The 144,179-nt window shown below is 40.0% G+C and overlaps 2 protein-coding genes across 5 annotated transcripts; both read right to left on the bottom strand.

The window, feature by feature from the left end:
- Nucleotides 1-20,853: 20,853 nt before the first annotated feature.
- lmx1bb (LIM homeobox transcription factor 1, beta b) lies at nt 20,854-68,831 on the bottom strand. The gene is given in 9 exon segments (XM_058071459.2): nt 20,854-21,977; nt 22,984-23,145; nt 24,820-24,886; nt 25,256-25,333; nt 26,470-26,648; nt 29,118-29,350; nt 68,373-68,559; nt 68,692-68,785; nt 68,787-68,831. Coding segments are annotated over 9 exon segments (1,203 nt in total). The 3' UTR covers nt 20,854-21,819.
- Nucleotides 68,832-80,927: 12,096 nt separating this feature from the next.
- Nucleotides 80,928-142,979, bottom strand: LOC131128695 (multivesicular body subunit 12B). Of its 4 annotated transcripts, XM_078789321.1 has the most exons (10): nt 125,142-125,215; nt 122,978-123,076; nt 119,962-120,057; nt 113,277-113,367; nt 112,209-112,338; nt 110,281-110,391; nt 100,601-100,659; nt 87,046-87,101; nt 85,814-85,873; nt 80,928-81,128 (listed from the first exon to the last, which is right to left on the bottom strand). In XM_078789321.1, the coding sequence occupies exons 2-10, from the start codon at nt 123,071-123,073 to the stop codon at nt 81,087-81,089; spliced, it is 741 nt and encodes a 246-aa protein (XP_078645447.1). In that variant the 5' UTR covers nt 123,074-123,076; nt 125,142-125,215; the 3' UTR covers nt 80,928-81,086. The 4 variants fall into 4 exon arrangements, with proteins under 4 accessions (XP_078645447.1, XP_078645446.1, XP_078645444.1 ...); XM_078789320.1 differs by lacking the exon at nt 80,928-81,128 and having other exon boundaries at nt 85,446-85,873; nt 125,142-125,240; XM_078789318.1 differs by lacking the exons at nt 80,928-81,128; nt 85,814-85,873; nt 87,046-87,101 and adding exons at nt 96,705-96,957; nt 142,963-142,979 and having other exon boundaries at nt 125,142-125,240.
- Nucleotides 142,980-144,179: the final 1,200 nt, after the last annotated feature.

The raw sequence follows: 144,179 nt of genomic DNA, 5'->3' as shown, positions 1-144,179 counted from the left end.
CTGGGTCAAGTAAGAATGTTTGAAGTGGGCAATTAAACACATCCATGCATAAAATGGGTAAATGAACTGTAAACACAAATATAAGGTTTTCAGAAGACGCATTCAAAGACGCTGTGAATCATATGTATTATTCTACATTGGTCCCTAGGTGTCAGTACGATTATTGTGTTTGGTGAGACACACATCAGACTTGATCACGCCACAACAGGCTTTTATTGCAGGTTTGAATTATATTTCCAAATAATAATAATCTCAAATAAAAATCCATCATAAAAATAAGGGCTGCTGTTGTGGCCATAACCCACGCCAAGCTAAACTCTGTCCTATCCGCACATCACTCAGCTGCCAAAGGGAACACATTTATAGCAACACAAACAAGTCTTTATGTCTTAAATGGCTTATTTACACTTATTATGTCTACTACATTGGGTAATACCAATGTTAAGGTGACTACAGGGGTGTTAATTAATGTGTAGGGGGCTTTAATAATGTAAAAAGATTTTATTTAGAAGATTATAAACAGGTTGTCAATGCTCTAACTATAAAATATTCTCAGAAACTCACTTATCATAGTTGGGTCTGGAACTAATTTACCATGATAAATAAGGCATTACTGTAATGGTTTCCCTTCAGAGGCATTTAAAGTTAGCAGGTCCTCGGTATTTGTGGGTTCTTCACCTTTGCTCTAGTCACCTGCTAGGGAGGCATATCAAGATGCTGGTTAAGGAGCATGACTGCTACACAGGTGTGCGTTGCACTGGTTACAAAAAGCAGACTGTCTCCAATGTGAAGTTCTGTCATGCCACAGATGCCATAGGCTTTGAAAGAGTGCACAACTGGCATGCTAACAACAGGAATGTCCACCTGAGCCCGTTGTCTGTAAATTTCCGTTCATTTCACACCATAAGCCTTCTCCAACAATTCTTCAGATAAATTGGCAAAACATGTGGCAAAATTTGGCAGAACAGATGTAACTAGGACAGAGGGAAACCACAATAAACGCAAAAAAATAAAATATTATTTAGTTGCCATGGATGTCTAATTAATGTGTTTATTTCAGATATTTAATTTTGGAAGCAGTTTTATACTGTGTACTGCACTGCGTTGGAGTATAACTATTTAATGAGGGCAAAATTGCTGACAAATTTAGATTTAACAAATTTCAGAACCAGACTGGAGACAAAAGGAAAATTGTCATATGACAGTCATGTGACATACTGAAATTTACTCTCGTAGGAAGAATAAAGGCATATATTTACATTATACAGTATACAATATATAGAAAACGGGGACAAAAAAATTTAAGTTTTGTTGATTATAGTCATGGTCAAGGCTTGTATTAAGTATTTTCTACTCAGTGCGTTCGTTGAGTTCTGGAATGGTCACTGACCTTTGATTGGTATCATCAGTGCCAGAAAGCAACATAAAATCTGGGAAAACTAGGGATGATCGAGTACACCACTATCCAGCTGTGGAGCTATCCCCGCCAGGCTCTGTGTGCCAGTCCCTGCTTAAAGGGGAGAAGAAACAACAGGAAAAACAAGAGGGGAGGTCCATGTCAAAACAGCAAACATCATAACCTGAGATCAACACTAACTTGGAGTTGCTTTTCTTCTGTTTTCTCTTGGGATGGTGTCATCTCTAAGGATTTCCTCAAACTATCGCAGAACAAAATTAATCATTTATACAAAATAGGGGAATTTAAAAACTATATTTGTAACAATAAATTTAAACAGTTTTCAATTTCACCTATATCTGTTATATATATGGATGAAAATAAATACTTTAGCCAGCACAAAAGCCAGTCAGACTGGTTGAGATACATATTGTCTGCATGTTATATTTTACTTCTATTTTTTTAAAGAAGATTCAAATCAACAATTCAATAACTTACTGATAATTTTGTCTGAAGGCCCTTTTTGTCACAGCATCACACATTTGCACATACTCTTGGCAGTGGTGCCCAACTATGTCCACCGAGGGTGGCATACAGAAAAATGTAAGGATGTTTGATACATTTTGTACATTAAAAATACTAAAACCTATTAAAAGTAGGTCAATATATGTGCAGTGATAATAAATCTAATCTAATGATCTATTTAGTATGTTGCATACTGTTTTAACAAAAATTGTGTTCTCTGATGCGAAGGACTTTCCAATGCAGTATTACGTCCTTATTGCAAATACAAGCAACAGTCAGTGGCTTCAATGTACAGCAAATCCTATCAAATAACCACAACATGTTCCCCTCCATCAAATGGGCTTGTTGTCTTGTGGAATGGAATGGAGGTTTGAGCCCGTCTCAGCCCAGTTCACCTTCTCAGCTCACATTCTCCGAGTGAACCCGTGTCCTGGGGCCAGTTGGGCAGTACCGTCTCATGTCTCAAGTCCTCACAGTTCACTGGGCCCTTTAAAGTGAGCACACCCACTAGGGGCCCTCTGGACCTTAAGAAGTACAAACACTGAGTTCCTATGTGAGGTACACAGTTGCATGGACGCACGGGCACACGCACACAAACTGTTAACAGCCCATTTATCTTGGGTACAATAGGAAGACAATGGCAAGGACAAAGATTATCTGCATCAGTTGTTTTAAGCACAGGTCTCTATTTTTGCCTGCAATATTTCTAGTGAACTCTCATGTTAATCTTCTTTTCAATTATGCTTTTTTTTTTTGGAAAAATGATACAGATGCTGAGGTTCTTTTGGGAGGGAAATGTCAGAGACCAGATCACTTTTCAGACATGGCACACTCCGGTGAACATACGCACAAAGATCAAAGTAACCTCTTTGCCTACCGCAGTGCATCCCCAACAGATCTTACAAAGTGCCCCCATTGTGTGACCCTGACCCATTACTGATAATGGGTCAACTCTAGAACCGCCTCCTCTCCCACCGGTAGTCAAACCGGTGCTGCGCCCAGAGGAGTGCAGTTATACGTTGATGTTAAACGTCGCATAAAATGAAATGACATATTTCCATCAGAGGGACAGACAAGAGACACAATTTGGAATTTGTTTTTCTTCTGTGAAAACAATGTGAAGTAAAACAGTGTATGAATGCGTTATCAGGGGTGTCCGTTATATGACATCAGTCAACTGACAATAAACCCCCTCCTGATTTGTTCTTGTGATTTGGCGGCAAAGAAACTGCAGAACAGGTGTCAGCAGCCACGCACGGATAATGCAAAGTTTATTTTTCCAGTTGGTAACTGGACGTATGTATAATGAACGCTATGTCAATATACTACTCAGTTTATGTACGCAACTATTGAGAAATGATGTTTAATTATCTGGCAAAATTTTGAAATTTGTATTCTGGCTGTAAATCTGATTTGCATCAATTTACATCAGTCTGATGAAGCATGACTTGAACTTTAATGTGATACCTCATTCACTTCTCTACCCCAAATATTAAATAAGTTACAGCAGATTTTATACCAGAAAATAGATAGGGCCTTTGGCACCCATTGCTTGAACATGGAGTCAAGACAAATGCTGTGAACGACCGTCTTGGCGTTGCAGCATTGAAATGCAACCCCAGGATGCGGGAGATGAGACCCAATAGAGGTAAAAATTTATATTTATTAATAATCTCTGCGGTGCAGCGACAGGACACCAGCAATTGAGCAAACTAATGACATTGTTCCAAAACCGAAAGATGCCACAGGCTGAACTAAATAATCAACACACAATCAGAAACAGGTGCGTTGGAGCAGGAAAGTAAAAGTGGATGGTACCAGAACAGGAAGTCATTACAAAATAAGGGCGTAGAAACTGGAATTAAAAAAAATATCAAATGGCACGCAGGCTAACCTCTGCATCGCGTCATGTACAAAAATATATATAATAAGTTAGCATGTGAAATCTGTTTTAACAGAGTAGCCATGTGCATGTTTTTGATAGCCAAAGGCTTCAGGGAAGAAAGTCATTCATTCATTCATTTTCTACCGCTTTTTCCTCACGAGGGTCGCAGGGGGTGCTGGAGCCTATCCCAGCTGTCTTCGGGCAAGAGGCGGGATACACCCTGGACTGATCGCCAGCCAATCACAGGGCACATATAGACAAACAACCATTCACACTCACATTCATACCTATGGACAATTTGGAGTCGCCAATTAACCTAGCATGTTTTTGGAATGTGGGAGGAAACCGGAGTACCCGGAGAAAACCCACACATGCACGGGGAGAACATGCAAACTCCACACAGAGATGGTCGAGGGTGGAATTGAACCCTAGTCTCCTCGCTGTGAGGTCTGCGCGCTAACCACTCGACCGCCGTGCCGCCCCGGAAGAAAGTCAAGTGTCATATTTTTTATATACAACCTTATCAAAATCTGTTGAAAAATTACTAGTATATGCATTTTTGCAGTAGAGCTACTATATGCAAAAGCAAGAAGAGGGAATAAGACATTTCTTGAAAGATCCTGAGAATTACGGAACAAAAAACTCAAGTGGTAGACTAAAAAAAATTACACCTGCGCTGAGCCAGAGTATCCAAAATCAAAGCCCTTACTGGTGCCGACTGCAGTGCAATAACCATCAGACGGCATCTGTGGTAAAAGGGTTTTAAAAAAAAAACAATTGAAAGACCTTGTCTCCTTCAACGCCACAAAACATCCCGTTTAGCCTTTGCCAGGGAGCATCAAGCATCGGACATTGATAGGTGGAAAAAAGTTTTCTTCTCTGATGAGAAAAAATTTAACTTTGACGGTCCAGATGGCTTCCACCTGACACAGCGGAGGCGGTCCATCATGATCTGGGGAGCTTTTTCATTCACTGGAACACTGGAGCTTCAAGTGGTGCAGGGTTGTCAAATGGTTTGGTTATGTGCAGATGTTGCAGCGGTCATCCCTCATGACTGGAGGTGTGGTAATCGCCTGTCTTCCTTGTTGACAGATAAGGGGAGGAAGAAAAGGCTGAGGGAAAGTCAATTCATTTTTTTTTCAAACCTGTGATAATGACCTTAATGTTGACAGGATTAAAGATAGGAAATGTTAATATTTAAGGAGAATGTTGTATTCTCGTGTTAAACGATGCCCAAGTTTCAGATACTGAGGTTTGTGCATTTGGAAGTGAGCCCTGAAAGAAGTTTGAGATGGCTAAAAACGCTCTGCTCCTTTGTGATGGCACAGAGGGCTGGGCCTCCTTATGGGCGTGCCTGTAGGCAGATCCACTATTTGCCCACCCCCAAGCTCTGCTTTGCCCGCCGTCCACCAACCTCTGCTTCTCTTCAAGCTCAGGCAGAATTTATTCGAGCAAGAGGAAAATAATTTCATCTGTCAACGGCATCTCAAACAGGACTGTTTTTGTGAACATGAACTTGAAATATCCGCCAAGCTGAACCCAGAAGCAGCGCACTCTCATCGTGAAAGGTATATCAATGTCGGACACACTGTGCGTCTACGGAGGTTTGAGAGAACCACAGTGCTCACTGTCTGGAACACGGTAGTCCCGCAAAAAACCTGTAATGACCACATTTCCACTACCGATGTTGTGCCAAGATTGTCTGCAGTTTGTAAACGCGGCGCCCCCATGTCTGGCTTCTGAGCTCCACGGCTCCACAGCACCACGGCTCCATCTGACACAGTGTCTCCGACAATGAGTACTCTTCCTCAGGCAAGTGAGGATGGTACGAGGTGCCCGGAGGTGGGCCGTGGGTGGAATAAATTAAAAAAGACGTTTTTATGTCAGCACAAATCCAAGGAAATACAACTGGAATAGGCGCAGATTCTGGAAGACCTAAAAAGTTTTCTGTATTGTGTGTAGCTGCTCTAAGGTCAAAAAATTAGCATAGATATAACACAAGTTGGCCTATTTAATATATATAAATGTATATATATATAGGTGGGGCTACACAGCGTTCGAGTGGTTAGCGTGCAGGTAAGAGACCCGAGTTCGATTCCACCCTTGGGTATTTCTGTGTGGAGTTTGCCAGAGTTTCCAGGTACTCCGGTTTCCTCCCACATTCCAAAAACATGCTAGGTTAATTGGCGACTCCAAATTGTCCATAGGTATGAATGTGAGTGTGAATGGTTGTTTGTCTATATGTGCCCTGTGATTGGCTGGCGACCAGTCCAGGGTTTTCCCCGCCTGTAGCCCGAAGACAGCTGGGATAGGCTCCAGCGCCCACCGCAAACCTTGTGAGAATAAGTGGTAGAAAATGAATGAATGAATATATATATGTATATAGGTGCTATAGCTATGCAGCAGTGACACAGATGAAAAACATTTGCAAAGGTAACCGTTGGAGAAGTCAACCATGCATTTAATTTTAGTCACTTTGAGCACAAATTGTGCGATTTTAGGGTCTTCCTTGAGACCGTGATGCAGACTCACACCAGACATAAACACATATAAACATTTACACACACGCACACTGACACACACTGTTGGCTCTTTTACTCCGCCACCTATATCGCTTCAGGCATGTTCTCAGCCCCTCTCATAATTACTTTAGTGATCAAGGTTAGAGCAGTAGTAAAGCGCTGTAACCTTTTAACCTCACGCGAACTCTCCCATTAGTGCACCTTGGAAGCTGATTCTTGGTGTCAAACGTGGTCGCCCGGGACATGCCTTGAGTTAGTGGTGGCATGAAACTAAGAGACACGTCTGACCGGCTGTAGAGGCATCCATGTGACTCAGACACCGTTGCAGAGACGGCGGGACGACGACGGGGTCAAAAATGCACCTCCTTCGCAGACCCCCGCTTGGGCTTACAGAAACACGACAGACTCCCACAATGCACCCTGCCATTCTGCCAGCCCCGAGGGCTCCTCCAGACAGCTCAGGAATTCAGGACAGGGATCTGACTGCGTCTACAGCTGGGAGGAGAATTTCTACCATCCTCCGTTTCACTCTCTTATTGTCTGGGGCTGCCATCCTGGTCCTCCCTGTCTGGCTCCCCTGTCTTCCCAGCTCAGTGTTTTGATATTGTTTTTGCTGAAGGGCAAGGGTCACATGGGTTGTGACATCTAAGTTTGACGGGAAATGAATTGCAAACAGTGCTCATACTAGAGGTGAGAATTTCTACCATGGCTGTCTCGCACAGACAAATATTGAGTATAAATATTACCTTTTGTTATGAGCAAGATTGCTAATCATATTGCTTTCCCCCCACAGTGATCTGCAATAATCATTACATTGAATAATTACATGATTAGTTTTCTGGCTGTAAATGTTACTAAGCAACACCACCAAACATTTGAGCGTTGTCTGATGTTACTGTTGCCAGTGTGGATCCTCAGTGGAGGCATTGGCCTGCTAAATGATCGGTCCAGGGGAGTGTTGCCTTTTAACACCCTTTTTTTGATGCTGCTTCGTGGAGTGCAATACTAGAAACCTTTTTCCAGGGGGCACTATTGAACAGAGAGAAACTAGTGCCTTGTGGACCAACTGGGTTTAACACACTGATGGTAAATAATGATTCTTTAACTGCATATTTTCTGAATTGGTTCAACTGCTAAAATGAATGTAGAAGTTAATTTATTCACAAGAGTAAACTGCTAAATGTAAATAGGACACACTTTTGTCCGTGCAGTGCTGCATAATGAGATATTTCATTACAGGGAAGGCTGATTAGATAAGACACATGGCAGATTCAATAGACAATGCAAACATTTTATTATAGAATTATTATGTCCAAATTATATTATTTATATTTTATATATGTATTTTTTGGTGAAATGCCTTTTATACAATTTAAGATACAGCAGTATCATATACATACATGATACAAAATGGGAAATATCCTCTAATTTGTTGGGGCAGAAATGACCATTGTGATTTAAAACAGACATTGGATGCAAAGAAAAATAGCAAAGATTGAATACAAATCGGTGTCACGGCTTAATCTGAGAAATCAGCCTGGCAACAGTCCGGTGACAAAGTGAAAGCAGTGTTCACAGCTGAGGCCATTGTGTTGCCTTCACGTAGAATTTGGGCACTGTGATGGACAGATGAGATGGACAGATATTAGCAGTGGGAGTAGGATAGGCCTGCAATGCAGATGAGGCTTGTCAGAGCTGGGGTGGAGGGGTGGGTGGAGATAACATGATGAGAGGGGGTGGACACAAGTAGGGGTTATGGTGGGTTGGTGGGGAGGGTGTTCATATCCAGGGAGACTCAGCCAACAGCAGTATGCAGGTGGTGGCTGGCTGGTGCTCCTCAGCTGGGCCTGCCGCCAGCTTGGCCCCTGGGTACCCTGCATTGAATTCAGTCCTTTGTGTTGCCCCTGGGGAGGTCAGACAAATTCATGTCTCATCATACACTGAGATAGCAATGATAGAGTGTAATGACTCAGCTGCAATTTCAATGCTGTCTCCCTGGTTGCACAAAACATCTTATATCATGCGGCTCACTCAGCAAATGTATGTTTTACCAACAAATTTTCATAGTATGCTATGTTATTACTACACAGTTTTAGATAAGATCCTTTCATCCCGTAGAGCTTTTAAAAAAATGTTTTTGTAGTTCATGACATTAGAGATTTTAGGTGCATTGTACAATAATAATAATTTTAAAAAAATCACAATCTCATAGATTTTTGGTGCATTGTTTTGTTTGGTTTTTGAAATTTCATGATGAAATTAACTTCCCTTTCGGTCCAGAAGGGCAGCCCACCTTGAGTCGCTTTGGTTACTGTCCCTGTTTTATCCCAATATTGTCTCCCAACTCGCCGGCACTGCCCCTGAGGGAATTGGTTAGGATTCAGGTACTTGGGATTTAGACATAAATAACATTAAAATTTAAATTTCTTGTCCATGCATTAATTCCATGTTTAATTATTAAACTGAACATCTCTTCCCTGATACAGTTAAATTGTGATTTTTCCCAATATCTAGTGCTGTCACAGGAAAAACATGCATCTTTTTTTTTTTACATAGTGATGATTTAAAGGGATAGTTTTTATTTTTTGACATGAAATTGTATGACACCCCCATAAGAAGTGAAGTCCGTCACCATCAACTCACTCCCCACTTCAAGTTCTGGGTTCTGGTCAGATTTCAGTGCTGAGAAAAGTAGTTCCACAGTTAAATAAAGAGTTTGGCTTCTCATCACAAAAATGCTGACTAGAAAAAATCAGACCTCACTAATTTCTCGGCGTTATTTTCTCTGCCATCATATCACTTTGCGCTTCGCCAACATCATGATAACAAAAATATAATACTAATAATAATCATAATGACCACAATGACAACAACGATAATATTAATAATAATCATCATCATTATTATTGTGATTATTATTATTATCCATCAATTTTCCATGCCGCTTATCCTCAGTAGGGTTGCGGGTATGCTGGAGCCTACCCTAGCTGTCTTCAGGTGATTGGCAGAGTACACTCTGGACCGGTCGTCAGGGCACATATAGACAAACAATATTATAATTATTATTATTATCATCATTGTGAGTGTGTATGGTTGTTTGTCTATATGTGCCCTGTGATTGGTTTGGCAACCAGTCCAGAGTGAACCCCGCCTCTTGCCCAAACACAGCTGGGATAAGCTCCAGCACGCCCTCAGACCCTCGTGAGGATAAGCAGTAGAATATTAATGAATTATTATCCTCATTGTTAGTAGTAGTACTATATCCAGGTGAGGCTTGTGTGTCTGCCTACTTAGATGTAGTTGCTCAAGTGGACAAGCTCTAATGAGAAGCAGCAGCACTGAGGTGGGAGTGGGACTGGCTCTAGGAAAGGGTCACATAGGGTTAACTATCAAGGATGAGTGCAAACCAATCCCTGTGGAAAAGACTCAGAAGAAAACATCACCTTGCACATGCTAAGCTCCTCAAACTGGGAGTTCCTTATCCTAATTAAACCAAGACACAAACCCCACCCAAACAAATGTTGGTTCACTCCACAGAGAAGTAATGGCGAAGACTCCAAAACTTCATAGCTTTCCCTTTAAATTTGCATTAAATTTGATTCTTCTTTTGAAAGCAATTCTAATTGGTTGATTAATAACTGTGTGAATGAATATGTTATGGTTTTATCCATTTGTATATTTAAAGTTGGACAAAAAATACCTAAAATAATGACTTACGTATATGGTTAACCACAGAAAAAATAAAGTAAAGTAAATGTATCATTGACATTGGAAAGATGTGTGTGTGTATAGTGAGAAGAACCCTTCAAAATTTTAAAACCACACAATAGTTGACAGTTAAAACCCAAAGGAAAATAAAGACAGATGTGAAAGTCTCGGATTGAGCTTGTCAGAATCAGTGGCAGAAATGCCTATTCGTACATATTATAAATTATTGACAAAAAATGTCTGTATTCAAGCAGTATTTTGATGACACAACAATTCCTCCCCGATTTAGTAATGGATAACATCCCCAATAATCTAATAACAAACAATGCTTGTGTCGAAATTTGCAAGATTTATTAGGATACATACTTAATCAAAATCTAAAAGGGGACCTATTATGCTCATTTCTTGGCTCTTGGTATTGAGTTGTGGACTCCTATATAGCAGCTGCACATGATAACTAGCACAGAAAGTGTTCACGTTCTTCCAAAATCTGCACACATTGAGCTGTATTTTTTTGGATTTCCTGGTTCCCGTGAAAACAGTTTTAATGTAGTCCACCCCCGGCCCGCCTCCAGGAATGCCCACTCTGCTGTGGTTGGTCACTGCGAGTGCATAAAAACACTTTTGGTTTGTGCCGCTAACACTTTAAGAGATAATAAATGCTATAAAAGCTGATAATAAACATCAATTTCACCCACTGCCAAGTGCATATAGAGACTTCCGGTTTGGGCCATCAACTTTATGGGAGTTGATTTATCTCAAATGTCCGCTTTTAACATACAGCCATATGTGTTGGATCCCGACTCCAATCCGTACAGTCTGTACAGTCCATAGTAAAGTTTCTCAAGAAAAGTGGCGGGGGAAGCAGGGCTTGGGGGAGGGCAGAGAGTTTATATATAAGGAAGTCCGTCCCTCTGTGACATCACAAAGGAACAGTTTTACCACGCCTTTTAAAACCGAGCGTTCCCAAATTTCTTTTAGGGCTCACTTCCAAATGCGCAGACCTCATTATCTGAAACTATATCATTGTTTATCACAAGAATACAACATTCTAACTACATTTGTAGGTCAGAAAAGTGAAAAAAGCATAACCGCATAACAATTTTGATCAGGTCTGTATGTGTCCTCGGTGCATGTAAATGGCAATATAAAATATAAAATAATATAAAATTTTTTTCCACAATTGTCAACCCGAGACAATTAAAGTTATGCACTCATCCGCAGTGTAAGTATTTTTGGAGATTTGAAAGGTGAACAAATGCAACCATCAACGTGATGTGCAGCAGCCGTGAGGTTCACAAGCACATCGGGAACTTACAGTTATTGCAGATGAGAAGAATTTACGGTGTTGCATGTGCTACAATCACCACTTTAAACTCGCAATTGAACCTGAGGCTTGTGTTTTTTTGAGTGACAAGTTCCCATCACATCAACACATTTGTTTCCCTCCACTTGTCCAGACAAAGCTTTTAGTGCTAATGACCTTATAGCCCACAGGTCTGTGGAGAAAGGCTACACTATGGAAACAGTCAATTCTTGGCTGACAATTTGTGTCTGGACAGATGATTGCACATAACGTGGTAAGAATGAAGCAAATGAAAGGGAAGGTAAATGCCCTGCAAGAAGAAGGAATGTATCAGTAGGACAAGAGGCAGTCCAACAGACAAGACTTAGTCAGCTTTCATTATCTGGAACACGCTGGCTTTCTGTTGCACTTGCCTTGGAGCAAACAAAACATTCTGTTCAGACATGTGCAATGTTTTTTTGAGCTTTCTTTCATAGGAATAAAAAAAAAATACAGCAGAACACACACAATGAGAAGACACCGATATTTCGTTCTGTGTGATGCAATATATTATTGATATGCTTATCTCTTTGTAACTCTTTGAATGAGATTTTAGACAACCTGCTGATAATATTAATGTTTTAAAGCTGGTCCCATGCTAAAATTCCAGCTACCAGGCATCACTTTAATTTACTCTGGCTGCTGTAACTTGCTTTTCTGCGGCATCTTTGTTGCAAACACTAAATATGGGTGGCACTTGACTCTGCAGGTACCGAATAGCAGTGACAGAACCCTGGGGCACTTTGCATATTCATCTTTTAATTTTATTACAGGCTACATGGGCTATTAATGTTGTTCTGTCCAATTGCTACAGTGACACAAATATGGCATGTACCCCTCAAGCCTTGCTTTTCCCAGTCGGTATTGGACGATATCAGGGAAAAAGGATGATAGTATCGATATCGGCTGATACTTGCTTTAAAATGCCGATCCCCACCCTTCCGCCCCCGCTGCAACATCCAGAACGAGCATGTCTGCCGTGTGTGAGAGTAATATAATATAAGTTACTGTCTCACCGGGGTGGCTTTAGATTGGTGCAGCATTTGGGGCCGCTCACTTAGCATTGTGTGGTGACTTTGAGGCTTGTGATGTGATCCTCGGTCAGACAGAGGCTCGGGCGCAAGCCGCTGTACTTGCAAGTGAGCGTTTGCGCCGCGCTTGAAATGGGTGTTGTGCACACATCTTCTCTCCGGGCACAGAAGCGGGAGTTGGCTGCATTTGCGCTTCAGAAGGCAGCAGATGTGTCTGGGGGGGACCCAGCAGAGGTCCCTCTAATAATGTGAAAAGACTATAAATAAATGCATTGATAAATACAAAACATTTTATTAATGTTCTGGTGAAACAAGCATTTTAGCTTTATTTGGCTTGATATAAGATATGAAAATAAATGTTACAAAAATTAGTAGCTCTTGGCCATTTTCATTTTGTAAATGTAGCCCTCAGAAAGAAAAGAAACCTAATATAGCCAATAGTACATTTAAACATTTACACTATGGTATCAGTATGGCAGCATAAAACCCTGATCGTAACATCCCCATATCTATAATATATAATAATAATATAATGTATAAATATATAAACCATAGCTATCAGAATATGTCAAATGTAAGAATTTCCATTCCAATTTGTCAGAAAGGAACTCCCTGGAAATCGGGCCTTCTTAGTGCAAATGCACATTATCAACAAATGAGTGATGCACTGCAGTGCACTCATACTCATCATACACACACACACACACACACACACGCGTATGTATGTATGTATATATATATATATATATATATATATATATATATATATATATATATACTATAGGATAACACTGACTTTACTATGCTTGAGGCCGAGTAGTTTGAAGTACTTTTCATCTGCATCGTCTGGATGAAAGGTCGTCTAAAGGTTCTAAGGTAAACTGACAAGAAAGTCAAGAGGAGACATGCACTTTCAAAGTCCAAGCCACAGGCAAAGGGTTCTGGCTAACTTTCTCTAGTGTGCAATGGCAGTTCACTGTCTGGGCTTGCTGTATCTATATCAATGAATACTGAAAAAGAACATCCAGCCAGGGCTCAGAATTGTGATTTTTTTTTTCCTGCTTAGTGGTATAGCCCTCAAAGCCATGCAGATATTCGTGTCTTGTTTGTCAGCAGCGGAAGTAAACAGAGAACCTTAACTGAGGGAGGCACAGCAAGAGTGATGACATATACAAAGGTGGGAGTGATGAACATGTGAACTCAGATATTGCCATACCATCCTGGGAGTCAGCCAGTGGAGAAAGCCAGAGGGAGCGCCTTGACTCTGAGATTCAGGAGCCATATTCAGAGACATTGCCGCAAAGGTCTGACTTCACCATGCAGGAGCTCAGAGTAACTCGAACCGCGCATGCTGATTTGCACAGCAGAAAGAAGTTCACCGGCTGGGGCAAAGGCAGGGCTAAGGAAAGGATTAGGCCAGATATTACTTTTTTCAAAACACCACAGTGCATGGCTGTGTTCTCCTGTGGTGGCTCCACTTAGCTGACTGACTGTAGTGTAATCAATATTTACTCATAAAGGCCGCATTGGGAGGTCATGACCTTTTGTGTTTGTGACTGGTTCAGTGATGCTACAGTGCAATATTTCAAAACAAATTGCTCGTCATATGTTACAAGGAAATCCAAAAAATGCTGCAACATATTATCACTCAGTTGTTCAAACCAGCAACATGTTTTCCAAAGGTGCGACTTTAAAGGTCACATAGTCTGTACAGCAGCGACTATTTCATCTCGGAATCCATCTTCATTAAACACAAAGAAGGACAATGGCCTTCCTTGCACTTTCAACACTTAACCTCACCAGGAACAGCAATATTGTAAAAGTGCAAATCTCTTGCCAAAATGGTCCCACAGTTAATAATTAAGCCATGACATTTGGGCCAGACACCAAAAATCCATATGGTGAAATTTACTAACCTTTTGCAGAGCTCGCCAGCGGAGGCTGTTCATGTGCAGTTTATTTGGGCCGCTCTAGTCCTCATAATAAAACTGTCAAAAACACACTAAAAGGCCAGGCTGCACACAAAGAAGGATTGTCTGCAGTTAACCGCAGGGGAGCATGAGGCTAATCAATGCACCTCAAATCAAAGCCCTACTTTAGGGGCTTCTTCTCTCGGGGAACGGGACACAGAGTCACTGGTGATACATGATATTCATATGTAAGATTATGGATTATTAATTTTCCTAATGAACTGATGATGAGGTTTGTGCATACTACCGTCTAAAAGGTCAGACCAGGGCAGAGTATCACTGACCCCTGTCTTCTAAAAATACCGATTATCAAGTCGGGGGTGGGTGAGGTCATCCAGGAGGTCAAATGTGACACAACGGCCATTAAATGATCTCAGCGCAATAGGTGCGCTCTAAGTACAGCATCAATAGCCAATGTGGCCTTCTCAGGATTTACAGCTTTATGAAGGTCTGTGTGGAATTCTTTACATTGAGTCGAACACATATAAACAAATGAAAGACATGTAACATGACAGATGTCTTTTTTAACACACAACCTTAAGAACAGAGGCCAGGCTTTATTTTCCAAGAGCTAATATGTCTAATAAATCACAGATGATCTCCAGAAAGCCGAGCCTCTCATTGCACTCTTCAATGGTATATTGTAAATATGGCAAACATGACAGGAACTGGACCAAACACAGAAATCCTTACAGTTTGACTTTGCCCTAACTGGCTGTTGACTTTCAGATTTACTGTCCACGCTTAGCTCGCCATGTACACTGATGGTGATTTATCAGCCTCACAGGTGACTTCTGTCAAAACCTGCAGGGCTTAAATATACAGCTGAGGGCTCACCTTGTCCTTTGCAGTATCCCATGTCCAGAGTTAATGTTTGTAAGAGTTGCTGTGAATAGCAACTTTTAAGTCACTCCTGATCCAGGACAGGGCTCCTTTGCTCATCATCCAGACAAGAAAAAAGGGTTTAAAAGCTTCTCTTTTTATACACAAGAATTTCAGAGAAAGGAGTATCGCTCATAAAAGTGGACCCTGATTGACTCGATCAATTGTAAATTGTCAGACTAGCCTGAACTGCACTCTGAACTCCCATCCAACTCTTGTAGTGAACAGGATGGCTGCCTGTATCTCACTCTCAGGCAGCTTTAATACAAACGTCCTTGGACCGATGCACCTCCATGCATCATGCAGAGAAACCAAACATTAAATGCCAAAAAGTAATTGGAATTTGCCAAACCATCAGGGTTGTCCTTTTTTTTTTTCTCTTTTTTTTCATTCTATTATGTAAGATGTGCCATGCCTAACTTGATTTCACACAGTGTTAAGGTAATGCAATGTAAGATCATTTCTCAATGTTTTGTGTTATTAGTGCCACCTATTGACCAGAATACTACTTGTACTTCAATACTAATAATAGACCGCAGTCTACCACAAAACAGAGATAATTAATTAATTTATCAATTTCAGAAACATCTCAATAAAGCGAGGGAGCAATAACTGAACACGATGTTGCAAGGGATGACTGCACAGGTCAAATGTACAGCATACATGTACTACTGTTAGGAAAACCCACACTTTTTACATGTTTAGTTCATGCTGCACTGACTGTTTTTCGTCAAGGGTGGAGATTTTGCACATTGCTCTGCAGTCGCTCAAGCCACCATAGTTGTGTGCTGTGACTGGCTACAACGTGACTTAGATTATCAATCATCTTACATTTTCATTAATCAGTGGTGATTATATATGTTTATATATTTTATACTGTACACGTGTTAAATACCTGGATTGTGTCACATGTACACAATTGCAATTTAAGAGTGAAGGGTAAGGTTCTGGACCTAATCTGGATCTAATCTAATAATTAAAACAATCACTCTTATTGCAAACGCTGATCTGAAATTGGATGTCAACATCAATAGACATTTCTATTCTTTCTATTTCCCATCAATAGAGTGTCAATTATGCATTTTTTTTTTACCATTCGCTGGTGGTCCCAGGATGTAACTTCCATGATAAACGTGGATCTACTCTATATGGATTATTATGTATTAGTTGTACTGGGACAATTTTGCTATTGTTGGCATAAAACTATATTATAGCGTTTTTTTTCAATCCAGCAAACCTGAAAACATGATGTTCCAGTAGTGTATCTGGCAAAAGTCAGGGATTCTAATGTAGGTTAAAGGGGCAGGACTTGGATTCCAACATCAAGAGAAGCTCCTAGAGGTTAGAAGTGATGGCTTGTGTTAGACCCTGAGGTCATCATTCCTTCAACTAATGCCCCTGGCATCACCTTCCTCCTTCACTTCAAACACCCTGGCTACATTCCTGGACCATGTACCAATAAGCACTATAAATACCAAAAAAAAAATGAAAACCAAAACAGATGGGCTCCAATAGTGGGGGGATTACTGAGCCACTATCTGGGGCTCTATTTGCACCCTGGGCACTGAGAGGTGAATCCCATCTTATCTGTTCTCAGGACAGAAAAAAAGGAAGAGGCTAAATAATGGCAGCGTATCCAAAATATGTACCACAGAGTTCAAGTGGTCATTTGGTCCTCACCAGGACACCAGGAGAGAAATAAATATAATGTAGTGCACTTGAACCTTCCTCCTCTTTTATTTTCATTTACTTCAAGATTTACAAATACACAAATACGCTTTACAAATACTCATCTTGGGCTACGTGTTTCTCCATCTACGTAATATCATACAAACAGTGCCTCGTGCGGTGGTTCAGTGTTTTGGATTGCAGGCTACCCCAGTAAAGCCAACACACTACTTTGAGGACATGCTAATGTTTGGCGGCGACTAGCCAAACGTGTCTGGTCAAAACCGCACCATAGTCTGTCATGCCATTACGCACAAACCCTCCAGGCACAAAGAACTCGTGTCAGACGCTGGCTAAAAGTCTCCCTTTAACAATTAACCACACACCATGGAAAATGCCCAATGAAAACACCCAAAAGTTCCCCCTTGCTCCCACGGGGGACTTGCAGTGAACTCTTGTGAACTCTCTTAAATCATGAGAAATTTAGACTGTGTTGATAATATTGAAATATAGTTGGTTGTTTGCTGTGATTGTCATGTCAAAAAATGAAGTACACTTTGAATGTTATCTTATGCTAATAGATTGGGTGAATACCAAACTTTTTTTTTAAAATAGAAATAAGTATGGTTGTGTTTGTTTTGCTTAACGTGCAGCACATTTGTCCTTCTTTAGGTTAAACTACCTTTTACAGGACATTACCATTAATAATAAATCATGACAAAAGACTCCACGTCAGAAAATCGTATCCACTACAGACGTAATCGGACCACAAGTCCTTCCTGTTTCAGGTAGGACAGTTGAGACTTTTTTGTTATCCAATGAAAGTATTGCCACCAGACTCATTTCCTATGCGGCTGCAGGATAGCAGAAGAGTAAATGTGTGAAAAGTTTACTGAAGGGCAGCTTTTAAACTCTCCATGAGTTTGTGTGTGTATGTGCCTGCAGCTCAAGTTTCATCTCCACTGTTTTCACATCGAGACCACACTTACCTCAACCTCTGAGAGACTTCTTTGGCTGATTCACGCCTTGCGAACAGGCAATGGCGTTGATTATATTCGCTCTACTGTTTGGCAAAATGAAAGCTGTGGAAAGAGGCAACAGGAGACAAGGAAAAAAAACTTAAAGGCACGAAGATGCTGAGTGTGGAGGAATAAAGGATACATTCATTGTATCCTAAAAAATTGTAAAAAAAAAAAAAACATTCATGTAAGTATAGGTTTGTAAAAAGGCAAGGAGCTGGGGGGTAGGGGGGTGGCTGACTGCCCGCTGCCAATGTGCTGCATCATTGTCGGCGCAGTTGTAAAAGTTACTAGGGATGTCTACAGAATCTCTGTAGAATCTCTGTGGTGCCTCATTTTGGTGCTGTTATCCACCACTAACGGCAAGACGCATTCACGAACACTGGAATTCTGAAGAACAACACAACAACACAAGCATGTGACTACACTAATTTCATTTTGCACAATTGATACACTTGCATGTAGGATTAACTAGAAAAACATTGTAAAGGTAGTATAACAATTGTGTATCAGTTATTTATTTCTACTCAAATTGTGTGGAATGTATCGGCTCTTCTTGTTTGTTGAAGATGTCTCACCTTTTAATACAAAAGGCTTCTTCGATTCTAAAGTGTGGAGTATACCTGTTTATGTCTCTGATGGGTGTTTTACACAGGGGTGGTCACAGCAGGGTTTTTGTTGTAGTTATTGCTGCACATGGCTGGTGAACAACCGACCATATAACAACAGGTCGGTCATCGGACTGGTGGCAAAACAGCCCATTAGAGGCCACTCTTCACATGGAATGGGACAATATTTGGGGAAGAGATAATAAGATATTGTTATAAGCAAATGATGAGTGATGCCACAAACCTCTTCCTCTGGGCCTATCTAGTTTGATGTAAATTGGGTTTTATTCATGCCTGGTCCTTCCTCTCCAGAATTCGGACATCATTGTCCTCACAGAAATGTCATTTTGTTTTGATATGTAAATAAACGGCTGATTCTGGGCCTAAAGAAACCGCTCTTCTACGTTGTGCCATGTGTTTGTATAAGGGTAGCTTGGTGTGTCCATTGTAGAGGTTGGAAGGGTGTAACATGGGCCAAAAGTGAACTCTTGTCCACTCTTGTCTTCTCACATTTTCAGACATATACATTATGCATTATTGTAATTATGGCAATGCCCAAACACCTCTGTGAAAGCTCACCTGGCCCAGAATGGGAAAGGAGGGATTCAACCAATTGTTCTGTCCATCTATGCAAACACATTTTGTTTGGAGGAGTCATTCATGTTTACAGTAAATGTGAGCCTTTGTCACATGTGTTTACCTAGTCCTTTACATTGTACGCAATGCTCATTCACACACATTACAAACCTGGCATGAACCAGTCATTCGTTATGAAAAGTCTTGCCAGGCACATTGAAAATGGTACTGGCAGGATGCACAAATGAATAATTAATAATATTTTGTCCCTCTTGGCACAGAAAACTCAAATTTTGCAGAAAAACAAAACCAAGTAACAAACACAGTCATTTGAAGCCAATATGATGTCATTGCACACAGCCTTTGGAAATCCTAGAAATGTACATTTGAAGACATTTTACCGCAAACTCTGAAACAAGTGCAACACTTAGCTGTCGACTTGGTTGGAATGTTTTAGTGCTGGAACTTTTCAAAGTGTTGACAATATCACATGCTCCCTCAACAGTGGGGGAAGGACCTTTCCAGACAGCGAGAACATAATGTTTCAAATCAGTATTGATAGAATTTGTGTGGTCACATGACTGCACAGACAGTGTGTGGAAGCCTACCTGAGCAAGTTGACAAGCTGTCAAAGAGGCGAAGGATTAAAGAGCACCCAGGTGGTACTTGTAAGCAGCCGCCAGACAAAGCCCCGGGACATGGGTGAGGTTCACGCTTCACTCGTGCAGCTCGGTATGTCACCTCTACACATCTTCAACCTCACCCTTACACCGTATGTGTTGACTCAGTTGAGTCAAAAATCATCAATCATATGCATGACAGTCAATGTTGGAACCTTTTGAAAAACAAAATATTTTGGTCTAACATTTTATTCCAGTCACCTGACGTATGAGTGTACTAGTCACGTACTGTCACGTTCTTGTAGTATAAGCATTGTTTTCATTACAGCTACTTCCCGCCGACCATCAGACTGCTGAATGCCAAATATGCCCCTCTACCTGCCCACACGCACACACAATTTTTTTTTTATTATTTATCCAAAATTATTTAAATTATTTGTGCAATTTACTGTTTACATTGTACATTGTAAGGTAATATTAGGGTTTAAACAAAAGGCTTGTGAAGTGAAACTTAAACATAGATTTTATGCAAATTATAGTTTGCATCATTTTATATGATATATACGTATATATATCATTTTATATGAGCACCAAAGTGAACACGTATCATTGTTTTCATCATTCCCATTTTTATCCAATTTCCTCAAACTGTGAATTTTATTTTGTAGCAACGGCGCACTTGCCCCAGTTACTGTTCATGTTTGCAGTTGCCACATTGTCCCACAAGAAGTACAGTTTATGTAAACAAGAGGCTGCTGTCCCCGTCTGGCCTCAACTACAGTGAAACGCAGCAACCTGCTGTCAGTTTGCAGATCTGTGGGCACATTTAAAAGGAGGGTACAGATTTGTGCATCTAATAACTTTCTTATTACATTTTTAAGTATCGAATTTTAAAATCTTTGTGAAACTGGAAAATACGGCACTTTACAGAACGGTAGCAATGGCAAGAAATAAAGAATGAACCAAGAACCAAGTTTGACCCTTAGTTCTGATATTATTATTAGCATAGTTTGTTGACGACATCAACCTTGATTATTAGGTCTAGATGTAAAAGTAGGAAATATTTGAGCTTTGTACAATGAAAATTAATTTATTCAGTATAACCAGGAGAAAGACATTGTTTATTCATCAAACCAGTCAACTTTGGTCAATTAGCAACTTTAACATTTTGAGAATGCACATATGACAATGACAACAAAGAGTTTATGGTCTGTACGAAATAAATAGCACATTGCTCATTTACAGCTTGGCTGGGCAAAAAAGGGTTAATCTTCATATTAAAATGGCATACATAAGAGTTGTGACACTCAAACTCATTAATTGCTCAACAGAAAAAAATGTTCTCCTTTTTAAATAAAGCTTTTCATTTTTAATATGTACCTTCAAGAGCCTGTTATAGTTAAATAAATAGAATGTTTTCCATTTTTAACATGCACATCCAATTTGCCTGGGAAAAGTATTTACACTTCACTGATCTGACTTGCCCACCATGTTCTACATCCTTTTTTAGCTCTCTAAACAATTCTTTCTCACCACAAATTCTCGAACAGACACAAATGTACAGTCACTCTTGCAGACATGCTGCACCTATTGACTATTAACACAATATCTAGTACCTATCCATAGTGATCAAAATGCTAGCTGTGAACATGGGAAACCATGTAGTATGAAGAAGAAGCAGTCCAAACACCACATGTTAATCTTAACCAAGGGGGGAGGACTTGTTTACAGTTGATCATGCACTGTACTGTATATAAATCCACAGTCATTTGGTTTACGAGTGTTTCATCAGTGGCTTCAATTTCTACTTGTGAGCAAAGAAAAAAGTAATATCTCCTGTAAGGAATAAACCACCTCACTGGATGATTTTTAACAAGTGACAAAGTCTTTTTGCCCCAGGGGTCTTCACTGTCTTGCAAGTGATTTTACAGTCTCGGAGTTAGCTCCTGCACACAAGCTGTGGGTTTCTTCTGTCGCATCTGTGCTTGCGTATCCGGTCGCCAGGCATTAGGTAGAAATGGGAAGTTTATTATGTGCTGTTTTTCTTCTCTTTTATTTGCTGTTTCATGATGCAAAGTATGAATTTTGCATGGAGTAGAGGCGGTCGATGGGATTTCCCACACGGGCCTGCATGGAGTTGACTTCCGATGATGCCATGAAGCAGTCACTGAGGCTGGTTAAAGATGTGTCACTGTCTATGTCATGGAACGCAGAATCATTACCTGTGGATAGATCAAATTCACAGATCTGTCATAACTAAGAAGAAAATAGGAAAAAAAAGTAACAAATCAATGCAATCTTCCGCCTGATGGCAGTATTGGGAAATTATAATTACTAATAGTCACTTTGAGGAATTTCTTTTTCGTGTCATCACAATTGTGAAAACAGGTTCCTTAGATATCATCAAAGCTCACTTTTTGCGGCCCTCGCTGGGACAATTGTGGTCTGTGAGGGCGCATGTAAACAAGGGGCATCCTCCTAAAAGATCTGGCTAATAGCAACTGTTTACGCCTTTCATAAAACCTCAACATGTTATTTCTCTGGAGGGAATAGTTAACTTTATTACACTCTGGATCTTAATGATAGTGCACAAAATGGGGACAGTGTTTTGAGACATATCTTTTAATGCCTTGCCAATATTGTTCTTTTCCCCAAACCAAAGGAGAGTGATGAGACCGGGGATTTGGGTTCTTACTATCAAGAAGAACTAAATGGAGGCAAATTATAAGGAAGTTATGAACTTGAGGAAATGGTCCCTCTGGGGCTTGTTGAGGACATCACTCTGAAAAGTGTTATTCCGTTACATCCTGTGGATTAAAACTTGATTGACTGGTATTTTCCCACTCCTCTCGTTTGCAATTTAATGTCTTTGCAATATCACACAGAAATGTAAGCGTTGTGCTCGCTTCCTGATATCCTGCGTGATACGACGTTCAGTCTTTGCATTGCTTCACATTGACCACATCTTTTTAACCGCTAAACAACATCAGTGATGGCATGTCTCAAAATTGGGGGCAGAGATTTAAACTACCGGAAACACCTTAGATCCTCAACGTACGTATACCTATGGGAGGAGAAGCTGCTCGCACTTAAATCCGGTTGCTGTAGCTTTAAAATATGTTCGATACTGGGGAGCTATGAGATTGATCAAGCATCATGGCATCAGGCATGATAGGGTTTTTATTTTTATTTTTTTAAACAAGGGGTAGGGAGTGACTGTATGCTCACCATAGGGGTTCATGTGGTCCCCGGGCATCTGTGGGGGGGTGAGCCCCTGTTGGAATGGGTCTGTACTGTACCCATTCTGGTCCATGGCGACCAGCTGCTGCTGTGGCGGAGGCAGAGGTGTGAAGGAGCTCATCATCCCCTCCATTCGATTTGACATTACTTCTGTAAGAAAGTGAGCTTAGATTAGGGCTTGCAGAATGTTAACATTTAAGGATAAGCGGCAAAGAAAACAGATTCGATTTTAAACTCCAATGTATATTGAGGTAGCGGCATGATTTGCAAGCCATATTATGGTGTTTTACACAATAAAAAAAAGAAGTAAAGTAATAAAACCATAAAAAAAAATTATTATCAAGAACTACTATAACAATGACAACCAATTCCCAATTCCACATGGCTCCGTTTATGATCAGCAATCATGGCAAACCCCACCAGTCACATATCATTTAGACAAGAACTCAGTCATTTAAAGTAGTTTGCTTTCTACTATGTTCCTGTTAATGATACACACTACCTCAACTAACTGGAGTATCAGAGTATGGCTATTTTTATTTGGGAATCTATTTTAGAGCATAAAGATTTGGTATCAGAGGTATCGATATTTTATTATCTATCAACACATCAGTACTAAATTACTAGAACGAGAATTATTGTTCTGTATTTTTTTATATACCATCAAAATACTTGTTGTCCAATATATAAAGTCTGATTGATTGGACTTAATGTGTTTTTTGTGCCCATTCCAACTTAACTTTATAGTACCAAATATAAAGGCCTTATAAAGGCCTCCAAAATGTAACCTTACATTTGCATTGACATTTCTCTTCTTCATTTTTAGACATAGTTTTAGACTTTAGTTCTGTTTCTGTAATAAAATAAGCATCAATTTTGCTTTGAAAAATTCAGGTCCATTCAGGATGTGGGTGTCTATGAAGTGATGGGATTGTTTTCCCTTAGCTTTCGACCCATTCAAGAGAAACTAATGAAATGAAAAGAAAGCGTGTTTTTTGTACCAGACTAGCTTGCATGTCTTTGTTAGTATAACGATGGAAACCCATTCTTCTGCAGCCCTGTCGCCAATTCCCTATGCAAACACTCTGATCAATTGTTTCTGATGGAGGCTTCTTCTCCTTCAAGCCCACCTTGTGACTTTTAAATGACTTTTTATGTGTACATTCATACTACTTTGTATTTAGATCTGGGAATGATGTGTTTTAAACTAATTGTTCTTGAGTGTACCGGTCAACCCTCCTGTTTTCCCCAGGAAACTTAAGTATTTTGCCCTTCAATGATCAGTGATTACAATTGCCGTATTTTCCAAACATGTTCCCTTATTTGCAAATGCAAATGTGATAGGTATGTTCTTGTGAGGAGTAAAGAAACATAAGGGGAAGATCATTTTAGATTCAGTGCTTCAATTATACTTTAGTGCTGGTTTAGTGTTTCCTTTTTATATGCTCATAATGCCTTGATGTTCACGTGAAACACACGCTGCGCTTAAAAAATATATAATTTCCCTGTCTTAAGGATATGATTAGAATGTAAAATGTGAAGAAATGTAAATATTAATACATTTTTCATTACAAATCTTGACACTTAAATGTGACTTTAAATGTCAGTCTTACTTTAAGAGTTATATAATCATAACGGTTGAATTATAATAATAAGACACTATGAGAGCGGTGCATATGAGCTTATGTGATTGTGGGGCTGATTCTGTATTATTCTAGTGAGTGAGAAGACACGCTATAAACACAATATATATTTTCTTGTTGGCTTAAACATAGAATAGTTATAAAAGACAGCAAAGCTCTCTGTGTGTACTCAAGTCGTTACCTTGGCCAAGTCTCTGGGAATTCTGTTGTTCTTGTTGTTGCTGCTGTCGTCTGGCCAACTTCTTCATCTAAAACGAAAGAATCAAAGTTGTGAGGAACTCCCAAAACTAACATAACATGCACTCTTTAATTTAGAAAGGATGCTCTTCACTCTTCACCCTTGCATGAACTACATAAAATCTGTATCTGAGTGCATTTCATTGTCAAGTATCAAAGGATTTTGTGAGATAGTCATCGGCACAGGGGAGGGTGTAGACGTTTAGTGCAACAGTGTGCAAGATTTGCAACTTCATGTGATATTTCTTGTCTTTTTGTGTTTGTGAATGGAATGCAGTGATAAGTTTAACACGCGTAGTTGTGCTGATTTATGATTTTCTGTAAATTCAAGATGGAAAGGGGATGTTATGCATGGACACAAATTGTTTAGTTTGTCTCACCTTAGCTCTCTGGTTCTGGAACCACACCTGGACCACACGTACACTGAGTCCTGTCTCTGCAGCTAACGTCTCCCTCACCTGAAGACAAAGTAATTTTAGCATCATGAGCAGCGTGAAAATACATTACAGAATGCTATAAAGCCGGCAGCACTTGTGTTTTTTTTAATACTATGAATACTAGGCTTTTTATGTCGATCTTGTGGCCACTATAAACTTTGGACATTTTTAGGGCCCAGAATGTGGAGGTCATTTGGTGCTTTTGGAAGATTGTCTTTCCATCCACCTCAAAGCTCTATGGTCAAATTAAGACTTACTGTGTTAGTAGTCTTGGACAAGGGTGTCCAAACTTTTTCCACTGGGGGCTGCATATTAAAGTATGCAGGGATCCACTGTATTTTTTTTTCTTATATTCTGTCCCCTCCTGCTCCGGTCCAAATTAGCAAAACAAAAACATCAAATAAAGCCAAATAATATTCCATAGAACAGGGAAGGTGTAGCTTACACTTTTCTGTGGCAGAGCAAATCTGTTTAGCATGTAAGATCAACAATACTATCTGCCCCAATGGCTGGACAAGACAAAAAAAAAAGATGTCAAAAACTAATCCAATATAGGATTGCGGGTAAAAAATGGACATTGCTGTTCATTTCTTTTCTTGAATGATAGTTTTAATTGTTTAAATGTGGATTTAAGTCAAATGCAATTTGAAGGGAGCTTGAGCTTGTGAAATAAACACTTTGAAGCAGTTGGAAAACGTTTGTTGAAGTCGGGAGAAGGGAGGCTTTTGTGGCAATGTATAGCCTAACACATTTATATTTAAATTGAAGTCTTACTCAACAAATAAACAAGTGAAAAATATTAAATATTAGCAATATTAGAACATCTAACTTCTAATAAAAACAGTTCTCATGATGTTTTCAATGTAACAACGGAAATAATAAGGACATCGCAACAAACAAAACATATATCTTTAGGTTGAAAAAACAATGATATTTCCATCACTCTATAAGAAAAACAAACTAGAACAGCCAGGACAGGACATGTCCTGGGAAAACAGGACGTTTGGTGACAGTCTGTTAGTGCAAATGTATGAGAGGGATACAGTTTACTATGCATCCATCCATCCATCCATCTGGGGTCGCAGGTATGCTAGAGTTTACTATCATAATATTAAAATGAATGTATTTAATAATGCTGATTATGCATCCCTACATACCTTTCTGCAGGGTTTTGAGGACACCTCAAAGGAGGCCTTGAAGGCTCGTCTCTGCTGAGTAGTCAAAATGGTCCGTGGTCTTTTGGGTCTCCTGGGATCCTTGCTGTCATCCCCCTTCCCCTGGCCTCCTATGCCTCCTTTCTCTGGCTTGATGTCCAATTCCTCATCGTCACTTTTTTCTGCAGAGCAAGTTTGCATCATCAGTATGCAGTATGCACTAACTACACCCTTTTAGTCAGTGACAGACTACTGATAAATAGAGTCTTGTTCTTTTCCAGCAGATTCACACACCACAAGTGCATAGTCAAGGGAGACACATGTGTTTTGAATATGGTATTATCAATTTGTTTCAAAAGAAAACTGCCACATGCATGATTGCACTTCAGAGGTCTACCGCGTGTGCTTGGAGTGCACAATAAAGTATGTACATTTGTCACTGAACTGGACACTGCGTCACTTCTAACTTATTGCCCTCAGCTTTGGTTGATTTGCACTAAATCAATCTCTGATAAGAACACTATATCAAGTGCAGCGAAGGCAATGTTAGAACATCTGGGAAATGGGTCTTCCATGACGCAACCAAAAATTGAATTGGGAGACCTAGAGGCTTGGTTATAGCTATACCTTCAAGAGCAGAAGTACTGTCATGCCTCGGTTTTCCACAACATTTTTTGCCAAAATGTTGCCTCAGTGTTTGTATACCATCTTGTTTATCGCAAGGCCAAACATTGAGGGTAACAAACTAAATGAGTGAGAATCTAATGCCCAAACAAAGGTATCCGATGCTTTGTTGATTCAGCCTATGCTCTATTTTCAGTGGGTAAGACTGAATAATAAAAAGTAAAACTGATGTTAAATGTGTATTTATCAATCATCATTTATCAAGTATTTTACTATGTTTTCTGCAATTAAAATGATAATTATTCTTTGTATTTCTTCATATTTTTGTATGTCTGGAAAAGTTTAATTACATTTACATTATTTCTTATGGGAAAAACTGAGGTACTACTCTACAGTGATCACTTGTTTAATGCGGTGCATTGGTTTCCGCAAAGTAGGATCCTTATTTATAGATTGAATATTTTCATTGTTAGGTCGTAGAAACCGTATAAAAACGTTTCTTTTAAATACATTATTAGAGACCTCTAGACATGAAATAGCCTCCTATAGTCACCTTTACACATATTAGCTTGGTTATGGGTTATGGCTTATGGTTTTTACTAGGGATTTTCATTAGCAATTGTTTAGCCTGTTGTTCCGGTGATCAAGTCTGGTGTTGCACGTCTCACCAAACACCAAGTGACCATATCATTCATGATGTATTTGCGTCTTCTAAAGGCCTATGGGTCATTCTCCCGAGAGGGATACCAAAAGTGTGACACAGCAAAAAAAAATTGAAGTAAAAAACTAAAATTGAAAACGCAAGTGGTGAGTACGATTTGGTAGTGCAACCACTATACGTCTGTTCCACAATGTTTGGTTTAATTGAAGAATTCCGAGTCATAATATTCTCCGTGTGTAAAATGAAAGTATGCTACTATAAGAGACATCGTCTTATGCAACTCCAAACCGAATACCAAAAAAATCATGTTATGCAGAGTTCAAATCGAACATAGAACTTTTTAATCAGAATTGTGGGGGTGCACACATCTTTACATTTAGATTTCTCCATTGCAAACACATATTCTCTCTACCACATACTGAGGTTAACCTCTGTTCATGTCAACAGTTCCTCCATCGTGAAATTTGGAGACATGCACAAAAGCCAGAGTGATACTCCGGGACACGAGCGTACAAGGATGAGGCAGAGCAAATATTCCCACAAGTTGACAAAAGTTGACATAGGCACAGATGTATTTGACAAATTCCCCGCTTTTGTGCATGTTTAAATGTGAGCCAGATGGTAGTGAACAGTCAGACTTGGCGAGACGCCTCATTGTGTGAGCAGGCTATAGGCGAGGAACACTAGAGCTGATAAGAGTGGAGGCGCAGAGCTTTCTGCAGAAAATCCCTCTGTCACTCACCATGATACGGTCATTTAATTCTTTCCAGCACCACAGCCTGCCCACGCATGCAGAGCCATGAAAACAGAGAGGTTTGGCTTGGTCCTGGATCGACTTCCTACTGTATCATAAACTTGTGCTCCCTACTCAAATTAGCAGGCTAAAAAAATGGCAGCCGAGAATCCGCAGATGAAGTCATGTTGGAAACTTTTACTGCGTGTGATATCTGCTAAATTGCAGGCGTTTAAGCAAAAGGTAAGATTGTTTCTGCCTGTCTCTGCTGATATACTCTCACTTGCCACTTTATTAGGTACACATGCACAATTCAGTACAATTGTGATTAACAAAACATTATTACTACAAATGATTCCAATTCCATTTTTTAACAACAATTAAAAATATTGTGGCTGTACTTTTATTATGGTGGTTATCTTTGTAATAAATTTCATTACATTGTGCAGGTATACCTAAAGTTGTGGCCGGTGTGCGTACATCATGCTGACACCACTTGGCTCGAGTTGGTGTGTCTATGCTGGCTGTCACTGCAATGGCACAGCATGCACAAAATCCAACACCTTGGTGCCATGTGATGATCACACCACGGTGCCGTTGTGACTCCACTGTGAGAGGGCGCAGAAAGCTCACCTGAGTCTGAGTCATCTGGGCTGACCGAGCTGAGTAAGTCCTTCTCCCTCTCATAGTCGACTTTGCAGAGCAGCTGACCCTCTTTCAGGACAAACTCGTCGCCTTTCCTAAGCTGGCGGTCACACACGCAGCAGCAGAAGCAGTTCAGGTGATAGACGCATTCCAGAGCTCGCATCACAAACTCTGTGGGGGCGATCTTCTCCATGCAGCCACTGCACTTGGTTGCAAACAACCTGTGGAAGAAACAGAAATATGGTATCTCTATAAAGCTACAACAGAATTTATTGCACATTAATTCGTCTATGGTTTTGGAAATAAATCAATGCAGGATTTTTTTTTGGCTCACTTTCTTTTTTTAAATGTATTATTATTTTAAGCAATGTATTTTATATTTATTTATTTTACTATAATTACATATTGTGTACTCTTTATTGAGTATTATTATAATTACAATATATTCAAAGTAGTATTTTGTTATTAGTAGTATTTTTCGGTGTATTGACCTGAGAAACATATTTTGCATGACGAAAATGTCATGTAACATGTAACCAAGTGTGCCATAACATATTCTGTTAAAGCAACAGGTGGTTACACCGATTCATTATGTACCGTCTGTCATCAAGTAGATGATCGTTTTGTTATGCCTGCCACTATACATTGCTGCCATGGCTAGATGAACAAAGATGCAATACTTCTTTCTTACAATACTTCAAAGATACAATACTACTTTCTGACTAATTAATCAAAATTGGATAATTTCCCTCATGCACCACAGCACAGTAGTTGGGAATCACTTCAATACAGAGTTCTTTGGCATTCTACTGAGTGTCATTTATCCTGTATCCTTGTTTTTTAGCAAATCTAAAAATAAAAAAGGTATTTGAGCAGTAACCGAGAAAACCTTGGCTTGCTGGAGATAACAGGCTTATTTCTTTCATAACCCAACATTCTCAATGCATCAGATAGCATATCAGATCCAATGATTCATCGCTGACTGGTGAGCATCATATCTCATCAAACTGTCTAATATCATGCCTCTGTGGTACAACGTGGCCTCAATGGCCCAACACCTCCATCTTCTTTTGTACCCTTTCAGAAAGGTGTTTGCATTGTTTTATTGGTGACTGAGAGGCATTTAATTTGTGCTCTCTTGCTCAGAAGAAGCCACATGAAATGAAACAAGAAGGCAGGGAGCGTGGTTGATGTTGTCCAGCCGTAAAACTGGATTTATTAGCAGCTTCTTTGTTTGCCCTGGTCAGGAAGACAGCTGGCAGCCGCCTATCTGTTTGTGGTGAACATCTATTTCATTGTGTGATGCACAGAGGCAACGAGAAGACTATATGACATCATGGACTGGTTCGGTGCAGGGATGAGCGATGGTGATGAATATAATGTGTAAATATGACAAGAGGGTTGTTTTGTTATGGTAATTTTGTCCTGGATGCTGATTGAGTGCTGATATGGTGTGCGTGTTTGAGTTAACACGTGTGCAACGAACAGAGGGCAGCTGTATACATGCTTCCCTCATGTGTGCTTTCTATTGTTGTCTATGCAGCTCTTTAAAAGAATTGCATCACTATTGCTCACCAGAGCAGGATCAACAAATCAGCATTTAATGTGACCTAGGTTCCAACTGGACGTACGATTGTTTTGGCCATATCATTTGTAGAGTTCCTCAAATCACTGTGGGGCTTTTTTGAGAACGTAGTTGTGATAACCATATGCATAAAGTTTGCCCTAAGCGCGTACCACGCATTAAATCTTCTCGCCTGCTTGGATGTATGGCTGTACTGTAATACAACAGACCAACATCGGACAAATTTGCAAAAAAATACCTTGTGTTTCATGCAGGCTTTTTATGAAGGTTGCAAAAACTATGCACAAGCTGTACTGGCAACTTGATTGGTTCTACACATGTGTGAAACCTACGTCATTTCCACCAGTCACAGGTTTTTACGACAGAGCTTCTGTGATATAACATGCTGAGATATTTATTCTTTTTTTCTTAAATTTATGAACATAGGTCAATTAATATGAGTAGTATATTGGGGGTTCTTTTCACTTATTTAGAAAAAGGTTTTTGTACGATTGATGCACTCACACATGACTGACTTACATATGAAGCATGTCAGGAATATCTGACTTTGTGTTGGCTGCACTAATTATGTATGTGGGGTGCACTTGTGGAGCATGACAGAGTCCGCAAGTGTAATGTACGGAAAAAATTACATTTTGCCCCAACTTGACACCAGCAATCAAAAGACATACATTGGCTATACGGACGATGCACAAAAAAAATATACATGGCCGTAGAGTTTGTTTGACATAAAAAAGAACCTCTGCGGCTGGTTTGCGGGCCAGTCTACGTCTTGAAAATCACCACATTACACATGCACACTCCATGCATTTCTTGCATTTGTTGTACATAGACCGGCCGTAGGAGCCCGTAGACCGGTAGAGACCCAGGCTTTAATTACTCATCACAACAATTAATAGGTTATTGTACAAGATACAGTCCGTCCATTATAATCCAAATCATGACCCGTATCTGTCACAGCAAATTGAGTATACAATACACTGTACAGACTTTGTTTATCCTTTAATAACTTTTCAGCCACCACACAGCAGCAATCTAGACCATGCAAGGTTCATAAAATCCTATAATCTTTCATTTATTACAGTAAGTTAAGGAGATTATTATTCAGCTATGGAAAAACGTCAAGGATAATCCCATGAAAAAGAAATGTTGGCATGTTTCTAAAATAAGCATGCTTCTTTTTGAAGTGACCTGCTAGCTCGGATATATCATCTAAACAAACTAGTCTGTTTGTCCACTGGAGAAAAAAGAAAAACAGAATCAAGTGCAACCCTTCTCATAAAAAAAATGAGAAGACATTGAAACAAAGCAGATTTCAAACACATCTTGAGTCTGTAAAGATAAACTGAATATATAGTCGTTTCACATTTTTAGAAGGATTATGGTGCTACATGCTGGGATCAGTGAAAGAAGCGATGAATCTGTCAAGACGAGTTCCGAGCGCAAATGTTTAACTAATGATTGACGGCTTTGGCTAAGAGAGAAAGTAAAAAAAAGCCAAAAGGAAATGACTTGTTAGCACGGTTTTGATACGTCCATGATCCACATTCACCTACAGCCGCTCTCTGAAATCTTCTCATCTAGATGAAAACATTCTCATTCAGCCCCCTTTCCTTTCTTCTCTTTCCTGCACCGAGTCTAATCTTGTAAGCCATTATTTTTCTATTTCCCCTCTCTGTCACTTTGCATTATTTTTGCTGCTGTAATTCCTATTCGTCCCTTCTGGAATCTTCCTGTCCTGCTTTGTCCTCAACCCTAATCCGGACTTTCTGCCTGTTTTCAGCCCCTGCTCCCCATTCTCAGCGGGGTTCAGATGGAATAGCCATGCATGACGCCCCTTCTATGGCAACCACACCTCCACAGGAAGGCAACGGCGACTTTTCGGATGGGCAGAGAAGGCCTTTGAGAACCTGGCAGCAGAAGTAAATCCTTCTCTAAGGAACAAGGAGAATTAGCAGGGAGCAGTGGACTAGGGATTTAACCCTACCCCTCTCCTTTGAAAGGCACAGTCAGGCCCACTCCTGCGGCTCGCCACAATCAAACAGAAGAGGAGTGGGGAGGTGGCAGCGGGGAGAGGAGAACACAAACTCCCTGAATGACACAAGCAGTGGATTGTGGAGGAGCCTAATCCCACTTTAATACCTTTCCAAGTTCAGCTGCTAAAGAATGCTCTTTAAAACAACACCGCTGTGTGAGCAGTGAAGGTTGACCAGGGGGAGGCACGCCATTCAACCTCCCCAACATTACCTGATTAGTGGTTTGAGGTCTGGGGCCACTGGGCCAACGTGCCAGCGGGAAGCAGGGGAGCGGACATAAATGATGATTTTATGTCGACAACAGCCATAACTGTGGTAACATTACAAGAGTCAAGATCTATACGGAGATGTCACGCTTGCAAAAAAAACGATGCAAGGGTGATATTAGCCCAAAGCAGCCTTCCCCAACTTAGTGTCTTCAGTTTTTCATTGGGCTGCCGCTTGCAAGAGTAAAAAGCTTATTATATTTATCGTCAAGCTGGGACACATCATCTTAGTAAATGTCTTTTTCAGGATCCAGCGAAAGGTGTGTGCCCAAGAATTTATTTTTACTATTTAAACAACCACTTCCACCCTCCAGGACGTAGTTTAAAAACTTGCATGAAACTGCATACAGTATGTCAATGTTATGGCAATAAATTACATACAGTGGGACCTCTGTTTGTATTATTAACTAGATCAACGACAACAAAAACCCAGACAAAACAGGCCGAGGCAATTTTTCCCAAAGGAAAAACTGTTCTTGAGCATTCTTTATAATATTAGAAAAATGCAGGAACAGTGACAACCTGTAGGGTGCTTTGTTTGGGCACCAAAGGCCGCATACTTAAAAATAATAATAATAATAATTGTGACAAGACCTTATAAGTACTTTGTGGTTCGCTGACAGTGTTAGGAACAGAACTGCTTGTGTAACACGACTCCCACTGTCGCAGGGAGGACCACCAGCATCAACAATTCCTGCCCCACCTCTCGCTTTCCTCCTCCCACACCTGAGCGCACGGATCAAGGGATGAGCACCTCCTCTGTGGATCAATGGCCACATCTCAAGCAGAGAGCTGTCAATATTTACCTAGGCCTCCCCAGTGGACTCATAAATGAAAAGAAAAAGGGCCTATCTCAGCACATAGCTCGCTCCCAGAGGACCCATCATGTCCTTGTTTTTAATCCTGTGTCCACGTACCTCTAATCCCTTGTCTGTCCTTTCTCAATTTATCTGTGATTTGGTTCACCACACTGGTGGTGAGGCTGTGTTTTTACTAAAGACAAAAAGACACAGGCGGGAGCAAAAAAAAAAAAGTAGCATACATAAGACAAAGCCAATGGGGAGCAGCATTTTTTATTTTGTCTGATGAGCACTTCAACTCAGCCAAGTGCACCTGAGAGACTTCAGGCTCTTCTTCCTCTTCTTCCCCCTTTTTTACAAGCACTCTGGAGAACGATGCATGCTCCCTTTGAACAGATTATAGGCAACTTAAAGTGTGACAACGTCTTAAGCTCTCACCACATGTTGCCAATGATTTCCCTTCCACAGACATTACATTTAATGCTTCTGCAACAGTGATATGCATCAGCAGGACAGACCAGGATAAAAGAAAGTGAGAAGACTATAAAAAAGAAGGCGGGGTGTTGAATACACAGCCACTCGTGAAGCTTGATCATGCTACATTTAGCAACACGTGTGACACCACTCGGTTTTTGCTCACCAATTCTAAACAATTTTGGGAACAATACAAGCCAGCCTCTTATGTCAGCAACTCTCATCCAAGCCTGAGGGGATGAGGATTATCTCGGCAGCAGCTGTAAACTATTACTTTTAAGATGTTTTGGCTAGGCAAGCTGCGGCCACGCCAATCATGCTTGGGTGTGACACGATCACTGTGTGACGGGTCAGAACAGGGTCTCGGACATGATGGGCAACACTTTATATTTCTCTTATGGAGGCTGTTGAAGCAGTGTAATTACATCAGTACTGTTACACACACACATATATACATTTGCATATAATTGATTTTTACATGTTTTTACTGAATAAAACACCAAGAATGTACAAGAGCAAAGGATGTGGGGTTTACAATATGAATTATGACCAAACTATAAAATTATGACCATCAAGAGTATATAAACATCCTTCCTTATTTACTCCACAGATGAACTCCTGAATGTGTTTTGCAATCAAGCAAAAATACAGCAAAAAAGTCAAAAACAACATGGCAAAACACAAAAAAACGGTAAAAATAAAAACATAATATTTCACTTTTCTGCAGAACCACGATTGCATATTCTATGCATGTGGCCCATGGGCTGCAGTACTGTAAATGTACTGGTAAACCACCACATTGCTCATTTTGCCACTGTTTGTCATCTGGTCAAACAAAACAAAGCCACCTTAAGTGGAGCACTACAACAAAATTGGTTCGGGGCACTCATATCAAGAGCTTCACTTAAAAGAGAAGCATTCAATACCCAGATGTTTCATTCCACACAGATGAAGAACCACCAAAACATTCTACTTAAAAATGACTTTGATATGTGCGGGACTGCTGTACTCTTTGATGAAAAAGACAGTGAACCTTGCTACCCTAAATAGAACCAGAATTATTATTAAGTTTGATTGCTTGCAGATGGAAAGGTGAAAGAGTATTTCAAAAGAATCTCCTTAAACAAAATCAGTTTGCTTTTCCAGATCCATAGAACAAACTCCCCACACTGAAAAAAACAACAAACCCAGAAAGTGATATGACAATGTTCGTCAATGCAAAAGATTTGCTGAGCTTATTTGATATTATCAGCATTTCTCTTTGGTGCACAGTTTCATGGAGAATAATGAAGCCAAATAAAAAGTGCCATCCTTACGCTCCCAAGGGCTAGCTCCAGTCAGCTCTAAAAGCTGCTTAATCACCATCCCATGCTTACAACATTAACATAATAATGGCCTTTAAATTGAGGCTCTTTGTTTTTTAATTAAACTCCCAGCAGGTAAAAGTAAAACACATTAACCAGAGATGTGTACACCGCTAATGGCCCAGTGGTGCCTTCTTCATCACACAGCTCTGACCACAGGATTCTGCTCATTCCCCTCCCTGAAGCAAAGCTCTTGGGAGGAATGAGCCGGCCTGATTGCACTTGGCATGGCGAAGATGATAGCGGAGACACGTTAGATGTGTCAGTGCACGCGTCTGCACCTGCCTTACATCTGCGGGGAAGCACACTTGGAGAAAAGCTGCTCAACGGATCTTAACTGAATCCGTCAAAACACACGAGTAACAGTTAGTCTGGAGCTAAGTGTTTTCCAGGATCATCTTTCCCACAAGTCTGTTATTGTGAAAATAAATATGGCTGCTCTAATTCTATGGCAGCATGAGCTCCCATATCGAGGAATGTGCAGCTCCTGAGACGAGTCTCCGGCCAAACAGACATCTCTGTCTGATATCTGTGCATGGATCCTGCACAGCTGCACAAAGAAACCCTAAACCTTAATTCATTATTCAAATGATCTCACTTTGAGATTACACAAAAAAATCTCGAAAACATGCAAATAGTTTACATGTACTATACAATGAAATATGACAACAACTCCAAAAGTGCAATACTGAGAATTGTCTTTAAGCATCAAGCGAGCGCCTGCTTCTCTTTCACATCTATCTGCTAATGAGTCGAAAGGAAAACAGGATATCTCTCTCTTCTCTTTCTCTCTCTCACTCTGTCTCGCTCTCTCCCTCTCTGTGTGGAAATAATCCTCCTCCCAGCCACACAGGTAGAACAAAGCTGACGGAGTGAAAGGGACAGTGTACTGGGCAGCAGAGGAGGCTAAGTACACATCTAAATACAAGAGTAAGCAGACAAGCACATAGGATGCTGTTTGGACAGCTGGTGTTCCCGAGTATGTAAAATGTGTGCAACATCACATTTAAGCTCATTTTTCCAGCTCAGAACAAACAGTATCATGGCAACGGCATCAATGAGGAAATTATAACTGTAAAAAGATGAGGGGAAAGAAATGGATTACTCACATACTAATAAATACATGTCACTAGATTCTCATTTGATTTGTAAATGATTCTGTCAGGGTCTTTTATGTGTTTTCTAATTATTAGATTTCTCTCTTTGTCCAATCCTTCCAAACTAATATGCATCGGCTAACAATTGAGGGCTTGGCCTGCTTGCTGAGCCACTGGGAGCCATTGCGGCTTCTGAAAGAGCAAGGCGAGCGCTGAGAGTGATGGCTACAATAAGGTTAATGGCGATCACATGTTATAGAGCTGTAACCGACGATAACTGCACACAGAAACACGATTCCCCTTGCTGCAACCTTCCACAAATTCTGCCTTTACAACACAACAGAGGAAGGGATTTATTGATATGTTTATTTTGATATTATAGCTGTTGAAATGGACGACATAATATAAGAGGTGTTTAACATTTTAGTCAACCAGGACCTTTAAATACAGTATGTGTAGTATAGTACAACAAAAAATATTTTTGACACACTGCTCACATGGCTCAACATTTACAATAAGAGTAGTGACAATAATTAGACTAGATTCAGGTCCAAGTATATAATGTGAAGGTACTCTCCACTAATCAATGATAATGTAAGATGATCCATGAACCGGTGGAGTTGGAGTCACGGTGTGTCTCCCAGCAATTATGGGGTGTTCAAGGGCCACCAAACGAAGTGTGAAATCTCAATGCTTGCAGAAAAAATATTGTACGAATTTTTAATATTAGTACACGTATGCTGTATATTTCACCTGTATATCAGGTATTTGTAAATACTTACTAATTTGTAGTGAATTAAATATATGTAGAGGGAAAAAAATTGCAAATTTGCAGAGACATGAATGTTGAATTGCCAATGTGCAGGATCTATGTGACTATAAGATGAGGAATTACAATATGCAGGAGAGAAAGACACAGTGAATTATTGTAATAATTAAAGTAATTCTAATAGTTTCACAAAACAACTTCAAGATAAAGCTATTTTAATTTCATGTCAGGTCTAACTATTTTGTTCTCTCAAATAAATTAAATCTTAACGCCAAAAAGTAGAGTAAAATACATGACTTTCTTTTCTATATGAAAACATACCTCCCGATTCAGTGGTGGAATGGTTAAAAAACAACATTTGCATTGGAGGGCCTTATAATTACTATTGACCCGGAGGTTCTGGGCCTAAGAAATAAAACAAACAGTAATATGAGGTGTTCAAAAGCACAAGTCTGCAAATATGCAAAGACAGGGTCCGATGGAGAGCATCACGCTTTGGCTTCTTTTCTTCGCTCCTAATCTGAGGGTCTACACAATATTAAGACGGCTTTGGAGCCACTTGTGACCCAGCTGTGCACTAATGAAAAATTCCACAGCGCTGCGCAGAGGCCAATGGAGCTTGACCCCTTTCCACCATGAACCAAGCAATGTCCATCTTGAGGAGTTTACCAGGGCTAGAATATACTGGATTAATAGGTAGCAAAGAAGAATGACAGACAATATGGGGACCACTGAAAAAAAGTCTCAATACGTCCCCCCTCTTTTCTCTGTCTTCAATCTTTGGTGTATTAGTGGAAAGCAAAGTGTTTGCCCAGGTTTTAATGGGCTGAGATGATCTGTAGATCATTGTGATGGACATGGGTTGTATGAGGATGCTCTGTTTACTTAACAGAAATTCAGTCTAAGCCCAAAATTAGTTTGAAGGGAGGGAACGTGAGGCAAGCAGGCATTAGACTTTGTTCACAAGAGCAGTGTTTGTCTGTGTGTGATTGCGCTACCCTTGGTCCTTGGTCTCATTCACTTCTACGCAGCTATGTTTTTACGATATGGAGACTGCAAAGTTATACATTGAGCAACCACTGAGTTATGGGCACCATCATAGCTAATCAGCTAGTCGGTGAGCAGAATGTTTTTATTGTATGGTCAATAATTTTTTTTATATTGTAATTAACAATATTACAATTTCAGTATTGCAGACAGAATGTGACATCTGAGAGACAACTGAACTACAATAGAGTTTGATGGAGTTACAATGCAGGACCATCGTCAAATGGCAAAAAAAAAACGAGTAATTAATATGATCATCAAAAAACTTGCTCCATTTCAGGTCAACATTTCCATTAAAAGTGACTGTTGCAATTATGAGATGTGATTCAGCTACCTTTCTTCGATTGCCATTGTTTACCTGTGACACCATCCAGATATGCTTGACACATTTAATAAACACTTTTAAAGTATAGGATGTATAGCTGTTCTGCAGCCAAACAAACTTCATATCACAGTACTAAATTATGGTGCATTCAAGGACAACCAAACAAATTTTTTTAAAACAAAATTTCTGACTGTACATACTTTACTAATATACATACAGTCTATATTATAAATTATTATTGAGTTATGGTGATAAAAAATAAACCGCCGCCGCAGGACCGCCAATGCTAATTTACAATATCATAGAGTTATTGTTATTATTATTATTGTTGTTGTTGTTGTTGTTGTTATTATTATTATTATTTAAATGCCAGTTGGGAGCTTAGGGTGAGGAAAAATCAAAAGGAAGACCACAAATGAAAAATAAACAGTGTTATTGAAAGGGAGGGTGCTTTAAGACCAGTGGGTTGGGGATTAACAAACAGATTAGCATTCAATTAATATATTTGAATTTCTGATCAAGAACCCCCTTCAAAGGACTAAATCCCAAGATTACATTTTTTGTCAGGATGTAGCTACACTACCCAAACAAATATGTCTGCGAGTGTGAAAGCTGACGTGGATGTATGGCCGTAACCATGGCAACCAAATGTAGTTAGGAGCCTCAGAGAGGGGTGCAGTGGTGGAATGTATCAAACAGACAGAGGGGCGCGCACATACCACAGAGCAAACCCAAAACCTGCTGTTTCACTAAAGAGCATCAGTCACATTATTGAGACCACCTACAAGCTCCTGGGTCTTTCAGTCGGGAGACGGAAGGGTCTTTGCGTCACCATTATGTGTTGGTTTGGTGCACATTAGATCCGTTGCAGTCTTTTAATTAAAAAAAAAACAACATATTTTTGCCTCTCAATGTAAAAATATTAGTAACACCTCTCAGTGTGGTGAAATGCAGCTTTACATCACTGCTATATATATATACACCTTTGACAGTGCCAATTAAAAATGAGCATTACAATTTTAAGGGAATCATTATTTGTATGTCCTTTGTTTTGGATTTCATTGGATTGTGTTGGCGTACTTGATAATGTATACTGAATCATATAGTTTAGAATTGAGACAAGTGGTTTACAAGCTTTTTACAGTCTGATATTTGATCTGAAACCATGTACCCTTTAAGTCTAAAACTATAAACCTTTTTATCTCAAATAACTTGAAACATTGAACGTAATTAATTTGGTTCATACATTTTATAGCACTTCCAGGTCAAAAATATGTATTTTGCATGGTCATATTTTGTTAAGGTTTCACATGAGCACTAATACATAATCTTATTCCAGTTTAATGTTAGCATCCTTATATTTGAATGGCTGGAATTTTAGCTTCACTTTTTTTGGCTCCTCACGGTAGATTTGGTTTAGGTCTGCATATAAATTAATACCAAGGAGAAAGTTTAAAGGGTACCTACTATGCTCATTTTCAGGCCTTTATATTGAGTTGTGGACTCCGCAGCTACACAAAATAACCCACACATAAAACTTTCTAGATCATCCAGAATCTGCACCTATTCCAGCTGTTTTGGATTTCTAATTTCCAGTCCATGCGCTCCTGAGTACTTCTGGACTACTGCTGGACCCCAAATTCTTTTTCATTGGTATTCAAATATAGTGGTTAATAATAATAAATAAGTATTTATAAATAAGTGTTTTTCTAACACAGGGAGACAATAAAGAAAAAAACTCTCTTAAACTGAGTTTTCAGAGCCATCCCAAACTTCTTTCAGGGCTCACTTCCAAATGCAAAAAACTCTTTTTTTTCTGAATTTTGCCATCTTTTAAGACGAGAATAAAATGTTCCCTACAACATTTGTAGGTCAGAAGAGTGGAAAAAGATCATGATAAGGCAGTATCCATAATACAAAAATACATACAACCAACCATTTGCATAATTTGCATAATTGGTTTGGCAAAATCTTTGCCCTTCATGACACAACCCTCAGTATTTATCCAGGCTTGGGGCTGGCACAACAAGGCACTAGCTTGTACCCCATTGAGGTACAATAAAGCCAAATTTTCGGGGGAATCCCCACTCACAGTGACATGTTTTTACTGCTGCATGATTTGAGGATTGAAACAATAATATCAAGTAAGATTCTTCAGGATTAAACACACAAAATACTCATTTTGTGTAGAGTGTTTGCACTTATTTGTTCATATGATGCACACAGAGCAATGAACAACTTCATACAGCGTCTGCTTTCTGCTCCATTCTCCTTGTGCCGTGTGGTGCACTCGTAATTGTGAGTGTTAGGTACTGATTGTTTTTCATTTTTATTCAAGTACCCCCTATAACAATTGGTGTATTCCTGGGAGTAACCCACTTTGGGAAACTAGAATCCGTATGTTATTTACGTAAACTTTCACTTGTTGTCCAAACACCCGTGGCAACAAACGGCTGTTAATTTATCTCTTTATCTATGATTGATGTTTCAACGACTGTACAAATCACTCTTAAAGGACAACAAAGGAATTGTCTCCTTTAGCAAAAAAGTACTTGCTGTAACCTGTATTGCATTTTCACGGGTTTGTCTGTTGAGTCTTGAAAGGGAAATCATCTAATGTTACTGTGAAACTATTTTGCTCTTCAAGTACTCAAGCAAGCATTTGGCCTCGGGGAGGTGTGACAGAGACATTGTCTAATTCCCTCACTGCACTGTACACTTGACTTTCCGCTCACACAAACCCTACCCTGACCGCCCATCCACACACCCATCACTCTCACAAACACCTACACACAAACAAGAGCACTTCTCCGTCATCTGTTTGGCAGAATGTAAAATATCATCTCTCCAGCTGGAAGAGAACAGGTTTGACTAAATTTTCTTCCTTCCACGTGGAGCCTTGGAGGCAAAGAGTGGAATGGCAGAAGCATGGCACAGCACGTCTTGTTTCGAGGTTTCTGCACGGCCCTGCGGCACTGATGTAGAGTCAGCTTCTTGGTGTGGCTTTTGGGTGACTGCATTATGACCCCGAACACAACATGGCTGCATCCACCTCTGCACCATATCAGTATAAGCTTCAGTTATTTTAAATGGGAGATTATTTTCACACAAAATACACAAAACAAGACATACTGTATCTCTTGATTGATTTGGATAAACAATACATTTAGACCCAAATTGCCATTTTTAATCTTACTAAGCTATTTTTGACAATTGTAAGCATCATGTCAACATTTGCATTTTACAATATATGTTTTGAAAAATAAGATGAAATCAATGAAAATAGGGGGAATTCTAGTCTCCCAACTAATATAAAGACCCGGTGTGCTTTGGCAGAACGGGAGAGGATTTTTATGTCAAACTATTAAAACAGTAGGACACTGGGAAAGAAGGGCCCAATACGGTAGTTTCTCAGTGAAAGCGGGAGGGTTGACAGATTGACAGATGATTCTAAGCTTCCAACATAACCGAGTTGGTGTGTTTGGTGTGGAAGAACATGATCTAAACTTCATAAGGGCACATCAAGCACTCTAGTACATCAGTGACATCTAACCTCACACATATTGCTCTGAATAAATGGGCCAAAAAAAAATCACACATATACTCTCATGAGTCTTCCCAAAAGTGTAAAAACAGGAAATAGCCAAACCTGCTTTTTCCCTCCACATATTCACTCTCTAGTTGCATTAGCTCGGTGTCCTAATACTTGTGTCCATATCTCATCTATGCAGTGTGGTTTAATGGCTTGATATGAATTGTAAAGAGAGGGCAGCAGCTGTAGTGATGCATATTTGGCCATGAAGGAGGACATTGTTAGTCTCCTTGCCACTCATTGTCCCCATTATTGGCCCGATTGGATACTTATTTGTCTTCAGATGCGATGACAAAGTCTCTCGCCATGGTGACACCCGCGTTCAACCCTCTCAGCAAGGAAAAAGGTTTGCATTCACGCACAAATTTTACACCCTCTTTAGATCCACGAGTGTCTTTGTGTTCTGCAGAGCAGCCCATTCTCTTTGGCTGTCTGAAAAAAGCAGCTGTTTCTATAATGCTGTGGCAGCACTTTATGTTGCAGCATGATAAATGAAGGGGAAGAGGCAGAACTGCAGCTGAAACACATCCAAGCAGAAACAATAGCATAGGCGGGTCTGTGCATTACATGGATATGTCATTTCACTGCACCGACGCTTGCTCTCTACAGGTTGGACTCCCGCAGCTCACTCATTGCCAGAGGTTATGAGTGTGCATTCAAGCAAGGACGGGGTTAACAGATGAACGCAGTCTACCCGCTCCGGTGCAGACTCTGGGGAAGGAGAGGTTGTGGTGTCTGTCCCACAGGGACCTGTCGCTCCTCTGTCCTCAGGGCAGTCATCTTCCTTTCCACCAGCAACCTAATGACAGAGCCCCGAGGCCCCGTTACCCCCACCGGCTGCCAATCGCCTCTTCCTGTTGTCCTACCCAGGTGCCTGTCAGAGGGGTGTCTGTTCCTCGCCTGGTGTAGATGTCCACATAAAGGCAGTCATGCCCCCTCCCTTCCACCATGCCCCAGTCCCAATGGCCTCAGGCTCTGCCTTTCATTTTGAGGTGGTGCGGCCCAGCCCCGCAGCAGCCCAAGCCCTCAGCCTGCAGCCTCCTCCATTGTTTTGCCTCAGAGAAAGACTATTATTTCAACTCAATTTACTGTGAGTAAACACTGAATGATAAGGCGCTCCGTCCTATCCTTCACACACATACACACTCACACACACACACACTTCAGTGAGCCCTCCATGACCATGGGCTGTAATATACACGGCCAACAAATCACTGCTCACAGCCCATTGGTATCACCGGCTTTAGAATGGAGCTCACTAATTCACTTTCCAACACAGAGCATGAGACAGGCCTCATGTGTTTGAGAATATGGCGCCACCACGGAGTGGCATTTAAAGGGCTTGTGGCCCTATGGTGGACTGTTATAAATTGTACGCAACAGTACCCGGCGCATATTTAACACGTGCAAAACTTACACTGTCAACATGGTAACATGCAAATTTCTAAACTGTGATTGCAGTCTCAGATTCAGTGCTGTGTCGTCATGATGAGAGCTCATTATATGTCCTCGACAAAAGGATGCTTGACATGAACAATAAAATGAAACTATAGCCAGTCTGAGGGTAGGATTTTTGCTACTTTTACAAAACACACTATGACTGTTTTTTTTTCATTGAAAAACCTGAGGAGCTGTGCTATGTCATAATTACACAGAATTATGAGCTAGCTTTAAATAGCTGTCAAAAGCTAACATAATTATTTGGAGCCTGCTTTATCTTAGGTAGAAAGAGGCTGACATAGTTGCACAAACTAATGTGATAAAAGCTTTGCATATCACAGCTTGATTCAAGGATTCTAAAAGTAAGTGTTTATGACAAGGTAATAATGCCTCATGCAAAAGGCTGGTCTGTGTATTGCTTAGTTAGGGCATGATGGATGAGGGCAAGCCTAACCTTATTTCCAATACAGCCTCTTGATTTCTAGAGCTGAGGATAATGAATTTGATTTAATTAGGCCATCCTTCATCTAATTAAGAATAGGAGAAAGCTGACCCTGTGCGCTGACTAAAAGTGGACAATAATGACGTATCTGTTACTTCACACAAACCATTCTAAAAGAAAACGATGCTTCTTTATACACAGCTCTTGCATTAGTAAAAATGTGTACCGATCTAACCCATATTTCACAACATAAGTAGCAAAAATGTTACCATACTGCGCATATTACTGCCTGGAATAAACACAGGCTGCCGACCCCATTAAGTACATAGTTTAAAGAATAGGAGCACAGATTTAAAGCTATAACAGTCCAATTAAAACAATGATTCATCACAAGATTATTAATGAAGTTTGCGTGGCTTCTCAGCAGTATTGGTAATGAGCTGGTTGGCCTATCTGCTCCTAAACCCCCCTGGGTGGACCTGCTCCTTACACTGCCAAGGTAATCTCTTTAAAGGCCAAGGAGAACCAGAGCGCCGCTCCCCTCAAGGCACCCGCCACCTCCTTCTCTGTGCGTCACCTCGCAGGTTTGACGCCTCTCATTATAGCTCCAACTTTTCCACCTTGGCTTTGAGGAAAACTCTCTAAACTTGATCACTGTGGCAGCCCCAGGTGTTGTATTTGTCACCCTCCAACTAACTGGACACACTGATGTGGAATCTATCTTTTTCACAGTGAGATATTGGGGCCGCTTGTGATTCCCTTCAGGCCGTTCTGACGTGTGTGGGTGGCTAAAATATGTCAAATCAGCTGTTATTACGCCATAGACTCGCAGGCCTTATAATACTTATCATTGCAAGTTCATCCTATTACAGTCCTTGAAACCTAAAAACCAGCTCACAGTGAACAGCCCATAGATACTTAGGTAGCATACACACCACATATCCAATTACCTGGAATACACACTTGAGTTTATCTCACTCCCAGTCATTATCTAAATTGCCGACATATTATTAAGGCACCTGCTTCAGAAGTGTGTGTTTCTTTTTCTCTCCTAATAGAGCCCAAAGGGAGTGTTGTTTTGGATGCAACCCTCTGCAGACACTAAAGGAATGGGCTTTACAACCATTTTCCAAAACAGAGGCATGCGGAAGCACACAGCACCTCACCATTATGCACCAAACACAAACGTATCTGTCATGACACAGTGAGCGGTACAATCGGGAGATTAATTATGTGATTGTAGAAAAAAAGAGCTCAGCCCTCAGTCAGACTGGTGCCTTATTACATTACCTTGGCCTCCAGAGAAGACCAATTGACTTTAGAGGCACATATAGCTCCTCCACAATGAGCTATCCACACAGCATCTACGCTGAATGAGAGCAGTGACATCTATTAAAGGTGCACCACTTTTACTGCTGTGCCGTAATTTCAGCAACATTGCAATCAACTGCTGAGGTTAAGTACATCATTTGGCTGCAATATGGGAGTTCATTGAGATTTTCGAGACTATTTAAGATAAAATGTGTTTTTTCCGTCAGTCAAAAAAGTGGATTAGATTTGAAATAATAATGCTCTAAAAAGCAGTTGAGTGCATTGCCTGTGACTACAGACATTCTTCTTGAGATCATAGATAGAAAAAAATAAGTGATGAGAAACCTCAGCTAGCATTTTTAGGCTTTTTTTATAGCTGTGCTATAATAATTTCCATTCCATTTTTATGCAACTAATTGTTTTTGAAGGAACATTGCAATTTAAATAGTACTAAGTCTTCCTGTAAGGCTGGTCTTCCTGCATATTCTTAAATTCTGCCGTTAAAGTAAAGCAAATTTGAAAGAAAAACAACAAATGTTGCAATGTGAAAACAACGTAAGTAACATTAGTAATGCATATTTACTTTAGCATTTTTACCTTAAAATATTATTGTAGTATTGTCTACTTCATTCTTTTTTTTATTCTATTATTTTTTCAATAATTATTTACTTGCATGTCTTCATTTTCTAATCTAGCTGCTATATTATTTATATATAAACTCTACCAATAGGTTGAGATTAAAATACTACGGAACATTTGTACAGAAGATTCCTGCTTTTTGTGAGGTTCCGTTCCAGTGAATGATGAAAAACGCAAGTAATTGAGACGGCCATAAAAATGGACACCACGCCTCACCCTCCTAATTTCATGCCATTGTTCACTCTCAGCACAATCCAGATTTAAGCCCGTAATATGCCTCACTCACTCATTAAAAGCACTGCAAGCATAAAATGTATCGGTACTTACCACTAATGAATGACAATGTGAGATGGTCAATGAAAAGAAAGTCATATATAAGTTTAAATATACAGCTAATTTATATGTAAGTTTCACTTTCACTTTTCCTCATGTAACTATGGCGCATTCCATTAGTAAAGCATAAAGACATGCAGTAACATATGTATAAAGTGTAGGTGGGTAATTAGAAATTATTACTCATTACTACTACTTATTACAAATTTACTAATAAAAGCTGCCCGTTTTCAGAAAAAAAATGTTAGCCCAAAAATGTGCATACTGTATCTGCGGGCTCACAAATGCTCAATGGCGAATATGTGGGGATCCACAGTATATGTTTGCTTTAAAAAGATATTTGCTAACTGTTGCAGATAAACGCGGTAGACTGTGCTGTTCCTCATGCACTCTGGGTTATCACTCTCTTATGTGGTGGCCACAAGTATTTAATGAGCAGCCTAAATTGATCCACGTCCCAAGGCCGCCACAGCCTACTGAAGAAGAAGTGAAGGCCGATTGCAGCGTGCATCATTCAAATCAAGTCCGTGCAAGGGAGACGCACTTGTGACACTGGCCGCTCCGTGGAGAGTCATATATGCAATTGCAGAATGGCTGAAAGGCTGAAAATGTCTCATCCATAGGGACCCTCACAAGCAATAAAACAATATGAGAGACAGACAGCTAGATTGAATAGAGCGACAGCTAGACAGGCAGAGATCAAGTCCAATCCTGCTCCCGTCATGAGACTGGATGTTCAGCGGTCAGGCTTAGCTAATCTAATTCCTGTGCTTTCCCACAAAAAAGCCAAGTGCCACTCAGGAGAAGTGGCAGGGAGAAAGAGGGCTTGGGAAGTGTGGAGAGGAGAGGGGCGATGGAGCTGGTGGTGAGCTTGAATAATTATAAATCAGGGAGCTTAACCTTCTGGGGAGTTAATTTGAGGAGCACTGGGGATAGGGGAGTGGGACTCTTTATTTCCCTGGGGTGCCCCTAATGCCATTGTGAGGGAATGGAGAGATCAGGACACGCAGCAATATTGTGTCTGTTAGCCACCATATGACGAGCTGACCCCCGAGCCGCACTCACAATCACACCTGCCGTCAACGCGGCTAATTTGTTAAACATATCAATAGCGCTCTGCCGCTGGCCTTTTCTGGGCCACACCGGGCCATTGATTCAGTCGCTCTGCTGAGTGACAACACCTGACCCCTTGAATCCCTCCAATCCCAGACGACCCGCCCGCCCACCGCTACGGCCAGACTAATCAAATCCTTTAGATCCCGGGGCTTACTCGTGTGCTGGATTTGGCTTCTCAAATGTTCAAGGCGGTGGAAGATAAGATAATAACCAAAATCAATCAATGTAATGTCACTTGGAACTTGTTCAACAATTTCATGTCAATCTTTTATTATATTACAACCACCTTAAATCCTGGTTTGGAAGACCAATGCTCGTCGCTTCTACGGCATAGAAAAAGAGTGAACAAAAAGGGACAAAAACACAAGCCCGAGGTTTGATAAATCGCATTATCAGAACTCGCTTGGTGTGAGTTGGATTTCTGTAATTTTTTTCTCTTGTCATGTTTGCAGCATGGTGGTTGAGAGATGGGCTGGCTGGCAGAAAGACCCTGTTGTGTGGCAGTGGCCGTCTTTGGCAGCATAGAACTCGACATCTGGATCCAGTTTACTGGGAGCACACGCAGACACGTTGGACTCTGCCAACTGGGAATCTCAAACCTTTGATTCCAACTCCCATGGTCCGCTCTAATTGTCATCCCTCATTATTTAGTCAAAGGTGGAGGGATGAATCATAAACTATTACAGAGCAATGACATTTCCTGATCTTCCCCAACACTCACTCCCCTGCTCATCTCAGCTGATAAGAGAGATGAATCTTATCCACGACTGTAATACAAACATCTCTTGTAACATTTAGGGAGGAACTCTGTGTTCTGCTGAAATCTCAGAGTGATGGAAGAGGGGAGGGGCCAAAGCTGCAGCGGAACCAGTGACGCTGTCAATTAGAGGAGGGATATTTGCTGTCGGAAATGTCTGTAGATGAAAGTCTGCGTTCAAATTGGGCCTTAACAGCAGCAATTGCAGGGATTACTGCAAATAAAAGCAGCATGCTTTCTGTTTAGAAAAACACCCCGCCCCTCATCCCCAGAGAGCATCTGAAATGATATTTTGCTACATGACATACACCAGCACAGGACAGGGTTCTCTAACACAAAAGCTGTATACAAAATGCCTCCTTTACAAATATTTATGTAATAATCATTAGGTTTGATTAACATTGTCAAAAGTAGAGTTGGGTATCGTAGACATATTATCCAATACCGGTACTTTACAATAGCGATACTTTTGAAACTGCGATGTGCTTGCGTAGATACAAATTATTGTAAAAAAACTATGATTTTTTTATTTGTTCTGAATATTGTGGAATGCAAGTCGAACAGAATAATAATTTCATTACTCCAATAATATAAATCAGGGGTCTCAAACACGCGGCCCGCAGGCCAAATGTGGCCCGCAGGACACTAGTTTGAGGCCCCTGCCTTGATATGAAAGTTTAATGTTAATGCGGCCCGCGCAAGTTTGATATGGATGCTGTATGGTATCATGTACCCAGAAAAAATTATTACGTTTGATTAATGTTCATGTTAAATGTTAAATAACTGTTAATAGTTAGCCTCCCTATCCGTGTGGAAGTGGTAAGTTTTTGGCTATTTAAGTTTAAAGGAAATAACTTGAAGGCTACCGTTTAGGTCGCTAGCTCTCTAGTTTGCGAGTTAGCATGTGTCTCAAGACCCTGCAGTTGCGCAATATGTTCTAAATAAATGATATAAGTATAAATGTGACTATAGTCGAGTTTTGTCATGTCTACAGGGCTCTAATAATGCTTTGTTCATTTTAATCTGAAAAAAATAATTTGTCTACCCACCAACTATATGTGGTTTCTTAAGTTTTTATTATTTGCCGTTTTATTATTATTATTATTATATTTATTTATTTATTACTGTTTGATTGATTTTCTTTATTCTTGATTTGTTTATTTATTTTTCATCTTATTTTGTGTAGAAAAATAAAACATAAGATAGTGGAATGTTTTAGAAAATTGGAACCAAAGTGAAGTTTTTTACATTTTTTTGTTTTTAATAAATGCATTTTTTTTTTTTTTTTGGAAAACCTGATGCGGCCCAGTCTCACCCAGACCCGAGCTCCAGTGGCCTCCAAGTAAATTGAGTTTGAGACCCCTGATATAAATAGAATGACACCTAGTCATAAATTCACCAATATGAAGGCAAATCCACAGGTAATTGTTATCATTATCACAGCAAAACCAGCAGCAATACAGAACACACAGAATGTGCAAAAAAATGTGCTGATGTTCAAAATGCCTCTATTTGTGAATATTCGTGAATGGCCTTCACTCTGACAGTGATTGGTGGATAACGAGGAAGTGTTTTGTGGCTATTGTGGAGCGAGTGATGGCAAATATGTCTAGCTTATAAATAAATATGTATTAGCTTACTTAAAATATTAGTGTATTGTATAGTGTATTTTTACTGCTTTTGCTGGAATATTGTTTTATGTTATGTATATTAGTTTAATGACAAAATTATGATGTGTTGTGTATCCCGCACCTCTTTGTAGAGCGGCCATCATTCACTCATCGCTGACAAGATGAGACGTTTTTCCCATTGAATGTTGAGCCCAGCAGCAGATGAAACGGGCTCTGATTTCAGTGCTAATTGTGCACGTCCACTTAAGCAGGTGACAGTTTGGCGAAGGAGGAGGCTTGCAGGCCCGTGTAGAACGACACTCATCCATCACAGCCTAACCGATTGCATCTCTCGGAAGGCTCAACACGCTAACACCATTAGCTCTACTGCCGGGCATCTAACTAGCACATCACTCACACGGCTACATGCTAACATCATTACAGCTAATGCTGCCCCTCTAACAAACACATTTGTCAAAGCACTGAAAATTCTGCAGCACTACCGAATCACACACAGTTTGTGAGACAGTCAGCTACATTATTTTGCCTCTGTTATTTATGTCCCTCTTTTATTAATGTCCTTTGTCTCTGAATGCCGCTTTGCTCCGGCAACATTTGCAGTATGGTTGAATAAACTTGTCTCTGGAAAGCGAACTGTTCATGCCCCATTATTATTCCCTATTTCACAACGACATTACACCTCTCGGATGATTTTTAATTAGAACAAGAATCAGTGAAATAATGGGGAACAGAGACAATAAAATGGGGAAAGCATCCATCCATGAGATGATTCTCTTCCTTTATTTAAGATCTGTGCCAATGTGCTAACAGCATTAATGAAGTTATAAAGAATTATGAGAGGAAATCAAATTTGCCTCGCCACTTGAGCGCCACTAAAATGCCAAACAATAAACTACCAGATTGCAAATTAGATCAGTAAAAATATCAAACACATTGCAGTGCAGGAAAATCCATAATTGCATTTAGAGCCTTGCCGCTCCTGAGGGAAGAGACACTAAAGATCATCAGCAGGCTACATGGGGGCCACTATTGACAGAGTGGTAAAAATCGACAGGCTAACTAAATAAACACTCCAGGCTGCATTAAATATTCAATGGCTGAGATTTGACAGTCTAGCTTGCCTGCCTCTCCCCATCGCCTCCATTGGCTTCTCCCTGCAGCACATCTTCTCCTTGTTTCCCCTCCTCCTCTCTCCACACACACACACTCTTCCCGCTTCCCCCTCACTCCTTTCTCCCCTCCTATGTGGCTCCTGACAGCAATAAATGATGCGGTGCCTGAGGGTGCTGTACCAGTGGGAGACCTGGGAGGATAGAGCAGGAGAGCAAAAGAAATAAAGGGGAGACAGCCTATGACCAATGGCCATTAACCAAAGACTGAGACAGGGCCCTATGACATCCACTGATATCCACCCCCTCAACACACACTCTTCTCTCACGCAGAAGCACACACACACACACACACACACACACACACACACGGTGACATAGAAACTGTTTTAATACTTAATAGACCACAGTTGCTTTCCTCTTTTTTGTTGTATGTTGAAAAAATGCACAAACAGGAAGATCATGGATGCCTCAATTTTTGGTGCAAACCCAGGAATTCCATGTTTCTCACGCCCCATCAATTTCTCAAAGAATAATACATTTATGTCAGGCTCAGGCAGAATGTGTGCATGAAAGTTCACAATTTGGTGATGAATCATATTACAATTATTCAGCATCAGTCTGCTATTTAAGGTTCTGATACCGCAAATACCATAAATCCCTGTTTATTGCTGGGGTGACAGGACCACCAAGCTAGCTTGATGTTGATGTTCTTGTCCAATTTCTGGAATAAAAGTGAATATATTCAATAATATATTTAATAATAATATATATTATAATTCAATATTGAATTAGATTCAGCTCCAGAGTCCTCCTTGGAGCTTCTCTCTTCATTTGCCTTTGTCGTGTGAATGATTGTGTAAGATGGAATCAGGGTCAGCCTTTCTGTCATCAAACACACAAATGATCATCATCAAAACAATTTGTTCAGAATTTTTTTTAAACAAAGGCATCACAATGTAAATGCTCCCCTGAAAAAATTCCACCTGAATTCCTCCAGCCTTTGGACAACAGTTTATGCATTCGTCAGTGTGGTGCGGCAAGTGACTTTATGCAAATGAGAGATGACAGTGTTATTGCACGAGGAATATCAATGGAGTAATTACTGTTCCATGTCGTGCTGTTGGCTCACTGCTGCCGCGCCCAGCCACCGCGCTTCATTTCTCAGCCTGCCTCTCAGGGGAGAGATGAGCGGCGGGCTCCTGAGAGCAGAGCTAATAATGGCAGCTCGGATAGAGGCAGGGCTTAGACGAGCCCCGGGGTTCTGTGCTGCAGACTGCTAAACGTTGCTGGGGTCTCCAGAGAGCCTCACAGCAAAGATGAAATGATTAAAAAACAACCCAAGCTGACTGAAAGCTGGCTGGCTACCTATAACTCTTGCGCGGATGGGTCAAACCACCAGTACACCTTTCAATCATAACAGTGGTGACTTTTTTGGACATTCGCAGAGTGTGTGACTATAACTCTTAGTGGAGGGGGGGGGACAACAATATCAATCCAGGAGAGGAAATTTAGCATTTAACACTGGTTTCAGTGTTACAAAATTGTGTCATTTGTAACTAATGTGGGTGTTAAAAATACGTAGATAATAGCTGATTGAATTTAACAAAATGCATGACAAATATTAATAAGAGTGGAAGTAGAAAATAATTATATAGATATAAACCAGGCAGCACAGTGGACGAGTGGTTAGAGCGCAGGCCTCACAGCTAGGAAACTGGAGTTCAATTCCACCCTCGGCCATCTGTGTGTTGAGTTTGCATGTTCTCCCTGTGCATGCGTGGGTTTTCTCCGGGTACTCCCGTTTCCTCCCACATTCCAAAAACATGCTAGGTTAATTGATGACTCCAAATTGTCCATAGGTATGAATGTGAGTGTGAATGGTTGTTTGTCTATATGTGCCCTGTGATTGGCTGGCGACCAGTCCAGGGTGTAAATTAAGCGTCATAAATTTTGACTATGATTCTTTGTGCATTGTTTTCAATGACAAAAATTACAAACTACGACCCGGGGGCCACATCCGGTTCGCTAAGCATTTGAATCCGGCCCACCAGTTGCCTCCAAGCTGTTTGAGTTAAAACTTTTCACATGCAGGGATCCAGACAACTACCTCACCCATGGTGCCAGACAAACAAAAGCAAACTAATATGTGACACACAATCTACCCACTGCACTGTTCACATACTCTTTGCTCCTTAATAATTCTTTAATAGTCAATGTTTTATCATTCATAGTTATTGCATGTCACATTCTTTATTTGTGTACTTTCACGGTGGTGAAAAAAGCTGTAAAATAAAATTGTGTTATTTGATGTGGCCTGATGTTTAAAGTACTCTGGAAAAAATGGACACAAGCACATATAGCATATTGTATGACACTTTTACAGATAACAAAGACTAATAATGATGTGAAATGTTGGAATTATAAGGGTAAAACAGTGTGCACGTATCAGATATATAGTCTGGCCCCCAGCCAATGCCAGTCAAAAAGTTTGCCCACCCATGTTTTAGCTTGTTATCAAATCATTTAGGAAGCATTCAAAATGGAAGAGTTAATCCACATGAATTATCCAAGCAACCATGTCAAAAAGTAATAATTGTGCATATGTTAGAAAATTGAATATATTGAAATATGCATTATGAATAGCATGTAAATGAGCAATAGAAAGTGGCAAGGGCTGGTTAAATAGTGCAGGTGTGCTTATGTGTGCCATCAAAAAGATGTTGCTCTTTTAAGTGCCTTGGCTCCCATTCATGACACAAACTGTTTTGGCAAGTGAAGTGTCATCAAACTTGTTTAGGGGTTAAACACAGCGTTCTTTTCATCATGCTATGCCAGTGACAGCCTGTAACATGTCAAGCTTCATCATCTTTACATGCCTCATAAAAAAAATGCGAGGGCCTGAAAGTTCACCTGGTGTGAAGAAGGCAACCAGAGGAGAGACGTCAAAGAACAAAGGCTGGGTTAGGCCCTGGAGCTTGGTGATTGTGAGCTGAAGGAATGCTTCTCCCACACACCTTCGTAGAAAAAAACTAACCTCTTTGCAGTCTTAACTACAACAGATTTAAAGGGTTTTTTGTGGGGTTTGAGTTCAAGGCTGAAATGTTTGCTTTTTCTAATATCTCTGTCACAATCTGGGACATTTCTTCTTGCAACAAACAACTGACAGATGACAAAGGAGACCCATGTGCTTCACTACCTTCACATCATTTATTTCCAGGTCAGGTGCATCTGTCACACCGTCCAGACACCTCATACGTCTTGCAGGATAGGACCAGCTTATCTCCATACTTATCTCACCAGCAATAACTCCTACTTCAAACTCTAGCCGCTAGCAAATGACTGAACATGATGGGAATGGCAGACCCGGGTGGTACACCACTCCCACTCCAGCAGGTTGCACAGTTGGAAGATGCCAGAATAGGAAAAGCCCACAGCTAAAACATGTCATGTGATCACCGCAGAAAGAGAATGGGCCTTTAAGGACACTAAAATTGAGTTAAATGTATTTTCACATACAAACCCAGAACTGAGGAATTCAAGTAAAGTCAGGCTTAGTTTTTGACAAAAACAATTTTACTGTCTTGGCTATTGTATAATATTGAGCATGGATCATTCCACATATTCAGCATCTTTCGCATTGGTGACTTACTGTCTATTAATTTGTTATTGAGTGTGACTGCCACATAACCCGCCATGGGGCCAAAGAAAGTTGCAAGTGCCGGCAATTTCATGAAGAGAATGAGAAACTTATTATTCTCTATGAAAAACTATATTTTTGTTAAAATCTGTGTTTTGTTTAGAAATTATTAATTGGATTTACATTCCCATGGGAAAAAAATTTATAATTTTTTGGCAGACTTTTTGGAACTAATTGTTTACAAACAAGTTGTCACTGTATCTTACGTTTTATCCTTAGGTTCACTGAGAATTTTACATCACAAACATCCATCCAATGGAAGGTAACAAAACAGCACAAAAGCCCATCCTGCTATTCTTTGTATCTTACTGAGTTTGGACTTTTTTCTGTTGCAGTAAAGAACAACAGGAAAGATGTCGAGTTTCCCCACCATCATGTTTACACACCGTACATCTGCGTATGACCAACTGGCTCTCGTGTTTATGATTTCTGCTTCTTTTTGCTTTAGGTCTTTTCCACAGAACTTTTGATCCTGCTAACCTTATGGATCCTGACCGTAAACACATACCTTTGCAGGACATTTTAATCACCACAAAGCTTGATGCCGGACCTGTGCACGGAAGTGCAGCAACAGATAAACTTCCAAGTTACCAGCAAAGGGCTCCCAGTGAGAAATGTGTTTCTAGGTTGCGAATGAATTGAATTTCTTTTAAACTGTAAGGGAAAAAAAAACATTGCATCATGTTAGGCTTCCGTATAAAAGTGCAGATTTATTTTTTGTTGTTGTTGTTTTTAATATTGTATTTTGACAAATAACACCAAATTTGTATCTCAATGAATTCCATGTTTTTTTTAAGTAGCTCAATAAAATTGACAGAGGAAATGTAAACATCTGTAGCATCTCTCTCTTGGCAGACTTTGTGAACAAAGATTTATGAGCGTTGGCCCTGTCAGGGGCAGACTGGTGGCTGATGAGGCCGATTTGTGACAGACACACTCGGCCGCAATGAGTACAAGGGAATGACGAATCCGGAGTTTGCGCTGTGGCAACATGGCTCTCCCTCCTACTGTGCTTCTCTTCGAGAGAAGCCCTACGGTTGCTCTCAAAGGAGAAGACTGAATGCCGTGTTGCCAAGCCTCTCGGTTAGCAGCAAAAACTGATGTTGCAGGTAGAAAGGGATTTTGTTCAGAGAGTCTTTGTGTCTTTTCTTCTAGAGCATTTTTAATGCATAAGACAGCTAACTAAGTCGTGAATTTAATTTAATTAATTTAATATTTCATACCAGCCTTCCTAATCCTCAACCTTTGTTCTCTATTATCAAATCCAGAAGAGTTTTAACGATATTCAATATGTAATCTGTCAGACTGCAAGATACACATCTTTTTTCCCTATAAAGTTTTATCTTAATTCAAATTCAAGTTTAATAATAATAAGCTAAATAAGTTTATAAGCTTGGTTTTCATCATTAATTTGCTCCAAAATGTCAGACGACAACCGTAATATATGGGACATCTTAATCTAAATATAAATAATCTGTTGCAAATATTTGTGTGTGTTTATTATAGTTTTACACCCAGAAAACAATGCAAAATGATTATAAATGACATTCGGACGGGACATATTGTTGATGCGGTCTTCCCCTGCATTTTGTCAGGAACAAATTCAATATTGTCTCTCACATTCTTCATCAAATTGCTGACTTTCTTAAGCGCCATGGTGGGTTATTTAGCAGTTGCAATCAATAAAAAAATGCATAAACAACACCCAACAGTACACACAAAATAGACTAGATTATTGTACAAAAATGTCTAACAAAAACCTAATTATATGAATACTGGGCCTTAAGAAAAGAAAAAGGGAGGGTTGACTGTAATTTGTTCATTTTCTACTCTGTTCTTTAAGATATAACATGTGTACATCAAAGACAAAGAAAAGGTTTATAGTAAATGTAAAAAATAAATAAAAATACATGGAGTGTATGATGTAGAAAGAAGGCAATGTAATGCGATTGCTGGGCAACGTAAGAGTTTCCATGTGCATTTGCCAAAATACCATTAAATGTTATGGGCACACACAGCATGTTGGTCAGCACAGTGGGAGTATGACATCTTACACTGTGCAGGGCCTCATTCTAGACCATGCAGACAGCTTCAAAAGAACTTAACCATCAGGAAAAAACAGCCTGTCGGCTCAAACCATGCGGTAAAAAATACCACTCACAGCTAGATGAAGTGGGTTTGCCCTCATACACAGCACCATGCTTTAAGTATTAGAGATAGTTATGCAACATTTCTTTGAAATAAACAACAACAAGCTGCTCCTAATATGAGGGCAAGGCCACCGGCTGTTAACAAGGAGAAACAGGCAAAATTCTATAAAACTAACGATGCATAGCGGCGGCACAGTGACAGAAGTGATGGAGCTCTGTTGCCCATGTTCAAAGCCACTCCAACACTTGTCAGCGAGGTTTATTACTTCCTCGGAATATCTGCAAAGGAGGACCCATTGAGCAAAAGAAAACTGTTTTAGAGCCGGTGGTGTAAATCTTGTTTAATGCAGCTGAACCCTTAATTTCCAGAAAGTGCTCGCTGTTCCTCCTTCCCTACGGTTCCATCATTACACTTTGTCTAGAAGGAATGGCTACCCTTTTTACTTCGACCTCTCAAATATTGCAAACTGTAAGCACTTTCCCAAGTTGTAACTGCAGCCGTAGTGTCAGCCAAGATTCTGTCAATTGCACTTAAGTTTTTTCGCTCTTTTATTTCTTTGGCTGTTGTTGTAGGAGGCCACGACACAAAGCCAAAGTTGTGATACACAGAGGCATGCTGTTTAAGCAAAAACTTGATACTGATATTTGTGATATCATTCGGTATCATGTGGCTACTGGTCGACTAAGTCAACTTCACTCAAAGTATCCCCACTTCGATGAAGCAATGAATGTTTTTTTTTTGTGCAGAAAGGAAGGATTTTGACATGAGTCCTGAAGCCCTCCTCCAGCTCAGCTCCGGGATAGGTTAGTTCGTGGTGGGATGTTTTTGTGTGGAGAGGCCACTTCTCTTTCTTATCTTCCTGTCATCTCTGTGGGACAGCAGGGCATGACTCCTTCTCTGGCTCCATAGCCACAGGCTCCTCCTGGACACCAAACTGCTGGCCTATGCGGCGTACAATTTTTGCACGGGCAGTTGTTTAGGGTGTGTCAGAGCCTATTAGCGCCAGAATGTGTGAAAAAAGCAGAGCTGGGTGAAGAATTTCTGAATACGTTTTTATGGCTCATTTCACTCGTCTTATGTGCCAGCACTGCAGGCTTTACCACATAAGGTAGTGAAGGCGAAAAGAAAATTTTGGACAACCATGAAAGTGTGTGTAGGCCTGTTTGGTCTGTTTGGGATCTACAGCTTACCTAAGACCATCTGAATTTTCTGAGTTGGTAAACCACATACCACTTATATGTGATTCTGATTAAATAACGGGCATTTAAGACATCTCAGCCCAGCGTTAATATATCATCGTCTTGGCCAGGAAATGTCTCTTTTATTTGTGGACATTCATATTATTTATTATGTCTGGCTATAATCTTAGTATTAAAGAAGCAAAACCATTTGAAAGCTTCAGAAAAACACAGCAAACATTACAGTTTTATTTACAGTATGTGTGTAAAATTGCGGTTAAAATGAAAAGCAATAGTAAAATGATGAATGGCAGCATGTGTGTAGCATAGTTCTCATAGATATATTTGTGGCTAATTAGGAAAACACCAGCTGCATCTGAGGTACTGAACGTCCACGCAGCTTGGAGAACTTTCATACAGAAGCAGCATTAAATCTGTTATGAATTTATGTTGGCAATAAAAAAAAAAAACGGGTCGGCACCTAATGTAGGTAAAACAAACTGAAGTCTTAAACAAGTCTAGAATTTCTGAGATAGAAGGAAATTCTATCTAAACGGAAGGGAGCTGTAGGTGTGATGGCCGTTTTTCAAACACATTTACCATAGAGATGCACACTCTGATTCTTATGACCTTGCTCCTTAAGCTTTGGTTTCTGGTTTGTGAAAGCTGCATCCAGCTGTAAGCTACCAGGGCATCTCCATGTGATGTTTCCAAGGAGAGACAGACCAATTAATGTGATTACAGTTGCAAATCCTCCACCATGTGTAGTTCCTGCGGCCATGTGCAATGCAGATGTGTGTGAGACAGCACATACTGTACCTGTGTGTGTATCACCGTGAAGGTATGGCTCTATTTGCTGGGTGAAAATATACACTGTGATTTAGATGTACATTCACACAGTGATTAAGATTTATAACATCCTATGAATTATATATTTCAAATATGTATCCTTCTGATGAATTTCAAGGGTGTCTCTGTAAAAGATGGCTAAAACAAGAGCTATAATTATATACAAACATGTGGCCACTCTTCAGAAGTCCGAAATTAAATTCTTCTTGGCAAAATAGAAGATGGCTTGCCAAAGACTGTGTGTTTAAAAACACAACAGCCATGCTTTAAACAACTCAAATGCGGCTACTGAAGGGTGACCCCCACAGTAGGACTCAGTCGCAGCTGTATGTCACGTATGTTTGTGCCACTGACTACAGCTGCCTATGAGAGGTGCTGAGGAAGTGGAACGAGGAGCTGACAGATATAGCCTGATACTGCACTTCCACTCTGGTCCAATCCCCAGCTAACCCCGGTGCTGACAGCCAGGATGTAGCACTCATCTACAGGCCACAGCTCAGGCAATGGGGCCCAGGAAAGGAGAGCAGGGAGCAGCCTGGTTGGCTGATGATAGAGACAAGAGTGTTGTGGGAGAACAGGATGGCGGTTTGGTGGCACGCACCGCTTATACTGCTTTCGGAGCAGCATGACCGGCAGGAGAATTCACAGACAATGTCGCCTGCCAATAGTATGTCCAATCCTTGGCCAAGTGACAGACCCACTTCACAAACACGCAAGCGGCATTGCTCCTCATGCAGACATTTGGTTACACACACGCGAGCCATTTCACACAGGAATGCAAAACACACGATCAAATGCGGAGATAAACACGCCATATTAAGAAACTGCAATGAGACATTCAGGGCAAAGTGGCATTTTTCCTAAAACCATATTTCACGGTTACTTAACAGACTTAACTTTGAGGGGGAAACTGTTGAACACAGTCATAACAAATGGTGGCCTCACTGTAGTTTTGCTGGCAGTATGTCATTACTGACATTAAAATTCACGTGAAACATTCATCTAACACAACTGGAACATCTTGAGTTGTTGAACCTCTTGGGCCAGATGAGTCAATAAACGTAACCTCATCAAACCTTCAGTCCTCTGGTATTTGTTGCAAGACAGATCCTTAGAAGTGACTACAAGTCAATAAATAATGTTGTCTAAGCGTGTGCTGTGCAGAAGCACCATGGCGTTGATGGAGGTTGAGAGGCCACTGGTGACCTTGACCGCATGCTGCGAGAGGGCTCCACTCATAGCCAGAGATGTCTCTCCAGCTGGGATCACAACACAACTTTGGAGCTCTGGTTTCAGGGCACAGCTCCAGCCTTAGGCTGGGATGGTGCACCCCTGTGTGCTTGAGCCTGCAGGGCTAACGTGATGCAGACAGGCACTCAGGGGGTCAGTGTGCTTACTCAGTCTACGTACTCTCACGAAGAGGCAGCGACATGTATTGAGGCCAAAGACTGATTGTTGGAGGGGGGTGTTCTTGAGATGGCAGTTTTTGCTTTTTTTGTGCTGATATGGATAACTGCATCTATTTCAGCTGAACCATTGAACTGACCCTATGGAGATGAGCTGGCGGAGATGTACAAAGACTGGGAAACCTCACTTCCCACTGTCTAACACTAACATACAAATCTGGACAAAAGTTTGAGACAAAACAAATTAATTAATCGGTGTCTATTCTTATTACATGTACTAACGGTGTTGGAGTATTTTGGGAAGGATCTATTCTGTCCCCCAGTGTAGAATCCTGGGTCGTGAATGCATGGATGAGTTTGGAAGAAACTGATGTCCCCCATCAAACACCTTTGAGATAAACTACAATGGAGAGCCAATATCACTTGTTTTAAATGTGTGAAAATGTAGATGAATAGAACACATAACCCAGCTTTCACCCCGTCACAGATTTACTTCGCATAGCAATCGACTACAAGTTTCCAAAAAGAGCTGTGGAAGATCCATGTGCTCAAAAAACACTTTGAAAACTCTTCACATTATATCCCTTTATCCACCAGCGTCTCAGAGGCACCAGATCAGTTTGCAGCAGTCAGGAGTCGTGGAATTTCCCAAGAAGATGTATTTGAAGCAGCTTTCAGAGAAACATTAATATCCACCAAGGTAAAGGAGTAGGAGGAGGGACTGGTTGGGTACAGCAGGGGAGTGGGGAACAGAAGATCAGTATCATTGGTACATTTAAATGAAATTCTTTCCCTTCTCCATTGCTACTGTTGCCTTTTATGTAGAACGACTAAGAGCCTACCATTTTTTTTTTTTACATCAGACTGGGGGAAATGTTTTGTGTCCGTTCATTCCTGCTTGAAATTTCTACTTTCTGATAGTCTGCAGATATACGACCATGTCTGTTTTGGCCTCGTAATTTGTTTCAATAAACTGATTGTTGATCGACCACCTCTTCATTATTCGCTCAATGTCCGGACAAAGGCTACCGTAATTTATATCAACACAAAAACATCACAATTTGTGAGATGTGTAACATTGAGAAAATTTGTATCTGTGGAATGGGCACATTATGAATTTGCCAGCATGCTTTGCTGTTGTTAAAATGATCACTTTTGATTGTCTTGTGCCTTTTTGATGTGTTATTTTGTACAGACGGTGTAATAGATAAAGTGTGCTGTTTTTAGTCATGTACAGTAAAATTAGTTGGACTTTTCTGAATCTGGCACCTTTATTGAGAATGGCTATGAATTTCATGCTACAGGTATATACAATATTTAAAATACAAATGCCAGAGTGGTTAATACCAGAGGAATCGCTTACATACACAAATTAAAATCTAAGGATTTTGTTTGATAAGGTCCATGAGGCAGGCCAACTCTATTTTCTGAACAGTTCCGCAGGCCAGACGAAATTGCATCGCGGGCCGGATTTGACATGTGTGAACTACTGTATCACCAAGGGTTTAATGCTGAGTCTTTGCATCTGCCTTGCCTTACATCAACTCCTACCAAGCCCCAATCATCACTGCCTCACTCCCGCATCTCCACTCCCCCATCAAGATCATCCAAATATTTCCCTTCACTGCTTTTTGAAGCTTCCAAGGGTCACGGGACCTCATGCACAAATCATGCTGGCTGGCTGTGGGGGGGCTGGTAACAACGAGTAGGAGTGAGACTCAAAGAAACCCAATCTGTGCTATTTTCTTATGGGGTTACTTTTCTTGCCAAAATAGCCATCACCAGTCAGCGGGTTGGTGCTAACCAGTGAATCTTGAGAGCTCTCACTGTAGATGCTGGTCCTGGCAGCAGATTGCAGCAATATTCCCCAGCCACACAGACGGGCAGACAGAAAGTACATTCAGTGAGCCTGACAGCCTGCAGTGGTTTAACATGGGGTTTAGCCCCAAATACATGCTCTGGGTTTATGTTGATGGATGGATAACCAAATCCATCTCATTGTTGGCAAGACAACATAGTTGTCAGTTTTCACACTGCGACACCAGACAAATATGATCCGAATGATGATTAGCTAAAAGTGAAACCAAGAAAATGCAACTCAAAGAAAGTGTGTTCTTGTGGGCACCTCATTTAAATTTTCACGTTACAATTTTAGAACAACTTTAAATCCAGACCAGAGAAAGATGAACCAGCCTCCCTCCCACCTGGAGAGCTCAGGGTGAAAAGTAGATGCTGGGCAGGAATCTGCAGTGCTGGTTAAAGTAATCACATTGGTCTCACTGCATCTGATCTGCAGTCTAACAGACTTCCAAACAGTTGAATGAGTAAATAAAGTGCCCCGGGGGACTCCCGCGGGAGATGGATTACCACAAGGGTGCACACACAAAGGAGCTGATGCCCCACAACTCGATGTGAGCTGGAGACAAAAGCCAGCATTGGACCTTGACCAGCGGACCAGCAAACTTTATTAATCTCATCCTGGATTGAAGCGCTCAGTATTGCCAGTCAAAGCCGAGCACGACCTCTGCTGAGAACATTTACACACTCATTTCAATGCATGTATGCCTGTGGTAAGAAATACGTATATAAAGATACATAAGACACAATGTTTATGTAGACATATCAAACATACTGTGGATGTACTTATGTGCTTATGTTGGTGTGTACGTGGCCACTCAGATGCATAGACCACATAAGATGCGTCTCATGCTCACTTGGCTGTGGAGGCCAGGTCTCAGGGGGACTAAGGGCTATGGCATTCTACGGCCTGGCCCCATTCTTTCCTTTTTTAGGGGTCTGACACAAATAAAAGGATTAGGAGCCCCCGTTTCCGTCAGACCCTCCATTCAAGACAAAGCTCCGACTAGCTTAGTGTCACACTTAATGATAAAAGTGCAAATCTCTGTCAGTCACTTTAGGGCAGGAATACCGTTTTTTGAAGGAGTTAATCTCATTTGATGAAGATTAAAAGGGGTAAGGAAAGAAAGACAAAGAAATTAGTTTTGTCGTATCTGTACAAATATCTGCTGAAATTCGGAATGACGTGTGGCGATAGAGACTGCAATCGGGTGAATGCCGGGCGGTGGAGAGAGCTTAGATTACAGACAAACAAAGGAAAAGAGAGAGCAAGAGGAAGCAAGCGAACACATGCACAATCGCCCACACCCTTACCGAATGTGGGGTGCACGTCAACAAACACACGGTGCTGCCCAATTGCCATGTAGAGCTAGAATGTGTGACATGAGTGTGAAAGTAAGCCTTGAGCACACAACAGTCTGAATGCAGCACTTGCCACTCTGATGCCAGTCCTCTCGAGCGTATCTGCGAAAAGCCCACGTGTTGGAAAAACATTCCAGAGTGGGATCACATATACTTGGCCTGGGCCAACAGCGACACAGTTAGCCAGCAGCAGAGGCCGTGTCTCCATTTCTCATGCACGTTCCACCAGGCTGCCTGAAGAAACAAGTGGGGGCTATTCCCAAACAAATATGGTTCACACATGAGCAAAATGAGACGGATGTGAAACGTTATAACGAATGTGGCAAAATTTTGCACCACCACACCTGAGATGATATTATATATGAAACATCATCAGCATCTATAACATGTTATCGGATTGAAACCTGTAATATAGCAGATTATAATTCATGTAAGAAGCGGTATTCCACATATTTACCCAAATTGGCAAATTACTTTTAATGGTTTGTGGTTGCTTTCCCTTTTGTTATGAGGACTTGTCATGCTGTGAAAATAAACCTGAAGGCCTCAGGACTTGGAGCCCGTAAAAAAACCCAAAACGCTCTGTTGCCAAGCAAAGGGCTTTCTCTCTCGGCCGTCACTGATTAGCATCCCCGACTGACTGACATGTTCCACTGGCTGCCTAACAGCCAGGTTTAGGAGATGAGGTTAAATTGTGGCAACCAACAAATTGCACACATGAGTTCTTCCGCACCCTTCCACTGTCATCCTGTGTAATGTGAGCACACCAGGCACATCCCTATAGGCAGATCCTTCTCCAATGCACCAATGCATCCACCCAACACACACGCAAAGTCACACATCCCTCACCGCCACTGAAGCGGTGATGGGCTTAACCATGGCTGAGCCTGTGTGGCTTCCCAGAGCATCCTGCAAAGTGCTTTGTCTCCCATCTGATGAGATGCACACTTTCATATTTCCTGTCACCCTTCCTATGTTATTCCAATGTGAGCATATCTAATATTTACCTCTCAAAAGAACAGTTAAAGCAAAAATTGCTGTACATAAATACAACCCTTGGCGAGTATTACAATACTGTACATCTAAATGTATCGTAGAAGCGGAGCAGTTCCAGTGAGATGACAGACGATGCATCCGAGTGTGCTGCTGGGACAGGCTGGGCCATGTTGACACAGAACCCAATACTTCCTTACAGAGGAACAGGGTCAGCTAGAGCTATTGCTCCACGCCGAGCACTAAAAATCCCAACAAGCTGAAGCAATATTATGCAGCTTAGCGTTTCTAACATTAGACTGCCCACCATTTTATTTACCCAAGAACAGTGCTTAAAGACACATTTCATCATTTTAAGGGTGCTTATTTTCTAAATGGGTATGGGGGGTCTTCGATAAAGGCGCAAACACGAATTGTCCTACAAAAACTGCATAACTATATAATTGCTTATCTGGTTTGACAACTCAACATAACTAGTTTTGGTGGAAGAGTGTGCACAGGCCAAACGGTGGTGTCCTGGATAGAGTAAAACACACACCTACACACACATACACACATATTGGGCTAGCGAATAGAAAGCCAGCCGTCAGCATCTACCCGGCACACGGCTGCAGCGTCACAAGGTCGGCTAATTAAAAAACAACAATTTCACAGGAGGGCACTCCAAACAGTTCTAAAAAAGCAGCCCTCAGCACACCAGGGGATCGTCCAGCAAACATGGGAGCTGAGACCCATTCTGGGAGCTCACTTTTATGGCTTCATCACTGCTGATCTACTCCTCATACTACCATGACCTGATTTGAAATTTTGCTTACCACATTTGCAATAGACAGAAGAGAAAGTGATGCAACGGCAAATAAGATAATTGCAAATAAGATATTTTGTGATGTAGTCACAATTGCCGGGTAAGCTTTTTGCTGTCATAAAGTATAGTATAGTATGTGACTGTAGCCCGTAGCACTTTCTAACAAGGTAGTCTATTATAAGGGTGTTGCCCAGCACATCGGCCTACTGATGGCCTCGCTACATGGCTGCTTGCGTAGAGGACAGGTCACTGAAGGGAAAAGATCTCCTTTTCTCTAATGATGCATGATTGACCTGTGAACACCAGGGTGCAAACACAATCTCTCCCAGGGTGGTGTAATTCCACTCGGCCTCTTACATAGCGCGTGTCTCATCCAAGATTGTTGCTCCTCGACAGCTCCAGCTGCTCTGAACATTGAAACACCTAAAATCATCTTGCATACTATTCTGCTTGAAAACAGGCCATGCATCGGCAAAGAGCTCTACATTTTCTACTTGGCAATCTTGCATAAAAAATGCTAGCTGTCAAATGTATTTCACCTGCCTATAAATTCAAATTTCCTTAAATTTAGGTCAAGACAGCAACAATAAACACAGGTCAGGTGTGTGGTGTTAAAAAAAAGAGGAAGGAAAACATATGGGAAGGAAGGATAATAAAATCTAATCTTGTTACTATATAATTGCACTATATGGAGCACGGCAAGTTGAACCGTGTTGGTGGGAGTTTTAATAACACGGTACACAATTGTTTTCCCCTGTCTGCACTTAAAGCTGTTCCAAAGGTGTGCAAAAAGACTGCTTGCCAATTCCTTGATTTATTACAGCTTGTGAGAGCTGATTACGGAGCATGAATCAGGTGCTGCTGGAATGTAATTAGGCACGTGGACCTAGAATGCTAGGATCCCTCTTCACAGCCCTAAGCAGTTTGTGGGCTGACAAATGCATCTTAACTGGGTGTCATAAAAGTCAAAAAGGTGCCAATTACATCCTTAAATATCCCATCACTGCAAGTGGAATAAACAAGAAAAAATGTGATGCTGTCCGTCTATCTGTGTGTGTGTGTGTGTGTGTGTGTGTGTGAGAGATAGAGGAACTCTCCGCATAGCTCTGACCATAAACGTTGAATGAGTAGGGGGTTGAAAAGTGTGAGAAGAATTAAAAGAAGTGTTGAATAAGAGCAGAATGGCGCCCAGCAGGTTGTTGTTGTTGTTATTTTCGCCTCGGCTGTGATTTGGCCACACAAGCGGACGCCATTCCAAAACCAAAGACAAAAGGACAGGAACTGGTAACATGTAGCAGAAGAAAGATCCAATACATGCATCTCTCGTTTCTTTACAAACAGGCACAACTAGGCCGTGGTTAAGAGGAAGGCCTAAGGAAGAGATCCTTGTTGGCTTCTGCCACCTCTGAGCCGTGACGCCATGACTTCGGTATCCCATAGTTACAGCTATGATCCCCCCCCCCCTCCATTGTTATCCTCAGACTGCACCGTCACAAAGCTGTGTGTGTGAATAGCACACACGGCAAAGGATGTAACTCTTTGTTCCATGCAAGGTGTCTAGCAGAGAGCCACCATGTTACATTCATAGAAGTCCAATTGTAAAAAAAAAAAAAAAAGGCCACAGACAAAAAGCTGAACATTTGATGACAAGCATGAAAAGCGCCCATGCAATGAGAACTACATAGCACCCAGGGGTCCTCAAGGCCCAAACAGCAACCCTCAGCATTGTTACTAAGTCTGTTGCTAAGCCTCCATATTTGCCTCACCGTTATGTGATAATCTACTGGAGCAGGAATACAATAACAGCAATTTAAAATCAATATAAAATGTTCATTTACAATGCATGTATTTTATTGTTAGCAATTATTAACTCCTGAGTAAATTATTTAGCACAATATTTTTTTTTTCCTGATCCTTGCATCTTAATTAAAGTTTTTTTTTTATCACAGCAAATGATAACATCATGAATAATTACAATCAACAAGTGCACACACATTATATAGTAGTAGGGTATAGTAGTAGTAGAAACTGGGTCATGCATATGTCAATGAGTTAAACTATGGTGTGTATGTTTGCGTGTGCGAGGGAGAGGCAAACTTCCAAATAATTGGAATTCTAATAATTGTTTTTCATTTAAAAAAAACGTGTTTAGCTTCAGGTTGACAAATTGACATATATACAGTAGAACCTGCACGTTGCAAACCGTTAAATGCCTCGCCACTAAACCTTGTTTGCCGTACGCTGAAACAAGTGCAGAAATAAAATATAATAGTGCATTTTAAATGAACGTCTAAAATAATAATATTAAGTCGCAAAAAGAAAATAGAATTTTCCGATTTTAAACATTAAAATATAAATAGTTCTGAGTGCGAACATATATATAGATATAGTTTTAGATTGGGGCGTCCTACATTATGTCGAGATCATTTTAAAAATATGACTAATTTTTTTTATAGGTATGTGCGTGGATCGCACTTTTTAATGGGAAAAATACTGAGGAGAAAAGGCCCATTTACAACAATCATAATAATAATGATGAATATGTTATATAAATGCGCATGAGAGCGTATCAAATAAACATTGTGAATTTAATTAAATTGTTCATTTGTTTTGTACATTTCCAGAGAAAGTATATTTTCCTGCAGTACCAGTAGACTTATTTTGTGTTTTATTTGATTTCTAATATAATTTCAATGGCGTGTATTAAACAACAGTACCCTGAATGTGTCGTCAACAAACGAGCAGGCCAAAACGCCGCCAAGCATGACAAATAAATTAAAAAAAAGAGAGACAGAAAGTCACTTCTTACTGTTGGTAGTCATGCTTGCAGTAAAGTTTCCTTTCCCTGAAGTAGCAGCTGGTGATGAGAGGCTGTTGACACACTGTGCACTGCAAACACTCCTCATGCCACGACGACTCGTTGACTCTCATCAGAAAGCGGTCAGAGATGGGACGGTGGCAGCCTTCACACACGGCCTGGTGGTGGCATTCTGTCCCTGCAAATTACAATTCACATCTTTTCAGAAAAAAATATAGGCCTGTAGAATCATCGTCTAAAAATACATTTAACTTCATTAAAAATAATGAATAGTCCATGATCATTTATATTTTATTTTCAACCAACTCACCGAGCATGACACCCAGTGTGGCTTGTCCCGATCGCAGCGGATGATCTTCCATTTTTATGCCGTCCAACATGATGCACGTTTCGGATTGTTCTTCCCACGGAGAGTCGCTGAAGTGACACCGGACCTGTTGCAATATCCATGGACAAACACACATATACACATAGTCAGCGCGGATACATGGCAAAAAAGAAAGAAATAACGTCTAAACAGTGAGTGAAGTGAAAGAATGAGTTCTGTCACCTGTTAGAATCCGAACCGAGGAAGCGTTTTACTACTTCGTCTTCTTCCTCTTGTGGAGTTCGGCGGGTCAGAGCTGATTTGTTGATGTGATCAAAGGTGGACCAAAGAAGAGACAAGAGACAAGGATGTCCAAAGTGATGAGAGTGGAGATGTCCCGGCACCAACTCATATGCAGGGAGGCTACTTGCTTGCTTGCTTGTGCTCGTGTCTCTGCTCAAGTCTCACATCGTGATTGAGGCGAGTGGAACCTCCCACTCCTGCATGCATGGCTGCACTTTTTTCACTCCCAACTCACTGCATCGGGATGCTATTGGAGAACCACTACACTGATACCCGCTTGTAACGCACACAAATAATAATATTGCTGAAAATAATGAGGAAAAAAATGACAAGTTAAATATCAAACTCATTGTGAAAAATACATGGGAGGGGGCACGGATAGGATGTGCGAGAGAGCATCACATGCTTTTTTGGCTCTTTGTGTGATGCTGATGTCGCCTTTCAGCTGATGCACCTGGTGATCAGAGGTGATAACAGCTTGAACAAGAAAAAAAACAATACAGCAATAATAATAATAATAATAATAATAATAATAATAATAATAATAATAATAATAATAATAATAATAATAATAATAATGAACACATTTGATGATAAAAATATAATAAGCTTTTAGGTATAGCCTATGACACCTTTCGTTCAATATACATAGCTGGAAAAATGTTAATTCATGCAGCGAATAAAGTCTATAAACAATCATGTATTTATAAAACATATAATGTCAAAACACTGATGATAATATTAGCAATGATTTAAAAAATATATACTTCAATCGCCGTTTATAACAGTCTACTAGGGGACTCGAAATAAAATAAAATCACATATGCAAAGATGTAATTGTAAACCGCACGGAACTCGATTATGAAAATTAAAGAGATGATTGCGAATACCTTACTGTATTATACTGATTTTATGATTCTATTTATGTATTACATAAATAGAACTAAAAGCTGCACAGAGAAAAGGGAAAACATCCGATAATAAACCAGTGTAGTATATAGAAGCACTGTTGCATATACTATTTATTGCGTCATTTATCTGCTATTTGGTTAACAAAATCAATATATATCAAGGCAACAATTAGACCTAGTATGGGGGGAAAAACTACTAATACTAATACAGGATATTGTATTAGAAAAATAATACTACTAATAACAATAATGAAAAATAAAAATACCAAAATGAAAGATAATAATACATGAAGAAAAATTACTATAAATTGCCTAGATAATACTAAAAATCTAAAACACTAAAAATAGAAATGAAATGTTAAGAAATGAGAAATTATATGCTTGTAGAGTCTTTTAAGGGGGTGTACATGGAGTCTGAAGGCTTGTTTGTGTTTCTCTGGGCCTTTGCGGAGCATCCAGATGGTGACCTCCATCCCATTTGGACCAACTGCTGTTAGCGCCCTCTGCTGGTCACTTTAAACATAGCAGGACGCATTTGAGCACTGCAGTAAGGAGTCGATTCTACGATGTATATTAGATTATGGTGTCATTGTGAGTAGCATTATGAACTTAGAATTATCAATGTATTTTAATAAAAAATAAAACACGATGTCGTGACACCACACACACGCACGGATTCACATATATACGGGTCACTTAATGTGGATGAGATCATCAAGCATTCATTCAATAAATCAATCCAGCAACTTTAGCCGGAGGTGTTTTAATGACCCCCTGCGTGACAAACCCGGGCTGACTTTCTACAAGGTAGAATACACACACACACACAAACCAGCAGGTGTGGGGAACACAAAGGTTGCTAAAATTGAGCCATATACGTCCTGCAAGTAGCCATGATGGTGTTGCATCCAGCTCGGAGGTAAGAGAATATGTCCATCTGTTTGCACAAGAAGTGTAAACACCAAAGGGAGTTAGACTTAAGAAGGCAGAGAAAATGATTTAAGAAATGTTGGAGCCAAGACATGCATGGTTTGCTTTAATATTTTGTTTTGACGTTTATGTCACGTTTAAAAGCAGCAAATGAATTCACAATTATTCTACTTGATTGCATGCAACCACTGCATATGATGCAAGTATATATATATATATATATATATATATATAATTCATGTAAAGCCAAATCCAAACGACTATGTCATGTTCAAATCCAAATAATTATGCAATGCCTGATAATGAAATGAAAATATTTAGTTACCTTCAAATCAAGGAGCACAACAGCGACCCCAAAAAGGGCTACAATGCAACTATTAGGTTTTGGAACAAAATATGACACTAGATTGCACTTAAAAATCTAAAATAATTTCTCTTCCCGGCTGTGAAGCTTGTATTTATTTTTATTTTAAACAACCTGAAGGTATTGTGGGGGCTTCCACGGCTCTTATCTCGGCGAGGATCAGCACCGAGGCTTACTGGATGTTTGTGATGAGTCAACTGGAAGTGGATCAGTTTCTGCGCAGATGCGCCATTTAGATTAATGTAGATTTAAGATAGATTCATATGCAACGTGCACTTTTCGCTGCTTGTATAGACTTTGCACAGAAGTGAACCATGCTGTGGGACAGGGCCCTGCAGGCCACACACACACACACACACACACACACACACACACACACACACACACACGTAAAACAACCTTGCGGCGGTTTGATTTCACGAAGGTGATTCATTGCAGTTCATCAAATTTCATACGTTGGAAAGCAACATAAAGCATACCAGTTCTTATCTTACTACCGACATCAATATCAAAATAAAAAGGACACCACAGGATAATCCGAATCCCTGCAAATCCCTCTCTCACTCCCAAAAAAAATAACACAAAAGCGACTTTTATTGACCCGCAGCACATTGTAGAAATCTGTTTTTTTCAGCCCCACACATGTAAGAAAAGAGCAAAACAGTGTACAATATAACGAAAAAAGCTGACATTTTGATACTAATAATGAACAAAAACACACCTTGGCACCTATACCCCCAAATTTGTAATTTTAAAACATATATAAGCACTTTTTACAAAATGAAAAACATCAAAACATTTTTTTCAAGTTCCTGACAGGTGGACCAACACGCAGGCGTCTAACACAGTTGATTTACCAATATCTCACATAATGTATGCATACATAAAACATAATCTCTATTTTCATTGGCAAACGCTGACATGATTTAGCCCATGCACGATATAAATTAGCATTTAATTTGAAATATCATGAGTTATGATCATTAAAAATAGTTCTTGTGAGTTTAAAATAATCAATGATATTTTTGGGTGAGATAAAGGGTAGGACTGCATTATGGCATGGACGGACGCTAGACTCTATTTTGCATTGCAAGTGTGGAAAACAGAAAACAACTACATACAGTATATAATAAATTTTAATTATCATGCAATCAAATTAAATTCTATAAGTATGTCTATTTAAAAAATAAGAAGTATAAAAGTGTAAATATCAGGCTGAGTGTGTTGAAACGATCTGAAGTCACATTTGGAAGTGGTTCCATCTTAATTCATTTCATGGTCCACATTGGTTGAGGCCAAAAACCTGATGTCCAAATTACCACATTGCCCTCTGGTGGTTAAAACATGCCAATGCGTATTTTAGTGTATACTGAACCTCGGGGATTCATCTCTTGCCTTTAGGATATTAACTATCTCAAAACTATAGTATAAATATCTTATAAAAATATAAAGACATTTAATTAATATATTACATATCTTATGAAACAAATAAAACTCAAGCTTACACGTTCACCGTAATTTTGTCATCTACTTCATCCTCATGTATTCATGCAAATTAGTATCAGCATTGAAAACCAATGTCTGGCTAAGTTATTATAAACCCTAAAGTGGTAGTTTGTAAAGATCGAGTGGGAAATTAATACGTTTCATAATAATGTTAAGCAGTATTTATTAGCTTTATTAATAATCTCTTTCACGCTACAGGTATGTTAAACGTGATTTTTTTAAACGTGATCATTGTTAAATTATGAGGTTTTTTCCCAATGAGTTAAATATATATTGTATATGTGTTTTCTGATTATTACTATTAAAATACACTGAAAATAACTGATGTTTTAAATAAATCTAATGTGCACATTTGCAAATTCAATCACAAATTATATTCACTATCTTATGGTGATATAGTAGAACATATCAATGAATAGCAATAAAGTCTAAGAAATTGCAACAAAAACATATGGGTCACACCAAATAATGGCTAAAATGATAATGAAAATATTAATAGGATAATACAAATTGTATTGTAACCCCAAATAAATACTTGAACTTTTCAGAATATTATATATTATACTTATATTATATTTCAAAAAGTTGCTAAAATTTGGATCAGTTTAATACAAATTTGAAAAAAATGAATTCAAGGCTGCAATAATAAAAGCCTTTAATTTATGATGATCTGGCCAAATAATCAAACAAGCCTCTATTAGAACATGTGAGGAAAGACTTACTGTTGGATAATTCCAGACCAAAAGGGCCCATGGGCTTTAAACGTCTCCACGAGACACACACCCACATGCAATTTGACTTTGTGTGAGTGTTGATGAGCGCCTTAAGAATCTTAAATCTTTCTCCATCAAGGACTTTTCAATATCCAGCACAGAGGTGTTAAGTTGGTGGTATGGGGAGGAGGGCTGCACTGAAACAAAGCTATATAGCACTCATTGAGAACTTGGAGAAAAACTATGAAAAACATTGGATCTCGAGTGCAGAAGCTACTGGGAAATGTTGTCGATGACTGCTTGACTGTTGCTATCATCAACATAGCATTTGCAGCTTCTTTCAGCGCATGATCAAATTTATTTGCACAAAAATAACATTACTTCCAACAAAGGTGAGGAAAAAGTAAAGGTGGATTTTAGGGTGTGTGCCACAGCAAGCATAGATGTTTGGAATACATAAAATGAATCAGTGCATATATTGTGTACGCACTGGTTATTTTAGTGGGTACATCATCCGTCTTATGAGAATGGATGCAAAAATTCCATCCCCAATTCTGCCAGTGCTCAGTTTTGTTCTCAAAAGGATATTACGTTAACATTGTGGCATTTTGTACTATATATATACAGTATAAGCACACTGAGTGGTGTGATACATATTTTACATGAGGTAGCCAAAATATTACAGATGCTCATCAGTAACTGTTACACATGAAAAAGTCTAGTCTAATACCTTAAAACCTTTTTGACAGTACATCATTTAATCGTTTAATATATGACACGTCAGCTTAGCCTTTATATGTACGACTTGGAAAAACAAAAACAAGAACAAGAAGCCTCAGCTTGTTTTGCAACAAAAACTGTGACATTTTACAATAACCGTTGCATGCGTTTCCTCCTTAAACGTACACATGAACATCCAAATGCAAATGTGTCGTTAATAAGCTTGCACTTCAGAGAAAAAGGTAGAAATCGCCAGATGTTTCGCAGCTGCTTGGATCTGATGGTGAAGATCTAGACAGCATCTGTCACAGGCACAGTCCATTTCTAATCTGTCCTGAACATTAGGCAGAGAGCCCTTAAAAAAACCCATCACAGGCCGAGAGTGCCGCTCAATGTGCTTGCCAGTCTGGCCTCAAGTTCAAAATGAAAGGAGAGCAAGAGGAGAGATGTATCAAGTTGGGCCAAGGTAGGACTATTTTAGGCACACCATTCCTCTTCTAAAGTCCTACAAGCAGAGTGAAGGTGATGACTTAAAAAAAAAACAACACACACACACACACACACACACAAAGGCAAACTGGAGTTATGAGGGCAGAGTGCCTCAGGGTAGACACTGGAGCTTTGAACTAGAAGTCCAGCAGAGCTTATTGAGGTCAAGATCTGGCAAACACCAAGTATAAACTTAACATCACTATAATCATGGACAGGCAACATTTGGATTGACGGGCTTTGAAAAAAAATACTGTGAGTAACTCCATTTGGTACATATATAGCTGCTGTATCTATAATTAAATGTGGTCTTATGACAAAGTAGTACAAAGCTGTACAAAAGTTAATCAACACAGTAATTTCTCGTTTATCGTGGTGAATCGTTCCCAGACTCAACTGTACTATGTGAATTTCCGCAAAGTAGGATTCCTTATTTATAAATGAAATAGTTACAGAATAGAAAATCTGTTTACAATCTAAATACTGTTATTAACATGATTAGGGCCCTTTAGACATGAGATAACTCACATAGTATGTATACATAATATAGTTGACAAAATAAACCATTTAAGACATATACTGTTGTGTCTGTGTTATTGTTGTGATTGTGATTATTATTTTGTTGTTATTATTGTGCATTAGTCACCCTTTTTTTAATTAAGTGAAAAACATTTGTGTTTATGAGTTTTATCTTTATATGAAGTAGGCCTACATGCACCCTTCTTCTCCTGGAAAAGTTCTGATGAGGTTGTACCACGATCTTTAATATCAAGTATTTCAACTTTTTAAGACCAATCCTATAAAATTGAATTGGAATTATTATCATAAACAGAGATCGACAGACTCTGATGAGAACAAACCACCATACAGGAAGAAGCAAATCTCAAATTCCTATCTTGCCGCGGCTGCTGCCAAATTTCAGTTGACACAGCAGTGACACGACTGCACCTCAGAGATGTGTTTAGCTAACATACTAAGTTTTGGAATGTCTCTGGATTTTTCCCTTCCTGGGTTCATGCGCCTAGTTACCAGTCGGTCAACCTCGTGGCCCCGTGAACTGACCCTGTCCTCCCTCCGAGGTTTGAAAGGAAAAGAAACCCAACTCTCAGGGGAGCGCTCCGACTAACAAGAAAACTGCTGGCCCGAATCTCTCAGAAGTGCTGTGTTTTCCCACCGGACCACTTTCAGCTTAATAAACATCTTAACTAGCCAGAGGTCCCGCGGGAGCTGCTGGGAAATCCTCTAGGCAGCCAGAGCTCAGGAGCTGGCCCTTTATTGCATCCAGGTGGCTGTTAGAAACTGCTGGCCTGCCATTAATGTCAAATAAAATGCAAGTGGCACCTTTAGGGGGTGGACAGGGTCAATGCACCTGACTATGGACGAAAAGTACACTTGCACCCCCCCTCATGTCCAAACAGTTTGATGTCACAATCTTGCTGTGCTTTGTCACAACACTTCCACTTTTGCATCTTTTGTTTTATTTCTGCCAGCTAGCTCACTGTCGTCAGAGGCATGCAAGTTGGAGCCGTCCCCTATTAGGGTACTTCCTGTTTGTTTCTGCCCACGCCAGTCCTACTGTATGTGCACAGTGGCTGATCCAGACTGGAGCTAATTGTCCTGCAGGTTGTGGAAAGACCTGCATGGCGATCAGGCGCTTTGATCAGACTTGAAAGGAGTTAATTGATTTCTGTGTTACAGGCGACAGAGGGTAGGAGGGGGGAAGATGCTTGCTGGTCATTTGACAAATATCTGCATGGAGGGAGGGGATGAAGAGAGAGATCACCTCACACCCGACTACATCCCTGCTCAATTATAATAATTTGACTCACATGGGCTGGTTGCCGCATGGTAGGGAGAGTGTGGAGGCTGTGTGGGGAGGCAAGGGGATCCCTGTACTGAGCAATCACTCATGTTACCTCACATTTGATGTCTCCATGGAGCACAGCCAGGGCCTCGTTGAGATGGTGGTGCGGCGAAGACCACACGGCTAACCTCTCACTTTAAGTCTCTGTGGGACACTCTGATGCTTGATGATGTCAGCATGCAAAAAGAGAGCAAGAAAGAACTCAGTGACATACTGAATGTTTCACTGAATTACACACTGTTGTGGGTGGGTAAGGCTCCAATAAAGTTGTGACTTTGGTACTGTATTATAAAGTAAAAATATACATGAATACATAATGTTTTCTTCTTTTTAACAAATTTGGTGTGAACAAAACTGAAATATCCAATTAAAGTTCTCCATCATCATCCATGCAGTTCTCACAACCACAATGGGGCAGTTATGTTGTGCTGCATTCAGGGCACAACATAACAGACTAAGGGGCTGCTTGTGCCTTGGCGTCTGATTAGGTCATGGGCTTGTGTGAAGGTTTTCTCCTTTAGTGCAGCCTACAGATGCTACTTACTTTCCATGTTTTCTGAGGACACGGAGTCACGATACCGTACCACAACCACTGCTAGTCCTGAACAAGGATTCGGTGTAGTGGCACGAACTGGAGAGAACAACACTTACCTGTACATTTCAAAATTTAAACACAGTTCAGCTAACAAAAGCGTCTGTTTGACCGTCTATCATTTTTCCAATTCATACATATAAAGTGCTGTTTCTAAGTCAAAATACAAAAAGTATGTTTATTTTTTAACTTTGTTTGTCTTAGCCATAAATACACATACTCCACCCAACATACTTCTGTGATCGTCCAAATAAGAGCACAGTTTTTCCCATGTCGTAAACAAAACAAGTTGCTCATAAAAAACATTTTCCATATGCAGTTGGAATTGCATGGGTGACTACATCTTTCTTACCAATCATTAATGTGCTTAACAATTTGAGACAGTTTAATTATATGGCTGAAGGTTTGTAGCTTTTTATATAAGACTTGGACGAATTTATTATTGTTTTATAATGTTCTATCGTGGTACATCCCCAAAATATTGTGATATATGCTAAGGTCCATATGGGCCAACCCTAGTTCCTAGTTAACATGGGTTGCAGGGGGAATGGTGTACAGAAAGGGAGGTGCGCATGTCCTTGTAATGATGATTGCACCTGCTGCTGAAGTTCACAATAAAGTCCGAAAAAATCTAGGAAAAATCTAGGAAAAATTAATTGTGTTTTTTGTTGGAAATTGTGTAACACATTTTTGATGAAAACTGATTTTCCATGGTATTGTGCTTTACTTGGTTGAATAGAAGACAGCAAAATGTGTGGGAACTCAAACTTTAAAATATATCGGAAAAAATGTGATTTATATATAATGTGAATTATAATGCAGCCCCTTAATTGGGTCTGCATTATAATTATTCTTCATTTAATTGGCTATAGCTTCTCTCAGCATTTACCCACAATTTGTACGGTAACTGCACTTTTTAGTTATAATAATGTCTTCCTCTATAAGATAGGCATGCCGTAGCATGCACTGAGCTTGGATTCTGTTTTTCATGCTTGATGACAAACTGCAGAGCACATGCACATTATTTTCCGTTGCATCCTCTTGATTTGCAACATCACCTGTGTGTGAGTTTGTTAGCTGTGTGTCCGTGTCTGATCAGGACCTGCTTTGACAAGCGCTCTGCGCCTTTACTCCTTCACCTCTATGTGTCTCTGGTCACCCAAGCTCAGGGGGAAGCAGGCTTGTCAGAGGGAGAGTGGCTGGCCAAGCCCGTCTGAACACAGCACCTCAAACCACCTCATAAATACTGGCTTCCTTTTCCAATTTCCAAGCAGCCCATCCACCCCTGTCTACATGCTTACACACCGCTCCGTGTCATGCACTGGGGTGTGAGCGTAAAAATGACCACGGGACATCTGGCGGACTTAAAGAGGGTGGAGTTTTGATGTGTTATTCGCCGGTTGAGCTCAGCTTCACTGAAACTCTCCAAAACAGTTTCAGCCACTGAGCCCAAAGTAGGCCTTGTAGGCTGGAGATAGTGAGGGCCTTTAAAGGATGCCTCGAAACAGATCTGCCAGATGTGAAACGCACAACAGCCTGAAATTACTTCTTTAGCCTTTCAATTTCTCCCCAGAATACACACACATGCAGAAATCCATTTTAATTTGAAAGTGCGGTCATAAAATCATCATTATTTACCTTATCATAAAGGGCGTAAAAGGAAAATGAAAGCCATGTGTGGAAGCTTTTCAAAGGGGTGATTCCGGGTATGTTCAGAGAGAAATGTTGCCCTATGCCCATCTGGAGACTCTCAAGCCTTGTTTTCCACTAGGCACTTTGGTTTGTTTCTGTCTGTTATGGTAAGTATTGTTAAGAAATTACATTGAAAACCTTCCCAAAATTTGCAACCTGAATGATCCTACCTTTCAGGACCCTGTCATTGAAGTAAAGTTTACACTGTTACAGTATTTCAGCATCGTTGCATGCATAATAGTAATAATAATAAGCGATTACTATAATAATACGATTACTGATAGCTCACCAACTCAATACAGACTCAACTTTTCTAATGAGTGCTTTGCCAAACACTTTTTGTCCCACAAAGGCTGCTGTAATCAGGCGCATATGAATCTCAAGTACTGTCCTTAAAGAAAACCGTAACTATCAACACAATTCAGAGATCAAATAAACACGATAAAGTGTGATTTGCATCATAAAACTACCTTAAACTTTATTCGGGAGTTACAGGTGCACTCAATTGGGACTAAGGCAATGGAGGGGCGGGGCACAGCTATATGACAACACACTATAACTGCAGTGCATTCTGGGTCTTGCAGTATCATTAAAGAAATAAAAGCTCACCATTGTTTGTCTTCTTCGCAGGGTCTGAAGAGGTTAAGCAAAGATAATATCAATGCATTATTATAATCTATACCACAATCAACATTTTTGGGGTGCATAAATAGAATAGAATAAATCTAGGTGTGGTTGGAGGATGTGGTGGTTGCAAGTGAATGTGGTCACATATGCCTGCAGTATATGCATTGTACTGTATGCGCATAAGGGAGGAGGGCTTTGGGAAACTGTCAGTGTGCTCTAGGGCATCACTGACATGAACGTCACCTCTATGCAGCAGCGTGAAAAAAAGTGTTCCCTCTGCAGAAGAACATTCCTCAGCCTGTCGCTTCGACTCCAGCAGCAGAACAGAAGAGTAACATAAAACCTCGTCGAGGGATGTCATCTGATGTTCGCTTCATTTAACAATGGCAAACTCCAAGAGTCATTGGGGATTTTGGAAAGACAGATACTTGCATTGTTAGCAACGACAACTAACTTTGCTTTATGAATAGGCGCGAGCAGTTATTGATGTGCTGTATACTGAGAGGCAAAGTGTCACCGGGTGCAGTTGAAGCGGTAGAAAATGAATGAATGAATGAATGAATAATCTGCAATAATCTATAAGTGCGTAGCACTTTCACTATGCTTTCAATAGATTTTGGACTTGTTTTACACATATAAACTATGGAAGTCTCTATATACTACAGTATGACTTTTAAATGAATCTGAGGAATATAGATGTCTAATATAAAATGTAAATATTTTGTCAATTTGATTTACAAATCACTCTTCCTATGAGTCAATGTACGATTATGCATTTTGTTGTATTATCTTTATTCTATTATAGTATGATTATATACTATTATATATATATAATGTGTCTTTTTTGTATGTTTCATTCAAAACAAAATGAAAACAGCAATCCCTCACTTATCATGATGACTGGTTTCAGACCATGATAAATCTATTTTTTGCATTTGTTATTCATAAATTGATTATTTTTTAGTAGCTAGGGGATAGAAAACCTGTGTACAACCTTCTAAATATGGGTTTTTAACATTAGTAGAGCCGTATACATGCAAAATAACACTCCTATAGGCACCTTTGTATTGGCATTACTCAATATAGTCGATACAATGACAAAAAATAGGCCATTTAAAACATAAATCAAACTTGTGCTCATGTATGTATGTTGCCAGTGGAGATGAGAAAACATACAAAAAATGAGATAGAAAAAGCAGTCAAAGTCACACTCACTCGAAATAATCATGTGCATCAGAGCAGAAATGTAATGATATTGAAATTATTTTCTCTATTCGCTGACTCAGTTGAGGTGTCACAGCAGTGATGGACCGGTGTCTGGGGTAAAGGCTCAGCGCTTCAGAGCTCTGCTCGCTCTTTCTGTACACCGCCTGATGAACTTTGTGATGGAAAGATATTTGTACTGGAACAGATCAGAGAGATGTGTCAGTTTGTCGTAAGTTTTGCTGCTCTGTCTTGTCCCTTGGTGACAACCCACTACTGACAAATGTCACAATCACAGCCAAGGTAAAATTTTACCTTGGCACAAATTCATCAAATATTAATCCATTCTGAGCTTTGCACAATATTCTACTGAATAATACATACATACACCGTTTATTTATTTTCTTTGCCTTCATCATTTTCTGTTACCAATTTTTGCTTTTGTCCGCCAGAGTGGTCCATTCAGTTGAAGTTCAGAGGCAGGTTATGCAATAATGCTTCGCTCTGTGCTGAAGTTGTAGTGAAACTGCATGACAGAAGAAAAGACACATTTATTACTGAACAGGTACACACACTTGAGTTCAACAATCTCAAATGTCTATATCAAAGTGACTACTAAAATACCTTAACACAATATACTGAGTACAGAGTATAATTAGATAAAATAATAAATCATAAAATATAAACATAAAAGAAGAATAAGCAAGCATGTATATTGTTTTAAAATATGTAGTTATTTGTTTTATGGTTATCAAATGCAAATTACGTCATATTTTTGGGTGTTCTGGTGGGAAAAACTAAAATAGTGCTCAATTTCTGAGAACAGAAATGCGTGTACTATGTATGTGTGTGTGTGTGTGTGTGGGGGGGGGGGGTGTACAGTACTTCAACCATCATTCAACAGCAGCTATATCTGGAGTGAGGCGAAAATTAAGTCATACTGCCCTCTTCTGGCACAACATCAACATCATTCAACTATGGCACCAAATCATGATGGTGATTGACGGCTTTTAAAGGCAAAACTATTTGTTAAATTCATATTTCATCAATTCATGTGTATTCATGTATGCATGTCACATGGTTGACACTGCAATTCTTTATTGTAAATATCAAGCAGTGTTTGTATTATATTTCATAAATCACAACAGTATGGAATAAATTGCGTCAGCATAAACAAACTGGAACGATATCAAACTGTCAAGCAGATTAAGAAAAGGCAAAAAAAAAAATTATGAAAAACTGTACGACACTGTAATAACATAGTTGTAGTACTGCGAACAAACACTAGAGGATGCTGTATGATCACTGAAATAAGTTTATAGCGGCCCAACAAAAGCAACCGAGCACACTGAAACAATAGCTAAGAGCTATCAAAAGACCACATATTCTGATTTTCATCTACTTGACGGAAGCTCCAAACCTGTCACACACCACAACCATGTTAGAGGGGAAATTCAGGCCCCCACCACACAAAAATTCAGTCTCAACAACTTGCATAGTAAATAAATAACCTGAGTAAGTATGTATGTAGCCTATGTATTTAATTTGTGTGTGTGTGTGTGTGTGTGTGTGTGGATGATGGATGGGGGAATGGGGTGTTATCGGGGAGAGCATGTATCAATGTCTGCCAGTTTTACACACAGGCTGACAGGACAGTGACACACTAGAACATGGGCGGCAGTCACCCAGACGAGGCCAGCTTCATTTCCTGTTCCTGCTCCTCTGCCAAAAATATGTGACATGTTGTCTTCATTAATTCCACCTCTATTTGGAGCTCTCCCTCTCACAGCACGCACACACACACACACACATGCACACACACTCCTGTGTATGTCTCTGCTTCCATGCATCCAGACATCGGACATGCACATAGCTAACTCCCAAAGCAATGCTGAAAAGCCATCATGCATAGGTGCTAATGAAAATCTTGTCATGTGTGCACACGTTCTCACAATATACTGTATACTAAAAATCATTAAGCCAGCCTCCGACAACATTTTTCAGCAGAGCAAACCACATGAAGACGTCACTTTAAATCACGCACTAATTAACACTTTAAAAGACACAAATTAGATATGCGTGGCTAAAAGCAATTATAATATCCGCAAGTTTTGTGAGTCATTTGGGAAATGAAAAGAATGCCTAATTGCTGGAACCAACATCATTGCAGACATAGCGTAAGTGACGCCTGGTAGGAAATGGTCTCATCTATAAGTGTGGCAACAGTTTTCCTCAATTACACATGCACATGTACGGGCTGGAGTGCATATCTCTTTCATTAATCCAGATTTTTATTGGGATTAAAAATTGGGCCATTAGAGACAAAGTGACACTTATTTAGAAGGACACTCACAAACAGGACCTCTTCAGGAGAAAAAACGACAACTTTGTAACTTTTGTTACTTAAAATGTGTTCAATAAGTATGTGAAGCATATTTAGGGCTTAAACCTGGATTATGCTTTGTTTTGTTTTTTTTGAAATCTTGATCTGAGAGGTGAACATGGAAATCTAGCTAGCAAGAGGGTTGAGAGAAGGTGGAATTAATCGCAATTCATTTCATTTTTTCTTCCATTCGCTGGTGGTCTTGGGACATAATCATTTCAAACAGTGTTTCTCTACTGTAGTCAGAAAACAGCTACATAGCCAATAATATAAAAAAAGAACCAAAATGTACAAAAACACATGCCACTGGTGGAGGGGAGGGGTTTGGGTTAAGAAAAAGTCTGTTATGCCTTTTGAATCTGAATGATGGTGGGGTATGATTTATCTGTCACAACTCACAGGCATTTTATTTCCATAAATTCCAGACTATTGAGTGCATCGAAACATAAGCCACACCCACCAAATTTAAAGACAAAAATTCATCCATCCATCTTTTCCCGCATATATCCAAAGTCAGGTCGCAGCAGGCCTAAGCAGGCGAGCCCAGGCTACTTTGTCTAGTTCCCTGAAGTTCCCAGGCCAGTTGAAAAACGTATCTCTCCAACATGTCCTGTGTCTTCCCAACTGGTCAGAACACCTCCCCTTAGAGGCATCTGGGAGACATCTTGACCAGATACCCAAGTGGAGGAGGAGCAACGGTTCTACTCTGAGTTTCCGTGCTTCTCACTTTATGTCTAAGTGAGAGCCCAGCCACCCTGAGGTGAAAAGTAATTTTGGCCGCCAGAAAAATACATTGTACAAATCGTACATATGTAAGCCGCTCTAGTCTATAAGCCGTATGTGTTCAGATTGTAACATGCAATATTTACACAGATAGACACACTATAAACCTTCCAATTCTACCTACACCCGGTGCCTGTAATAGCTATTAGTGTGACATAAGATGTGTTTTTTTTCAGCGGCTGCAGTCCAAACAGAAACTGTAGTAATTCTACACTTGATCAAACTTACTTAAGATTTGTCCAATTCAATACTTCCTGAATCTGCACTCTAAGCATCATTCATTCATTCATTTTCTACCGCTTTTTCATCATGAGGGTCGCAGAGCCTATCCCAGCTGTCTTTGGGCGAGAGGCGGGGTACACTCTGGACTGGTCACCAGCCAATCAGAGGGCACATATAGACAAACAACCATTCACACTCACATTCATACCTATGGACAATTTACCTAATTAACCTAGCATGTTTTTGGAATGTGGGAGGAAACCAGAGTACCCGGAGAAAACCCACGTATGCACGGGAAGAACATGCAAACTCCACACAGAGATGGCCGAGGGTGGAATTGAACCCTGGTCCTCCTATCTGTGAGGTCTGCGCGCTAACCACTCGCCCGCTGTGCCGCCCTCTAAGCATCATGGGAACTGTAATTATTTTAGCTATAAATTAGCTGCATCATTATTTAAGCTGCAGGATTTGAAGCCTTTGAAAAAAGTAGCAGCTCATAGTCCAGAATTTAGGGTATATTTCTTGATGAATAATGAATGAATCCTATTGGATCATCAGAAGGATGGGCGTATCTACTGGTGAAGGTGTTCATTCATGTTATGATGGTTCGGCCTTGGCTGAGGTCTGAAATCTGTTGATGTTTTTCTAGTTATCTAGGAACGTGTTTGTAGAAGTCCCTCTAAGGATATTTATGTCGCTTTTTTCAGCATGTATAGCCTCCTGGCATAATAGTAGGAGGAGAGAGAAGTAAAATAACACAATAGTGAGGGATGCTCCCACTTGGAAACTAATTATCAAGCTAAGCTGCGACTTCATCCTCATCAGCCAGGCCCCACCATTAATCTTGTGCTGTCGTCCACTTCACTAAATCCAGCGTGTTACACTATCTCGCATTTACTTCATCAGCTCCAGCGCGGCTGTAATTAATGATTTCTCATGCCCTTCCCTTCCCCAGCTCAGCTCGCCATGTGTCCGCCTGCTAATCACACCCACTAAAAAGAAAGGAAGGAGGCGAGGGAGCGGCGAGTAGCGGAAGGAGAAAAGAGAGCAGAGAGGATGAGCAGCCAGGTTGTATCCAGTCTGGGTTCACACTTATACATGCACACAAACACACACACACACACACATACACCATTAATACCTGCTTTGACAGTGAGCTTCAATCAGATGACCGTATGACAGCATGGCGACTCTGTGTGATTTGGATAGTTTGTGACAGAAGACAGAGGCAGAGTGCAGAACAGACACCGGGTTTGATGAGGGAGTGTTTGCTCTGTAACACATCTCAAACCCAACAGCACCTGTTCTTTCACAGTGGTCTGTCACTTCCTGGCAGTTCTGATACCACAGTACTGTGCTAATGAGAGAGAAGGGGGGTGGTGGTCCCTCCATTTAAAACACACACAAATACTGTACAACACACACACAGAGTCTTAGCAATTCCTGCAGGCTAGCGTTTCATCTGAAATGGAAAGGAAATTGAGTGTGTTTTTCTGCTCTGGCCGAGCTCACATATTCAGTGCGGATGACGCTGATTCTGAATTTTAAAAGAAACCTCCAGAACACTACCACGTTCCTAGAGATGCTTGATTGAACTGTTTGGGAGAAGAATTGGGGAATAAAAGTCAAGGGCTTTGGAAGAGTAGACAAAGCTTTTAAGAGGGAATGGCTGCCTCGCCAGGCCATGCTTTTATTCAATTGGGGCTTAGTGGAGCCAACAGGGTCTCGCTGTCTCAGACACTTAATTACAAGCCCAAGATTGTTTGCTTTGCATTCTGGGCCAGCGGCGGCAGCTGCAGTCGAGCGTTGCAGCCTCTACTCACTTCCTCCTCGATCTGTGCCAGGGATTTGATCGTAATGCCCATTAAATTGACTCGCTGCATCTGAAATCAAAAGCATGGAGAGGAGGGAGAAGGGAAGAAAAAAACACACAAGGAACATGGCGGTTAGGCTCATGGCTAAGTAAGCATGCTTAAAATCTTTAATCCTCTCCCTCAGTGTCAATACAACCCGGCTATGGTGACAACCGCCGCCAGCCAGCCAAATGGACTGCATTGAGCCAGCTTTGCCTGAGTGCACGCATTCATCACTCAGGGTGGAGGAAAGGACAGGAGTGGAAAGGATAGCAAAGGAAGGAATAATAGATGAAAGAAAAGGGGAAAAGAAAGGGGTGTAGAAAAGAAGAATGGAAAGGAGAGAAGAATAAAGGAAAGACAGTATAGGAAAGGAAGGGCAGGAATGGGAAGTAAATCAGGGAAAGTCATGGACAGAAAGTGTTGGAAAAAAGTAGAAATAGGTTGGGAAATGAGAAGAAAGTGAAGTTGGGTGTAAAAAAAGGAGAAATACTGAAAGGAAAAGAACAAAAATGGATGCTCATAAGTAATTGTACAATACAGTAATGACCAAGGCCTTGAACAGCTGATCTTGGTATATTTTATTCCTTTTAAGCGGTAGACACACAATGATAATCAGGCTAATTTGGAGCCTTATTTCGACCAAAGTTGGCTCTTAAAAAGCAATCATGGCAGATTATCACATGTTTTTTTTAAAGATTGACTTAACCATCCTCAGTCTGGTCAGAAAAACATTCAGGGCTGATATTTAGAGATGTTAAGCCTTCAAAATTGATGATAAAAAATCCTCTATGAAGTTAACCAGAGGACACATTAGCAATTACGAAGCAAACTAAGAAAATGTAAACATCATGAACAAATGGTGACCAGCATTGGTGTATAGCTCAAAGTGAAATGGATGCCAGAAATGAAGAACAAAGATTGTTGAGTTGGGGCAAGAAGATGTGTGTTTATATAATGTGCCCTACAAGCCTTACTTCAATAGAAAGAAGGAAAAATATACCTCATTGGAGATTATAGATAAGGTAGTAGCCAGGACATAAACAATTGGCCTAACATAACCTTCATTTACATTTTTAACAATATGCTCATTGATTGACTGGTAACTAGTCCAAGTTCCAGTCAGCTGGGATAAGCTCCAGCACCCTACAATCTTAAACGGGAGATGTGGTAGAAATGTAAAAAATCTATTGATATTTTACCTCTTTTGCCGTATCATAGAACTTCTGATCGATCCCAAAGGGCACATCATCCATAGCTGCAAAAAGCAAGAAAACAATCAGTTTGAAATGTGACTTCTATACCAAAAGACTGCTTTCTTAAATCTTGCTGAAGGAAACTATATGTGGCATAATGAAGCAACAACGCTATCAACATCTCCGGGTTTCCTGACACCTCCCCTCCTTCCATCTATGGAGACAAGATGAAAGGATTTTTTATTCTTTGCTTCTCTCTCCTCCAAGCCAGCCCTTCCCACCCTTCTTCCACTTTAATTACTCTTGATTATTCCTGATTTTGTCTTGTCGGCGAGATGTTCACCTCACAAACAAAGCCACACTTACACCCGGCACAGAAAAATAGAAAGAAGAAAGACAAAACGCTTGCCAGATATCAAATTTGCATGAAAATAAGCCACGGTGTTCAGCCCACAAAAAAGTGGATTGAAATGAGGACTTGCCAAGAACATGGTGGTATAATTAGCATTTGACCAAACAAACGAGCTTCGACAGAGCTATAATTAAGCAGGCCTGTAATTAAGTTTATGCCCTTTATCATAATGATCGTAGTTAAAATGGTGTGATGGCTGCCAGTTGATTATTAATGGTGTAACCCGGTACTGCCTGTATCCTGCACTGGAATCAAGGTGTCACCACTGTCAGGCTAGAGAGCAGTTCTTTGTTTATAAAATACATTTAGGCAGAAATTAACACAAGGTGACAAGAGATACAAAGCCTCGAGTTTTCAGACTGAAGGGAAAACTGCAACTGCTTGACCTCATTAACAAAAATAAAACTAAAAAACAAAAAAAAATCTAGAGTTACGGCACTTTGACAGGGGTGGCTGGCACGGAAAAAGAAACGTAGAAGTGTACCCTCAAGCCCTGATCATGGGAGTGGTATGGATTCTTCATTGAAAGGGATTATGCTGTTTCCACCTTTCTGACCTGAATGTAGTTAGAATGTTGTATTCTCCTGTTAAACGATGCCAAAGTTTCAGTCAGCACATTTGGAAGTGAGCCCTGAAAGAAGTTTGAGATGGCTCTGAACGCTTGGTTTGAGTACGTTCTAAAACTGGTGATTTCTGATGTCACAGATTGCCAGACGTCCTCATATACCACCAAGCTTTGCTTCTCTGTTCACGGTGTTAGCTATGTCTCCTAGGAAGTGTTATATTTGCTACATTTATTTACAATTCCTAATGAGGAAAACACCAAGCAGAAGTGGTTGGAGTTCCTGATTCCCTACCAGCAAAAGAAAAAGATTTTAATCTGTCAACGGCATCTCACACTGGACTATTTTGTGAACATGGGCCACTATGCAGCTGGTCTAGCCAACAAAGTTGCTGAAGCCCTACTCCTTTCCAACGTTACTTGGTTGTTTCAAAGAGTCAGAGGGGCAAGCAATAAGTAACAGTTTATCAGTGTCCTAACTGTGTTTATTTTTTAAGTAATGGAGCAAGGGCCACACGGTGGTTAAGTGGTTAGCTTGTTGGCCACATAGTCAGGACATCGGGAAGATCTCACACAGTCAGGGGATGGGGAAGACGTGGGTTCCATTCTTTGCTTGGGCATCTCTGTGTGGATTTTGCATGTTCTACTCATGCGTGTGTGGGTTTTCTCTGGGTATTCCGGTTTCTTCCCACATTCCAAAAACATACATGTTAGGTTCATTGGCGACTCCAAATTGTCCAGAGGTATGAACCAAAGGCCATTCTCAGATGTCTTATCTGGAGGGAGGTGATTGTGTAGATATGATGGCTTGTTTAAGTTCATGAAAAATGAAAAAAAAAATACATTAGAATGCGTACTTCTACTGCGTCACTGGGAGCACAGAGCCAGGCAGAGGGAATACATTTGAATCAATAGGCGGCCATGGGGTGCAGAGATTGCAATGGTTGATGGATCTGTGTGGCATGGACAGATGGCTGCATAGCACTGAAGGCCAGGGTTTTCTTATTGCATTTAAAACCAGGTCTCGGTTTGTATTCCACCACTATCCATACTCGCAAGCCACTATCTTACATCCAGATGAATGGAAAGATCCTGAAGATGACGTTGTGCGAAGAAATGGATATCTGCACCACAGTCGTATCTGAAAGTGCAAAGGGCAAAAGTAATGTAAAAACAATCTTCTGGCTCGGAACTCCATTATGAAGCATGTTCTAGCTGCTCAAATGGCCCATCTATGGTCCATTAACTCATGAGTGTATTACAGTATGGAGGATTGAGTAGTTATTTGGCATGTGGATTATGTGTGAGCAGTCAATAGGAAAACGTCACCAAGGATTTTTGGTGCGTTGACTATGATGATGGTGATGATGATGGCAGTGAGCACTGAAGTGGCGTTAAGTAAGGAGGAACCCGTGCCTTGAGTGATTGGAGTGTAAAGAACGGAGTCAGCACAGGACCCGTGTGGATCATTGCCTTATTAATGGCTCCGTCAGGTACAGTGAGCAATGGCTGCATTGTCATCTCCAATCCCTGGGCACAGATGAATGGCTGTTTCAAAGCGGGAAGGGCTCCCTCATACGCCGGCCTGAGCGCTAATCCCTCACCCTTCCGTTGTTGGATGCACTGTCACCCAGGACTTTAGCAACGCCATACATTGCCTTCCCAGGTCCCCGGCAGACACGGCCATGCACACAGGATTTAGCACACACACTCACACACATGCAACTTCTGGATGTAGTGCAGAGCCCGGACATTGACTGATGGGAAAATATGCGCAGGTGCTCAAGCATGCCCAATATTACCTGAACCACAACTCAAGAGTAACACTTAAGGAATGTTGATAAACTTTTTTTTCCTACTTCACTAATCCGATAAAATTGCATTGAATTTTCAAAATGATGGATTAAAAAAGTGCGACCTAAAATATGAATCCATGCAGAGACTGTTCAAAAAGTGTGAATACTTTATTTTATATTTTGAATACAGTAACAAAAGTAATAAAAATGGGTTTTCATATAATTCAGTGCATAGTCTATACAGGTTACAGCCACCTTGATTCTTGCACAGTTTTGTCCCCACAATGGTACGCAACTTTGTGTGCCAACAAGTAAATTTGTAGTAACTGGTGTGAAATATGTATACACTGTGCAGAGCTGTTCAAAATTTCTGGCACGCATAATCTTTGTGTCACTTGCGTGAAGTTGCTGTGAACATTGCGCAACCTAGTCACAAACAATGCGGGTAGTGCGTATCAAAACTTGGCACTTTCCAACCCTGCATGCATTGATTTTACGCACTTGCCAGAGCCTCAAAGTGTGCTTAGTTCTGGTATTTCCAAAGTCGTTAGCGAACAACACTGTTTCAAGATGCCTCCCAAGAAGACAACCAGGGGGAGAGCAAGGCCAGGCAAGAATGAGAGTCAGAAGTTGTCCCCCATGTCTCCCATCCTCCTCCAGAATAGCATTGCAGCTGCGAGATAATTGACACCAATGAGTCCTCTTCTCTGGAATTGAACATCTTGTTGGTCCCTTGCAAATAGAGGAATTAATGAAGCTGGGGTGATGCCAGCTGTACCGTGGTGACACACAGGGCAAAGCGGGACCAAATAATGCCATGACCAATTCACGGTTGCAGGAAGTGGTGGTGACAATGTGCACACTCTTTGGAACAATGCATGTTGCGTCTAACATATCGTACACAAAAGGTAAACATTTCTTTACTTCAAGTCATGTGATGGCATGACATTTCCTGCCGACGTGCAGCATTTTTGGTCACAGATTGTGTGCCAAGTGCATAACTTATGTAACAGAACACAAACTGAGGAAATCAGCTCCATGACTGACAACTGGCCAAATGGGAAGGCAGTTGGATATAGTCAACCATTTTTAAATTATTTCTTCTTGTTGTTGTTGACTGGTGCTTTCCTGACAACACTTCAGGAATGGAAGATCAGAGCAGCTTGCTGACACCCTAAACCTTAACAAACGAGAAGTACAGATTCTGAGAAATAAACAAGTTACACACACATCCACCACATACTGCAGCATATTGAGAGGGGTGTACTATTTGATCATAACCATACAGTGTTGGATATAGTCACTGTGGCATGTACCTAATGTTGTGGCCAGTCAATCGCCTGTACACAAGCCTGTGTATGTAACAAGACAAGTTTACCAAGTAACTTTTGATGCAAACCCAAATAGAGGTGAACTGAAGAAAGCGGAGACAGTGTGACCAATGCAACACAAACCCTTTTTAACTTGCCAATTGCACCATGTACATGATTGATGGACGACTGAGCTGCCGCCGTCTATGGAGAGATGTTGTGTGTGACTGACCAATCACAGAGAGTGAAGAGTGAATACATAATGAGCATGTTTTTTTAAACACGGATACGGTTTATGATGAAATGTACTCGTTTCATACTCGTATTCGGCAAAAATCTGTAACGGATACTTGTTCCATTCATGTTCACTCTGTACACCTCTGATGTCCAGTGCAGTTGCCAGTATACCCGCAGAAGTTCTCTGTTGACTATGCAGTAATTGGGTGCATCAGAGATGGACAGGAAGTGGAGTGGTGGTCTCAGGTTAACCATCTGCACCTGAATGTGTACAAGACCAAAGATCTAGTGATGGGTTGATGTTGGGCGTGGGCAGTAGTGGACCATCAGAGGACTTGGGAGTCCACATGAACACCAGACTGGACTGGATGGACAACAGTGAACGCTACAGAACTTATTGTAATTCATTCTAAAAGCCATTCTGCTTTACAATATCTCAAATTGCAAATTTTATAAATGTGTAAATGTGCAAAATCTTATATTCTTTCTATTTTATTATATTTTATTCATATTGCATTACATTATTGCATAATGCATATTGCATTGTGTTTTTCTTTTTCTTCTACAATTGAGCTACTGTTTCCCTTAGGGATCAATAGTAGGTCTAAGTCTAAACAGTGTGCAAACAGGTTTTCACACTTTCAGGCATGCCATCTAGTAAATGACACACATTGCCACGGTGAATGGCAGGAGCATGCAGAGGCAAAATTCGTGCACGTCAAGGTTGCTTTAGGCTGACACGCATGGAACACAAGACGCAAGTCCTGGTAATGCTTCCACCTCCATGTTCGACAGCAAGGATGACGTTGTTGGAGTCGCATTAAGCATCTTTGTGTTCAAACAAATTGAGTTCAATTGAGTTGACGTCAAAGGGGTCCATTTTGCTCTCATTTGACCACATCACATTCTCCCAAGCCTTCTCTGAGTCATTTAGGGTTTCATTGGCAAACCTCATATGGGTTTGGATGTGTGCCTTCTCGAGCAGGGGGGCATGCAAAATCTCAATCCGGTGCAGCTAAGTGTGTTGCTAATGATTTTCTTGGTGACTGTTGTGTCGACACCTTTGAGATCATCATTGGCAAGCTCCTCTCTTGTAATTCTGGGCTGGTCCCTTGCCTTTTTCAGAATCATCTTAGCCCATAAGTTGAAATCTTGCATGTAGACCAAGCGCTAGGGCGACTGACTGTTATCTTTTATTTCTTTCATTTTCATTGTGGTGCCAAAAGTGGTACCATTCTCCAAGTTCTCCATTCTTCTAGATCTACAATCTTCTTTCAATCGCTGAGGTCCTTTGACAGCTCTTTGGTCTTGCCCATAGCTGTGGGAGGTTTCAATGAGATTGTTTCTGTGGTGGCTGCATTTTAGCTACAGAAGTTAAGGTTAAGGATACTTTCCTAAAGGGACGGAACTAATTTGTGTGTTTCATGGGCTCATAACTTGTCTGTGGGTGTCAGAATGCTTGCTTGTTGGTAGGGAATCAAATACATGTTTCCCACAATCAGATGGAAATTGATCCATGAGATTAATTTACATTTTTATTTAATATTCTGCCTCTCACTGGTACATTAAACCTACCATAAAATGCTGGACTATTCATATCTTTGTAAGGGAGTAAACTTGCCAAATCAGATCAAATACTATACTTATTTTCTCAACTGTATATTCAAACAATACGGTGCAGCCTGTCCTCCATGTGTAGCCTCGCTAGACATTGCTCCTGTCGCTGGGACTCTCAATTTGAGGGGATTCTTTATGCAGACAATGGAAATGCTATTCTAGTTGTGTAGCTGGATCTCTGTCACCTCTGCAGATAATGGTGAGTAGAACTGGAAGAGGACCCCCCTATGCCCACTCACAGCCCTTAGCCACACTCTGACATGAGAAATAGTGCCCAGGCTTGACAGCATCTCGGAGACATATTGTAGTTTATTTTGTCGCCCAGGCATGCCATCTGTGCCATTCCAATGGAGGGTATGTGCTCAGGCTGTTGAGAGAGGGAGAGGGCGCCAGGATGCGGGTCCCGCAGTAGCTCTGCAGCCACGGCAGGTCATTAGTCAAATTGCCTAATGAGAGAGAATACAAATGGCCCCCTACCCTGACAGGAGGAATTTTGGAGGTGTCAGAGCTCCTGACCCATACCACGAGAACAGATGATAGTGAGTTGCTATTTTCAGATTCTTTTAATGACTATAGCTCAATGAAACCCATTCGTTTTGTTTTATCTTTTATCCTTCCGCCACTTTCCCAAGACAAAATAGTTAGGCTGAGTGGGAAGAATCAATAAATTAAAAACCTTGAAACTGGAAGTGTATGTTCTGAACAATTTAAACATTTACTGCAGGGTTAACATTTTAAAATACATTAGTTGCGTTACAGTAAAAGCATGTATTTTTATTTTTTCCTTTTTTCCCAAAAACAAAAAACGGAAATTGTCTTGGTTTTTGCACACACAAAAAATAATTCAAATCTGTGATTGCCTATGATTGGCCAGTCCAGGGTGTACCTCGCCTCTCACCCACAGTTAGCTGGGATAGGCTCCAGCATACCCCCATAACCCTAGTGAGGATAAGCGGCAGAGAGATTGGATTGTATACAGTGGCACCTTGTTTTTTTTATTAACTATTTAACAGGTTACATCGAAATTTTTTTGTGCAATACTGCAAAAATACTGTAAAACCGAGACCGAAAATGCAAAAACTGAGGCATCTGAAAACTGAGGTTTGACTGTACATACCTTTCCACTGGCCAGTGAAGACATTGATATCCATGTTTTTTCTTTATCACCTTTTTTCAAACTTGATGATAGTTTTATATCAAAATAATCGCCATAGCCTATTCATGTTAGAACATATAAACAAAGTAAAATTGTTTACATGCTGATAAAATAGTTATAGACTTGGGCTCTGGCTGCAAAGCCTTCTGCAATCTACAATGTTTAATTAAAAAGTGAGCTGGACAGAGATCATCATCAGATCATTGAGAATTTTTTTTATTTAAAAAAACAAACTCAGTTGTATGCCATGTGTCGGTCGGTCTCGAGAGCTTTAAGGTTCGACCCCAGGATGCAGAGAGCAGGACCAAATGCAGGTAAATAATATTTATTTTAGCTATAAATGCAGCAGAAGGAAAAGTAACTCAAGTAGCAGACGGACAAACAACAATGATCCCACACAGGGAGAAGCACACACCTGAACTAAATACACACAGAAATTAGGGACAGGTGTGGGTGACTATGGCAACGAAGGAAGACAGGGCAAAACAGGAAGTTAAATAGAAAATAAGAGAGTCCAGAACGGAAACCAAAGCCCAAGAAGGTAACACAAACAAACTGTCACATGGCAAACCCCACAGGGCGTGACACCATGAATAAAATATCCAACATAACAATTACTACTATCTACAATGTACATTATGCCATTCAGGTGGTTTGTTTAGAGATTACAAATTATAACTCACTAGGCCACTCGTGAAAGCAAACCTGTAAGCTTATGTAGAATCACCCACGGAAACATTCCCTATTGGACTCTGGCCCATCAATTTTCCAGAAAGTGGGCAGAGCCAGTAACACGTATGATGAGTTTAATGTTCAACGCTCACAGGATGGTAAGTTATAAAACTTTAAAAAAAAAGGCGGCAGCAATTATAATTAGGGGGAAAAGAGACTCCAAATTTATCAGTTTGTAATAACAACATTAAACCCTTTTCCATTTTTCAAGCCGGGAGAGCCCTGGCTATGCTGTAGAGATATAAAGTGGACAATCAGACTTTAATCTGTAATCAGCAACACTGTGACTTTTCCGACATCGTCACACTGAAACCCAGCTGTGTCCGGGGGTAAATGTGCAGCAGAATGTGTCTATAAATGGCCAGCGCCTCTCTGGACAAGTGTAAGAGACAGCAAATTGCGTGTGCCGGATGGGACACAGCAGAAGGCAAAATTACACAAATCCCCTCTTAATTAGCAGTTCTGGGGGCAAACTAACCAGTTATGATGCAAGGAATGTGGCCAGCTTCAGATATCCTAACAAGAAAGGCTCTCCAGTGCTGAACACTTGGTCATGTGGTTCTGTTTCCCTTGAATTAGTGACTGATGTGCAATCACTTATGATCGGTGCAGATTCCCAGGTTGGCCTGGTCTCCACAATCTTGAGCCCTCAGTGAGCAAGTTGCCCTCTGTACCGTGGAACAGCAGGACCTGCATGCTTGTGGTTGGCATTATTAAGTTCTCCATGCTCACAGTTCCAGGCAATGTAAAGTGGCATTTCACGCGGTGAGTAATGAATGGTGCCAGAGTGGAAGCAGGAGGGATGACAGCCAAAGAGGCCTCCTTGGCAGCCACTAACCTGGGCATGCACCAATTTATCATCCCTTACAACCGATCCACCAATGCAACCCAGCTATTTGTCATTAATTATGCTAATAAGAACACAATGTCTTTCCAGTTATCAGACAACAGTTATTAGTATTATGCATTCGCAGTTTACTAGACAATTAGCTTTATCATGAGTACTCAAATTTAACTTCAGCTCAACTGTGCCCATTGTACACTGCTACACCATCTTTGGGAATGAAATTCTTCACAGCATATCAGCCCAGAACTATTTAACATCTGAGAGTCCCAGTTGCCCTTTTTCCAGAGCGACTTTATCCTCACTCATTGTGCTTCCAAAATCACACCACAGTATGTGTAACAAGATCATTAATTACGGACTTAACAAGTCAGCAGGACCATTAAAAGTTCTTTAAGGCATATTTGATCATAAATCTCTTTAAACTATATTTAATGACTGGATTTTGAGAAATATTTCTATCAAGTTCTAATTGGATGTGTGATAACAAACCTTGCTGTACATGGGGCAAATGAGGGAGCCATGGCAGGCCCATCTATTGAGGCTGTCCTTGTCTGGACACCAGAACTAATGACACGCCGCATTCATTTCAGGGATGGATATAATGCAATGAGGGATGAGACTTCAGAGTCCAGTCAGGTCTGAAAACCCTAAAGACATTTAAATTATCTTAATATGACGCTAAAAAAAATCCAAAATGCCTCAGGGCCTCATTGCCCCAGTCGGTAATTCAAGATTCATGCAGGATTGGTCCACTGATCACATTTTACTACGGGACTGAGTACGTTTGTCACAGTAAATATTTTAATAACAAAAGAATGTATTCAATACTTGGTTTTAATAGAAGTGTAGTCCGGAGTATCCGGAAAAAACCCACGTACACACGGGGAGAACATGCAAACTCCACACAGAGATCATGTTTATTCAAACACATCAAAGTCATACTGAATGTCAGTACTGTATATACAATTAGTTGTATATATCACGGTGTCATCTTACTAAGACCACTAAGCTCATCACACCACAGCTTAACACTCAAAACGTATATATCTAATATATATACAAAGTTGTACCAATTGGAGTACAAAATGAAACCCAAAACAAACTTTTTTACATAATGCATCACATCTGAACAACACATCATTGGGGTGCTGCGATGACGTCAGGCTCCCTCTGGGCTCTTTCCTCTGGCCTACTCTAGTGGATAGAGGCAGCATTGCAGCGCCATCCATCATTTTCCATGCTAACTGTCCTACAATGAAAAGCAGTTGAAACAAAATGCATTGTGGGAAAACGGGAAAAGCTTTTTTTTTTTCATTTCAACTTGTATTGTTACATGTTTGTTGAGTTGACAAGGTCATTTTGACTTTGCATGCATAAATCTAAATTTCGTGGTTGTGGCTTGTACATTGAAATTTACGATAATAATTTTGTCCTATTCTGGTGTCATTTTAATTTGTGTAGGAGAACACTATATGGCCACTGCAGAATAGTTTTACTTTGACTTGGTAAGGTGATACAATTCAAAAAAGTGTCATTATGCATCATTAAATCACAGTACACAAAGCAGAGGAAAACACCAGCAGTTACATAAAGACTTGAATTAGCACTCAGTACTTTGTAAATATTCAATTTTTTCAAACAATATTGTGCAACTGAATGCCTCTATGCTTTGCCTTTTGCTGACCAGGGCAATTAAAAGGCAAACGTTAGATTTTAAGAGCGTTCTTTTCATGTCTTGACGTAAGCTCTGGCATTACTTCAGACATCAAGATTGGTTTCATAGAAATCCCATTCCATCAAAACGAAAAGCGCGGCAGTAAATCTGCCCATACCTCCCCCATAACACTTCCATAAATGATTCATTCAGCTCAGTTTAACTGATGCAAAACAGAATGTTAGTGAGCTGCGGCTGTCTGAGTTGAGCTGCAAGTGGAGTACCGAGCCTTCTGCTTTGTAAATTCACTCATCTCTTGCAGAGAAAGAAGAGAAAGACATGCACTAATAATAAACTTGTGTCACTAGCCAGAGGTTGTATTTTTTAATCCCTCAGCCTAAAGAACTGTGTTATTCTAAAATGTAACCCAAGTGCTGCAGAAGCTGCTGAGATCCATCACTGTGTAAGATAAGTCTCTTCTGATGTCCCCATCCGCCCACCCCAACACAGCCTGGCCCAGAACTACGCAGCAAAAAAAAAAAGATGGAACTTTTGTTTGAAACCTTTTAGTGAAAGTGTCGCGCCAAAAATAATCTTTTTTTCTGCGTGTTAGTCAATCAAGCAATGGTATAGTTTGGGGGGGAGAAAGTAATTTTGCTTAATCAGTGAACACCATCTGGAACAATTAACCGAATTCTGCAGAACTCAGAGGATCAGTCATATTGGCTTATTAAAGATCCAGAATTATACAAGTAATAAATCCTTGGAAAAACGAAGCGTACCCCTGCCTGTCATGACTATTTTAACTTCAAATACAGTAGAATACTTGATAAGGCTGAAAAGAGATTAATATATGCAAATTATATAGAGCATTTAAAAGCCCCCCCCAACAACTGTCTCACTTTTTTCCTCCTCTCTTATTACAGGCTTTATGTTTTATTCATATACAACTTACCTGTCATTTTATAAGCTGTAATATTATGAGGGTATTATTAAACAGAATAAAGTGGGGCTTTAATTAGAAAGCTCCTTTGCAGTTTCCAATTATTTGCACGCAATTAAATGAAGATGCACATAGTTTAATACGAATTGCAATCTTGTTTCCTGACTCTCACAAATCACTGTTATTTTGTCAAGATATTTTGGAAACCCAAGTTAATTTTGAGCTTTCTATTTTTTCCCTAATCCTCGTCATCTTCCTCTGAAGGATGAATTGTCTCATGTCTGTTAATTGAACTTCCTCTAATGGATCGGGAAATAATTGCACTCCATATTACGCTAGATGAGGGCCAGTGTCAGGCTTTATTTTTGATTAATGAGGCAGATATGCAAATGGATGACTTTTTATTGGTTTTACTTTTTTATCAGGTGGATGCCTAGTGAATACTGTATGTGTGGCTCGTTTTAGCTTTGTTCTTCATTTCAATTTTATCAAATATATGAGTGTTTGACACATGTCAAGAATGCAAGTTTGATTATCTCATAATATACCTTTTTTTCATCATTGCATAGATGCTGGAGTAGAGACGCATGCAGTTGGTATGAAAACGTCTCAAATGAACTTGCTCTGTCAAGTGAAATAGGGATTAAAAAAAACTATAACGTGAACAGGTTTTAATATTCTAGTAATAAATGTCAAAGCACCTGCACATCACAACTGTACATGATGTGACTGCAGATGACAGATTTCCCAGACATGTTACTTCTCCTCCCCTCAACTCGCTCTTCTCTTGTGTGTTGGGCTTTTTGTTAAGTTGAGAAGTGACGGAGGGTTTAATCAAGAAAGCAGGCAATTCATCAATCCTAAAGAAGGCGCCTGCATGCGCCTGACAGAGCGCACATGGTTTTAGAGCAACCCAAACCTGGCCAGCTGTCAGCCCGCACACACACGCAGCATCCCCCCACCCCCCAAACACCACCACCACTCACACCCCCCCACAGCAGAGCAATCATCAGGCTAACAATTAACACAAATGGGTTGTTTTCTAGAAGCTTACACAGGCAGCGGGCAATCACAATGTTAATGAAGGTAAGTTTGTTTTTTTAATCTCAGTCACATTCAGATGCCACGAAGCAGACAACAAATGTGGCGCTAGTTTTCTGGACATTTTGTCCATAGATATAAGTGATGACTGGTGGAAGTGTATGTGCAGTTTGTGCTATTTATTCACTGTCCCTCAAAACCTTTTGCAACCTGCACCTCACTCTGGATCCACAAATTGTATTACAGTATAGATTTGCAATATAACTCTCAGTAATTTTATGATCAATTGAAGCATATATTTGCATTATGTTTATCTGTCTTTACCCCACACCAGCTGCTAAGACCCCCCCAATATGATGAAGGGCATAAAATTCGACAATTGGTTGGCATATACGCTTATTCAATTAGAACTGTATTACATTACACATATTTGGATGAGGTCTGGTAAAATTACCCCCATTTGGGATATGGTTGTGCCGGAGCAGCAGAAGGAATCCTCACCACATGGTGTCTCTCTCCAGCTAGATAAAAACCTGCCATCCCCAGTCACCTCATAGAGTCGCATATTTTTTCAGGCTGGAGCACTGCAGCTGGCTCAGACTGTACGGATTGGAGGGTGTGATGCACCTTCAACTCTTGTCTGTTTTTGAAGTCATAAATGTTTTACTGCAAACAGGGCACCAAGGTACATAATATGTATGTACGGCAGTGAATAACCGTTTACACTTGTTAACATTTCTCATGAAATGGAGAGCAGGTGTTAACTCGGCTATAATGCAGTGATAAAGACTGCCTTAAAAATGCAGACAGTAGGGTTAGGTTAATCATGTGTTTTTTTTGCAAACAGAAAACAGAATGACTCCTTCATTAATGTAATTAGTTACCACCAGGTTAAGTAATTATTAAGTTACTTTTTGGAAATATTTTCTAATAGAAAAATCATTCATTGATCAATCATTCATTGTAGTCGTGTGTGCTATTGAAATATGCTTCATGAAATTAAAGCTAAAGACTGAGCTTGTGACCTGCAATTCTTTAACAAAACACGAGTGGTCAGTGTTTTCATGAGTGTGCGCAACCAGAACTCTTGTTGACTCGCACCTGAAGCAACATCTAGATTTTTAATATAGATATCAGAGGATAATAACACAAGAATGTTGTAACGTTTGTAATAGTAATTAATTTGATTACCTTTTACTGAAAAACAACAAGATTTTCCATTGTCTGTTATGTCTAAAGTGTGAGAGAGGTTACCTGTCATTGTGTAGCTGCCACTGCTCTGGTGCTCATAGCTTGGCCTGCCAATGGTCGTCCTACAGACAGAGGCAAAAAAAATGCTGGGTCACTCTATCAATAATGGTATTACTACGACAGGCTCTTCATTAAGTGGCATTTTAAATGGGAGGCTATCATGTGTGTGATATTATACAAATATCACACAAGAGTCCAAATATTATATATATATATATATATACATATATATTATATTCCCACAGCCTTTATTGGTATGTGTTTAAGGCTCGCAAAAGATTAAATCTGATTGATCGCAGTTTCTGTTTCCGACACATCAATTTTCAGCATTTTTTCAGGTATAAATTGTTGATACTTCACTTTTCTGGTTTGTGATGCGGGGAAATGTACCGCATATTTTCCAGAAGTCCTCGGAGGACCTGAAAATGGCAAAAAACTGCACTTTTCCAACTGGTCAATGTTTGTCATTTTTTTCAGGTCTGCAGCTGTCGCAAAGTCACATTCTTTCAAGTTGCTTAAAGTACACTTTTCAGGTCCGGGAAGTAGGGTGAAACCTACCACGTATTCATCGGAGGTCCCAACAGGACCCAAAGATGGCAAAAATGTCATTTTTGCAAACGTCAATTTTTTGCCTTTTTTCCAGTTCCGCGGCAGTGGCAAAATTTTATTTTTTGAAGTTGCTTAAACTATACTTTTCTGGCATGAGAGGTGGGGGAATCCTACCACATATGCATTAAGGGACCGGGAGGATCTGAAAATTGCAAGAAAGTTTTTTTGATAGGCCAGTTTGCGGCCTTTTTTTTCTGTCATGAAATTGCAGTTTTTCAAGTTGCGGAAACTACACTTTTCTGGTCCGGGAGGTGGGAGAAACCTACCACACATTCATCATGGGTTCCAGCAGGACCCAAAGATAGCAGAAAATTACACTTTCGTGACGGGTCAATTTTTTGCCTTTTTTTCCACATCAGTAGTAGGTGTCGTGGAATATCACTTCTTCACCTACACTCACCTACCACACATTGATCAGGTACCCTGAGAGGACCTGAAATAAATGGGAAAAAAATGCCACTTTTCAGCCACATCAATTTTCTGCCTTTTTTTTTGTTTGTTTTAGGTCCTCCGCTGTCGCAACATCATACTTTTTGAAGTTGCTGAAACGACACTTTACTGGTCAAACATAATAAAGATGTTGTTGTGATATTCGGAGTGTCCCTGAATGCATCTTGTGTGAGTGCAGTGAGAATGACAAAGTGTTTGCTGGATGCAGACATGTGTTTGCAAGTTGGAGATATATATGGTGTTGAAATTGCACAGGTGTTGATATGTTCAGGTCAAACTAAAGTCATAAAAGAGTGTTAGCCTCGGTGAGGATGCTACTTCTGCGCCTCTGCAAAGAGGTGTGACTTGCCATCATGCACGTGCTAATAAATTAATGAAATTATTTAGTCATCACCATTAAGACGTTATTTTTGACAGCCCTTGTTTATATGTACCAGAATCACAGAAAGTCTTCAGTTATATTACTAAAATGTTTCCATATAAAGGCAGACCACAGCTTCAAAATCAAAGTTTGAGTCTAAATGGAGAAAATGAGGAAAAAGTTAAAGCCGTGCATTAGTTGCCCGAGGGCTTGAACAGACCTTCAGCAGGGCTTTGGAGCAGGATCTTGTTAAGTCCAGAGGAGTCGCGGGATTCTATTATTCAAGGGAAGTCTGCTTTTACTCTTTCATGGCCTTGTATTACAGAAAACAGCCCTGAATGCACTTTGTGGGCAGTTGAAGTTAACAAACCATACAAGATTGAAATCCTCATCAATCAAGCTATCACAAATTACACCCCTGGCCTCACCCCTCTGGATCGATAAATCCTCAGCTAGTGAGGAGGGGGAAAAACAGCTTCTAGAGAGCTGCATAAAATGGCGTGCCTTGGAGGTAGCTAAAGAATACAACAGCTATAAAACAAACGATCTCATAATGATGATGCAAAGTAGTAATATCATTAAAATGGGAATTGCTATGATTAGCACAGACAGGCATTATGTAAGACCAGGTTAGGAACATTCTGCAGAAATCACAGTTATAAAATGAAGAAACAGACTTTAGAGGCCAGACGGTTCCCAATAATGTTTTTTTTGTTGTTGTTTAATAACTCTATTTAGGTTCTCACGTGGATAGCGGTATTCATTGGTGATTTGGAGAAATATAAAGCACAGCCAAAAGGCTGCGACTGTACACAAATCGCAGCTGTGGAAATCTGTTCTTGACCTATGAGATAAATAAATATGCTAATTCCTATCAAGGTGAACAAAACAAGACTTCTGACTGTCTGTGGTACTTAAGAGGTGAAGCCTGCAACTCACATTTATTTGCAATGAAAGGGTTGACTTTCTTTCCCCTCATTTACATTAGCATTTGGCCATGTTGAATCCAGACCAATTGTGAATTTTTAAAAGGTTGGCATCAATCTTGTGGGGACGATTGCCATATTCAGTGCAGACTTTTTTACTTTGCAAAGGTTGATTCAGCAGCTGAAAAGGAAGCTGCACATCTGTCAAGCACACAGACTTCTAGCACGCTAGTGACATGGTAGTGAAAGGTTTAAATGTCTTTTTTAGGAGTTAGTTTTGTTTCAATGCTCAAAGGTGCGATTCATATTTTTCACGTAGTAAGCATGTGGTTATCAATGTGCATGGTTTTTGTATGATTCTGTTTTTGACAATTACCAACCATAGGTCTCCATTTTGGCGGCACGGCGGTCGAGTGGTTAGTGCGCAGACCAGGGTTCAATTCCACCCTCGGGGGTGGGTTTTCTCCGGGTACTCCGGTTTCCTCCCACATTCCAAAAACATGCTAGGTTAATTGGTGACTCCAAATTGTCCATAGGTATGAATGTGAGTGTGAATGGTTGTTTGTCTATATGTGCCCTGTGATTGGCTGGCGATCAGTCCAGGGTGTACCCCGCCTCTCGACCGAAGACAGCTGGGATAGGCTCCAGCACCCCCGCGACCCTCGTGAGGAAAAAGCGGTAGAAAATGAATGTCTCCATTTTTTGGAAACATATTATGCATTTCATTCTGTGGAATCGATGGCCCAAACGAAGCATCCACACAATGACTGAGACTGTGGGAAGTGTGGATTAATTCTTCATAAATCATGGAACGATGAACAACTCCGTATCTGTCTCCTTCCTTCCTCTGGATAAGCACTGTGCACCTTGTGATGATGACGTGTTCAAGCACACTGTGTATTTCTGTGAGTTCTGTGTTCTGCAATTGGTCGACTGAACTTTGATGAAGAATGTGATAATCCCGATTGAATTTCAGAAAGAACTTGTAGCCAAATACAAAGATAGCATCTAGTGTCTGTTCCAACTTCATTGTAATGTAAAGGTTCTTACAGATTCCAGAGGGAATGGTGTAAGGCAGACACATACTGTAAGTGGAACTGAGCAGTGTATGTAATAATGATTGTACCTGCTGCTGATGTTTACAATACAGTTCTAACTATCCACTCTTTTAAGTTAAGTTTGTAATGGAATAAAATAGTGTCCAGGTAAGGAATAAATTAATATTTAGGGTTACTTTTACCTACATTGAAGGCATTCCTAAAGGGTAATTGGGTTATTCCCTCAAACACTTTTTGGCAGCGAGAACAACTCATGACAAAACAACCTGTTTTGTCATGAGTTGCTTGAGTTTCTTGAATTCAGTAGTGTTTCTCACCTTTTTTATCAAAATGCTGGCACTCGCATCTTTCTTTGACTCCATTTTGAGTTATTGAGGCGAGAAATATTACTGAAGAAATAACAAAATAGGGAGGCGAGGAAATCTCGCTGCGACATTGCGTCTTTGGGAACAGTCACGTCAAGAATCAAGTCTTCAATGAAGGTAAATGTAACCTTAATTCATTTCTCATGTTCATCATTTATACGTATATGATGTATTTTAAATTGTTGTCTGCAAGTAAAACTATAAATATAAAACTATAAAAAGCTGTTTTGTGTGAACATGTTTGGCTTTCTGGAATGGATTAATCGGATTTACATTATTTCTTACACAAAAAATGCATCCAGTTAACGGTTTGAGTCGGACCTTTTGGGACAAATTAATGATTCAATAAAATGTGATTGTTTTTATATTTTTTGTGTCTTTATTGGATAAATTGGATTGATTTCTGATGGAAAAATGATTCAGTTTTCATACATTTCAGTTATTATCTGACTTTTTGAAACAAATCAATGATGAAAACCAAGATTCCACTGTATTCGTAAGTGATGGGAACTTAAAGTCCCAAACCACATGAAACCCTGAATGTGTTCATTTTCTAAAGGAAACCTCAAGGGCTGCTTTTCCATCTGGTCACACTACAAAGCCTTTTCACCCAAATTGGTGATTTCTAAATACAATGTTAGGTGCATTAGAGGGGCTGACATATGGCAAATCAATTAGACAACTAATGCCTAAAACAAAAACATGGCAAGTGCATTTGCTAATCAAGTGTCGGGGCTCATATTATGGTGGCCACTGGAGTTTTGACAACAATTAATCCTCATTTCGGGCAAGGAGAGCCATATTGACACGTATTCCTAATTTGAATATGCAATTATAGTGTAGTTCCTCATCAAATTACAGTAAAACTGGGAACACAGCCTAGAAGATTTACACAATTACAACACTTACCAAGAGACTTATGTTCCCATAAAATCTGTCTGAGTTAAAATCATATTAGTGTCGCAAAGCAAACCACAGCAGTGAAGTTCACTTCATTGTGTTGTTGCAACTGCAGTTCAAATAATTTCAAAAGCATTCTTTATGTTCCTGATTTGTCAATGTTAAAAAGACAGATAAGGAGAAAAGAACTCCTGCCTATGAGAGACAGCGGGGACAAAAGTGGGAGTCAGTGGGACAGGTAAGATGATGAAAAAGTAATATCAGTGTAAAGCCAGAGTTGTGATACAGAAAGCAGGAAGCTCTTGTTTTGACACACATCCACCTTCTCCTACGACAACACCTCCACATGATCCTTTATGTGCTGACAGTGATGCTTTGTAGGTGCCACTATTCAGCCATTTCATAGGTGCCACTATCTCAGCCATCATTATCCTCCTTTAAGCTCAGTGTCGGGGGCTCAAAAGGGATATGCTGTGAAATTTGTAGCAAATCACTGAAGAGTACGAGCCTGTGAAATCTCTGCTGATCATTCAATCATTCCCACCACTGTACTGAAACCATCCCCCGGATCTGAGCTACTTTTCGCAACTTTTTAGAATGCAAGTAATCAAATAGTAACAATAGTAATAGTAGAACAAGTAATGAGAAAGACTGAGGCTGTCATGCAACACTGACAGACACACAACCAGGATGCCTCGTTCTCTTTCTCATGTACACTAGAAAGTCATGGAGAGCAAGCAACACAAGCCCTTACTAGGGATGAGCCGGATACTCGTTGTAAACGAGTATCCTTTACGGATCACGCATTTTTACCGGATACAAGGATGAAACATTTCCAACTCCTCATTATGATGTAAAATCCTCATTATGTATTCATGCTTCCCGCTCTGTGATTGGCCAGTCACACAAGGCAACTGCCCCCTAGACAGCCTTGCAGCCTTTTTTTCCAGACACCATGATGCCTGAACACTGCCAATACAAGAAATTGATCATATTGATCAATTGATCAGTGGCGATTTGGACAATAGTATCTATCAACATCGTCCCCTCAAAGAACAAACAACAATATGAAGTAATTAGACGCTATTTAATAATAATAAACATGAAAAATACACATTGAGTAAGGCACCAAAAAACCCACAACAATCCACAACACTGGGGCTGTGCAGGAAGGTTATCAGATGGATATTGGAGTATTACAGGAAAGTTGACTGCTCTGCTCTGATGTGTTAAATATACTTAAAATAAAAATTGTATGCATAACTCCGCTCCGAATTCCTGCACGGCACACATTAAAAGAGAAAACGATGAAGTGTTTATTTTGTCTATGTAATCCTTATGAGAAGCTTGCCACCGGAGCTCACCTCCTCAAGCCGGTGTATCTGCACTGCTGTGGAAGCCTGTATGCATTCTTTACTTATACCATTCTGAGTATAGATACAAATTTTGATAATTTAGATGGGTGAACAGATGCGGATACAAATAGTGGTGCAGTCACTCATCCCTCTCCAATACAATCTCCTGCATAAATGCTTCAATGTGAGTGTCCCAGCCAGAATGCTGCCTGAGCCAGACGGTATTTATATGCCAATTCAGACATGGATGACTCTCTAGGTGTAAGGTGTAAGAAAGTCGACATTGCCATAAAAAAATAAAATCAGCTTTGACATTTTTATCGCTGTACTGTTTGATATGAAATGTGCATATGTCTACATTGGGCTAAGATTCTAATAGAAATGTCACTGAGATTTGAGTGAACTGGAGAGGAAAGAAGCCTAATTTCTGCTAGCAGTTACTAAAGAGGTCAGCCAAGCAATGACAGTTTTATCAGTAATGATGGATGAAGGGGGTCTTTGCTGGAAACATGTAAAGGCTGATTGGATAGTGTTTTTTCCACACTATCTGCAAAATTTGAGGTCACAATTCTGTTTTAAGTAGAAGATGAGCAAAACAATGCATGGACAGCAAAGGTCCTCTACCACAGGGACTTCTCTGTACACCCATTGAACTTCACATGTAAAGGCTGATTGGATCATGTTTTTTTCATTCTAGCTGCAAACATTCGGGGGGCAGAATTCAAATTCAAGGGGAAGATCAGTCTATCCATCCATTCATTTTCTATGCCGCTTATCCTCACTAGGGTTGCGGGGGTATAATAGAGCCTATGCCAGCTGACTTCGGGGGAGAGGCGGGGTACACTCTGGACTGGTCGCCAGCCAATTGCAGGATCAGTCTTCAACTATCAACTACTTCAACTATCGGTCTACAAACAACAAAAGTCCTCCATCAAGGGGGCCTCTCTCTTCTGTACACACACTGACCAAGACGATAAGGGTATAACCATCCATCCATTTTCTATGCTGCTTATCCTCACTAGGGTCATGGGTATGATGGAGCCTATCCCAGCTGTCTATGGGCGAGAAACAGAGAACCATTCAAACTCACTCAAGGCCCTTTTGGCCTTGTTAGGGTGAGGAAATATTTCATTTCCAACAACCTTTACAGGGACTGTACTTTGTAGTAAGTAAATGTTGTTTTTCCTCCACCAATTTTCAATACTTAGATATAAATTATTAAAAAAAAAAATTATTATTAACTAAAACTGAACTTAAACTAGACTTAAACATTTTTCGTTTTCATCGACGAAAACGTTTTTAGTTGAATTCGAATAAAACTGGACTAAAACGATCCATCACATATAGAACTGACTGCAGCATTTCTTTTGTGATGTGGATAACTCCACTTTCTGTGAGTGCACACCATTTTGCACTGTTCCATTTGTATTCACAAAGGACTCAGTGAGTGTTGACTGTCGGAATAAAGGCTCTGTATCTCATGTGTAATTTTTTTTCCAGATGGGAAAACTGGGTCGGTTGAATATGTTTGAGGAGAGAAAGTTATTTTTATTTATTTTGTTGCCAGCACTTCATAAAAAAAAAAATTAGCATTCAGAATATCCCCACATGTGTGTTGTGGCATTTTGCTTTTTTCCTCCGAATGTCTACATTTCCTTGCATTGCTCCTCATGAGGCTACACTCTGCCGCTGTGTTTATGCTAGCAGCCCCGCCTCTCCCCATAAAGACAAAGCAACTGTATGACTTACAAGTGTGCACACTTTTTCGTTCTTCTGTGAAACGGCGTTGTTCTATGAAGTGTCCAGATCAGGTGTGTCAAACTCAATCACACAGGGGGCCTACTTTAGGTTATGGGCCCCCCTCCGACATAGACAATTTAAGTTAGCAGGGATAAGCTCCAGCATACCTGCGAACCCAGTGAGGATAAGTGACCTAGAAAATGGATGGATAGATGTTCCTTTCAGGAAAGTGATTGTTACTCAACCACCTCTTCGTCATAAAAAAAAACCCCATCACAATCTGTGAGATATATAACCTGGAACAGTTAGCAGATGCATTTGCTGTAGTTAAAATGATCATTTTTTTCACATTTTCTTATGCCTTTTTAAGGTGTTATTTTGTACAAACAGGGTGGAATACGGGAAATGTTGCAGTTTGTAGTCATGTACGGTTAAATATATACTTTTGCTTTAAATCTGACACCCTTATTAAGAATGGTTGTGAATTTCATGTTATATAGAATATTTATTTAAAATCAAAATGGCAGAGTAGTTTATACTGGAGGAATCGCTGACTCATTCAGATCGCTCTACGCACTTTGATAAAGTCTGTGAGGCAGGCCAAATCAATGCCATTTTCCAAACAGTTCCCTGGGCCTGAGTTTGACAAATTTGGTGTAAATGCTGAACCAATACAGACTGAACCCTCTTCAGACAAGCATGTACATGGCAATAAATGGAGGCCAGCTAAATTATAAGTATATTTTAATTGATCATAACATATTGAAAATATTTGGCTGATTGAGAGGTATCTCTTTTAGAATGTGAAAGTGCAGTATATGAGCCAAGCCTATAAAGACTACGTATATTGAACTTCAGCAGCTTGAGGAGCTGTACATAAATCATTATGTCAGTATATCTAATCTGTGACTTAAAATGACAACAGAAGTATTTGTAAGTGTATGTTTGGGTGCCTGCACTACATGCTACTGTACAGATGCCAGATAAACAGTCAAAGGGCCCGGCTGTATAATTTACCCACAGTCCCGTCCTCATGTGTCAGTGAATTATGGATGGAATTACTCTCGAAAGAAGACTCTGAGTGCAGAATGAATTTGAATGTTAATACAAAACCAGCAGCCTGTGATCTCAGCAGGCATCAGAGGGGGGTGTGAGTTGCTTCGAGGTGCAATTCATCCCAACCTCTCATCCTCACCAACTTCAAAAGAGCAGAGGATTACCAGTAAGAGCCGTAAAGGCAGACACAGGCCTAAACTCTTCGGTTCTGAATTTGGGGTTTGTTATTCAATTTATTTGTTTATTCTCATCTAAATGTATTACCAAGTGAACAGTTGCTGCCTTTCTGGAGATATTTTGCATGACTTTTACTCAGTTTAGTCAAGGATGGCAAAGCAAAAAGCTTCAAGCTGGCAAACCTGCCAGCAGCCTGTGCCAAGCACACTCTGACACCGTCTAAGCTGTTTGTTTACAATTTGCAGTGGAAATCCCCAGGTTTTCATCGCAATAAATAATCAAGCTTTTCTGCTTTAGATTTTTTTCTGTGAGGCCTGAGGCGAAGGATGCTGCAACAGCCTGAGTAGAGAGCGGACACGTGCGTTCCAGCATGCCAAAGATCTTGGAGCTCTCCTTCCTTCCTCTGCAGCTGTTGCAGCTTCTCCAGGCTACATCCTCCCGTTTGTGTGCACAACATTACTGTTGCTCCAGTCAGAGCAACCTGACTCTCCACAAATAGCAGGAGTTTAGTCCTTAATTGAACTCAGGTGAGCTCTCTCACCACATTGAATTGCCCAGTTGAGATCACCTACTTTGCCATAAAACATATGATATGGTGACAAAACAAATTGAATAACAATTAACAGATAATTTATAACAAATAAAACAAAGTGACAAACATCTTGTGGAATTTTTCAAAACATTACCTGGTTATGTCAGATGGAGCATCATTGTTAACTTTGCTGGCTCTCTGCTGAGATAATTGCAGATGAGGCACCTCTCCCACTCGATACCAGATTCCCATGTTATTGATTTCTCTGTGCAACAAGAAGGAAATCACAGTTTATACAGTGTTAGCACCTCTTTACAACTTTAAACGCTCTGTTTCTCTTACATGCAGTATTCTAAACTCAATAATTCCACAACATTGTACCTTCAAGAAAATGTATGCTGTCCAATATTTTGAGTTTGTAATGAGATGAATCAGATTCATTAATATTGACTGCGTTTTTTTTTAACAGAAAAATAAATGACAGGAAACAACTACAGTCATCCCTGGCCACAGAGAATTTTGCGGCTTCATTCTATCACAGTTTTTCTAAAATATGTGAATTAATAACCTATCATGCTGTTTTGCAATTGAATGTGGCTTATTAGTTCAAATGCATATTTATGCATATTTTTTTGCCTTAATTGAGCACTTCTAAGCAGCAAAATACAAATATCAGGCATTAAAAAGACGCATTGACATTTTGATGTAGTATTCTACACTGGTAGAATTTGGTAGTTTTGGTGAAACACAGAAGCGTCAGACTGATTGCCGAAAATTGCAGTTTGAATTGTTAACAGGCAGAATAATAATGAAATAATAATAATTATTATACCCATAATAGTCTAAAATGCTCTAATAATGTTAAAACATGCATTTAGAAGGTCGTAAACATGCTTTCTATGCTATACTCTATTTATTTTATATTTATATATTGGGCTAATATATATTATATTTTATATTATATAAAATATTCAATTTATAAAGAAGGAAGGAAGGAATTAATAAATAGAAGAGATATATATTTGTCTGTATTGTCAGTTGCAAAACGTGTAGTTCAGTGGTCACCCGACATTTCTGGGCTGTGAACCTAAAAAAGATCTACATTTGACAGTCCACAGGTTGTTGATAATAGCGATCCTGGTGAATTCTTGTGAGGACCAGGGGAATGCAAGCACGGAAAAGAGTATGCATATTCTCCATTGCTGAAGGAGTAACCCTTGGAAAGGTTTGGTTATGGAAAAGCACAGGCCCACGGTCACGCTCCCTGTGGGTCAAACACTACTCACATCTCTTCCTTTCAACTTTCAGCACTCCTTACTACCCAAAAGTAAAGAGAACAGGTGAGACTTAGGCAAGGTCTGCACTCAAAACTTGGGGGTTCAGGTGTAGTTCTATTAATGCTTGCCATTTGCTTGATTTCCGATGGTGCAAACGTGTTGATACATATTGCACAATATTAAAACATTATACAGCCGTCCCTTGCTACATCGGGATTTGAATTTTGCGACTTAAGTTGCTTGAATATGCCCAATTATTTATGTATACATATGTATGTATTATGCATATGTTCATTGAGACACAGAAGCACCAGACTAGGTTGTTGTAATAATGTGCTTTTATTGCAGGTTTGAATGATCTAACAACAGGCACAATAATCCTTAATAAAATCACAGGTTGCAGCCGCAACACATACCAAGCTAAAACTCACATCTGAACCCCCGAGGTCGCCTCCTGCCGGTCCTGCCACTCATTTCCACGAGGGGCCACATTTACCGCATCACACAAGAACACAAGTCTTTATTGACTTATTTTCTGTTATTATGTCTTCTATATTAGGTAATTATGTCAAAGATGACTATCGGGGTGTTAATTTGTGTCTAGAGCACTCTAATAATGTTTAAAAAAACGTGTGTTGTAAAGAGGTTTTCAGTGCTGTAACTATGCAAACATTGCATTTAAAAATAAGAAATCCTACTTCGCTGAAATTAACTTATTCCGGTTGTGTCAAGAACCAATTAATCATGAAAAACAAGGGGTCATTGTTTTTTTTATTTATATTATGTGCACAGCCCAATAACTTACCCAATGCAGGTGTAGTGAACAAGATGGTATTTGGATTTGGCACTGATCTGGATGTCATACACAGCCGTGTCCGCTGTTGCACGTGGGCTGAGTTTCACACAAAGCCTTCTCTTCCTCATTGCCTGATCTTCTATGGAGTCAGACAAACACAAAAAACAATAAATCACTGCACATTTAGGTTTTCAAGCTGAAAAAAAACTCATGAAAGCCGAGCTTCTCATGTGCTACTTGTAATGCTTCACTTTCTTTTGACCAATGATGGCTGACTGAGCCAAATCAAGACTTCCATTTGGACTCCTACAACTACAGTATAAGTGAGTATTTTACAGCCACAAAATCAACTGAGTTGTAATCATTTGTATTTGTTTTAGTGGCTACATGACAAAAAATAAAAAATAAAGCAAATCTTTAGTGCACAACAGGAATTTAAACCGTATTGTCTGAATGGAAACTCATACATTATGTCACATGTACATTAAACATGGACCCATATAAGGTAATAAAATATTAAATTACACTATAGCTATACAGAACATAATCTCTTCTCTTCATTCTCACAAGAAAAGCATTGCTACGGTTTTCTATATTGCCTCTGTGCCTTGCTCATTTATTTCCCCAGCAACACTTGAAAGTGCAGGGTAAATGGAACGATAATAAAAATAATAAACAAGCTGTCCTCCACACACCAAAATATTATTACATTTCCAAGGCATGGAAAGTGAAGGGGAAATACATAGCACTCAAAAAGCACTAAAGCATTGGGGAATGCAGTTCATTAATATTAGATAACCCCATCCACTCGTCCTCTCCCCAAATAAATACATAAATAAATAAGCCCCTCATAAAGAAAAGCCCAGCTCCAGCTGAGATAAACAATGACTCATGATTCTCTTCCTTTGTACCTCTGGGGCAAAATGTTTATTTTATTCTCACAGTCTACTATAAATTAAGCTAACCTGCACCCATAAAACATTCACAATCTCAAGCCAAGCTGCCCCTTCCGTATAAGCTGGTCAGGGAGCAAGAAGCAATGAGCCAGGCTGTGGTCTACATTGTCTGTTTTCTTACTTGTGTCCAATGTCTCTTGAATATGTGTGAAACCCTCTGGCAATGCATCCTTCATGTCAGTCAACTTCATGTCCACAACAACATCAGGCCCCTAGTAGACAGGATATGACCAACATATTAGAGTCATCCATTTAAGAACGTTTAGCAAAGGAATGGCATGGTTCAAATGTTTTGAAGAGAGAATAAAAACACTTACAGAATATATAAGTTGGCAAAATATCTAAAGTAAACACATGAAAACATTTTTAAATGTGAACTTCATATTGTCTGTGTTCTGGCGAGCAGCTGTGTGATGGGGATGAAAAGTGTGCTCTCCCAAATGATGCCGGTTACAAACAATCAGGGACTGCAAAAGACATTTTCAAGACATTTTGCTCCAATTACATTTTTCTTTTGGGGTATAATAAATTGCAATAATACACACCGGCAGTAAAAAGTGGACTGAACCAGGCATGACTCAATGGCTGCTCAACAGTCATTGCCATTAGAGAAAATTTTTATTCATAGTTTTTACACTGACTTATGGCGGAATATGAATGAATGTTATTACCATGCATGGGAGATGTTTTTGTATTTGCCTTTTTTTGCTGGGACACCCCCCCCCCCCCCAACAACATGACAAAAGGGGTCTATCTAGTTTCAACTTAGAGTGTGATAAATCACAAACTATTTACTTTCCACTATATAATTCTGGGGCTAATTTTACAGAATCTGTTTTTGTCATAGACAATTACAGTGGGAGCTCCTTTGACTGACACATAAAATAGCCTCTATTGATGGCACTGTCATGTTTTATTTCTGTCACATTCTTTAAAACAATGCAGACACACATTTTAAGATAATATGCAGGAACAAGGGCAAAGCTATTTGTATTCTATACACTAGCCAGTGGGCCAGATTGAACTTGTGCGTGAGGATGCTGCTGCCAAGTTGTCTGGATGTTAGAGGACATTCTCTAAAGAAAATAATTGGCACATATGCATATTCTGTTTAGGTGTTGTAAAGTATTACATGCGCTACACACTCAGCCGACGCATTAATAGCAATAACTATAATAATAATATTGTACTCTATATCTCCTATAGTTCCAGTCAAACAGCACTAACTACATATGTGTTTACGTGAATGCACAAGTTACCACGTCTGCCTTTATGAAATGATAATGCTCACATTTGTTCGAGATTGCCAGAGGGAGAAAAACAAAACCAAAATTGGCAAAGCAATGACAGGTTGGTGCTATAATACATAAAGAGATATTATAATGTTCATGGACCAGCAACAGCACATCAACCATGAGATGCAGATAGAGTGGAACCTTAGTTTGTCAGCCCTGGTTAGCATGTTTATCAGTTTACGTAAAACATTTACACCAAAATGTTGCCTCAGTTTGCATACATTTTTTTGGTTAGTGTACAATATGTCATGCGTCTTGTGTCTTTATGGAACCAATTAAATTGAATGGAAAATATATATAATAATACATATAATCATGCTCGTGGACCGATCGCAGCTGCAGATTGTGGGCAGCCGTAATTACTTGAGTTATTACGGTTAACGTGATAGCACACGTGGTCAATCAAAATGAACCAATGACATTTTTTATTTACTTGCAAGAAACGATCCATTCATCCATGCCCTATGCTGCTAATCTCTGAAAAGAATGATGACTTGCTCAAAAGTAAGATGTTGATCAATAAAACCGAACATTTATAAGTGAAAGGACGGGACAAAATTTTTTTCATTCTTTCAGAATCCAGTGCCAGCGCTATGTCTTGTGCTCTGAAACTGTAGCGCCCAGTGTAAAACACCTATGAGAGTCATAGCATATTAATTTACAACACCACAATGTATTCTTTACTAAGGATTGTATGGATATTTGCGCGGAACAACAACATTTTTCACTGAAGTTGTGGCATGCAGCTGCTGCAGAGATCTGAACCAAAGGTAAACAATGTAGTATTGCAGCTTTTTTGTTAAAGAGAAACTGGTGCCGTTTTTTTTAACTTAAAAATAAACCTCTTGTGTTCATTCATTGTTTGTACAGTCGTACTTTTCATTAATCATGTGAAATTTGCTTCTGTTTTCTTTTAAATGCAATTTAGGTGCCAAAGTGAGAGATGTGTTGTAGGGCAATTACATGCAGTATGAAATACTACTGAGAAACTGTTGTAATATCTGTTTATTTTTCTGGACTGTCCAGACTGAATTCGGAACTGAAACCAGCAAAATTCAACAAAATGGAGAGCAGTGAAGCAATCATATTCAAATTGCATGCTGAGTACGACAAATTCAGACATGTTGGCAGGTCTGCACTAAAATTGACAGTCCGACAGTTCAACACGCATCCGTCCCATTATTTGACAAGCACTGTTTCAGGGTGATGTGCAGGGCTTCATTACAGTATACAGTGAAGAAAATAAGTATTTGAACACCCTGCTATTTTGCTATTTCTCCCACTTAGAAATCATGGAGGGGTCTGAAATTTTCATCGTAGGTGCATGTCCACTGTGAGAGAGATAAACTAAAAAGAAAAATCCAGAAATCACAATGCATGATTTTTTAACAATTTATTTGTGTGATACAGCTGCTAATAAGTATTTGAACACCTGAGAAAATGAATGTTAATATTTGGTACAGTAGCCTTTGTTTGCTATTACAGAGGTCAAACGTTTCCTGTAGTTTTTCACCAGGTTTGCACACACTGCAGGAGGGATCTTGGCCCACTCCTCCACACAGATCTTCTCTAGATCAGTCAGGTTTCTGGGCTGTCGCTGAGAAACACGGAGTTTGAGCTCCCTCCAAAGATTTTCGATTGGGTTCAGGTCTGGAGACTGGCTGGGCCATGCTAGAACCTTGATATGCTTCTTACGGAGCCACTCCTTGGTTTTCCTGGCTGTGTGCTTCGGGTCGTTGTCGTGTTGGAAGACCCAGCCACGACCCATCTTCAATGCTCTGACAGAGGGAAGGAGGTTGTTCCCCAAAATCTCACAATACACGGCCCCAGTCATCCTCTCTTTAATGCAGTGCACTCGTCCTGTCCCATGTGCAGAAAAACACCCCCAAAGCATGATGCTACCACCCCCATGCTTCACAGTAGGGATGGTGTTCTTCGGATTGTACTCTTCATTCTTCTTCCTCCAAACACGCTTATTGGAATTATGACCAAAAAGTTCTATTTTGGTCTCATCTGACCATAAAACTTTCTCCCATGACTCCTCTGTATCATCCAAATGGTCATATGCAAACTTAAGACGGGCCTTGACATGTGCTGGTTTAAGCAGGGGAACCTTTCGTGCCATGCATGATTTCACATCATGACGTCTTAGTGTATTACCTACAGTAACCTTGGAAACGGTGGTCCCAGCTCTTTTCAGGTCATTGACCAAGTCCTGTCGTGTAGTTCTGGGCTGATTCCTCACCTTTCTTAGAATCATTGAGACCCCACGAGGTGATATCTTGCATGGGGCTCCACTCCGATTGAGATTGACCGTCATGTTTAGCTTCTTCCATTTTCTAATGATAGCTCCAACAGTGGACCTTTTTTCACCAAGCTGCTTGGTAATTGCTCCGTAGCCCTTTCCAGCCTTGTGGAGGTGTACAATTTTGTCTCTGGTGTCTTTGGACAGCTCTTTGGTCTTCGCCATGTTACAAGTTAAAGTCTTACTGATTGTATGGGGTGGACAGGTGTCTTTATGCAGCTAACGACCTCAAACAGGTGCATCTGATTCAGGATGATACATGGAGTGCAGGTGGACTTCTAATGGGCAGACTAACAGGTCTTTCAGGGTCAGAATTCTAGATGATACACAGGTGTTCAAATACTTATTTGCAGCTGTATCACACAAATAAATTGTTAAAAAATCATGCATTGTGATTTCTGGATTTTTCTTTTTAGTTTATCTCTCTCACAGTGGACATGCACCTACGATGAAAATTTCAGACCCCTCCATGATTTCTAAGTGGGAGAAATAGCAAAATAGCAGGGTGTTCAAATACTTATTTTCTTCACTGTATTTGATATTCATATGAGCTAGTCGGACGCAATTTTATGGCAAAATAAGGTTCAGGCATTCGCATGGACATAAGTGCATAAATGGACCTGACTCTATATTCCTATATTCTAGGAATATAAGTGGCATCTCTGCTCACTTTCAGTAATGATGTAGGTTGATTAAACATGCTTAATATATTTTAATTTATGCTTTTCCTTTATATTTCACACAACATATATTCACATCTTGCGTAACTGCATGGACCCTAATGGCACACTACACCCAAGTAAATGTCTGGCCTTTACCTCACTCTGATCAATTGTACTGCATGGAATAAACAAAAATAATTTGAGTTAAAGTAAATTAAGAGTTGAATATTGTATTATTGCAAAAGTTGTTGCCAATATTTTCACTTCTACTGCAAATGAATATGCAAATATTGGTTAGTGCTCCTTGACTGTTAAAAATCAGAATCAGCCATGAAAAAAATCTCAATTTAAAAAAGTGTTTAGTGTTGACATTTTTGGTTTTCTGTAATGGATTATTTGGATTCATATTAATTCATATTAATTCATATCTGTTTCGGTTAGAGTTAGACTCTCTGGAACAAGTTAATAATGCTAACCTAGGTTCCAATGTATACACTGAATGGTATACAACATTGATGGGTAAATTAATCAAATGCATTTTTATTCATGCAGGAGCCGATGATGACGAGCAGGCCAACATTAGGTATTGTTTACCGTGGTGTCATTTTGACACCAGGATTAGTTATTAATTAGGAATAGTTAAAATACAGTTCATTGTTGTGTAATGAATAAATATGAATCCTATCCTCAGGAGGACCAACACCATGAAAAATGTTACACATTTAAATATGCATGTAAATATATTATATGTAAAAATTCATAACTGCACTGCCAGTGTTGGCATTTTAAAAATGTGACTTTAACACACTTTTCACTCTGATTAGTCAAAGTATTCTGGGCGCATAATCTGCTTAAATAACAGCCAGTAAACAAAGAGGTGCTGCATATACAGTGAAGAAAATAAGTATTTGAACACCCTGCTATTTTGCTATTTCTCCCACTTAGAAATCATGGAGGGGTCTGAAATTTTCATCGTAGGTGCATGTCCACTGTGAGAGAGATAAACTAAAAAGAAAAATCCAGAAATCACAATGCATGATTTTTTAACAATTTATTTGTGTGATACAGCTGCAAATAAGTATTTGAACACCTGTGTATCATCTAGAATTCTGACCCTGAAAGACCTGTTAGTCTGCCCATTAGAAGTCCACCTGCACTCCATGTATCATCCTGAATCAGATGCACCTGTTTGAGGTCGTTAGCTGCATAAAGACACCTGTCCACCCCATACAATCAGTAAGACTTTAACTTGTAACATGGCGAAGACCAAAGAGCTGTCCAAAGACACCAGAGACAAAATTGTACACCTCCACAAGGCTGGAAAGGGCTACGGAGCAATTACCAAGCAGCTTGGTGAAAAAAGGTCCACTGTTGGAGCTATCATTAGAAAATGGAAGAAGCTAAACATGACGGTCAATCTCAATCGGAGTGGAGCCCCATGCAAGATATCACCTCGTGGGGTCTCAATGATTCTAAGAAAGGTGAGGAATCAGCCCAGAACTACACGACAGGACTTGGTCAATGACCTGAAAAGAGCTGGGACCACCGTTTCCAAGGTTACTGTAGGTAATACACTAAGACGTCATGATGTGAAATCATGCATGGCACGAAAGGTTCCCCTGCTTAAACCAGCACATGTCAAGGCCCGTCTTAAGTTTGCATATGACCATTTGGATGATACAGAGGAGTCATGGGAGAAAGTTTTATGGTCAGATGAGACCAAAATAGAACTTTTTGGTCATAATTCCAATAAGCGTGTTTGGAGGAAGAAGAATGAAGAGTACAATCCGAAGAACACCATCCCTACTGTGAAGCATGGGGGTGGTAGCATCATGCTTTGGGGGTGTTTTTCTGCACATGGGACAGGACGAGTGCACTGCATTAAAGAGAGGATGACTGGGGCCGTGTATTGTGAGATTTTGGGGAACAACCTCCTTCCCTCTGTCAGAGCATTGAAGATGGGTCGTGGCTGGGTCTTCCAACACGACAACGACCCGAAGCACACAGCCAGGAAAACCAAGGAGTGGCTCCGTAAGAAGCATATCAAGGTTCTAGCATGGCCCAGCCAGTCTCCAGACCTGAACCCAATCGAAAATCTTTGGAGGGAGCTCAAACTCCGTGTTTCTCAGCGACAGCCCAGAAACCTGACTGATCTAGAGAAGATCTGTGTGGAGGAGTGGGCCAAGATCCCTCCTGCAGTGTGTGCAAACCTGGTGAAAAACTACAGGAAACGTTTGACCTCTGTAATAGCAAACAAAGGCTACTGTACCAAATATTAACATTCATTTTCTCAGGTGTTCAAATACTTATTAGCAGCTGTATCACACAAATAAATTGTTAAAAAATCATGCATTGTGATTTCTGGATTTTTCTTTTTAGTTTATCTCTCTCACAGAGGACATGCACCTACGATGAAAATTTCAGACCCCTCCATGATTTCTAAGTGGGAGAAATAGCAAAATAGCAGGGTGTTCAAATACTTATTTTCTTCACTGTATTACTGCAGAAAGCACAAGGAAAGTGATACTTTACATTCCCACTTACAGGTTTTCTAGTGAAACAGAGGTAGCGAGTGACCTTGGATTTGAATAAGCCGTCCTTCCACAGGTCAGCATCAGAGCCATCTGTTGTTTGTGCAACCTACGTGGAAAAAAAAAACAGAGAAAACACATTCAGGAGATGGGATAAAGTTAATGTATGTATGCCGTGAATGTGTTGCTTTTGTCTCCTCCCTTGCATACTAGCCTTAATTAACGCTTGCCTAGAGTAGCACTCCATCTCATTAGAGCTCCGCTTGGGTAAAGAAGTCTTAGCCTCCAAAAAGCTGGCTAAAAATATCATCCCTTGGGATAAGGCTGATTAAAGATGCCCTGACAACAATCTGCTCTAATAAGGAAACCAAACTTGAGCGTGTTTCTATGGCAAAATTGAGATTATATGTTTTTTTTTTTAAATGTAACATCCCTTAAGCAATGCACGGGTAAGCAAAGAAAAGTGTACCTTGATATTTGATTGTACTACACTCTAATAATGCACGGTTGAATCATCCTAGGATTGAATGAGACAAATTTTAAGCATGAACTGTGGCAGAGTGTATGCAGAAATGGGTGTACATTCTAATAAAATAGCAGATTGTCCTTGTATAATAGGTTCATTCATAGTTATAAAAGATTGACGCAAGCAGTAAGAATAATAGATGGCATCATATTGACAGCATTTTGGTGCCACAAGTCAAGCTCAAGGTCCTGCATAACACTGCTGTGTGTCGTGCAGAGTAAAATATAACCTGTAAACTCCTATATCGTTGACGCAAATATGCTTGGCTGAGGCGTCATGTTCCATTGGTTACAATGTGAGAATCACCTAAATAACTGCCAGGGTTATTTTCTACAGGGATCCTTTACAAAGAAGAGTCAATCTAATGAGGTTCATTCAAATGAAGAAGTCATAGATCTCTGCACCCACCCACACACATTACCCCCCTTGACAATAATGATGAATGACCCCAGTGACTGGGTGGGGGAAACATGGCGCAGGGAGATTCATGCAAAACCACCAAAGACAGGATGCGATGAGAGGGGGAAGCGACTTGAGCGGGAGGGCAGAGATAGTGAGTTGAGAAAGACAGAGCGAGCATCAGATGAGTAGCGAATTCTGTTCTGGCTGGGCGTCACAGCAGCACTTCCATGAAAGGTCCCACAAGGAGCCTATACATCACAGACCCTTCCTCTTTGTTACAAGACAACCCGTCTTGGGCACTTTTTCCAGGTCAATAGTCAGCACATCCTGTCAGCATAAACAAAGGTCTATAGTTTTATGAAACCCAAAGTCAAGTTGAGGAGTAACGAGGGCATGGTCCCCTTAGGAGGCACCTCAGGCATCATCCTGCCACAGGTGGTGGCAGGACGAAAACAGCTTGAATGTGAAATGCCAGGTCCTCAGCTGTGGTGTGGTTCTCTAACACTTTCTTCCAGGTGTTCATGTCCACAATTACAATCAATCAATACCTGTGCGTGTGCGGGTTCTCTACGCGTACTCCAGGTTCCTCCGGTCCCCAGTCAATCAGTCCAGGTAGCAGAACATTCGAATGGAATTATGAGAAATAGGTTTGTGTTCAAAGACATTGTGTAATTTGAGGTACATTTACTTGTTTTCAGTGTATTTTCCAGCATACTTAACAAAAAAATGTCTGTCCCTTGGGGGGAATGACAGAAAATAATAGAGAAGCACTGTTTTAAGGTGATGTATTGCTGTTCCAGACTATTTTTCTTGAGTGGGCTAGGTGTCAAAATGCCTCCTTTCATAGTAAAGGTTGCAGACCCCTGGCCTAGATAAAAAAAAACTTTAATCTGTTTAAGTGAATAAATTCTACATCGTGATACACACGTCATGTAGTTATGAATTTTGACACCAAGATAAATACAAAACGCAAAGAGATGATGAATATAAAATGTCTCTTGAAATGTGTCAATTTTAGTAATGGGTTTATGAGAGGAACAAGTCCAGGACTTGTGTGACTTTGAAAGGCCACATATCCCCTTTGCAACCCTTGCACGGAGTCAGAGCGCGCATTGCTGGTTGCATGGCGTTTGATGTCGGGTGGCTGCTGGTACTTGAGCAAAGCTGCTGATCCCAGTGGAACATTGTTTGATCTGGGTTTGTGCTCTCTTGTGTTGGAATGATCTCCTCAAGTTCAGAGATGAGAACACACAGCATCAGAGAGCAAAAGAGATAATCAGCCCTTTGACTTGCTGTATATAAAGGGTAGGGTAACAGTGGTGGGTTCATAAAACCAAGGCAGGTTTTAAAAGACGCCTTGCATGAACAAGTGCTGGAGCCTAACCCAGCAATCTTCAGGCAAGAGGCGGGGTACACCCTGTACTGATCGCCAATCATAGGGCACATACGTATAGACAACAACCATTCACACTCTATGGACAATTTGGAGTCGCCAATTAACCTAGCATGTTTTTGGAATGTGGGAGGAAACCGGAGTACCCGGAGAAAACCCACGCATGCACGAGGAGAACATGCAAACTCCACCAAGACATGGGCTAGTTTGGAATCGAACTCGGGTCTCCTAACTATGAGGCTAACCACTCTGTTGCCGTGCAGCCCCCAATACAAATATGTTAATTCAATTTCTCCTGATTATCCTTTTTCCAGTTTGTGTGCATGGTAAAATCAACAAGAATAAATAGGTAAGAAGGGCCTTCTGCTGTGCCTGTATAATTCTTTAACTCAGGCTATGGTAAATTACTTCACAAATAAAAATAGGTCATAATGCTAACAGAATGCTAGTTTAATTTGTATGATTTGCATTTATTTGGAGAGTTTCTGGTTTACTTGCTAAAAAAAGAAATGAGTCGAGTGGACACCAAGCAAACATGTAAGGAAAAATGTAAGGAATTCCTTGAAGGTTTGAAACTTATGTAGACTGGACCTATGGCTTTTGCAAAGCATTGTAGCAAATGTAAAGTATAATCAGCATGTGTAATTCCACAACAGCATAATTTATTATTAGTTAATTATTCTACCAGAGCACACAATGATAACTTACAACATAGTAGTCATCCAAAGCCTTGATGTGTGATGAGACGACTCCAACCGCAGAGATGGGCTCCGTAGGCAAATGGTCACTCACAGCAGACATCATAATCTGCGATTTAAAATAAAAATGGGTAAATAAAACTCTTTGTTTTCTCCTTCTAAAAATTAAGATGAGGTTTAATTAAATATTTAGACAAATATATGTATAATTATGTATACAGTGGGACTGTAAAATACAATAGCAACAACAAACTGGGCAGAAAAAAGCAGACTCTGACAGAAATTGAGGGTCGTTAAGCTTCATTACCAAGAGAATGGACAAAGAACACCAAAGTATTGACTTCTCAAGAAGGCTTTTTAGGTTCTAAAAGAAAAAGTGTCCTTCTAACTGAGGTCCAACTGACAACTTAGACCTAAAAAGCATTTGAATTAGAGAGGGCAATCACATATTTTCAAGGAAGTCCCAATCAATTGCTATCTATTCCCGTCTAAGGGAATTCTGCCCTAATGGGTATGCAAGCCTTTTACAGGGTAAATAGCTTTGCAAAGGTTTCTGATGCAACTTTATTCGATTAGGTTTAAAGCATTGTTGTACTAACTGACAAAGTTAGTGCATTCAATCTTGATGTTTACAGAATCCATCCCAATTAAGTTGATCAAATTAAATGATTCACTCCAGAAACAGCTGTCCCCTAACACATGTTAAATAGCTGTAATGCAGATGAAACAGGATGGCGAATTGGCTAATCGAAAGACTGATCTCTTTGTAACCTGGATTTCTTCAAAATAAGCTTTGTTTGTCCATCCAGGTTGAGGCTCTAAAGTTTAGAGTCTAAACCAAGAGAAGTAGCTATTACTTTAATACTTTCATGTTTTTGAATAGCTAATCTCGGATCCCAGACAACAGAAGGGCAATGACAAAAGAGTGGCTTCTGAGTTAACTTGTGATGTTTTCTGCATTTTGTGTAGTACTGCAATCATTATCTACTACACAAAATTCGGAATGGACATAATATCCATAAATTGGATCATCAGCATTCTGACAATTGTTTATTATTTCTTGGTGATCAATTGGTGTTTTCCATTTTTTTTATTTCGAGACCAATAGACTGCGCTCCTTGGCTGCAACCAGCAATGGCGCTGTCAACTCAGTCATAACTATTGTGTGTCCAGAAGAGCAACAACATTACATCAGCGATAGACTTATTCCATTGGCGTGGAAACAGGAGTTTCACAACATTCAGACAGACACTTTCCTCTTCATAGTCGCATAGTAAAAACATTGAGTTTCACGGGTTAGCCAAGTTACCACCCATTCTATCAATGTTAACATGTCAGTATCATTGCATTACTTTAAAAACATTTCATATTCATATTTCTCATTGCAAAAAAAATCTCTTGACTGAAAAAAAAACGAACTTCCGATAGATTTGTGCCATCACCCATTGTCTGCTTATAACAATAATCTCTCCCCCAAAATCTTATTCAAGGGGAAGGCTGGCCACTAACACGTTGTTTTGCAACCAGTCAAGCAAACAACCTTTTATGCAGAACAGTCATTCAGCAGCCACATCAGGCCACAATAACAGCATCAACCTTATTGTGACAAGTATGCGAAATGAATCACAATGTTGAATGGAACAGAGTGTAGTACACCATGGAGCAGAAAGTCGGCCATGATGGTGAGCAACAGAAGTGGACGGGGTTAGGCCCACATGAGTGTACAATGTATTCACTAGCTCTAAGCTGAGTGTAAACTCCTATTCATTTCTAGCGTCTTTGATTGTGACCACCCACCGGGGACATATATATGGAAACTCCACACCATCATTTTAGAAATCAAGAAGCCTTTTGGACATAAAGGGGAACAAAAAACTAATAAAAAAAAACAAACTAGTTTTCGTGATTCTAGCCTTGAGTTTAACCTGCCTGAAACTAAATTATGCTTATTCTGCTTATTGCTTAGTTAGCTCCACATTTAGTCCAATTCCTGTACTATTTATATTGTGTGACTAGCTCCTTCAAAGCCTCATAGTGAGAGCTAAACAGCAACTACCCTATAAAAATGAATGGGCCTCTTCCTTGCAGCTTGTAAGATCCAGGTCCATGCAGGTCATTGAATGAAGTGTCTTCGATAGATGAAATGTGCAGTCTGTAGTGTGTTTTCTGTTTACCTGTTTGAAGCTTCTTTGTCACCTCAGCGCTGCCTTTGGACTTTGTGCCACCAACTTGCAGGAAGTCAGAGCCTCCAGGGTCTTCTGAGAAATCATTAACTAATACAAAAATCATTTCAGTCTGCCTCTGTGCTAAAATGACTCATTCATGATTTTATGCAATCCTTTTTTCAGCAATTTTTTGTACTGTTTTTGAATAACATTATCTCATAGCAAATGTTGTTGTTTTTTTCTTAGGGGGAACGTTACTCCCTTTGTCTGTTGCATGCAAATGTACAGTACATTAGCTGTACTCTGCAGCCAAATGAAATTTTGATAAATGGTAACAGTGGAAAGGAATACAAACTTTTTTTGAAAACACAAATATGGGCAGACCCATGCAGTCTGAACAAAAGGGAAACAGACGATGAGGCAATGGCTGACATTACAAATGAACCAGATAGTCTTATAAACGAGTATATGTTATGGACAATGCAGTTTTGTTGGGTAAAAATGAGTAGGTCTCTTCATTATCTCTAATCCTATGTAAACTCTTCACGCTCTGTGTAGTTGCCAGCATATGTGCGATGCATATTATGTACTCTTCCTTGATTGGTTTTTCGCTGCCAGCGTACGTAACACATCCCTATGTCATCGGGAAACAGTCCAACACTCCTCAAGTGGAGTGCTAACTGAAGTAGCACAACAAATTTTTTTTCCAATTTTTGAACTACACATAACGCACATTGGATTATAAGGCACCTCATATATTTTTTAGAAAATTAAAGACTTTTAAGTGTGCCTTATAGTGTGGAAAATATGGTATTCCATGAGGTAACATTGCTTCGAAATATTCGGTTGTCCAGAGCCCCGGAAAAGATTTTGTTCATTCATAGAGGTTCCACTGTACCTCTCCCCCTAATATCACATCATTACTGTTATAAAATACAATAACATTATGAGTAATGTCACAATTACATTGGGTTGTACATCGGCTGAAATACAAGACATAAAATCTTCTAAGGACCCTTAGCGGTTTAAAATGATATCATTTGTAACCCCATCGTACTAAATAAATGATTTCATTTTGTAATTATCATTGTAATTTATTCAGATATGACACTTGTGTTTTGCGGTGTCCTGTGTTGCTGCTCTTTGGGTATTGGGTTGTTGGGTGTGATCACTGTTCTCATATTCTTCATTACAAGAAATTATTCTATAATGGGAGAGAAAATGCTCAGCGGCAAACTCATATGACCAGATTATTCACAACCCCACACTGCTTCAGTGTATGAGTTCTTGTGATAAGTTTAACATGAAAAAGACAAGGCAATGCGTATAATTCTGGAAAAGCTGTTTTGTATTTTAATATGTAAGTCTTGCGTTAAAAAAAATACATTACAATGTATGGGCTGTACAATGGACAAGCAGCAAATACTGCATAGACAGTAGTAGTGGTGTATGTAAATTTGTATGTACACTTCAGTGGGCTTGACACCACAAATATTGTACCAATATAATTCCCCATATCTTCACATACATAGTCACAATAATGACTAATCCTGGCTAATGGGTATTGGTGCCTAAAGTCTGGCACAGGGGCCATCTGTGGAGTAAATAAATAATAATGTGCAGCAAAATTCTTTATTCATTCATTCATTTTCTACTGCTTTTTCCTCACGAGGGTCACGGGGGTGCTGGAGCCTATCCCAGCTGTCTATGGGCGAGAGGCGGGGTACACCCTGGACTGGTCGCCAGCCAATCACAGGGCACATATAGACAAACAACCATTCACACTCACATTCATACCTATGGACAATTATGAGTCGCCAATTAACCTAGCATGTTTTTGGAATGTGGGAGGAAACCGGAGTACCCGGAGAAAACCCCACAAATTCCACACAGAGATGGCCGAGGGCTCCTAGCAGAGATGGCTCCTAGCTGTGAGGTCTGCACACTAACCACTAGACCGCTGTGTCGCGCAAAATTCTCCAAATAGAGTAAAAATATATATTATTGTCATTACTTTTAACAATACAAGTTTGATACAGTTGTTAATTAGCAGATACTGTAGATGCCATCCTCATCATACCACTTGCTTCAAACACTCATCGACTTCACAGCACATAGTTTCACATCATGGTGTTGACGCCGTTGTTTGGAAGCATTTGGCAATCCCAAAGTTGCTATCATAAAAATGTCAGGCATGGAAACAGGTGTAAAAAATGCTGAGAAAACCTACACCTGGCACAGTAATGGGCTAATTACAGAAAAGGTGATGAAACGCTCACCTAGTCTTAAGATATCAACACATACTAACAAAGATAGCCAGCAACTACCAAAGTGTTCAATGTGCAGAACATCACTTTACGAGGATTCAGTATGATAAGCTAAATTAAGATGGTGTTGAATTTCTGTGAGGAGCAGCTGTTTGAGAATTTGTGCATTGGAACTGGTAATCATAAGACTTAATGGTTCATATTTTATTTCATGTATACCTTAGCACAGATTAAGGCAGATCGGAGTGTAAAATTCCCTAGACAAATTATAAACATGTATGTTGAGGAAGAAGTGGGTGCCATAGTGAGTGACCTGTATCAGGCTCAATGAATGACATGGCGCACAAATGATGTGACGGTTTCCTTTTCATGTTTAAAGGTCATCAACTGTGTTTTGTAATTTGCTGACAGTCGTCTAGAAACTGAAGATGGAGATTTCTATGTTACCACCTCCAGAGTAATAATATCCCTATATCAACTTGGGAAATCTACTGCGCCCCCAATGTCCCTGTCACCTGTATGAACCCATTATAGGCTGTGTAGAAATGTGCAACGCTCATTTCAGATATGACCCTTACCTCCTCCTCCTCTCTTTTCTGTCTACGCATAAAAACCTCTGTGTCTCCTGAATAGCTTATAATAACATGTTTTAAGAAGCCTGCCCCGAGTGCCCCCAAAGGATACAACCTTGCAAGGCTTTATGATATCATGCTCTCCTCTAATTAAAGGTCATTCTGGTATCATAGGTGCCTTGGCTGAGACATCTAAAACATGATAGCTTTGCTTAATGCATCTGATTTTCTGGTTAAAACAATTAATTATATTTCACAGTTGAAATCCAAGTCCTAATAATGATAAATAAGAATCAAAGTACCATAATGAGAAAATCCTATTTATGACACTTACCTGCTATAGTAGCAGGTACACATGTCCAGTCCATTACTGAATAATAAAGTTGTAGTTTGCAGGACTGTAGAACTATAGTGACTTATCTAGAAATGTGCTTCTAGTGTGCCTCTCTATTTAGCTACCCGAGAGGGGGCAAAATATCAAAGTCTCCCTTTCATTATGACACAGTCCAACTCAAAATCGCTGCAAGCTACAATCACAATAATTTAGTCAATTCAAAAATATTGTTCAAAAAATTGTCATTCACCCATCCATTTTTCTACTGTTTGTCCTCACTGGGTTACTGGCATGCTGGAGCCTATCCCAGCTTATTTCGCTGATAAGTAGGGTACACCCGGGACTGGTTGCCAGCCTATTGCAGGGCTTCACCAATGTCAAAAAATAAAAATAAAAAAATAGTCAAAAATGTTACTGTATGACAGCTCTGCTAAAAAACGTGACTAAAATGGGGTGCAGTACCATGCAGTTCCTGCGGTGATAGAAAACAAGTTCTGATTTGTGTCGGTCAGTGAAAAACGCATGGGGGAAATCCAAGGACTTTTGGGATGAACCTATTGCAGAACCTGATGGTTCCACACTGGATACTGCAGAACCTCATGTCAGAGTCCAGCAGGTTGAATAGAGCAGGACATCATCAGTGCTGTGGTCTCACAGTGTTTGTCTGCAATATCCTTAAGTGGGAGGGAGGAGAAAATTCCCAATTATTTTCTCTACTGTCCTCACCACTCTCTGGGGAGCTTTCCAGTCCTTGGCTTGGCAGCCAGAAGACCAAATAGAGCTGCAGCTGCTCAGCAAGCTTTTGATGTTTCCTTTATAGAAAGTGGTGAGGACGGTAGAAGGCATGAAATGCATGGTCTTCTCAGCCAATACAAGAAGTGTAGTGGCTGTTGTTTGGAGGAACTTCATGCAACTTACTGTCTTCACAGAAGTGTTGTTAATGTGGAGTGGTGTGATGGTGTCTGGGCTTGTTCACATTGAGGACGAGGTTGTCCACAAGTTGCTCCTCCCGTCCGTAGTCGGTGCTACTGGATAATAGTCATTAAGCCTAGTGATTTTTTGGCACTGAGACTATGGTAGCTCTCCTAAAACATGTTGCAGCAATGGCCTGCTCTCGCGAGATGGTAAAACTGTGTGTTAGTACCTGGCCAGTTGGCCAACACATTCCTTGAGCAGCCGTACAGGAATGTTATTGGGACCAACTGCTTTCCTGATGTTGACCATGTTGTGGGACTGCCAGACGTCAGCTACTGAGGGCCTGCACACCAAAATGAGTTATTGTTATGATGCATGTTTTGAGCATATGCAATTAGAGATGGTCAGAATGTTTTTTTCTTTTTCTTGGTATTTTCTTTTCTAATCACGCAAGCTTAAAAATGATAGCTGAGCTTATCGTCCCATATCCCACCTATACAAATGTATGTACTCCACACACATTCTTGCACACAAGCATACTTCCCTCCGTCTGGTAGGGAGTCTGGACTTCTCCGACTGACTGCGCCTCACTGCCCTTGTGCAGTGGTGTGCCAGTTGTGCCTTCCCCCATCACTGTGAATGCCACCATCTGGTGTGCCACGTGGACATCATAATCTCCCCTTAATTACATTAGCAGTGCAATCAGTTACTGCATTACAAGGCCCGGCGAAGAGCTTTTAAATCTTGGAGGAAATCATAAATAATTGCACTAAGTACCCAGTGCCAGATGTGCATGCCAACTTGGCTGCCATTAGATAAATAGTAACCTCAACAATGGTGTTTGAAATAAACTCTACAAACATTTTTTCGAGGAGTATGGCCCCCTGGTCCTTATTTCCCACCCCTGTACTCATAGCTTCCATTCATATACCCTTCTTTTGTGTGTTACTTCACACAGATGTTGATGTGTTCTGCTGAACAATCACACACCGTAAATACACCGTACCTGTTGCTGCAGCTTTTCTACACCACTGTGACTGATGACTTCCAGGAAACACTTAGTGAAGTTTGTCACCATTCAGTCCATTACTGCACCCTTCAATCATGTTTCTGTCATGTAATTAATTAGTAAAACTGTATTGTTATTTAGCTATTCTTCTCAGTAGTTGGATTTATGGTGTGTGAGTCCGTGTGTGTAGTGTAACAAGACATTGCACGTTATAAGATACTATCACTGCCTCTCTCCTCGGAGGGAATGTCGTCTTCTATTGCTCGCTATTTTTCACTCATCTTCCTGTCATGTTCTCAGCTCCCAGGGCTGTTCACACTGACGCACATCTCAGTCAGCTCATTGCCAGTTTGATGCACTTACACGTACAACGATGGAGTGGCAGAGCTCTTTAATATCATGTGGACGCAATAACATATTTCAAGATGAACATTCCACTGCCTGTAAATACCTCTTTAGGTACGGATGCCCTATTTTCATTGTCAAACTCTTTCTTGGAAAGTCGGGTTAAAAGAAACACGACCCTGAGTGACATAAGGCTATTTTTCTCTCACAGTGTAAATAAGATATGAATTCACAAAACAACACTTTGACAATTTATCTCAGAGAGGGAGATATTGATATTTACATGGACGATGCCTACTTCAATTTGATCACAATCTGGCCTTCCAAGTGCTATTTAAATGAGTGGGTGTCTTTCCAGCTACAAATTGTGAGGGTAAAACACAGCAGAGTGATGAAAGAAAAACTACAGATATTGACTAAACACGTCTTATCATTTATCATAATTTATCCATCCACTTTGTCACGGCTTCAGCATTTAAAGAAGATAGATGATACAAGATGTTGTCCTCTCTTTCATAATTCCATGCTCTAGGAAGTGTGTCCAATATGGACTTACTTTACCACTTTGCAAGTCCGTTGGCATCCGTTTGTCATCTACATACATCTCATGCTGTTTTTTTTTTCCCACAATAATATAAGACAGCTGGCATTTGGACCTTTAACCTGTATGATGAAAAATGCATTTAATGAACAGCAATATATCTTGTGACTAACATATCTGGAGGGAGTAATGTCAAAATTCCAAACACATATTTTAGTTGACCAAGCATTTGAAATGTGTTTTTCAGTTGGCTTTGAAGGGGCCACAGTGTCATTAAGAGACTTTGAAAAGTGTGGCACTTGCTATTCCCTGTTGTCATGTGCCTCATTTCAGAGGTGCTTGCCCCAGCTGTAGCTATTAATATCTGGTATAGAATATTCCCATGAGGTGGGGTTTGGAGAAGGTTCTGCTCCAGCACAGACACTTACAACGCCAAAGTTCAAAAAAGTGCTGACTTCCTCCTGAGCTCACAAGTCACCGCCATCTGCTCCCCTGCTAACTAATGCAAAATAACAACATTGAACAAATCTCCTGGAGGGACATGATCTACTGTTCAATTTTGACATCCAAAATTAATCTAACCATACATATGCATCAGAAACATGCAAAGAAAACTGGGAATTGCAAAGAGTTATTAGTTTAATAAGATCCAGTGATAGGCCTTACATATAACAGTGTGTCTTCTTTTTTCTTTACATCTATTACTCACACAGGACTTTGTCACTCAACTCTCTCATGTGCTATATGTGAATGTGCTGTTTGTCTGCTGTGGTGATTTACTCGGAACATTTTATCAAAGCGAGCCAAGTGAGCCTGCTCCACCAGGGACACATGCATTTTATAAGGGTATAAATAATCAATGATGCTGCATCAGTAATGGCCTGTAATGCAGTTTGGTAACCTCACCCGCCCCTACCCACTGTAGTGTGTTTCTTGGTCAGACATGGGAAAAAGATTGCCGTAGCTAATTCTTACAGCGTGTTCGTATAAGCACGTACTGTTACATCGCTATTCACTTTTTTAATGCAGGTGCTGTATTTAAAAAGTATTCCTTTAAAAGGTAAAGACATACTCAATACTCAAAAGAATTATGTTTATTTTTTGGTTGCACTGTACATTCATAAATAACTAAAATGTTGTAAAAATGAAACACAGAAGCAATGTGGATGAGGAAGAAAAGAGTAGCAGATGCAATAACATTGTCATCCTGTATGTCTCAGGTCATACCTGGCTTACTCAGATGGATTTTTAACAAACACAACATACCAGTATACTTCAAATCTTTCAGACAGAGGTTGGTACATCCCAAAGACAGGACACCCCACGCCCTGAAGAACAATCTGGTGTATGCTGTCCTGTGCAGTGAGGGATGCAAACAGCCACTGAGCATGGCACCACACAGACGGGCTAATTCTTCAGGTCAAGACTCTGCGGTCTACCTGCATCTCAAAGAGAAAGAACAGTCTTTTGAGGACAAAAATGTACACATTGTGGCCAGAGAAGGATGGTTTCAAAGAGGAGTGAGGGAAGCCATCAATGGTAAGGTGTGGGGGTCAACCTTTTCCCCACACCTTTTATGTCCTTTTATGTCCATTTCTTCTAAAAGACGCAGTCATTTAGTTTCTGTACCTGCCTCCTCCTAGTATAAATACTAGAGATGAGCGAGTACATCACTATCTGTATCTGTACCTATATTTTCAGTCATCTATATGATAAGCATCGGTAGCCGTACTCACTGTAGGCGGGGCATACACCGGAAATGGGTGGGGGGGTTAAATCTGTACATAATTTGTTTAAATCCTAAATTGACATAGATTGATCAGAAGTTGCTACTACATGTATTGTTTATTGTGTGTGTTTATAATGTGTGTAAGTAATCCTTCAGACTTTATTCTTTTGTTATTTTTAATGAGCTGTGTGTAGGTGGTGATTCATGCAAACATGGCAAAAACGGAAAAAATAAGCTGTCGGCCCTGTTGACTGTATTTTTCTCAAATACACCGCTTTCACTCCTACAAGCAGTTTTCCAACTGACTTTGTATCATCAGCAAGCAAGCCGACGGAAAAAAAAACACTGTCAGTGACTGATGCACGGCCGTGCCTATTGTCACTGTGACACTGTATTCTCTGAAACAAGTTTAAGATTGCAAGGTGCATACAGCAATGCATTGAGAGTGGTGTAGCCATATTTGTTGCGTCTGTGACATCATCGTTCTTGTAAAACAGTGTTGGCTGTCTACAGGAAAACAACAAGCCGGCTTTTCAGATTTTCCCACTCTGGAAACTCTTTAAAAAAAATACAGATTCAGGGCATCCAGCATTTCGGTGTGAATGAAAGGCTGAAATTATAAAATACTTCACTGTTTTGACCTGAAAATGTGTCCATGTGGCTAGCTCCTTAGTGTCACACACACGGCATCAAAGTTTTTGACCAATCACAAGCAGATTTAACAAAAAAAAGAGAGCTGAAAAAACAAAAAAAAAGGTTGTTCACTGCAATGAGCCAGCTCCCACAGTTCACATCACTAGTTACTAGTTACTTTACCAAAAATGATAAAATAATGACTCCTGGCTGCGAACAGTGTGAGCAACCAGAACTCTCGTCCAACAGTGTAACGAAACATTTCATTCACAATCACAATCACATGCTGCTTTAAGAGAAAAAGGCAGAGAAGAAAACTATGTTGCATTCACTTTAAAGAACTGGCTCCCGTCTGTCACTTCAAAGATCCCGTTCTAAGAGCTGTTTCATTCGGGAACAACCCATCACCACAGTATAAGCAATATGCTGTTTTTAATATTTTTAAAAGCAGGACCTATGACACTCTTGTGCAGGTGTACTTTGACTACCTTTTTCCTCCCATGCACACACATTTACAGACAGAGCCAAATAGGATACACTTAGTTTCACCTCCCCACCCCCCCCCCCCCCCCACGCTTCTCACTCATGAGTCTGTATTTTCATTATTATTAATATCTGCCTGTTTAATTTTCAGCTCTGTCATAATGTGTCGGCCTAAACTACAAGAGACAATCCCTTATTGATTACTTTCCCAGCAGCCCTGGCGCACGCCCCAGCTGATCACGGCTCTCATGCAGACATCTCATGCATTTCAGATAATAAGCCGCTGCTCTGGAGTTGAAACAAATTGGATGTGCAGTCAGTCACTGTCCAAGTGAATCATGTTGCAGTCTGTCAGTGGACTGGCTTGGATTATCATCTTACCCAATCAAAACCAAAAATGGGAGGCAAAAAATGCCATGAGCACATTCAGCCTGTATCCTGTTTAGACATATTGTCATTATTTTATTTCTGTTCTAAAAGAAAGGTTACCATATCATACAGAATCCTCAATTTATCAGAATATAGCTATGATTAATCATAGAGTCAGCATCCCGGCATTTCATCACAAATAAAGTCGTCTCTCACCACTTTTTTGGTGTGAATTTCACAACGACTTTTCACAAGTTTTCCAAAAATATATTTATTAATAAATCATTCTGTTTAGTGGTTTAATGTGGTCTATTATTAGTCTAAACACATGTATATTTAAGCAAATGCTAAATATTTTGTACATATTAAGCATTTTCAAGCATACAAATTTATAAATGTTCTAAAATACAAATACAGTACAAGGCATTCAAAAGACACATTCAACAATGATATGTGGAATGCAACCGAAACAACAGCCTTTTATCTCAGACTGGAATGATCTCACAACAAAACGGAAGAGGGAGAGAGACGAGCAGGGTATGTTGCAAGGGAATTGTGGGGCTGTTTGGTTTCGACCCAGAAGAAGACGATTTTAGGGGTTTTAGTGCACAAGAAGGAGCATGAAGACTTTCAACATTTCTTGTTTTTGCACAATATTTTCTGTAGAATGGCATGTAGAGCTTGTGAACTTTTGAGACACACACATGCTATTCTGTACATTGACAAGGCATACACTGAGCCAGAACTCTAGTAATGTCCAGCAGTGAACAATATAGCCATTGTTGTTTTACTCACTTGGGATTGTATAACCCAAAGAAAAATAAAGCATCCTGTCATGTTGGACCAGGCTGGGTTTCAAATTCTGTGCATTCTTACAAATCTAAAAAGGACATATTTTTGGAGTTGCATGGGAAGACATGATTAATAATACATCAGTATTATAGAGCACAGACGGTGCCGCACTGACTTTAATGAGTCCATGGAGGGAAAACAAACCCAGACAGAAAACAACTACACACACATCCGTAAAAACATCTGCATTTAAATCCTAATAAATCTGCCCCCTCCTCACCACTAGCTTTAAGTATTAAGTTAGCGGTTTGTGCATAAGGCACCGGGATATAGAAATCATTTTCGGTTGACAATCTCATATTGTTGCAAGCTGTATGAGATAATTGTTCTGTTTGAAAAGTACACCTGAGGTGGTTTGCTGCAAAACTCCAGCAGTAGAATAATTGGCACCCCAGTGTAAGCCTCCCCCTGTTTGTTGCCAGCTGTTTAAAATATGGATGATATTGTTTTCATTGCTTGGCTTTTATTGACTTCCACTTGGGCCTGTGGTATAATCCTATGACCTTTTCTCCTGCGTGAAAAAAGAACATAAACAAGACATTCCCTTGTGCACCAGCAAAGCTGAGCAGCAGGTTTCTGTGGATCTGTGGACAATAAGATAAAGCAACTTACAATAATGTATGTATGTAACCAAAAGTGGAAAAAAAGCATTGCAAAAATGATAAGAAGTGCTGTGTAGTTTTTTTTCAAACACATTTGTTTTCCGCACACACTCAATTTATATCTGATGGCTCTGTTATGTTGATGCCACAATAATTCTGGCCTCGTTGCGTTATTCCACGTATTGCCACCCATTGTTAACTCTTGCATAAATACATAAATAGGAAAATGATTAAATTTGAGTTAAGTCTTTCTCAGTGTTGACTGTCATCTTAAATCATGCAGAAATGTGATAATTACCCACACAAGGCCAAAAGGGCCCATCACTGCCACTTTAAATCCAATAAACGCCATGACCTGATCACTATAATTGACCATCTATCAGGGCCATTGAGGAGTCCAGTGCTGCTAACCGTCGCTTATAATTCCTCTTGATCATTGCTAATTACAGAAAGTGGGAGAACCCAATATCACAGATACACAGAGACAGCTGCTGCCTGCATGTTCACAGAGGTAGGATAGCCTTTTTATTAATGATGAGCTGTGAGGCTACATACATTCACTGCAAGTGGTATTATCATAATGAGATCACCTGTGTTCCTGTCTAAAGGGGCTGATTTAAATTTATGTATATATAGCTCACTATGTTTAAACCAGTGCTGTGAGTGCGGCAATGTTGGACAATAATGTGTTTGCTCTGCAAGAAGGTTTAGAATTGTTTGTATTGTTTGCTTTGCTTCCATGAATTGTTGAATTAATTCATCCAAAGGGTCTGTCTTATACTGAATTGAACAAGAACTGGGAAAAAATCCAATTAATCCATTCCAGACACTCAAAAATGTTACAAAAAACACCTTTGATGTAGAACAATTATAATTTGACATGCAGAAAATAATGACAAATAATTATAAATGATGAATGAAACCTTTATGGAGAATCCTGTTGGTAGAGTCCGACAATTGCTGAGGGAGGAGGGCAGGACAGAGCCACATGTACACTATGTCGGTACTTTGGTGCAACTTTTTCTTGCGAGACAGCACTTCATGGCACAACACGGTCTGCAACGCTGCTGCATTATGCTATAGTTTAAACTTATTTTGCTTTATTGTGGATTATTTTGCAGCTGTCATCAGTTTAACCCTACAGAAACAGGCTGTAAGCATTACAGTAAGAGTTACAGTACATAGTGCACTTGAAAGCCACATTACATGAACAGCTGCATTGACAGCCTTCTGGCACACATAATTCCGTGCCCAGAATGTCCGATCTTGAAAAGAAGCACTATCCGAGTCACCAGTACAGTCACCAATGCTTTGGGCACTCGATTCGTAGTTTGAACTTGGTCTAGTTTGTTAAACACAGTGTTTGGTCAGATGATAACCAAGACAGTGTAGAAAAACAGGAGACCTGAAAAAATCGAAAACCAGGAGTACAAAAACTGATTCCACTGTACACCCAGTGGACAACATTGTTTTTGCTGATGCAATAATTTTATGAAAGTTGTGTTATTGTGAAAGTAATTAATTCGTTAATTCATTTTCTACACAAAAACTGCCCACTGTCAAAGTGGAACTTTGAAACTGCTCAAATTGCCCTTTCATATTGCTTTTGCTCACCATTATTACCTGCAGTACCTGCAAATATTTTTATTGTTTTTATAAATGCTAAACCACGCACAAGATATGCAGTAGTTTCCTGGGGAAAACTGTAGGAGGGAAGGTTGACAGGACCCCACACCCCCAATCATTTAATGTAGCAATGCAGTAACTCACTATAGTAACTTTCAGTATGATGGAGCAAACTGCGAGCACAATACACTGTAGCTAAAGATGCAGGGGTATTAAATAGGGGTATTTAATATTGTTGCCACTGGTGGGTGGTGGTGTTGGGGCATTCCTCCAGACACGACACATGCAATCAATGTTCGTTAAAGCGCCTGTATGTGCTTTTTGTTCATGTAAGCTCTGTAATTGACATGGCTTGTCCGGTTGCTCTGATAGTAGATCCAGCACAGTAACAATTAGTAACTAATACATGCTAATACAAGCATGTATTAGGGCATTCAACCAACACCTTATTAGATTGTCACTTAGTTAACCTTGTGTTACATTGGCTTGTTAAGTGGGAAAGGAAAGTAACCCTGGGGAGAAACTGGTGGCGTAATAAAGCTGGTTTGGACAGCAATATTGTAAGAGCTTAAAGTGGACTTAAAGTCAGTGTTGACATAAATATCAATGAATCCCCAATATGCGAAACAAGCACACATTCAAAAATTGCATCGTTTTTGCAATAATGAGCATTCCACTTCTTCTTGTCAATGGAAACATGTCAATGGTATAATGTACAATTTACTGAGGTTTTATGGAAACACCTATACCTCTTTTAAGCACTGTTCAATTACATAAAAGCCACCCAGCCCTTGGATAACCCTTTTTATAGTAATTCATTTATGACTGTGGTCAGAGAGGGGCTGCGTCTGCTGCCACAAACACCCCCCGACATGTGCGCATGGCATGAGGATGAAATCCACAATCCACTGAAGGGCACAGTTTTCATTAAGACCTCTTCTTTTCCTACATAAGGACATCATAAAGTAGTCCACCCGACATTCACAAGCATTTGTTTCATATTTATATTTGCGGGATTTCAAAATGTTTCTGACTAATAGAAAACACACCATTCAGACGGCTTGTTTTAGGGAGGGGAAGCGAATGAACATGGGCAGGAAAGGAAAAGGAAGCATGAAAATGATGCCACAGATGTGGAGGAAAAGGATACAAAGACGTTAAGTGACTGGTCAAGATCCAACAAGTCTCTCCACAGATGACTATGATAATTTTAACCACATTCTGAAGCAAAGTTTAAAGACTTGGAGGCTTTTGGAGGGTTAGAGCCTATTTCTCTTTATAGCACAATACCTAGGCAACGTACCATTTCTCTCCACCCCTAAACATTGCTCACACCGCCATTCCCTGAAGCTTGAAAGCATAACATTTCTCAACCGGCTACTCCCACTGGGACTTGGGTTCAGAAGATGGAAATGCAAAGGATAGTTTTATTGGGCGGGTGCAGACAAATACATCTATAAACAGTACATATTTTGGTCATGTTTGTGTGTCGACTGCAGCTTGAGGTGCCTGAAGTGATTAAATGTCATATATAAGATGATGCAATATGCTATTAGGTCACATGATAACATGTGGACTGACGGTCACAGTGGTATGAAAAATTTTGGGCACCCCTGGTAATTTTCAAGATTTTCCTTCATAAATCACTGTTTTTTTGGATCAGCCATTTTAGTTAAATATATCATATAGCAGACAAACACACTGATTTTTGAAAATGATCAAGGGTGTCCAAACTATTAAAAAGAGATCAGACAACACGGTTACAGGTAAAAGGAATTATAGCGTTACTGAAGGCCAGTAGCAACAAATCAACCTGTCCCGGGGTGATGGTCACTCTGGACGAAATGGTTTAGGCTCACTGATGTGATGAAGGAAAGTCAATGTCAAATGTCAATAAGAGGGCACAGGTTCTGTGAATGGCATGCCCTCACCTAGGGGGCCGTGTGAGATGTCAACACAGTGTGGCCCCCTAATGTATCCTAATCTGAATTATGACCAACAACTGACTATATGACCTCTCTCACATTTGTATCTTTGTGTATATTTCTATTCTATATGACATCAATGGCAGTTTACTAGTTTAAGTGTTAATATTTATCAAGTGTTACATGGAAATTCTGAATAATGAGATTTTTCATATAATTAATAATAATAGTAACACAGTTGTCCCTCACAATGTTGTGGTTCGATTATAGCTCCCACGCTATAAGGCATTTTCAGAAATTAATTCATTAATAAATCATCACTGTTTTGTGATAGACTATGGCCTATTATTAGTCAAAACATATTTAAATACAAGTGATATGATCACTAGGCAACAGTAATGTCACATTTCATTATCACCTTGTCAGCCATAATGACATAAAGTTCTCCTACCATTCCGTGTAAACGTGGTAAGTCTTTCTTCCCCACTTTTCTCCTTTCTTAAGTTTAGAAGAAATCAGTTTGAGGCTAACTGGTTAGCTCACTGGCTTGTAAGCTAGCGGAATTTTCCGCATGAAAAGTTCCGCTTGAGTTGGCGTGGGTGCGAGGATGACATAATTTACTTCATGGGCCTCGTGGATGCGGAAAGCAAAAAGCAGGCTTAAATGTTGTGAAAATGAATAATAGGTGTGTAAAGGTGACTACAGGAGTGATATTTCATGTCTACAGAGATATAATAATGTTAAAACACATATTTAGAAAGTCATAAGCAGGTTTTCTATGTTCTAACTACGAAAATATTTCATATATTAACATTTACTCCTATTTTGTGTAGACATTGCTGCTGTTTTGTAGGTTAGCTTATGGTGCTGTGGAGTTACAGCAAGAAAGCTAAATGCTAATAGTTGACCCTGCTTTACGGTTAACAGGCAGTGCCACGCCCAGTTGAATAGTGCTCAAGAGTGTGTGTGAAGAGAAGTGAATTTGGGTGATAGGGCTGCAGGTACTCCGGTTTCCTCCCACATTCCAAAATCATGCTAGATTAATTGGCGACTCCAAATTGTCCATAGGTATGAATGTGAGTGTGAATGGTTGTTTGTCTATATGTGCCCTGTGATTGGCTGGCGACCAGTGCAGGTTGTACACTGCCTCTCACCTGAAGTCAGCTAGTGAAAACAAGCGGCATAGAAAATGGATGGATGGATGGGTAAAGAATATTGGTATTAATAGTCATATTATAATTTTATATAATTAAAAATAATTGTACATATAATTGTGCAAATGTAAATGTAATGCGATGCTCTGCAAATTGTTGTGCATGCTCAAAATAAACTATACCATTACCAAACAATGATATAGAATTAGTTATCATATTTGTAATATTTTAATTATGGTGACTGCTTTATTAACAGACTGATGAGAAATATCATAGTGAGGCATTCAGGTATTTTCTTCCTAGAGCTAATAATAATTGTTCTAAGTTTTCTTTCTTTCTTTCTTTTTGTTTAAGCAAATTAAATATAAATATCAAAGGAAGAAAGGAAATAAAACTTGTGAGCCAACTTGCCAATGTTGAACCGTGCCTTTGAAAGTAGAACAAACTTGAGAAATAAAAAGTGGCAGCTTATGGCAAACTGCACTTCAGAGAATGCAACCCTTTTTTCTTTCTGCCACATGTGACAAGTGAGCCATGCAGCTTTGCAGAATAATACATCGCTGTGTGTAATTATTTCTTTTCAAGTCCATACAATAAAAAAAAGACTTCATGCTTGCTTCTTGCCAAGGCTGGAACAGCAAGAGCTATACCTTCCAAAATATTCTCTCTTAAGACTTTGACATGCATATCTGTCTGCATGTCAGCCTCGCAACTTTGTAGACATCTTTGGTTTTAATGAAACAGATCTGGGAACTACACATGCAATAGGTGTTGTGATGACACATTTCCACAAAGAATGTGTCAAACTTTTATTTTAGTCTTAATTATTCCCAGTTGAAACCACACTGACAAGATTTGACAAGTGCCCTTCAAAACAAGACATAGACCGTGCTGATTTTCACAACAATACTTATAAGCATGTTGAGTAATTTTGGCTGTAAATGCAAGCTAAGTGTGTGCCTATTGCTTTTGTGCATTACATGAATGAATGTGGACCATGTCTTTGGTATTCTGAGGAGTGAAAGAACGCTGTTTGGTTTGAAATTCTCCTGCTGCACTGCGGTCACAAGGGGGTAGCATTGACACAGTTGTACGAGGCCTTCATCTGGCAGCCCAGAAGCAGGACAAACTGCATTTGATGTAATTGAGGTCTTAGACCTCTTAGAAAAGCACAATATTGGTTTGTATGTGGAAATGTTCAAAGAACAATGGATTTACATAAGTGGATATAAAAGTGTATTTGGAGCTTCTCTGGCATGTTAACCACTCTCTAAACATCAGGGAAAGGGGCTCCTTCAAGACGAGACAGGTAATTTGAGGCACTTGGCTTGAAATATAATGGAATGCAGTAGTGGGATTAAATGTGTGACTATAAGATTCAAACTTGACTATTCTTTGCTTGGTGATTCACCCATGCTAATGTATTTGCAGCTATTTCAAGCTTAGTGCAGGAGTCCCAACAAATCAGCAAGCACCATAAAAATAAATTATTGGAACTATTTTTTAGCATTGTTTAGAATTACAAATAGGATTACTTGATGTATCAACATGGAAAAAAAGCTGTCAGAGAAAAAATATAATTATGACCTTCAGTCGGCATATATTGAGCTGCTAATTATCAATCATTCTGCCGCCACCCAAGTATTCCCCTAACTAACATTTTTGTCTATCCATCTTATCGTCGAAAGAAATACTTAAGAGTACGAATCTGGCAGGGACCCATAAATAAAGGTTACCTATTTGCATATTCAGTTTATCATGAATATTGCATACTCTGTACATAAAAATTCAAATGCAGCGTTTATGAAATATGATCATGCTGCAAATGTGTGAAGACACAGAGCACAACCCATTCACACACAGGGGATTTAGAGCTTCCCTGGGTGATTAATAAAAAAACATGAAATAGATATTAGACCAACGGAGAGTAACTTTTTTTGTTTTCCTGTCGAGCATCAAGAAATTAATCTCAACATTTGCCTTCCTCTGAAAAATATTTCCCAAACATCAAATTTGACTTGATGTCAAAGTAATGACAGATTACCAGTAATATTCCAGTGAGGCATTGACATATTTAAACCCATGCCTTTATAACAACCACCTCCAAAATAATGACACTCATAAAACAAGTATGCCTCACTGACTTGTCCCTCAGTGGTCATTCTCAATTTGAGTGATCTAATATGACCATGCATAAACACACATCACATCATGCATCTTCACTGTTTAACATTCAGGCATTAAATGAATGAATGTCAGATAACACTGATGTATGTCAAATGACTGCTGCAACTTTTTCACTATGCAGACACCTGCATGTGTGACATTGGCTGTTTTGGTGCATATTTCAAGTCGCTGGGAGGAATAACGCCATAAAAGGAACAAACGCTGCAGCAAGTGTCTCATCTCCTCTCGTGAACTAGTTAACCTGAAAGAATAGCGTCGACAAATGTGCTTCAGCAAAAGCAAATTACCTGGGTTTTGTGGAGGGGAACTAATCTCTCCAAGCATGACAGTGGACAGGAAAGACCTCTTACTGTTATTATGATGTGTCGGCTTGTGTTAGATAGAGGGCCTTGATGGCCGCATCAGGAAGGAGCATCAAAGCCCTTCCACCATGACAGCGCTCTGATGGATGTACGGGTGGCAAAGGGGCCGGCAGGATGGAGGTTAGATTGAAGATGAGAAGAAGGAAGATGATGTGTGGTGCAGTGGCAGTTAAATGTAATAGTAAATACATATAAATGCTTACATTGGCAGTGAGCCATACCTGTCAACATTTGCATTTGAAAATAAGAACATAAGAGAAATACCCCCCACCCCCTATGCTGGACGAAAAAAGACCTGATTACCAACTGCCAGTGAGTGGCACCACTGACCTCACAGATTGCAACTCAAGCATGTGTACCATCACCACTGTCACTTGCAGGGCTGTAGTGGATTTTTTTTCTTTTTCCGAGAGTTCAAATATGTGAAATTTATGAGAAAGTATATAAGCAAGAAGGTGATGGGAAAGAAGATCATAATACAGTAGGTTACTGGGGAAAACGGGAGGGCAAAGACACATAGCCAGGTTGCAGACAGGAAACCATTCATTCATTCATTCATTCATTTTTTACCGCTTTTCCTCACGAGGGTTGCGGGGAATGCTGGAGCCTATCCCAGCTGTCTTTAGGCGAGAGGCGGGGTACATCTTGGACTGGTCGCCAGCCAATCACAGGGCACATATAGACAAACAACCATTCACACTCACATTCATACCTATGGACAATTTGGAGTCGCCAATTAACCTAGCATGTTTTTGGAAAGTGGGAGGAAACCGGAGTACCCGGAGAAAACCCACACATGCACAGGGAGAACATGCAAACTCCACACAGAGATGGCCGATGGTGGAATTGAACCCTGGTCTCCTCGCTGTGAGGTCTGCACGCTAACCACTCGAATCTTAAGCAACTTTTTGTATTGGTATCGATCGGTATTGATATCAACATCAATATCATGGATATTTGGATCGATCCGCACTGCATTTGAACATTTGGATTCACACAGTGCATTCATAGCACAGCAAGAAGCACTCCGTATTGTTCGCTAACTGGGAAAGGCATGAGAACCAAGTTTTTTTTGCATACGTTATTAACATAAACCCAGAATACACGCTAACCCGGGTGTCCCACTGTATATTTGGAAATAA

Source organism: Doryrhamphus excisus, linkage group LG3, assembly GCF_037039965.1.
Source record: "Doryrhamphus excisus strain RoL-2023G ecotype Guam linkage group LG3, RoL_Dexc_Guam_v1.1, whole genome shotgun sequence".
NCBI classification, from domain to species: Eukaryota; Metazoa; Chordata; class Actinopteri; order Syngnathiformes; family Syngnathidae; genus Doryrhamphus; species Doryrhamphus excisus.
This window is presented reverse-complemented; position numbering and strand designations above follow the sequence as displayed.

Excerpts from the sequence above, each read along its gene's own strand:
- LOC131128695 (XM_078789318.1), bottom strand. The coding sequence starts at position 123,073 with ATGATGTCTGCTGTGAGTGACCATTTGCCTACGGAGCCCATCTCTGCG. Across the intron at positions 120,058-122,977 it reads CTTTGGATGACTACTATGTT|GTTGCACAAACAACAGATGG; the intron begins GTAAGTTATCAT and ends TTTTCCACGTAG. Across the intron at positions 100,660-110,280 it reads GCTCCATCTGACATAACCAG|GACGACCATTGGCAGGCCAA; the intron begins GTAATGTTTTGA and ends CTCTGTCTGTAG.